General features: G+C 36.2%; 2 protein-coding genes across 4 annotated transcripts in view; one reads left to right on the top strand and one right to left on the bottom strand.

The window, feature by feature from the left end:
* The first annotated feature begins 1,076 nt into the window (after positions 1-1,076).
* On the top strand, positions 1,077-64,931 carry LOC149807186 (PHD finger protein 24-like). Of its 3 annotated transcripts, none has more exons than XM_089935034.1 (8): positions 1,077-1,146; positions 5,093-5,328; positions 19,061-19,264; positions 36,590-36,668; positions 40,732-40,928; positions 46,682-46,818; positions 48,346-48,534; positions 64,759-64,931. In XM_089935034.1, the coding sequence occupies exons 2-8, from the start codon at positions 5,119-5,121 to the stop codon at positions 64,844-64,846; spliced, it is 1,104 nt and encodes a 367-aa protein (XP_089791160.1). In that variant the 5' UTR covers positions 1,077-1,146; positions 5,093-5,118; the 3' UTR covers positions 64,847-64,931. The 3 variants fall into 3 exon arrangements, with proteins under 3 accessions (XP_089791160.1, XP_089791094.1, XP_089791218.1); XM_089934968.1 differs by having other exon boundaries at positions 48,343-48,534; XM_089935092.1 differs by lacking the exon at positions 5,093-5,328 and having other exon boundaries at positions 1,092-1,146; positions 48,343-48,534.
* A 26,656-nt stretch (positions 64,932-91,587) lies between these two features.
* LOC149807185 (uncharacterized) overlaps positions 91,588-121,896 on the bottom strand; it is a 31,854-nt gene continuing 1,545 nt past the window's right edge. Inside the window, exons 2-3 of the mRNA XM_089934888.1 lie at positions 93,163-93,298; positions 91,588-92,083 (exon numbers count right to left, since the gene is read on the bottom strand). Coding sequence (XP_089791014.1) covers positions 91,815-92,083; positions 93,163-93,298 — 405 coding nt within the window. The 3' untranslated portion in view covers positions 91,588-91,814. The remainder of the gene's footprint in view (positions 92,084-93,162; positions 93,299-121,896) is intronic.

The following is a 121,896-nucleotide window of genomic DNA, read 5'->3' as shown; positions in this document are numbered from 1 at the left end:
GTATAATATTTTCAACGTATGTGGTTGCTCTTTCAAAGTGTTTTGATATAGTTGGAATAATAATAATTGGATGGTAGTCTCCTTTATCAGGTGGGTCATTTTTCTTACACATTGACGACCTGTGTTTCTTGAAACGGGCTGGGAAAATGTTTTGATCAGAGGTGGACTTTAAGACTTTTATTTAATGATTAACTTCCAAGTTTTTATAGTGTAGGTAAGAATAGATCCATCCCTTCTGCTTTTTTTATAAATAATCTTTGGTATGATTTTTACTATGAAATCTTCAGTGATATGGGGCGCAATAACATTTAATGTATAGCTCTAGTGTTCGTACTTAGATTGATGGCTATTTCCCATGTATTTAGCAACATCTACAAAGAGGTCGTTCCATTATGTTTTACAAACCTGATCAGACATAAGTGTATCGTTTTGTTGTAAATTAGTTGAGTTTTGTTACTGAAAAAAAATCTTTATTTACCCTAAAGGGTTTGACAATATGCCAGAAGCCCTTACTCTTTACAGAACGTGAGCAACGTTTGAATAAGTAGACTTTTATGGTCAGAGTTTTGGCCCCAATTTTCATTGTTTCTCGTAGCTGAACGTAACTAATAAGCTGAGAAAACACAGCTTTCGTGTTTTTATTTTTTTTATTTCTTAATTAACTTGATACTGCGTCTTTCTTTTTTAAAAACTCAACACGAACAAAACAAACCGAACGACTAATTGTTGGTTGTGAGGTTACAAATTGTAACTTGCGCTTGTCCATCATAGTCGATGTTAACAAAAATGGCGTCATATTTTTTCTCTTTAATATATCTGCGATGCTACGCTAATTTCTGATAATATCCATTGACTTCACATTTTGTAAACTGCATTTCCAATATCCCATTAACGTCTAGCCAGTTTGAGCATCTACGAGAAACTATCGACTGGCTGATTGATTGCTTGGATTTACGATAGAAGAGCGAGCTTTAAATACTTGTCGCAAATATGATTCAACCAATGGAGTGCTAAAAAAATTGAGTGATTACTCTGACGTCATTTTATTTTATGACGTCATAACTTCAAGATGGAACCACTTTTGAAGGTCAGTTTCGTAAATGATATGATTTTCAAAGAAAGCAAACGTGCAATAAGCGAGTAAAGGTAAGAAATATAGTCTCCAAATCATGTGAATCAATTGTTGCAGAGTGTTAATTGAGTTTTTTAGCATTTGAGATTGTAAATTGATCGTGAATTCGAAGATTTATTACGCAAGTCCAGTTGCTTAAATGCATTTTTTTATTTTTAAAAAATATAATTTATACTGAGTATAGTATAAATAACGCGTGTAAATTAGAAATTGCTAATTGCTTATGTTTTTGCTTTCGGTGATAATTATCTAATGACAGAGGTAAGAAGATGTCAACCTAAAGCGGAGAAAGAGTGAACACTAAAAATGGCTATTTCAGTATTATCTCATCTCTTGTTTTTACGCTTCTTTGTAATAAACGTCCATTTCATGAGAGATGGCATAATTAAAAGACGTGTTGACATCAAGTCTTGTCAACATTGATCCATAGGTACATAAAAATATGTGGAACAGTTGTAAATTTAAACAAAGCTACATACAGTGAAAATAGCTCCATTTGTCTTTTTTCTAATCAGTAACTCCTCATAAAAATGATTATTAACTATTCCGACAGAATGAATCAACTTCCCACAATAACAACAATATAGTCAGTTATTATGCATGTGATAGCAACGCGACTCACAGTTAAACAATCGGCGTAAGTAACAATTTAGAATTTTTCACTTGAAGCTCGGGACACTGATGTTAACTGGCGTCTCTTCGCTATTACGATTTGTGTATATTTTAAATTTTGTGGCTACATATGTAATAGTTAATGCTGTGTCCTCTGGGTTTTCCTATTTCTTTGAAGTTATTTTTATATAATAGTAATAATAATAATAATAATGAGGACTTTGTATAGCGCCTAATCTTTAGAAGCTCTAAGCGCTTTACAACATTAGACAACACCTATAAGATAAAAAACATAGAATAATATTATTACAAAAACAAACACGATGAAATTAGAAAAACATTAAAAAATAAAAAACAAATGCTGAGAATATTTCAGGTAGGAAACATTATTAGGTCTTTAAGTTTGTTCTTGCTGTCGAAATAAGTGAGTTTTGAGAGCCCTCTTGAATGTGATCACTGTGTCTTTGTGTCTAAGTTCAGCGGGCAATTCATTCCACGTTGCTGTATAGCCTATCTTGTGCTGAAAAATGGCGTTAAACCCTACAACAACAACAACATCAGCAGAGGCTTTACAAGGGCAGTGATGTTGGAATTGGATCAAGTTCGCATGAATTTGGTGCACTCTTCATCACGATTGTACGTACGAAATCCATAGAGACAAGTTCAAATGCTGCTAATGGTTGCCGCTCAAAGTCTGTATCCCAACTGTATGGTGACGACGAGTCAATTGAAATTGTGGTGTCAAGCTTATCTCTAATGGTTTGTACTTTCTCATGGAAGAAATTTGCAAACATGTCCGGAAGGTCGACTGGAGAGAAGGTAGTTGGAAGTGGTGTTGATTTGTTCCTTGACATTAGCTTGTTAGTAATCTCGAAGAGCTCTTTGCAGCTGGAACTTTCCATGATCTTAGTAGTGTAGTGGGCTGATTTCGCTGCATGGACTATGCATGGACTGCATGCATATCTGATTGCAAATTATCAATTTTGCTTGAATGTTAACCATTTTCAATTCCTTTCTTAATTAACTGATTCCTATTTTATTAACTTATTTTGAACTATTTTTGTGTGCTAAGAATGATAAGATATTTTTTAATGTCTCCTGTTACTTCATGTATTTTTTATATAATATCCAGTAACGTACTAAAGGTAAATGGCGCCAGGCGCGCCGATGATGGCCCATAGGGCAACCACCCCATCCGCTCCCCCTCCTGTTATTAAGCTATTGTGAATATCTTCACTTTCAGAGAATGAAGAATATCAATAAGATTTTAAGTTTCAAAACGTACATTTAAGAGGCAGTTGATCAGTATCCTATTCTTTAAAAATTCTTCAGAATCAAAATCTTAGTTTTTTCTTACAAGTAAACAAACAAAGTTCTTATGGCACATTATTTGTTTTAATTTTTTTTTTTTTTTTTAAAATTTCAAGTGCTCGTCATAAAGGTAATACAGACCGGTTAGGAGGTGTGAACCAGTGAAAACTGGATTGAATATGGCACCATAATGTCACAATGAAATAACCGTATGCTTAAAACAAATTAAATTCCGCCAACACCACCGCGAACTTTTAATGATTAGACCTCACATCCGTTTTGATGTCGACTCAGCAATGAAAAATTGTATCATATTTCAATCCGGTGAATTATCAAAATTATTTCTCTTGAAAACTCTTGTAATTCACACCCTAGCATTCAAATTCAGCATAAACTAAATTAAAATGAATTAGTTTCCAGCCAATACTTACCTCTCATACCTCTGATGTTTCTGTTTTCCCACGTGACACGAACTGAACAAGTATGAAAGTTGAAGTTAGATAAATATATTGGTATTCATTCCATGCTGAAATTACCTAAATAGGGGATATTTCACTTGAAAGGAGCGAATATGTTTCATCTCGTGGGTGAAAAACTCAGAATGTTCACGATACTCGCTTCGCTCCTGGTTACGTCACGAATGAAAATACTCCAGTCTTTCACCCACAAGATGAAATATTGTCATAATTCACTCGGTGCGAGCACTTTGTTATTATAATTATGTTCAAATGAAACGTCTTGGGTGGCCGTATGTATACGATTGATGAAGCAGATTTCTTACTATGCCAGCACAATGTTTAACCGTTTATGTTCTGCTATGTTTTGTATCTATTGGCATGTCAAAAAGGTGTAATAACACAATGCTCCTTTTTATTTCACGGTACATAAACGAAACAAAAATTGAGGAATTCAAGTACTCACACTGTGAAGAGATTTGAACTTGGTTCGTCTGCATGCTATGCGGCTTACTACTTTAATAAAAGTCATAAAGTCGTGCATGCGTTCAGTACCAACTATTTCGGTAACGGGTGTAGTTTTTTTAGAATGTGATACACATATTTTTAAATGGCGATTATTCACTTTATTTGGATCCCCTTATATCCATGTTCCTTTTGGCAGGATATTATTTACACTCCCCGATAAGCACATACGGCAAAACTCATTGTTTAATTACGTGGATATTTTCGGACGAGGTCAACTTAAAGGCGTGATCCAGTACAAACCGGATTGAATGTCGCTCGCCGTGATGTCACAATGAAAGTTATGCATTTCGAAAATAAAATGTGTACTAACCTATATTGTGACGATTAGACACGACGTACTCTTCCACACCCAGTTTAGAACCTGGCCACCAATGTATCAATAAAATAAAGTTTTTGTCTGGAAGTTTCTTGATATTTGCTGTGCAAAGCATTCAATAATCAGGATTGAATATACTCTGTTTAAACTATATTAGCATACAAATTTAGAACAACAAATAATATTTGATGTAATTAGAATAAATGCGCTTGCATGACCACATTGACATACACTATTTTTTATAGATCAAGCAATCGTTTTAAACGTTACTAGAATTTCTTCGTCACAATGTTATGGATGTCTACTGATATTTTCGTATTCCACCTGCATAATTTATTTAGGTATGTATGTTATTTCTCTTGAAAAATCTGGTAATTCATGATGTAGCATAAAATTTATGTGCGTTAGAACCGAGGATTTAACGTTATGTTATGAAGGACAGCCTACTTCATCTTCTCGGACGTCACGTCAACGACAATGATGACGTCATGAGTCAGGGCTGTGACGTCAGGAACTAAGACAAAGCTCACGAGTTTCTACAGCGCCTGTCATACAGCAAACTTCAATTCATGGTAACATTTACTGATGAGACCAGGTCATTATAAATGTTTTCAGACGTTAATTTCTCGGATGCCATTAAACTTCATTGCACCTGACAAGTTTTCTTTCTCTCTTTTCTTGAACATAGAATATCGGAAATGCAGAAGTTAATTTCTCCAATTTTATTTTCCAATCTAGACACGATTGAATAACTGGATGATGAAATGGGCAACCAACCAGCAAAGCAAAGGGTTGGAAATAAGACGTTGGCTATCAACCAATTACAAAAAAGAGCTAGTAGGGATATTCGCGAAAATGAGTCAGATATGCGACGATTCGTGATGGAGATGAAAGAAGCAAGAGAACAGATGAATGACAACAATGAAACAAAATTCTTCAACAGGTTCAACCTGAGCGAAGATTCTGCAAGAACAGTAAGCATCCAGTCATCGATTGTACAAGTCACACGGGTCATGTATGCACATTTATTCATTTTAAATATAATTTAAATTGTGCTTTTAAATTTTAACACTAATTTTCTATAACCAAAGTCTATTCAGTCCTGGTTATTGAATGCTCTGCATCTTTGAGGTCTTTCACAATGATGGCCATGTGCTAAACATGGATCAAGAAAAAGGCACTTCGAGTGGAATCGTCACAATATAGTGTAGTACGAATTTGTATATCAATATCGTAGCTTTTATTGCGACATCACAGAGAGCTACATTCAGTCCGGATTGTACTGGATCACACATTTTGGTTCATATCGTCCATAAATGTCTACGATCTTTAACACTGATTTTGCCGTATGCACTTCTCTGGACGTCTAATAATGACCTTCCAAAGAAATGTGAAAGTAGAAGAATCCAAATAAAGTGAATAGATACCACTTATTGCTATGTAGAAACAAAATTCTAAAACATGAAACCCATTACTGAAATAATCGGTGTTGAATGCCTGCATGACCTGTGGGACTTTTACTATAGTTTGTGCAAATGTGTGTGTGTGTGTGTGTGTGTGTGTGTGTGTGTTTATGCGCGCGCGCTCGCTAGTGTGTGATATGATTTCGTACAAGGGTTCCAGATGGTTGACGTGAGAAAGTTTGTGGCGTCAGGCGTACTTAAACATAAGTGCGCATACCACAGCGTCGTTTTCGTTAGTGTTTGAAAAGTCGGTCAGTATAACTGGTAGAGGAAGAACCCGGGAAAACGCTGACAATAATAATAACAATAATAATAATAATAATGAGGACTTTGTATAGCGCCTAATCTTTAGAAGCTCTAAGCGCTTTACAACATTAGACAACACCTATAAGATAAGAAACATAATAATATTATTACAAAACAAACATGAAATTAGAAAAACATTAAAAAATAAAAAACATGCTGAGAATATTTCAGGTAGGAAACATTATTAGGTCTTTAAGTTTGTTCTTGCTGTCGAAATAAGTGAGTTTTGAGAGCTCTCTTGAATGTGATCACTGTGTCTTTGTGTCTAAGTTCAGTGGGCAATTCATTCCACGTTGCTGGGCCCTGGTTTGGAAAAGAACGCTGTCCATATGACTTTGTTTTCATAGTGGGAATAATGAGTATACGATAGTCAGAAGAGAAACGTAAGTATCTTGCTTGTGTGTACACATGGGTGAGGTCAGATAGGTATGTTGTGCTGAAGTCCGACAGTGAAACATAGCACAGAGAACAAATTTTGTGTTTGATTCTGGATCGAATGGATAGCCAGTGTAGGGTACAGAGCAGCGGGGAGGTGTGCTCTGATCGTGGTACTCTAAGTATGATCCGAGCAGCTGTGTTTTGAACTTTTTGAAGTTTCTGGGGTAGATATTGAGATGAAACAGACAGAATTGAGTTACAATAGTCCAGTCTTGACAGTACTAATGAATACACAAGTGTTTTAGTGGCATCAACTGAAAGATCTTTGCGAATTGAGCTGATGCGTCTCAGCTCAAGATATGCAGCATTGAATATGTTCATGACATGTTGGTGCAAAGTGAGAGTACTGTCCAGAGTAACAGCTAGGTTTCGTACTGATTGTGTGAATTTAATGTTGGCGTTGCTGATATTTATTGTTTGAGGTAAAGGATGTGAATGAGAAAGTCTTTGTGTTGTGATCAGAAAGGCCTCAGTTTTATCATCATTCATCTGCAGCTTGTTACATGTCATCCATGATTTCACATGAGAAATGCACCTCTCTACACCTTGGATGGTAGCATCAACTTCAGTTGTGTGGCTAGATTTGTATATTTGGGTGTCATCAGCGTACAATTGGTGAGACACTGGATGATGATCTATGACACTTGAGAGCGGCTGAGTGTACAGAATGAAGAGATCAGGTCCAAGAACAGACCCTTGTGGAACTCCACAACATAGATCAACTGGGCTGGAGTGTATTTCATTTGCAGATACAATTTGTGTCCTGTTGACCAAGTAGGACTTGAACCACAGTAAGGCTGTATCATGAATGCCAAATACATGCTGGAGGCGGTGAAGTAATATATCATGGTCTATTGTGTCAAATGCTGCAGACAAATCAAGGAGGGTCACCGGCCTGTAATCTTTCCGCTATCCAACGCAAAGAGAATGTCATTAACTACTTTTAGAAGAATAGTTTCAGTACCGTGGCAAGGGCGATATGCAGATTGTACATTGCTAAAAAGACTGTTTGAATATAGGTGAGATACAAGCTGGGATAGAACAACCTTTTCTAAGATTTTTGAAATGAATGGGAGATTAGAAACTGGGCGGTAGTTCTTTAAATCGTTATGGTCTAGTGTTGGTTTCTTCAGCAGAGGCTTTACAATGGCAGTTTTGAAAAATGATGGGAATTCCCCAGATGAGAGAGAGAGGTATTAATAACATCAGTTAGTGAAGGCAATACTGGATCTAAGCACTCAAGCAGCAGTGATGTTGGAATTGGATCAAGTTCACATGACTTTTGGTGCACTCTCCATCACGATTGTACGTACGAAATCCATAGAGACAGGTTCACATGCTGCTAATGGTTGCCGCTCAGATTCTGTATCCCAACTGTATGGTGACGACGAGTCAATTGAAAATGTGTCAAGCTTATCTCTAATGGTTTGTACTTTGTCACAGAAGAAAGTTGCAAACATGTCCGGAAGGTCGGCTATAGAGAAGGTAGAACAAGAACCACCGACCAACGGTAACCTACTAGTAAGCTTTCTCACATACCCACAGTGACCGAGCCCAAGACCACACGGACGGAGGTGAAATGGCAGTGATCGGTAAGGGCGAGGTCTTTAGCCCAATCGGCTATAAGAAAAGCAATTATACACGGTTTGATGAATGCAAAACATAAGCAATGCTGTCGGGCATTTCTGCGCACCTAAGGTTTCCGTCACCAATGCTGAAGTAAAAGGCATACCGAATACGACCGATTAAACGGAAATAAAATGCTGTAATGCTTACCATTTGATAAGAGGCAATTGTCACCAGAATAGTCTGTTCAAAATAATATTAATTTTGGACACACGGGATACCATCCCCGTGTTTTCATGACTCGTGATATGTCGGCCTATTCTGCGCACAGCTTTGAAAATATGTAATATTTATCCATCGGGCTTTAGAAATGAAATACATTACTTTGGACTGTTTCTGTCAGCAGTTCAGTCGAGTAATGAGACCAGGTTTATAGCTAGTTTTACAAAATTCAACGTAACAATGCCAATAAATGGCAAGCGATATTAAGCCAAGTAAACTAATCTTGTAATTTTTTAAAGTAAAGTTCAACATTTTATTAAAAAAAAGCAATGAATAAGGTGTAATATGTTTACAACGTCTTGTTTATGGGGAAAAATATTAAAGAATTTAGAAACAGACTATAAGCCAAGGAATTTCTTGAAAATGCCGTTCTAGCGGCAAGTTGACACGTTGGGTAGCAGACGATTTTGTACGTGTCGGGCAACTTCTTGCAAAATATAGAAACTTGGATTAAGATACAGAATTCTTTTAAGGTATACATTTCCATTTTTTTAAATAATGCTTTTATTTGTACGATTTTAAAAGATACATAGCAAATAGGATTTTCTAGGTTACAGGTACAAGAAGGTCATGGAGTGGGTCTTCATGTTGACATTTAGAAATCACCTTTTCATATGCATTCCTAGTCAAAATGTGGGATATTATTGTACAGTTTATGAATACAACTTTTCTTAATTAAAGTACAATCGTTCTTTTTTGATACAAAATGGAATTTCGACCCAAAATAACACGTGATCCAATGTTTACAGAAATGACGTATCGTTGCGCAGAATTACCCGACGCGCAGAATTGGCCGACATGGTGGGTAATTGAGCACTCTGGAAAGACTACGAAATGTCAGACAGAACATCCTCCCTCATTATCAGTGGGGGGATTGGGTGTCAACGGGACATTATGCCTCAGTTTTAACACGTATGGGTCAATATGGGTCAAAGGAATTTAAGGGGAATTTCACTTTGTGTTGCTATATGGTTCAAACGGGAAATATAACATTAATACTATCACTCCTCTAGGTTGAACAAATTATCGAGTCAAACGAGAAAGGTAATGGGGCGATATGGAATCAAACGGAAACTTACGCTTCCAAGTTGAAAATTTATAAAAACAAACTACAATTACAATGTTAAATGGTTCCTATCCAACATAAAGTGATCATCCATCCAATATCTAGTTATATACTATCCAACACCTAGTTATTTATTATCCGACAACCAGCATTTACTATCCAATACCACCCATTTATTATCCAACACGCGGTGTGCAGTGACTAATGCTTCTACACTTATTGAACAATGACAATGGTAGGATGTAAAAGAAGGGGGATGTAATCACACTCAGTATTAAATGCAAGATGGTAAGAATACTAATACACAAACTATACTTACATACACTCTAACATATCGCACAAGAGGGGCAAGGGTTTTAGTGTTAGTATTTGTGAGTAGATTATAAAACAAACAACACAAACACGCGGTGTGCAGTGAGTAATGCTTCTACCCATATTGAACAATGACAATGGTAGGATGTAAAAGAAGGGGGATGTGATCACACACAGTGTTAAACGAAAGAGGGTAAGAGATGACATATACATATACAAAACAGATTTTATGGCAATGACTGAATATTATCTATGTTTCCTAGAGAATTGGATGTCCCTGAAAAAGGTGGTTAGATGATGTCGTCAATTATTGATGTTAATATATATCCAGGACAACTATACATGCTAGTCATCGCTCCACAGCAAAGACACGTCTGATCCAAGCAGTCATTTGTTAGGCAAACGTATAAATTGAGCTTTCAATCAGACTAATTTACGGAATTAGGAGTGGTTCTGGCATTTTCCGCAGTTGTTTCTCTCTCCACCTTTCCCGTACTCTCGTCCAGTTTTGGCTCTGAACGTCCCTTTCTGTTCTCTCTTGTTCCCTTGCCCACATCTGGTTCTCTTTATTTTTACCGTCTCCTACTTCTTTACTTCCCTGATCAGCTGCTTAGCTCACACAAAGGCGATCATTCTTCTCTTCAAACGTCTTTTATGGGGTAGGACCTGTAAATCTTCCACTCGGTCTAGGAGGGGTTATACGCCACTCATTTTAGCATAACTTCGCTTTATTTTCCCACTCAGCAGTACTGGGTTGCCATTCCTCTTTTTATTTCTTAACTCGATAGGATAGACACCAACTCGAATCTGATCTTCGTAGTCTCACATAACTGAACTAAGTGGATGTAGCCGTTGTTCTCATAACGTCCATGATATTATTTTCCAGAGGTGGTAATCCACAAGAATCCAAATATTCCACACTGTAGTCGCTGGAAAAGTAGACAGCAACCCATTGAGCTCCTGGTTCGAATTTTTTCTCTCAGCCTAGTGTAGTAGCAAACCCGTGTAGATTTTGTTCCGGTGATCTTGACATTATGAATATCTTTCACTTCTTCGTCTTTACTTGTGGTATGTGACTGCTTTTGTTAATAAAAAATTACCATCTATGCGTATATCCATGGGTTCCTGTTTCAAATTTTAGTAGTCTAGAATTACTTCTCTCAAATTGTTGATTTCACTAAGAAGAGAGATTATACTCGTTTTGACCTTTTTAGTTTTATATATTTCACTGCCTTCTATCCCCATGCCTTTCATTCCTTCTATCAAAAGAGTCACATACTATGTTTAACCCATGAATTTAATAATCCATGAAAAGGAAGTGGTCAGACACAGGCCAGATCCATCAAAAACAGACGCAGTGACCTGAATCAGTAACGGTCAATATTCACCCATAACACTACTACTGTAGATGTTTTAATCAACTTTTATTGTCCGTAAATTTGCTACCACACGGTTCAATATCTTTGCTCGGACTTGTCGGAGATTTCCAATTCCCGCCAAAAGACTTTCAAACTCTGCCATACTAATTACTTTATCCTCGATAGCCACCGAATACAGTTTACTAATGAGGTAGAGACTACTCTGTGCCGCTGCATGCAGTTCTGAATAGACACATACTATTGAATGTAACAGTAGCGAAATTATTTTTTCCGCACCACCGGTAACTATTGATATAGCCCCAACAACAATTCCGATCGGTCCACCGGTTTTGGGTGATATTGCCGTCATTTTCAGCCACACCGACACCAATAGTTGCTGCCGTGGAGATTCCACCAACTGTATTAGCGACAAGACATGCGCGCTGTTATTTTATAAGTAGAGCGGTTCTCCTGATGATTTCAATTTACAGTTGCAGTTCCGCTTCGATTATTTTTTCACGTTGGTAACAGTGAGCACCCATCATAATTCTTCTATTAATAGTGCAATTCTATAGTACACTTGCTCGACAGGTGGACCTTGATCAGGAGCAACACATGCCCATACTTCTGTCTAGTTATCGTTTTGTACTGGCACAGTTGTTATTAACTCATACAGCATTTGGTTGGGAAACATTCCAATTTCTGGCGATTGTGAGTTCTTGGGGGTTATAACCCTTTTCATTTAAAATATACTGATTACACCACTAAATTATATCTAAAATTATCGGTCTCGTCGGCGCCTAAAAACTGTTACACGGACAAGTGTATACTTGCCAAATAACAATCGAGATCTTTTTTGTCTCAGTTTTGTCAATGTTATTATAACATATTCACTGGCGAACCTAACCGGGGTAGATGCAGCTGTGAATTCGATTTCATCGTTGTACAAAATACCTGAGTATTTTCGAAATCTTGTGGTGATTTGACGTCTTCAATTGCTATTGCTATAGCATCAAGATGACCTCGAGCTGGTTTTGACACATTAGGGTGGTTCTGACCTTCATTTTCTTTTTTATTCTTAACAAGACTATATCTCAATGTATACGAGGGTTTGGTAACATCACATTCACGCAGACATGCGTCGTCAATTGGAACAAAATCATCATCAAATGCAGGATCTGATGTATATTTGAATTGAGCTATTGTTCACACATTACTGAGTTTATCTAACAGCATTGCTTGACGGCTAGCATTCCAAATCAAGATCCCATTACCAAATTTGCAATAGCAGATTCTGCTATTCGTTGTTTAGCAGCTTCTGAATTAGACAATCGTTGTTCATTAATATTTTTACTAACCGTATGTGTTATCGTTTCTATTGATTTTAGCGTAATCGCTTTTGGTTATGATCAAGTCACTAATCGATGTTGTCTCTATCGAATAGATTCAACCGATCGCAATCACAGAATTTGTAACTGCTCAGCAATGTTTTTAAAGCCATCAACGACTCGCATTCCGACCTGTTTGGCAATTGGGACAGCGTGCAACCATAAGACTGTGAGCACATTGCGCCTGTGAACAATACACGAACAATGTCACCCAGGCTAGTTCCATATGTTGCGTAAACAGCTTTTTCTCACATCCGATTTATCATTATATTAAACGACAGTTTGATCTCTAATGTAAAGTTGTATCATCAATGTTCCATCTTGAAGACTTACAATGTGCGAGTCTTAACCAACAGGGTCAAAACGATTTAATGTGAACTAACCATTATGACATGTAAGATACACATGAGATGCGGACGTAATCGAAATCATATTACCCATTTCCACAGTTAGTGGAAATTTCAAACAGTATTTAGCCCTGAACAGCTATACCTGAGGAAACTCCGCTGTCATAACTGGCACTGATGGCGTCACAGGTTAAATTGATCTGCATTGCTGAGGTAATTCTGACAAAGTTTGGCGTGAAATGCTAACCCATTCGTAATAGTCGTTCATCAACTGGAATGTCGTCAGACCACAATAAAACACTGATCTCGTTGAGAACCTTTAATGTTAACCGCATACGGTGCTGCTTCGATTTTGATGACAGAGCTGAGATCGTGTTCACGTATAGAAATTGTAGAGTCTTTGCCAGTAAACAACGTGATTCTATGCTGAATTTCTTCATTGACCGATTCTAAGTTCAGTAGTTTTCCAAGTGGTGTCAGTGTCTGCTGAAAACGCAAATTAGTTCACAGGCAATCAAATGGTTGTGATCGGATAATAGGCCAGCTGTAATAACTCTCAATTGTGGCAATGTAATTTCGAGTGTTCGTGATTCACTAGCAGTAACAGTTGTTGAAAAGTCACATTAAATTCATGTTTCTTTGATGAGATATTAATCACTGAGGTAACGCTCTGGGTTATATTTGCATCAATCTGTTCTATCGCATCACATATTTCGCGCAAAACAGGCAGCTTTGAAGTTACCTCAGGTATCATAATATACGTCACTGATGTCTTCAACAAGTGCATCCATCAAGGCAAACTATGTGTTTTTCGGTCTACGATGTGATTACTAACCAATCGCTGAATTATCGATGTCGCCTCAATAATGCCTTTAGGTGCATTGTTGTCCGCACTAAGTGATCCTTTATGTGTTTTCAATGGATCACAAGGTCGTTAGGGCCACACAGTGCACAAAGGGCCTTGTCTTTTACGATTTTTCAAGCCATCTCTTATATTTTTCATATTCTAGGTTTTGTTTTGGTGATACACGTTTTCGTTGTAGAATAGGTGCATGTTGGTCTACGGTCGAGTAGGCTAGAATGGTAACTGGTAGGCAGTAGGTTAAAGAGTTGAAGTCTATTGGTAGGGACGAATTAGGTTAAAAGGGACCCAATTAACGGAATTTGTAGAACGGATTCTCAGAGAATAGAGAAAACAGCAGGCGGCAGAGAAAAAAAGAATTAGACAAGCCGAGAAAATAAAAAGAATCAGACAAGCCGAGGAAAAAAGAAACAATCAGACAAGCTAAGGGAAAAAAAGAAAAAGAGAAAGAGAAATCGAGTTAGCCAGATTGCAGGCCGAAGAAAGAGCCAGGGAGAGAGAACATACGTTTGCCATGGACTAAGGATCGAAGTGGTATCTAGGGGATGATAATCACAGCCGTGATAAGTTCCGTGCCCTAGCAAAGACCCAAGGGGTGGATAAGGGTACTCCTGGTAAGAAAGCTGAAGTGGTATGGTATGGCTACAACAAACCTGGCCATTTTCTCAAATAATGCAGGAAATATCGTCCCATGATAAGTGCAGTGACATCAGGCACTGGTAAAAGGCGTAAACCAGTAGAATGGTCAAATACAACAACATCTACGGTAAATGGAGAGAAGGCTACCATGCTGTGTGACACCGCCTGCAGTTATCCAGCCTTGGTCGATAGCAAATTTGTCGAATCTGCCGATTATACAGGTGAGACAGTGGAAGTCCTATTTGCTAATAGGACTAAAGATTTTCTCCCAGTTGTCTACATCGACCTTGATTCGCCGTATGTGAAATGACGAATTCAAGCAGAGTGCTTGTCAGGATTGTCGCACGACGTAATTCTAGGGTGTATGTATGTGTTGCCACAACCTAATCCTATGACGTGTACAACTGTACACGTGGGGTCCGTAGAGACGAGGTCTATGAAGCGAAGGTCAGGGTCGAAGCCGCTGCACCCCTCGACTTTGCCCATAGACAACTTGCTACCTGGTGAATTAAGGAGACATCAAGAGGAAGATTCTAACCGTAACAGGATACTCGGAACTTGCCAGACGGTGAGGTAGAGTTCGTGTTGAAACGGGGTATCTTTTATCGATACGCCCGGATGGGATCCGATAGGTATAAGCAAGTGATTTTACCTCGATCCAAGAGAGAAGTGCTTAGGCTAGCACATGAGAGTTTACTTGGTATTCACATGGGCGTAGCCAAGACGAGAGATAGGTAATTGAGGAAATTCTACTGGCCAGGTGTGTATGGGGATGTAAGGAGGTTTTGTCTGTCGTGTGACAAGTACTTAAGACCTCGCATCGCCCAGTGCCACTAAGAACCACCCCTCTGATTGATGAACCTTTCTCGAGGATAGCGATGGACTTGATATGTCCGATACAGCCTGTGTCGGAAAGTGGTAATCGTTATGTGTTAACGACTGTCGATTATGCCACCCGATACCCGGAGGCCGTTGTGTTCAGATAATGATAAAGACAAGTTGTACTACGTTAACCTTCTTAAACGCTATCGTGAAAGGGAGACACCCACTAAGTTCGTGGTTGCTACAGTTGTGCTGAAGAACCCGACGGCAATGGAGGATTGGTGGAAAGTACTTCCTAGCTGTCCTTTGACGAAGGATGAAACCTACGTCGACGTTGTCCTTGACGTAACATTAACGTCAGGACAACGTGAAGGGGTGGAGGAGTAACTCCACGACTATTCAAGTGTCTTGACAGAAAAACCAGTCATGACAGATTTGGAAGAGTTAAGTTTAAAGTTGCTTGATGAAACGACTGTGAAAGTGAAACCCTATCCCCTACCTCATGCGAAATTAGAAACTGTACGGGACGAAATTAGAACTATGCTTGACTTAGGGGTTATTGGACCAGCCGAATCTGCATATAGTTCACCAGTTGTTTGGCACAGAAGAAGGATGGTCATCACCGCTTTTGCGTCGACTATCGAAAATTAAACAGGACCACAGAAGTTCAGGTCGAAAGGTTACTGGATCCTGAGTCCATATTTGCCAGAGTAACAATCGCCTAATATTTTTCTAAAATAGACTTGTCCAAGGGATATTGACCAATTCCAGTTCGTAGGGGAGACTATCCAAAACTTGCCTTTGCAACGATGGGACATACCAATCGGTAGTCATGCCGTTCGGGGTCCAGAATGCACCCAGTATTTTCACCCGAATGATGATGATACTGTTAGAATCTTTAAGAGGGACCGGAGTTTCAAATTTCATGGACGACTTGTTATTGGCGACACCGACTTGGGAAGAACTTGTGATCTTACTGAGAAAAGTTCTGAAACGACTTAGACATACAGGGTTCACTGCCCGACCATCTAAATGTCACATAGGATTTCAGAGACTGACTTATCTAGGACACACTCAGTGAAGATACATTAACCCAAGACAGTGCTATAGTCGACCAACTTCGGAACGCCATACGTCCAACTTCGAAGACAGAAGTGAGATCTTTTTTTTAGGACTTGCAGGTTATTATCGTAAGTATGTCGCAAACTTCAGCGCTGTTGCTAGTCCGTTGACTGACTTGACAAGGAAGAAGTCTCCGATAAAGGTTATTCGGGCAGGCGCTTGTGAGAGAGCTTTTCAGATTTTGAAGGATAGGTTGAAGTCAGACGCCGTAGTGAGACTACCGAACGTGACAAAGGACTTTCTGTTACTTACCTACGCTTCTGACAGGGGTCTTGGTGCAGTTTTACTGCAGGAGCATGATGGGAACTTATTCCCGGTTGCTTAAGGTAGGAGGAAGTTGTCTCGTGTTTCTATGTACTGCTACAAAGAGTCTGCTTGTAAACAAATTCCAGGAACACACTAACACACACACGACATGACGATGAAAACCGAAAAGGATCATCTCGTCTTGTAGAATCAGTTCTTTTTGAGTACTGAGTTTTGGCGGTATGGTTCATTTTTTCCCATTAATTTGGTGTAAAACGGAGGATATATGTCGTTGTAGAGTGGTCATATAACGCGTGCGTAAAGGAGTTTCTGCTTATCCGTTGACAGTTTTGGATTTTTAACACTACTTTTAGTGACGTCCATTTTATAGTCTTACTATGATTTGGTTCGCTTGATTTTAACTGTTTATAACATCAGTGCAGTATCTGCAAATTCATTGACGCTACCAACATAATTAGAGTATATGTAATGCTTAATACAAAAATCTTAGATATATATAGATAACCACTAGGTATCATTCTGATAAAGGGAGCGTTTAAGCTCTGTTTGATTTGAATGTTGGAAGGTAATAAGGAGTGATGATCAGCAAGTCTGTGTACTAAATAGTATGCTTAGATGCTGGCCAGTTAGTGTGGATTCTTCTCAGTAAGACTGCGTATTGATATGTAGGCGTGGGTGTTGGTTACTAGATGAGAAGATGCTGGTCAGTCAGATGGTATGCTGGTTAGCAGGTGTGGGTGTCAGTCAGACCAAACGGCATATTGATAAGCTGGTGTGGTTCTTGGTCAGGACATGAGTGGGTGCTGTTTAGTCAGAATGATGTCTTGGTTAGTAAGTATGGGTGTTGGTCAGTAGATGACGGGTGATTGTCAATCAGATGCCGTATTGGATATTGAATAGTATGTGTGTATGATGGTCAGTCAAAACACTGTGTTGGTTAGTAGGTGTTTGTGCTGATCATTAAATGTGGAGTGAATATATCCACTTTACCCCATAACGACACATAACGTTAACGCTTTTGATCAATGTTAATTTCCCGTTTGACCCCCTTACATTCCCATATTGTTAAACTTACCGCGTAACGTTATATGCCCGTTTGACCCCATAGAGACACATAATGTTAAACCTTTGGTTTAATATTAAATTCACTTTTCAACCTATATCGCCACACCGTATTAAATTCTCGTTTGATCTCATATCGGCCAATACGTGTTAAACTTGCGGCCTAATTATAATTCTCACTTGACATCCAGTCGTCAAAATTGCTGCTGAACGTTTCGGGAAAACGTTTTGAACGCAACAAACCGTGTATTAGCCCTGCATTTGACATATCCCATCCATCTTAAAATGCAGATGTGTTCAAGATTTATTATTTGTCTTTGCGTCAATTATATTTTTATTCAAGACAGAGTACAAACAGAGCTGCGCCATTTTGTCTTTAGCTGTGTTAATGTGCCGAATATACATTTGATAGGTCAGCTAAGTGCCCGTTTGCTTTTATAGCCAGGCTTGCTCCCACCATTACAAGTATAACCGTTAATTGGTCAAATAAAGAGATAAATAAACTTAGAAATAAAATATTTGTTCATTGGTTTTTGTCCAATCATATAATACTAATACTAATACTACTAATAATAATAATTGATGGTAACACATGCAATGGAGAGGAGTCCCGATAATAGAGAGCCTTATGCATTTTAGAGCTGCGATGAATATGCACGGTATGGTTACATATGAAGGTCTCAGCTTGTATATACTTAAAAAAGCATAATAATATATTTTTTCTTCATAAGTCTTGTAGTATCTATTTCATTTTGAAGCTGGGGTAGATCTTGATCAGGACAGTGTAGCAAGTTCTAGATCGTATACGGTGGCTAAATCAAATCAACGTAAACATCATCTCAAGCTACGGTCAAATATCCACTACACTACTTTTCGGATACGACAGGGTATAATATTTTCTACTGTAGCTTTCAACCAAGCCTAAAATGGGAAATAAAATGAGGTTTTTCATGAAGCAAAAAAAAAAAAATCGGATATTGCAAACCTGGTTTAAATAATTTATTTTTGTTACTATAATCGTAATACACATTAATATATAAATGGTGATATTGATTTAACTTGGAGCAACGAGCAATCATGCTTCGAAAAATGTCAAGTCGATCAATGCCAATAAGCATGTCTTGTCTTTGGGAAAAATCTTAACCTTTAAATCACCTGAATTCAGGACTTTTCTTTGCCACCTATAAACATTTCTCTCTCATTGCCTTTCCTCAGAGTGGAAGATAAAGCAGATAAACTGCTAGCACACTGCAACATTCATATCAAATAATAATTCGAAGTTTTAAATCTATATTTCAACTTGGACATTATTAACACTGATTGGCTGTGTCATGTTGTATCGGCTTTTGCGCGTCCTTGATGACTGATGACCACGAGATAATAAGTACATATCATATATTTTGCAGTCGGTAAATGCTGACCAGTTATTGAATGTGAAGTACTGCCCGCTGTGCAATCAAACAATGAAAGAGTACGAGGAGGCGCCATGTCGGATCTGCTGGAGAGTGTACCATGAGAAATGTATCCGAAACCATCCAGGTGTACATAACGCTGACCGTATCGCTCTGTTTAAGGCTAAGACCAAAATTGGCTGGAGCTGCTACAAGTGTGTAAGTTAATTAATTAGAGGAAACGAGTATTTACGGATGGTCCATTATTTTACATAGAAACGATGACGAAGGCAAAGGTTAAATGAGTGAATATGTTGTACACAAATGAGTTCGTTCATCGACTGTCGCTTTTGCAACTGATCATACTGATAATCGACTTATTTTATTCGTGTTCGCGATACAAACTTTTGAGCATACAAATAGAATATAACATAGCAGTATGAAATCTGAAAGATAATCTGGAATTTCACAATGATCTGTTTAAGTTAAGAATTAAGATATTTGAGTAAATTTGTCGGACTTAAAATTGCATCCAATCAGAAGCCTAGATTCTTCACATAAGTTTAAGTGTTGTCTTAGACTGGTAAAATCAGTGGATGGTAATATAACAAATCCTGCAACAACTAACTCTTTTGTATGAGTTTTGACCTTGCTATCATTTTGCTATCAAAGGTTACTCTCATTATGGTTATTCTCTTTGCCCGATCTTACCCACTAGAGATTTACTGGGTTTTATGTTTTAGGTTCAATTATGTGCATCTAGACAGAGTTTGTTTTAAGTGTATATAAAGTATATTTGGTGTTATAAACGTATAAAATATATCCAAATTATCTGCCTCCTGCAAATTTTGGATTTCAAGTGCGAAGTTAGCCTCCGAAAATAAGGACAATATTTCAAAGGTAGTAATTTTTTCTCTCCAAAATCTGAGATATAATGAGATAACGACTGGTTGATTGAAATTAACAGAGAAAATTGGTAGAATTAATATCCTTTCTTGAGAAGTCCCACAGCGAAATAAGTTAATTTGCCATCATTTGTGACGTGCATCATTTTCTCCCTCCTGCATACCGAATAAAATTATTACTGTTATATTGTGTGAAATGGAAACGTGCACAAATTTGGAGAAAGTGACATTTCATTATTGAGCATTGAATTGCAATTGACGAAAAGTATACGCTATTTATGGAAGAAATAAATTAATTGAACACATAACGCAAGCAACGTGATATAGAAACAAGTTTCTGAATTGATAACAAACGAAATGGTACTTTTGTTGTTACATTATATTAGTATTGCTCAGTTATAATTTGGTACATTTGTAAAACGTGTGTATTTCAAAGATGTTCCGTTTAGTCCTCACAATGAACTTATTTTCATCTGAACTGAGTTGACACCGACTGACTGTAGTAGATAATAACCTTGCCTTTAACACCGGCGTGTATGCTAGAAAGATTGGAGACAGATGTGTTTTTAAGTAGGTGTGTGCAAAGACAGGTTTCAAGGTATTCTGATTTATAAAACTGGACTAAAGCTTGAGGCCAAATGTGACGAACTGTTTTTCTTTTAGAAAACAATAATATGCTCATATCAGTCTATTTATCGAAGAAAATTTAGACCTTTGCGTTTCGTCATTTTCTACTCTTTTACAAATTAAGTTTACGATATAGATGTGGTTTGTAGCTACGTAAGAATAACAGTTGTAGAACGGTAAAAGCCTTACATGTACAGTTGCGCCTTTGGACATATCAATTACAGTTCAAGATTGTTAAAATTAATGTTTTAAATATTTTCGTTTTGCTTACAAATTTAAGAACATTTAACATTACCAGACCACACAAAAAATGACGATTTAATTTTAAACTCGACGTCCTTATTTTTCATTATTCGTCAAGCATGCAAATAAAAACAACACATCAGTATGGATTCTGAAGCTGGTTACTATTTATAAAAACAAACAATGTGTCTAACAGTTTAAGGCCTAAACTAAAATATTTGATTGGTACAGTTTAAGTTCCACCTTAAATTTCGTCCCATCAGCTGGCTGGATTCTGGATATAAATTTAAGTTCTTATATTGGCGACCCAAAAAATTGCCTGGTTAACTCTGTGCAAATATAAACGTAAAACTTACTCCTCCTTATGAACATTTGCCCTCTCTATCTTTTGTGGTCGAGCACATACTCGCATTTTGCTTATTTTCAATGTCCGATTTCATCCACCAGAGATTTACTTTTCTCTCATGTTTTACCCGTGATCATTTTTCAAACTTTACATGCAACTCATTCACCACTATCGTTTGCAACTGTATGCAATATTTTCGCGACGCTTGCCATAAAGAGTGAATTTCCTTGAGAAAGTTACATCCCTTGTGCCAAGCAAATGTTTATGATTTGAACTTCTCAGCCCGTGAAGAATCATCATAAGATGCATATTATTATGATTCGGAATACTATAATTATAAAAAAATATTATCCTTAATTTAATTTGTACAACTTTGATTGAAATTTATATAGAACAGAGCAAAGTTTTCAAAACTCTAAGATATCATGTATTTTGAGTAGCGCGGTTTTAGCAAAATATAAACTCTGAATTGGATCCTTACTGCAGGATTTTCCACGTATAACAAGAACAACAAGCGAAATGACCGTGAATGCAATTTTCCCGTTTATGAACAAAATAATAAGATATTAAAAGACACTCTAAACATAGAAAGAAAGGATGGAATGCATATTTACAAGGAGAGAATCCGAATGGACTATGGACCTATCACCAAAAGGAACGTGAAAGATAATAGAAAAGGCACAAAGGCACAAGTCTGGCTACAAAGAGAGAGAGAGAGAGAGAGAGAGAGAGAGAGAGAGAGAGGGAGAGAGAGATGCGCACAAAGTGAAAAGATAAATGACCAATCCAGGGCTCAGAGAGTTTTGAATGAATGCCAAGTCAGCAGTATGGAGTATGACACCAAGCTTAATCGTAAAAAAAATGACTTTTTCATACTCAAAGCACAAACGAAATCTTAATATCCTGGACCTCTGGCATTAAAATTTAATAACAAAAATAACCTGGACTATTTTCGCCGCCAGCCTTAGGAATTATTTGCAACACAAACTTTTTTATTGATGTTGTAGTTCCCAAAGGAGAGATGAAATCTGACAATTAAAACTTTTTGGTGGAATTTTTTTATTGCTGAAATTACATCAGAAACACAAATCAGTGTTTATGGGATTTACACATAATCCGTAACGTTTTGCTGAGTACAGTTTATAAACATTAGATAATCCTAACAACCCATTTGGATTTGAATTTTGGTATGTTATTAGAAACAACAAAAAAAGTTTATATACCAATAAAAAATAAACATCAAAACCTATGTTTGAATTCTACACTGAACTAGTGGAAGATAATTTAAACCGTGATTTCCAAGTAGATGTAAAGAAGCTGTAATAAAGTAATTTTTAAAAAAAATCTATCAAATAAATAGAGACGGTATTTTTATTTTTCGATTAGAACAGTTGGAGATACTATTTCTGGCATTTAGATTTAAGTTAAAAGAAGTGAGCAAAGATAACAAGTTTGCACAAAGTTCTAGAATAAGTATGACTAATTTTAACTAAAAAGATTACATCACAACATATAGAAAATAAATAACTCCGCACAAAGAAGAAAAACTATATAAAAAAAACAGGGTGATAAACATCTTGCTACAACACATCACTGTATTATATTCACTGCATATAGTAGATAACCTGAACAACGTTTACTAGTTGTGATAACTATAACAGGAATAAAGTATTTTAATTGTATATGGTAACTGTGTCATTTAATGTAAAGGTTAAAGAGGTACAAATACTTCAGTTGTAGACAAACCTGGAAGACTAATGACTAAAGATAAACACGTTTCTTACGGTGATGATAATGATTCCAAGTTGAAAATGTATCACATTCCCATGGCTTCAGAGATTCATTACTATCAATGTCTGTGAGAACTAAGCAAACGGAGCAAAGTGTAATGAATGAAAAACTGAGAAAGTTATAAATAGGAGCGGCTAATGCACAAAGAAATGTATAAAAGCTCTTTATTTTATTATTTTCTTATTATTTTGGGAATTCTGCTCGATCTCTAGATACTAACAGAGCATTTCCGTTGTATCCCTTTGTTATTCCTTGGGATTTAGGATCCATTTTTACACTGGAAAACGAATTTGAGATAATATAAGGTACATACTTAGATTATGAACCGCGGAATAGCATAACCCTGTACTATGCGATTAATGGTCAATTCCATAAGCTTACCCCTGTACTATGCGATTAATGGTCAATTCTATAAGCTTACCCCTGTACTATGCGATTAATGGTCAATTCCATAAGCTTACCCCTGTACTATGCGATTAATGGTCAATTCCATAAGCTTACCCCTGTACTATGCGATTAATGGTCAATTCTATAAGCTTACCCCTGTACTATGCGATTAATGGTCAATTCCATAAGCTTACCCCTGTACTATGCGATTAATGGTCAATTCCATAAGCTTACCCCTGTACTATGCGATTAATGGTCAATTCTATAAGCTTACCCCTGTACTATGCGATTAATGGTCAATTCTATAAGCGACAAGTACAGAAATGGAATCTCTTTCTTTTATGATTATATCACACGAGAGAGCATTGTTGATATACCTGCTAATACGACCTTATAAAATATAATACTTGATACACAATAATAATACGTTTAAAAGGAATTTTTATTCACTGCAAAACATACAGATCAACTAATATGTGCTATTCACATAGCTATGACTTGGAAAAGCAAACTAACGAAGCGACTAACTATTTATTAAAGGAACGAGAAAAATAAACGAAAATTAGTAGCATTCTTGTAAACAATTTTTCTACCGAACTTAGGAAGTATACATGATATTACATTGCATGGAACAAGGCATAAATGAGATATGCTCATCAAGGAGTACACCTACCGCTAAATAGAAATGACAATGTAGATGCACATGCAATGTATATTTGTTTATTTCTGATTCACAGGTAAACATTCAGGACAATCATTTCTAATCTACTCTTCCTACTGGCGACACCGTTTATTAAACAGTTGATATATTTGCTTAAAAGAACACCATAAAATAAATATATTGGATGTTACAAATTCTGGATAGGCAAAGTGTGTTTTAGATTTCTTGAAACAGAATATAAAACCTTTTTCGAAATTAATCAAGAAAATTTAGTTTATAATGTTTCATAACATTTTCGCATACCGCTAATTCCTAATCTATAAAGTCTGTAATAAAATTGGTGGTTGTTTTGTTTTCTTAAATCTTTCAAGTGATTCGACATACGGTAATTAATATAAAAATATTTTTCCCTCAAAACTCTGGTTTAAATTTCCTCGGAATGTTGTAATATTTCTGTGAATTTAGACTTGATTGGCCCATGAGCTATAGAATTTTTAATAAACGAAATATATTTTTCGTCACTATTTGGAATTGGTACTGTTCTCATTCTGATTTTATTTTAGTACTTCAGATGAGAATAACTTGCCCAGATAAATTATGAATAAATATTAGAATTAACTTTCGATATTTATAATTGTGCTTGAACCCTGCATTTTCCAGTTACTTGGTTATGATTTTTTGTAGTTGACCATGGAACAACATACTTCGTTAACTTCATCTCCTTAAGTTATTTAATTTACGGAAATCGTTTAATTCTGAAAACCAAAACAAATTTCAGGCCCCAGATTTAAATTTTACCATGAAATGATCCCCATTAAACCAGAACTTAGTCAAATGAGATCAGGTGTCTGCCAGATCCCAGGTTGACAAACGTTCAGAAGTGGCTTAGGAACTTGTGCGAAGTACTACAATGTCCAGTACACTTAGCAGTTCTGGTTATGAATAGTGCAGACAATAGGCTAATTAATTGTCTTGACACCTTGCCGAAGTGACAGCTTTTTAAACTAATTGTTTGTAATATTGTGCCAGTGGTTGTGCAACTGAAAGTAGATTATGCTTATATGACAATCGTCTGTGTCCGATACACCTAAATACTATTCGATCATATGACTTTTCGACTTATTACGCCATCATTTTGACATTTTTGCCGACAAAGAACAAGAACAAATATTTGATAAGTTCGATTCACTAAATTTATTTTCCATGACAATGTTAACAAGGTAGTTATGATTGTCGATTTTTATCATGTGTCAAAACAATAAGCTAATAGCTGTAGAATGAGTTTATTCCGAGAGCACAAGGTCATTTTATATAAAGTAATCTAAATATATGCCAAACGTTAGAAATCATAAGTACGAAATTCGGCATCTGAATATTAACAGTGTCATATATTCTTCAAGGATAAAAGATTTCTATAAAAATAAAACGACTCTGTGATTCTTTAAACATCTGTTTCTATCTGTTTCTCTGTCTATAACACATATGCACACACGTACATGCAAACTGTTGGTTTAACTCTCCTCTCTCTCTCTCTCTCTCTCTCTCACACACACAAATAATTTTGCAACAATTTTCTTTCGTACAAACGAGCTAGTACCATTTGATCAAATCCGTTAAATTTACACAAAGGTATAAGTGCATGCGTTGAAATAAAATTAGTGTAAAAGCGAACTAACCGTATCTGTAAATGTCTATGAAACAGTGAAAAGGATCGTAACACAGAGTGACAGAAAGAGAAAGAGACAGTCCTGTAGACACGTTAATCATTACCAAGCGCAGTGACTTACAAACGCTGCTGCATTAATTTTCACGAAAAAAGCTCAGAAATAAAGATTTTAAATCCACTAACATATGTCTTATTTGTGAAAAGAAATTCGTTTGAAGACAAAATTAAAACAAACAAAGTAAGAGATCACGAACATTTGTCCAGTAAGTAAGATGACTCTAATTTGAATTACAGACATTCTAAGTGCCTATCACTTTTTTCCTCTGAAGTGCCGGGCGATTATTATTATTATTATTATCATCATCATTTTTATCAACTCTTCGGTAAGAAACGATCCGGATCAAGTAGTAACAATAATAGCAAATCTGATGAAAAATGCATGTACTTTACTAAGGATTTATACGGTTGATAGATTTGGTGTGGTAAAGAAGTTGTAAAGATAACAGTCAGATTCCTAGATAGTTTATAGTTAATGCGACATCCGCTTTAATAGCATGCGAAAAATCTCAGCAATGACAAATTCATGGAAGCCAAGAAACATTTTGAAAGCATGTAACGCAAATATTTTATTAAAAAAAAATAAGCTTAAGAAAACTGAACTACCACGAATAAAGCTATTTTATTCCAGAATCAGATGAGCTTTGCCAGTATGTAAAATGTGTAACTAAACATTTCAGATCGAAGTCTTTCGATTGTATGAATGCTTACTACGTCAAGAAACATATGTAATATTGTGTGACATATTTGAAGAGTTTACAATTGTCTCCGTGAAACAGGATCTATTACGTAATTACAATGCACCGAGACTAGTAAGTTATGTTAATTTAAAAATAAGTAAATTAAAATTGGAATTACTGAGAGACAATGATATGTTCTTAATAATATAATCAGGAGTAAGGGATGAGATCATAGGGGCACAAGGTCAAAGCCATCCCTTAAGTTCCTACATGCATTATGAATGAGTATGTCTTTGTTCACATCAGTTACAAACTTTAGATGTGTAACCAAAAAGAAATCAAAGTCATTAAAGAAAATTTCATGAAGTCGGAAGATGATTAAAGAACGTGTGGAATTTTCAAGACTGTTTTAGAGGTCACAATACATCAAAGACTACATATTAGCGCCTAAACAAAATTATAATTCCACAAGAAAATTATTTATCACAATTACAGGATAAATGAAAAAACGTATAAACGGACCAAAAATCCGTTAGTACCGATGATTTTGAATGCGTTAAAAAAACAATATGTCATTAATTATCGTAACCCGACACTTTATCAACAGTTACGTTTGGAACTAACAATACCACATCGGGTCATTCTATTTGATCAACTACCCTTGTAAAATCTTACGTCGAATCGAATTAACTAAACATTTCAGATCGAAGTCTTTCGATTATATGAATGCTTACTACGTCAAGAGACATGTTGTAATATTGTGTGACATATTTGAAGAGTTTACAATTGTCTCCGTGAAACAGGATCTATTACATAATTACAATGCACCGAGACATTAAGCAACCAATGACTTTGACAATGCCTTTTTCAAACTCATTATTAATTATGTGATTGGCAAAAACAACTAAAGCAAATATTTGGGTTGAAGAAAACTAGTCGTGCGAATACCAGAAAGATCTTTCATTTACACGGAGAGCAGTTATACATAAAGACGTATTGTTCATTGATTTAAATAACGAAAAGAAAATTAAATTAAACAAAACGATTTATCGAGGATTTGCAGTTTTAATGTTATCAAAGTGGTTGATGTATGAATTTTAGTTTTAATTTTAGTTTTAACAGTAAAACGAGACAGGCTCGTAATTACAAACGCAGATTTGTTATGTGTTCTTGTATAGATTGATAAGCGTTTCAGTGACATGAAAGAATAACTTCAAATGTTACGAAACAATTAATTAAAAGGAAGACAATATACTTGTTGTTCCTCAAATGAACAAGAACGTTTCCAACCCATGCAGCGGTCGGTTATGGTGTTCCTCTAGAATCATGATGTAACCTTGTTTAGATTAGCTGCCTTCTTCTTCGCATACTCTAACTTGGCACAGTAGTCTATCAGAAGAAATCATTTGTAAACATTTAGTAATACTATCACCATTTAATGTATCATAATGAAGTATATCGTCTCTACAAAGCCATTTTCTCCTATAGATCTTTTAGTACATAAAGTCAACTTTTATTTACATTCTATCAAACTGAATACAAACCTTTCTTTCCACAGTTGTATTACTAGATATAGTTCTGTTATCAGGTTCTATCAAATACATCAGTTGAATACCAGAGAAACGTTTTGCGTGGGTATCAAAAACTGTTTATATTCTCTCGGTTGTAACGAAGGTATCTTTATTCCTTTTGTTGTAAAAGTCAATAAATGAAGACATTTCTTCTGCAACAATTCATTGTGATTTATTTTATGGTGACCTTTTGGGTTGGAGGGTTTTAAAAAAATGCTGAATCGTACAAAGAAAGTATCTGGTCCTAAAGAAATTATATCTTGTGGTCTGATCAGTGTATCTAATTTGCACTAAATTGCCAAGCAACTTAAATATCGTCATGTTCAGACCAACATTTGTTTTGTTTCAATGCCTTTAAATTATCCAGTATCTCGTAAACAAGTTTATAGGCCTAAATGTTGTAACTGTTTGTTTGCATTTTTGAAAAATAGTCGAAGTTACCAGCACATAAAATCTCAAAAAATGTTGCATTCATTTGTTTGATGTGTATAAGTTAAACAGTATAGATTTATTTCTTTGTTTCGAATGTTTACTTGAGTATCTGAAACAAAGCAAATTTATAATTTATAAGCATATACATTTTCTTTTCTGTTTATTGGAGGATTTATAAAATTTGAACATTAGCTAATATAAGGCCTGTATCATGCAATATGATATTTATATTCTTCTTAAATCAAGCTATATACAGTTGTAATTGTATTACAGAATTCCATGCAATTTTGTTACTCTTCAAATAGATACATTGTTTATTTTATGAAATGTTTCCTCAGTTTGTATTGTTGAGGATAAACTACGCTGGGCAATCCCTTCACAGTAATCATTCTCTTTCCTATCTCTGGTTTGACTAGGTTTGTTTAGTTTCATAGTTTCTGTCTTTCTTGTATAGTGTCAAAATATCCTTTAAAACTCATTCGTTTTGAATAAAGTATTATATTTGTCATTTTCCCTGTAGTGAAGTAGTCGGTGAAAAAATAAATTATATTTGTGTATTTGTCCTTGACGGAGACAGCAATATAATATGACGTAATCAAATTGTACCTAAGAAAAATATTTTCCAATATCCACCTAGTTACGTTATCCTGACATTATCCTGATATCAGGCCGACCAATCCTACCACTCATTTATTAAAGCTGATCGGCTAGCGAGGCAGCTGTTAGTACTATTTTTGTATTTGTTACGACTCGGCATTGTTTGGATCCCGCGACCTCCCGAATCCGAATACTAGGCTATTAATCATTGGATCACCGAGCATATCTGGCCCTGTTATCTTTATTTTATTTAATGGTTAAAATTCTTTCAATTGCTTCCGGGTTTAATTTTAACTGTTATATGTTCAGATCCATATTCTTGCTTAATCTCAAAAACGGAATAGTATTATCTTCTGAACAGTATATCTGATAGTTTTAAACTTTTGGAGATTATGCGTTTTCCTCTTTTTAAAAATATATATTCAATAACAAAGCCATTGATCATTTACGTATAATCCAAATAAAAAATAAATTGATAATTTGTTTCAAAAGAATAGACTAAAATATATTTAATATAAACCTGATTTCGTTATTGGAGTAATGTTCCGCTCCAAAATAGTCTTCTTCGTCAACTTATGTTCATTAAACGTTGATGAAATATATTTAAATCTATAATTACGTCTATAATTATTTCAGATTTAACCGCTCTGATGATCTAGTGGTCCGTGCATCTTCATCGGATGCGGGAGGTCGTGCATTCGAACCCCGACGAGTCACATAAAAAAAAATCACACACACACACACAATCCAAATTTCAGTTTGTGCCGTAATATGCCAATGATACGTTGAAAATGTTCTTACAGCCATAATAGTATCTAGATACTCCTGGCTAGGAACGTTCAATTCACAAAGAACTACAAGTCATAATAGTATCTAGATACTCCTGGCTTGGGACGTTCAATTCACAAAGAACTACAAGTCATAATAGTATCTAGATACTCCTGGCTTGGGACGTTCAATTCACAAAGAACTACACAGAGATCTGATAATACTTTAATTCACATTTACTTTGTTCTCATTTTTGTTATTTTGGGGCTATTTCGGTCAAATCATTCTTCTTTTGCAACTGTGGAAAAGTGATAGAAGTTACCTTGTTGTTCAAGTCAGTAACTATTATGCTAAAATCACTCATTAAGTTTTTAATATATTGATGGGTTTGTTGGATTCCATCATTTGTTTTGTATCTTCCAATGTATCTTGTAAAAGTAATTGTCTTCCTGAAATGTCTTTATTTGATCCATGTCATTTTCATAATCATTTGCCTTTGAGTTTATCTTTTGACCAGTTTCTTATAAATAACGCTAAATGTTTAGTTTTTATCACATCTTTCTCTTACGGTTTGCAAGGCAACTATTAAATCCCTGTCTCAATAAAGTGTGTAAATCAATTTTATTTTCCTATTGCCATTTTTAAGATGTTGCTGCACCCCATTGAATTTTGATGCGCCCTCACTACTACTGTTTAAATGCAGGCATGTTGTTGTCAACCTGCTCTATTCATGTTTTAATATCTTGCAAGATTTCAAGGTTTTCCATATTTAGCATCATTTAGTCTTTTTACAAACTTTTTATTAGTGTTATCAACAAGATCACTTAGATTTGTAATAAGGTTATCGTTGAGGTTTACGTTATTATTAATGGATTCACCGAACGCTTCATCGTTTTGTTTTCTCTAATGAATGAAAACTAATATAGCTAGGATCTCTTAAAATACACTACGCGCATGAAAATGTATTCATTTTCTGTTTTCATCTTGGATGCTGATTTTCAACTTGTTTGTGCTACCTCTTTGCAATTGCTTGTAATGTACATTAATGCTGCGGGAAACACAGTCAACATGACAAACATTTCTAATGGAAAGAGAATCAAGCAGTCACGAATAATATCCAGTAGAAATATACTCGGAATTATTTATTGGATGCAGAAAAATTAAAAATTGCAGGTTCGAAAATCCACAGATTCAATAAACGTGTGTTTAGATATCTGTCTATTAAATCTTGACAATTAAGATTTATAGTTGTTTATGTTTACTGTATAATTATTGTCTGAAATGTCGAGTACTTTGAATTGTTTTTCAAATACTCGATTCAATGCTTTCTTCCTTGTCATAATTTGATGTTATTCCTTCTTTGGTTTTGTTCATTTAAGTCTTACGTTCATTAAACTATTTTTATAGTTGAAATTAAAATTAATGATTTAAGTAAGTCTAGTATACTTTGATCTGATTCATACTGCATGACGTGTGTCTAAAAATAGTATCGTCCGTTAGGAACTACTTTTGAATATAAACAAACATTGTACGCTGATGTAGCAGAATGCCAGAGCTTTTAATTTATTAGACTTGTCTCTGGATGAACTAAACAAGTTATTTGGTCCTATTTGAAAGTAGATATGATAAGCTGAAAAATGGTCGATTTCGCTAAGATACCTAGTAAATTAGACAAAAAATGCAACCGAAGAACTCGTTTAAAAATAGAAAACCTAGAGCCTCAGAGCCAATAAGCGAAGACGATGAATAAGCTTTATTTCCACTGGCCAAATGGCCTATCACATAGCAGCTGCTGTGAAAGTTTCCACGTTTACCTTTTATAAGAAAATGTTTGGATTTGTAGTAGCGATACAGTTCATACAGGTCATGTAAATATGTTGTGATCCCTCCAACGAAGAACATCTAAGTTACAAAGCATAACAGTCCGTCTTTAGCTGTCAGTGAGAATGACAATAAATATACGTACCTTTTGCATCTTGAATTTCCTCAAAATATACTTTCTTAGTTATTTCTGCTAATCAGAATTACATGGGTTCAAAAGTTGTCCCACACCGAAAAACAGAATGCTGAGTTTTTCACACCTTATAATTCCAAACACTCAGCAATAGAAAAGAAACACATGTGCAGCTGCATAATGTCCAGCCTCTCCAGTCACATGTTCATCGCACGGATTTGACTCAGCTAATAAATCCAGAACATCACAACTTTGAAAAGCAGCATTTAGTTGGATCGACAGATAAACAAAATCCACCCATTCCAGACCAAATGTAAATTTTTTTTAAAGGACTATTGATTTACAATATGACTCAAAATTATAATTTTAAGTAGAACAAAGCTAGTTCCAAAGTCATTGGCCTGTGCTATATGCGCATGAATACTTTTACTGTGTATTGTTGAATCTACATATGTGGATTTTGTTTGGAATCCTGCCTAAATTCAGTTGCTTTGTTCCTTGTAGTGTTTTCCTTTTATTATGCAGCCGTATAAAGAAAAGCAAAATGAGCATATAATAAAAAGGTTATAATAACATTTGTATAGGAAATGAGCTTTTTTGAGTAATACTGCACTCATAACGTCATGCAGTATAGCTCAAAAAGCCTTCTTCATATTTTCCGATACAAATGAAGTAACATATGAGCACCGACTGCTGTAATCAATGTCTATTATTTTAGTACCGAAAATGTTTGCACATCAACTAAATCATAAGCTATAAACTATTTTCTCTTGCATTTAGGTTTGCTTGTTTATTTTTGTCTTCTAATCGTTTATGTGATTTCTTTTTAGTGTTTTCATCTCTCCGTTTCATATATATGTCTTCCATTTTGTGATTTCCATTTTCCTTTTCTACATTGTTTGAGTTTTCTTATTCATATATTCCTTTCTGTGATTCCCAATTTCCTTTTCTACATTGTTTGAGTTTTCTTATTCATATATTCCTTTTTGTGATTCCCAATTTCCTTTTCTACATTGTTTGAGTTTTCTTATTCATATATTCCTTTCTGTGATTCCCAATTTCCTTTTCTACATTGTTTGAGTTTTCTTATTCATATATTCCTTTCTGTGATTCCCATTTTCTTTTTCTGTACAATGAGTTGTCTTATGCATGTCTTCCATTTTGTGATTCCCAATTTCCTTTTCTACATTGTTTGAGTTTTCTTATTCATATATTCCTTTCTGTGATTCCCAATTTCTTTTTCTGTACAATGAGTTGTCTTATGCATGTCTTCCATTTTGTGATTCCCAATTTCCTTTTCTACATTGTTTGAGTTTTCTTATTCATATATTCCTTTCTGTGATTCCCAATTTCCTTTTCTACATTGTTTGAGTTTTCTTATTCATATATTCCTTTCTGTGTTTCCCATTTTCTTTTTCTGTACAATGAGTTGTCTTATGCATGTCTTCCATTTTGTGATTCCCAATTTCCTTTTCTACATTGTTTGAGTTTTCTTATTCATATATTCCTTTCTGTGATTCCCATTTTCTTTTTCTGTACAATGAGTTGTCTTATGCATGTCTTCCATTTTGTGATTCCCAATTTCCTTTTCTACATTGTTTGAGTTTTCTTATTCATATATTCCTTTCTGTGATTCCCAATTTCCTTTTCTACATTGTTTGAGTTTTCTTATTCATATATTCCTTTCTGTGATTCCCATTTTCTTTTTCTGTACAATGAGTTGTCTTATGCATGTCTTCCATTTTGTGATTCCCAATTTCCTTTTCTACATTGTTTGAGTTTTCTTATTCATATATTCCTTTCTGTGATTCCATTTTCTTTTTCTGTACAATGAGTTGTCTTATGCATGTCTTCCATTTTGTGATTCCCAATTTCCTTTTCTACATTGTTTGAGTTTTCTTATTCATATATTCCTTTCTGTGATTCCCAATTTCCTTTTCTACATTGTTTGAGTTTTCTTATTCATATATTCCTTTCTGTGATTCCCAATTTCTTTTTCTGTACAATGAGTTGTCTTATGCATGTCTTCCATTTTGTGATTCCCAATTTCCTTTTCTACATTGTTTAAGTTTTCTTATTCATATATTCCTTTCTGTGATTCCCATTTTCTTTTTCTGTACAATGAGTTGTCTTATGCATGTCTTCCATTTTGTGATTCCCAATTTCCTTTTCTACATTGTTTGAGTTTTCTTATTCATATATTCCTTTCTGTGATTCCCAATTTCCTTTTCTACATTGTTTGAGTTTTCTTATTCATATATTCCTTTCTGTGATTCCCATTTTCTTTTTCTGTACAATGAGTTGTCTTATGCATGTCTTCCATTTTGTGATTCCCATTTTCCTTTTATATACCATCCAAGTTTTCATATACACGCCTTTGCTGTATTTTTGTTTTGCATTGAAATTTACAATTTGTACCGACATACAACACTAAACATTTAAATATTTCATCATTAAATGATTCCTATGCGTACTACTGATCCATCGAATAACCATGATCACCATTATCTTTATATGCGTACTAGTGATCCATCGAATACCCATGATCACCATTATCTTTATATTCGTACTAATTATCCATCGAATAACCATGATCACCATTATCTTTATATTCGTACTAATTATCCATCGAATAACCATGATCACCATTATCTTTATATGCGTACTAATTATCCATCGAATAACCATGATCACCATTATCTTTATATGCGTACTAATTATCCATCGAATACCCATGATCACCATTATCTTTATATGCGTACTAATTATCCATCGAATACCCATGATCACCATTATCTTTATATGCGTACTACTGATCCATCGAATACCCATGATCACCATTATCTTTATATGAACATCATTCGTACAATGTAGTTCGCTTGTAGGACGATTACTGACGATACCGACACAATTTCTTTCTGTCTCTAACATTTTACATTTTCCAGAGTGCAATACTTCTATCAAAGTAGTTAAAATAGTCAAAGATCTTGACTGGGTAACATCTCTAATCCAGCTCCTAACATTTGACTGGGTAACATCAATAATCAAACCTCAAACTTATGACTAGATAACATCAGTTATCCGACTGCTAACCTTTGAAGCAAACTCCTAGTTTGAAAATTATTTATTTCTTTAAATAGACGCAAAACTATTGCTAATGTTGCTATCAATAATACTGCATCATCAAGAAGTTTTGACATTAAAACGTAATTTCAACAACATCGGGGATGATGGCACGTGAAAATGGCATCCTTTTACATCCGGGGTCTTGTTCTAGCATGAGAAAGAAAATATATAAGTTACCACCGATTGCATAAATGGTGAGGCACGGGGATAACACATTTGTAACTCGGGATTTCAGGATGTTTATGGCGGTTTTAGTGTCATTGCTGATAGTATGTCAGCAAAGCCTGTAAAATATATATATGACAATTAAAACCATGAATGTCTTCCAATCTTCAAAGGAAAGAATGTTATCCATATTTTAAAACATTTTGGAAACTTTTGTTGAAAATTGCACAAAATGTAATTCTTTGTGGCTCGACCTAACATTTATGATGTCACAATAGCCTAAAACTTGCGATATTTATCTTTGATTTTACTGCCGCATATTTGGACGGTGTAATAAACCGAAAGCGAGCTAGATTCACGCGTCATGACGTCACAACGCGCTTTAACGTTCAACATGGAGACAATATACATAACGTTTTTCTTTTCTCAACTGTGAAATAGAACAGCGAATACTTGCTTCTCAAAACATGTGTAATAAATAGAATAAAACGTGTTAGTGTAGTTAAGTAATTAAGATCAAGAACATCACGTATACTTTGCGCTCACTCGTGTCTCTCCTGGTTATGGACACCCGAGAATTATTCAACATTTGACAAGGAACTTTATTATCCTTTATATCAGTTCTGTCCAACCTTTTTGACACCATGGTCCACTGAAAAATATTTTTCTTGAAGCCGAGGGCCGCAGGAGAAAACTGAAAAACAACGACTATATGTTCTAGGTAAAATGTAATTTACATATTCTACTGTTATGATCTAATATTGATTCGGCACCTTCTAAATATATTATTTGACTAAATTATAGATAAATAAATATGGGTTCCATATAAATAGAAGCATTTATGCATATAAAAATGAACTGACCCAGAAACATGGTAATCGGATCGACATATACGCTAAATTAACACTACGCAGCAGTTTCAGTCGGACATGTATACTACGTCAGTCGGACATGTATACTACGTGTATCTCGATTACACCGGAACAGACACTCGCAACTTCGAGATCATTCGTTATCTGTCGTTCGAACCACCTCATTTATTTACGAAACAAGGATTGCCCGAGAAGGTGCGACTACATTGAGCTATTTTTCATTCTCAGCTTCTCGATCAATCATAAGGTCAATCCTTAGATGAGGTGGTCCGAATAGATAGAGGTTTCTTTTTGGGGAGGAAATTTCCGGCGAACAAAATGAATGATTTTTTGTCTGTAAGTTACTGCGTTGACATGCACCCGATGTATATTTTTGTCCCACAGAAATATCCGAGTTGGTCTGAATGTGGTACAGAGTGCATGAACATATCGAGCGCAGCTGTTCATCAGGGGAATTTTCTGTTTGTATTTTGTATGCAACCCGTGTGCCATCATACCTGTGTAGATCGGTATTTACCATTGGCTATACTTTATTTTGCTGATAACTATCAAAATTGTGACCACCGTCTTGTAAGTTATAGAGTTGTATCAACATTTTATAACTATGTGATAATTGGGAGATTACGAAATAAGGTTTCTGATTTTTGTGTGCTTAGTTTCATGATTATAGCTTCTTTCTTCTGGTTTGTGTTTCAGTCAGACTTATCCAAGCTGCTGAGCAATAATGAAAGAGCTAATCTTTTGGAACAGTTTCAGAAGTGCGACATTAACAAAGGTAAAATGGAACAACATAGTACAAAGAAATTTGTATATAAAGGACGCTAATGGGATCACAACATTTCGTCTTTTGTGGATATTTTTTTTTTCTTAATTTGGGGGTTGGATATGAAAGTATTATTTTTATAATAATAATAATAATAAAACCCCAAAACCCAAGCTTATAGATGTTGTCCACAACGAACCAGTTTGAATGTCATCAACTTGTCAACAAAACTCCTCTTCTTGAGTGTGAACTTCAGCTAAAATATTGCTTCTCAGAAAGCCATCATAGTAATTACATTAGATAGAATCAAATACTCATAGTGAACAACACTCTTCGAGTGAAAATAAAACATGAAGGTAATTAGTTTGCTTATAGTAAGCCAATCAAAAGCTGAGTTTAAATGTACACTTAGGCTGAGCAACTTCGTGGTTCTGGAAGGCAGTTTTGTGTCTTTATCTTACTGCTTATTCCAGGACATATTTCTTTTTTCAGCATTTACTTGTGTTTGTCTTGGTCTATTGGTCTATAGAGTTTTAATAATTTATTATAGCAAATCAGTAAATACTTTTTAAATGACCATAATATATATATATATATATATATATATATATATATATATATATATATATATATATATATATATATATATATATATATATATATATATATATATATATATATATATATCGTTTTGAAATTGCTTCTAAGTTTAGTATTAGTTTATTCATTCATTTTCAATACAATATTGGGTATGTTTGTAAATTATGATAATTTTCTTACAGTCATTGCGCATTCCCAAGCTTTGTGTTCACAAGGTTCTATGTGGGAAATGAGGATGGAAAATAATGTTAACAACAGTACTACATGAACAATACTGGAGGACGCATTTTAAGTTAAACAAAATTCGTATTATATGGCATTTGCTATGTAGAGAGGGCGGATGACAAGTATGTTATCCAAAACTTAATGGCGTTTAAAAAGAAATAATGGTGTTTGTAAAAAAAAATTCCTTTTGTTATGTACTTTTATATGTATGCATTGTAATGAAAACATCGCGACTGTTTGCGAGATGTATGCGCTTAGGTAAAAATGGTAAGAGGTGAGAACTGATCGCCTGCCAGTACTCTCATAAAAATAAAATTTTGATAATGATCAGGCTTACTATCAACATATATTTTATTATATTCGTTGTTAAAATCTCACCCCACTCCTAACCTGATTGTCTAAAGTATCGTAAAGATTCCATTCATTGTCCGTTATCAATCGGAAAATCGTCAGGCCATTTCCGTCAGGTACAATAACATCAGATGTGATTGTGGATAAATCTGGGTACCATGACAATATTTGTACCGTGGTATACCGCGGTGTTTTTGAACATACCGTGATACGTTCCATGGTATTCCACAAGTATATGTTGTCAACACAGTCATAGATTCTTGTCATTCGAAACGATTCTGTTTTGGTGTCACTTCACTTTCCTTTAGTCGATGCACATGCAGAAAGTATTATCAAGTTTCAGCAATACACGATGTACTCCGGTTACTTTTAATTGGTTCTATGAAATCATTCGCCAGCAAATTTCTTTTTTCAAACATTCCTGTTTATGCGGATTCATCTTGTAATGATATTGTTTCACATGTGTAGATCTACAATTTCAATGTCATTGTGTCAATACAATATTTGTGTTGAAACATCTGGAAACAAGTATTCATATTCACATAATAGAGTTTTATTCCATTATTGTCTTATGGTTTTCAATGTGAACATTCTGGTCCATATTATTCAATATTTCTGACTTCCGAAGATTGATTACACTTAAGTCACTACAATCCGATTGCATGCTATCATTGACATCCTCACTGTTCGGGACAGGTACAACTAAATTGACCGAATCATTAACAGGTAATATAGCACACATCTAATTGTAGGAATACATATTGGTGGATTTTGGATGATTTGCCTCCGGCAATGTATGTTGCGACAGAAAAGTCCGGGAATGTTCCGATTGAGACTGTCTTCTTCCACTGCCATATTAAGCGTGTGAACAAGAATAGTTGCAAATATTGTTCTAAATGGTTCTGAATTACATCTGAAGTTTTATTATTAACTTGACGAAAAAGGCAGAAGATGTCCTTATTGATTCTACAACGTGTTTGGTCAAAAATCGTTCGACTGCAACACCTGTACGGGATCTGGATTTCAACAACTGGAAGAAAGCTCACGTAACTATGATATCATACCGGTTTCTTTCTATAGTGGAACTTTTAGCTATTCTTACACTACATATAAAAATATATTATATTGCCTTTCTTAAAATATAGGATCTTTTTAAGGCCAGAGTGGGTAATACAGTTAACAGTCAGCAAATTGGAGACTTCTGTCTGTCTGGAATTGTCAGATTAAAGACGTTATGTGAGATATGGCAGTATGTGCTTCGCCTGAGTTTCTTGTATTATATTTTGACCATATGAAGTTGAAATTTAGGTTATTTATAGTTTTGTACGTTCTTTACTTTGAAGAACGTGTTGAATGCCATGTATGTGCAAAGTAGTGTATTTTTTACTGACTATTTAGTGCCGCATTACGACCCTCTGCATCGTCAGTGGACTTCTACACTCTTTCTGTTTGGATCCAACTTCACTTTTCCTATTATTTATTTTCCACTTAATCCATGTATGCATGTACCAAGAACAAAATTACTTTGTAACTATTCTGCTAACATTGGAAGGACAGTTATGCCCTGTCTTAATTCTGAAATTGTAATGTCATTTTCTATTAAAAATATGCAGTAGATTTGCTAGCCTACAGACGGATAAGCGTCGATGCTGAGATCATGTGACTTGATCAGCAGCAGATAGAAGCGCAGTCGGCATAACGATAGATAAATAAGGATAAAATTTAATTCCGGAGTCCAAATATCGACTAGAAATCATAACTGAATCATTAAGTATTCATATGGTATTAATTTTTATTCTTTACTTATAATCCTTGAACATTCCGGAATTTAACTTGAATTATTCAGAAGAAATTTAAAGTAGATTAATTTTTTGACTAATATAAAACGTTTAAGTAATTATTTGTCGTTGAAGTTGTTGCTATCTCCCACCACTCATGGCCACGAAAATAATAATAATAATAATAATAATAATAATAATAATAAATGGAAAAACTCTTCATTTGCATCTGGGAAATTATGCTAGAGTAGAAACTATGTTTCTAACTTTGGATAATATCCAGCTGACAAAGTAAAAATCAAGTTCAACGCAGTTCAACTTACGATTGCATTGGCTAATAGTTCGGTGTCAAGCACTGTGTATGCAAATGAGCTCAAAATTATAGATGCAGAAATGGAAGAGATTTCACCTTACCTTTATTATTTCATCATTTTGTTTTATAACTTTGGGATCAGAATTTTTTATTTGTAAACAACGGAATCTTGTCAAAAAATTTGCAGGTAAAATTTTAACAGTTTTGTTCTTTTAACAAAAGTTTGGGGAAAAAAAGGAAATTGACTACCATTGCACACTTAACAATTTTAAGTGTGGATGAATATAGGGATGAATCTGTACGATTGATTACCAGAGGTTCCGCAGTGGAATTCGTCTGCCTTCTCCATACCGCACATTTCTTTAGGACGCTAACGCGGAACACCATTCATGCTACTTTTTTCTTCTTCCAGAAGGCATTAAGAGAACTGAAGATTTAATTTCAAATAAAATCCGAATTTTGTTACGTTTGTTGTTAACGACGACGACCTTGTTTTGTTTTAGAATTTTACAGGTTGAAGTGGTTAGAGATGCTGAGTACAATACAGGTTTCTCATAATATAAACTTGTTAATTTTTTGTACTTTGAGATGAGCTTACATGAATTTTCACACAGTGACGTGTGAGTTTTGTTCCTTTGACAAAACATACTCAAGTATGAAAAGGAATCAATTCATTTTGAAACTAAATAATAGTTCATATAAATATTTCTATAAAACATCCCAGGACTTTACAAGTCACAGATAGACATTACTATTTGCATGATCATAAACCTTGTTTAAAGAAAAAAATTCCTCTCATCCATTACAGACAAAGTGGTGACGTTTGCTGAGTACCTTAAGTTCAAGTACCGTATGGCAGACGAAGAAGGAGAGGAACTATATCCAGAGGATGAACACGTGTTCCGAATGATTTTCAGACACATGGACTTGGATGGTGATGGAACGCTGGACGGCTGGGAGTTTATCAACCACGAGGCGAAAATTATCCTCGCCAAACGAGAAAAAGTCAGTGACACCGTTTAAACTTTCTTCAAACTAATTCCTTTTCTACCTCGAAACCTTTTACCTCTGAACCATTATAAAGTCCACCAAAAGTCGATAAATGGCATAACAAAATAAATCTATCCTAGATATTACACGCTTTGTTTAGTTTTGTTTTCATGTGAAGCCAATGCACACGTTTAAACACTTTAGAACTATTAAACCAAAGACGTTTAAACACTTTAGAACTATTAAACCAAAGACTCAATAATTGTATTTTTTTTTAATCGTGCATTTACAGTTATGTTGTAGAGATGCATTTTATTTCGCTTCTCGGGACTTTTGCTAATAGTAAAGGCAGAGAGAGAGGCATCATACCCACTCCTACGTCTACAGCATTAGCAGCACCTCTATCTAAAAGCTTTCATTAGTTTATATCTTTTCAACTCAGCAGACCGTAGGTCGAGTAACTTTCTGTTATAACTTTGCGTTCCTCTGTGTCGTCAGTCGTTCGTCAACATTTGCTATTTTTTGCTATTCTCAAAAGTCACAGAATACATTTCACCGTTACGAAAAGGAGAAAATCTCAAAATGAGTTCTTCGCCAACAATGTTCAACAGAATTTGATCATATGGGACAAGCATTCGAGCATTAAGGCCTGACACTGATTCGCCATTAAATCTGGTTGCCGGTACTAAAAGTTTAAAAACCAAAGCAAAAGTTTTTCTTACGACTTCTTCTAAACAAACAACCCAACAGAATGGGACCAAATTTAAAAGAAAGCATTCTGACACGACAGACGTTAAAACTTTTACAAATGATGCCAATCCACTATAAAATACAGCCGTCGTTTATAAAATCTAGAACAATTTTTTATTCGGCTTCACAAAAACTGCTTAACAGAATTTTGACCAAATTTGACCAAATTAAATGAGCACTACTTACAGGGTATTGAGTGTTTTCAAGTAAGGTAAAATCAAATATGGCCATCGCTACTAAAGATAAAAAATAAACATGAAACAACTTCTTCTCAAAACATGCTCAGCAGAATATAATCAAATTTCACAAAAATTCTTTGGCATAACGGATTTCAATTTTTTTATACAAATGATACTGTTTCCCTGTCTCTTATGACTGCCGTTACTCTAACAACAACATTGAATGACTTCTTTTCAAATAATAATGAACAGAAGTTAACCGCATGTGGCAAACTACTGTGGTATTAAGTTCTTTAACAAAAATTCATGTCTACTCTCATATGACCACACTTATTAAAATAGCATTTAAGCTATTTCTTAAACGTCCTTCAAGAGAATTTGCGAAAATTGTACACAAAGCATCCATATATGGGTTTTAAAATATAATGATTTGTCATTCTGTATGATCACCGTTAATAAAACTACAGCTGAAAAGTCCGTAAATGACATCCTCTAAAAAATACTCAAATGAATTAACCAAATTTGACAGGAAGCGCCAATCAAATTCATGTTACTGATGCTGAATCGCCTTTAAATGTACCTAATGTTACTAAATACAGAAATAACTTTCCAGCTCTAAGAGCACTCAACACCGAAAGCGAACTTTGGTTGATGGCCATTCAAATCTGCACAGATGGTTGATGGCCATTCAAATCTGCACAAATGGTTGATGGCCATTCAAATCTGCACAAATGGTTGATGGCCATTCAAATCTGCACAGATGGTTGATGGCCATTCAAATCTGCACAGATGGTTGATGGCCATTCAAATCTGCACAGATGATGCCGATCTGTCATGAAATATAGCCACAATTACTCAAATTTAAAAATATTAAAACAACTTTAGCTGAAAATTGCACATTTTGCTGAGCTGCTCCTGAGTATCAAAATTCACAAAACAAAACCTCAGTACATAAGAGACATACACGGTCTAAACTATAGACAGTCTACAGAACCAAAATGGCTGAATTAGATTATTAATACAGGATAACCTGATTAAGATTTATAGGTTACTGCATTTCTATGGGAAAATATGAACGAGTTTTTGGGATGGAAATACTGCACGTTCGAATTTTCCCATACAATACCAGCAACCTTTTCGTTATTTGCTCAATTTCTTATTCTACCTAAGGCTTAATTATGTAAACAAATTCTGCGTATCTTCAGTGCCTAATCACACACACACACACACACACACACACACACACACACACACACATATATATATATATATATATATATATATATATATATATATATATATATATATATATATATATATATATATATATATATATAAGTTTTCCGTCTCTAATATTAAAACAAAACGCTTACCAAATTCAACCAATGGACAACAATAAAATCCTGCAATGCTTACCATTTGAAAAGAGGCAATTGTCATCAGAATATTCTGTTCAAAATGATATTAATTTTGGACGCACAGGATACCACCCCCGTGTTTTCATAACCCGCGATATGTCGGCCTATTCTGAAAAAATGTAATCTTTATCCATTGGGCTATAGAATGAAATACATTACTTTGGACTGTTTTTGTCAGCAGTTCAGTCGATTAATTAGGTTTCTAGCTAGTGTTTCAAAATTCAACGTAACAATGCCATTAAATGGCAAACTAAACCAATCTTATGAAAAAATAGTAAAGTTAACATTTTATTAAAAAAGTAAGCTAATATGTGGAAAAGAAACAACAATGAATAGGATATAATGCGTTTACAATGTCTTGTTTATGGGGAAAAATTACTAAATAATTTAGAAACAGATTATACGCCTGGGAATTTCTTGAGAATCCCGTTCTAGCGGCAAGTTGACATTTGGGTAGCAGACGATTTTGTACGTGTGGGACAACTTCGTGCAAAACTGGAACTTGGATTAAGATGCAGAATTGTTTTTCGGTATACATTTCCATCTTTTATATAATGTATATATTTGTATGATTCTAAAATATACATTGCACATATAATTTTCTGGGTTACAGGTTCACGAAGCTCATGGAGTAGGTCTTCATGTTGATATTTAGAAATCACATTTTTATATGCATTTTAGTCGAAATGTGGGATATTTTTGTACATTTTATGAATTTCACTTTCCTTAGTTAAAGTACGATCGTTTTTTCTTGATACAAAATGGATGTTTAACCACAGAGAAAAAAACACGTGATCCAATGTTTGCAGAAATGACTTATCAATGATATACCACGAGATGTATAAATATTTCTTGAAAAGGAAACGAGGCTTGACGTTTTTCCTCTTAATGAAAAAATGTATACAACGAATGGTATATCATTGATACAGCTTACATACTGTACATATATTTTATTTATATCACATACAAATACATATATTTGCCCTTTGAACGGAGTTTAGATTTACTACAGGCAGCTGTATATGGACATAGAGAATGAACTCCTCACATCCCCGAGTGTGTCCGCTACAAAATATAGTTCTATGCCTTTTGTGGCTGTTCACTGCACCTTTGCATAATTGATAAACACTGTAGATAAATCCCAAGAAAGTGCATATGTATCATTACGACGAACCATATTCTTGTAGGTTACTTGGTGTAATTTCTGTTTCAAGGTATTAATTCAGCCCAAATTCCTTTTCTCTCTCACTCCACATTTCTGCCTAGATTGTCCGTTATGCATGAGAGGGGAGGGGGAACAGAAATCAGAAAGGATTGTGATGAAAATGTGTACCTTATTAACTTCGTTTAGAAAACGAGGATTTATGAATACTTTTTATTGTTATTTTCATACGTCACTAATGATTAATGAGTGAAACTTCATCTTTGATCTTTAATCAACTGAGACGTTCGCTAGAATGTTTATATATGCGTATTATTGCGCCATTGAAGGATCACAATTTGATATACCAATAGTATTCGTATATCAAACTATTTATACCAACACTTTAAATGCCATGCTACTTTTAATGTATGTGGTATGAATAAATAAATCATCAAACCTGTGAACATTCATATATGGCCCCAGTGTCTTTCTCCACGCAGCAGTGACACTACGGCAGAGTCGTACAACCATTAACCGTTTACCAGAGTAAATAGTCACCACTGGCATAAAAGTCTGCACGTATAGGTGAAAGATACGACAAAATTCTGATCGATCAACCAGTGTTCCTGAATGAAACAAATATCTGCCAAATTACACAAGTCATTGATACGTTGTACAATGTGCCGCATAGACGGACAATTATAATATTAGATTTTCAGACTTCATTTCATGCCAAAAATTTTTTCATGTCTGCTTAAACTAGTATCATTACTGTATATGAATGACTAGCAAAGGATAACAAATAATATCGCACAGCTCTATGACGAAATACGTTATTGACCATGCATATCTTTCTTGTTACTCTAATAAAACTCTGTTACCAGAATTTTTGATGGCCAAACATTGGGACTAATGTCAAAAATTGAAACATTTCTTGCATCAGATTAGGTCATCCTAAACACATCGCTGATACTGGCGTATGATAAGCTCATAAATGCAATTGAAGTTGAGGTGAACTTATGAAAAAGTGTGTTGCGAATGGTTTACTGAAGATTGAATATAATCGTCAGACCTTCGATTCAGACGCAAGTCTGGTATATAACAAAAAGAAAATATTCTTTTCCTGCGTAAATACCGGATATATTTTATATTGTGGTACAATGAAACATAAGCACGTACGTGATGTTTTGGGTGAAACATTGATGAATTCAACGACTCAAGTCGAACATCTAGAGGATGAATTAGGATTGAGTAGGCAACAAATGAAAGTTTAAAATCGGTCTACCGCGATACCATCGGAAAGACAAACCAACAATTTATTACAATAGCATAGACAAAAGGGTCAAACAATAAGTGACGGTATGACAAAATGTACTGGATATGTGAGAGAGTACATAACTCAACACCGATATCTGTTACGTAGATAACACTATTTTATCTGTTTATCATTCCGATTTTCGGTTTACATATTTTCAAAAGATCATGTATTTTTTATCATTTAACGTGGTCATTTCAGTTTTGTAGATTTTTTTGTGTGACGTACTTAAATGGACTTGCAATGCAAAACATGACCTCATTGTCTACGAGTAAATTAAGTCCATTACATCATTGTGTAATGGACTGAACTCGAATGGGTATAGCTTTTATGTCCTCTTCGAAATCCAACTGCGCGAGAAACTAAGACAGCGTAGCTCCTTATCTCGGCACCAGCTTCAACATTGATTATATTATTCTCATCCATTTGATTGAGATACCTTCAAGATTTGCGTTCATTTCTTATTCTTCTCTCTGTTTGTCTTGGGTCGGTTGTATCAGGCTACTAACCATATAACGTCTAGACCAGTGGTTCCCAAACTTTTTCGGTCACCGCCACCTTGGTTACCCTCAGCGCCCCATACCTTACCCCGTAAAAAGCATTATTCAGCATTAGTGCCCCCCCCCCGGTAATCCCACCGCCCACTTTGGGAAGCACAGGTTTAGACCACATTCTAATATGCTAGCACGTGCTTCACGGTGTTATAATGCTAATCACTACACAAAGTCATTGCAGAAATTCAGTGTCCTGATGGATTTGTTTTCGATCTACAAATAATGGAGAATAGTAATCAACGTATGGGGCTTGCACCAAAATGAAGAAGCCGTATTTATTGGTGAATTTTTGTTTTTAAATTAAATCTTTCCTTAAGGGATTGTAAACGTCATGTTCAAACAAATTACAATACTTTCATTTTTGCTTATCACGTACATCCTTAATATATACTCTCTAATGTTTCTCAGGAACGTCTAGTGAGTTATTTGACTGAGAAAGAAATTCAGAGGGCCAGGATGTTGTATGAGCTGCATAATGGAAAGGGAAGAGGACTTCCTGATGATCTAGCGACGTTAATCAAGTTGAAAAGCATGATAGGAAAAAAGTAAGTTTGAAATTAATCATCTTTGGTCTCGTTAGGACAACGTAAGTCTGGAATAGTTCGGCTGGAAACGGCAGTGCGTGACTCAGATATATGTAGATTAAGGAGTATGGGAAGTTAAGGTCTGGTTGACACTGGCGGTACTGACCGCTCTGGTCTCCGATGCGGGAGGTCGCGGGTTCAAACCCTGGTCTAATCATACCAAAAACTTATAAAATGGTACTAGCAGCTACCTCGCTTGGCAATCAGCATTAGAAGGTTAGTGTTAGGACTGGTTGGCCTGGTGTCAAGATAATGTGACTGGGTGGGACATGATGCTACATGTCTATGGCATGATGCCCCAGTGCTAGACATCACTATAAACTGACACACATACACACACACACACACACACACAGAGCGGCTTTACTGGAATCCTGAAATCAAACAAGAGTTACCTAACCGGAGTAATGACTAACTTGACTGGAGTCTTGATGGAATAAAACAAGCGAAGAGGTTGAAGAGGTACCTAATCGGGGTATGTACGGGAAAGGTGAGCTCATTAAGCTAAGTAATGTGAGATAACTCTTGACTTATGGTAATCTATCAAGACTACAGTAAAATCAAGAGTAGTTGGCCTTTGACTTCAATTTAAAAAAATTGAAAAGAAAAGAGAAACAATAACTCTGCATCTTAAAGCTGAATATTACAATTAGAATCAAAGCTGTAATCCCAGTTAAAAACAAACAAACAAACAAAAGACATAAGTATGTGTCTCTGCAAATGGAGAATAATTACAAATATTTGGAAATCATCTACAATGTTGTCAAGAAGAAAAAGTTGGAATCCTTACTGAGCGGTCATCGAAATAATATGTAAAGTAGTTAGGGTGATTATTAGTACATTCGCCGTGTACTCGTAAACAAACTTGCTGAAACATTAGTGTGATACATGAAACTACAGACATCCCATCCGCAATTAATTCCACGGTTGGCAAAACCAAACATAGATTACATGAATTCCAGTGTCACTGCCAGACGATTTGTGGCTAACCTAAAACCTGGTTTACTTCAAAAGGTTTGTTCGACACAATCGAAAACAAAACATTCATCTTGCGCCTCTAAATCTTGCTCAAAAATATATCGACCCAATCTGAATGCTGTATGGGTCTATTTCGAGTAAGATCTCTTAGTTTGGAGTAAAATTCTCTCTCTCTCTCTCTCTCTCTCTCTCTCTGTAGCGCTTTGGGTGCGAGAGTGTTTGGTCGTATGTGTGTGTTTAGGGGCGGGTGTGTGTGAGAGGAAGAGAGAGAGACAGAGCGTATAGGGAAGGATGCATTTCTCACATATCTTGACTTCTTTCGTTTGTATGTAACTATTGTTTACTTTTATTGTTCTTAAAACTTGAATCAAACTTACAATTTCTGGTGTCTTGTGCGGTTTATTGTTATTGCTCGTAAAGTTAGATAGAATATATCTTGTGCGGTGTTAAAATGTTAAAAAGAAAAAAACTCTTGAAATTATTTTTCCTTTTTTAAATGTTGGTAAGTAGGGCTAAAATGATGCGCAGCCGAAAAAATACAGCAGTCAGTGCGGTGGCTGACGTCAATGATGAGGAGGAGGATGAGGAGGATGAGAATGAGGAAATGAAAGATGAAGACTATAAAGAAGAATATAAAGAAGAAGATAAAAAAGAAGATAAAGTAGAAGTAAAAGAAGAGAAAGCAATTATAGACCCTGAGTAAGTCCATTAAAGTAATAATAATGTCGATTATTATTATTCTAATTATTATTATTATTATTATTTACTTTTTGTATTTGTTTGTGGGGTTTTTTTTTGTTTTTTGTTTGTTTGTTTGTTTGTTTACAGACTGGTTTCTTGTTTGAGGGATGGTATACACTGGAAGAACTTCCGCATATAATCATGTGTATCACAGTAGAGTGAAACCTGCTTTGATGGACATCCTTGATGGACACCTAAGTAAAGAAAATAAGTTCATAAAGAACTTATAATCCTAAAACACATACATACATACATACATACATACATACATACATACATACATACATACATACATACATGCATACATACATACATCCATCCATCCATCCATCCATCCATCAATGCATCCATGCATGCATGCATGCATGCATGCATACATACATACATACATACATACATACGTGCATACATACATAAGTGTGTGTGTACTTTATGAAAAATAAAAATAAAGCAATCTAAGTCATAACATATCTACCATTATATCTTAGATATTCTTAAATTTTCGATTACTGATGCAAAATTACATGGCACGTGCAACCTTTAAATAAAAGTATTCTTATGTTATCATATAATCGGTAGATTTTGCCTATAGTTTGTGCAGTTTCATATTTTTGATGTTATAACATTTGAACATATCACTTTATGTGATTCTGATTAGTCCAAATAAGCCCATGAAATTATTGTGCAGTATTTTCTTTACTGATTGGCTGCGATCCTGGGAAAAGTTTTTTAACGCCGCCTTCTGGTGGTGCTCTACAGTTTCGTATTTTGCGTAGGTTAGGATTTTAAAGAAAAAGAATTTCTTCGGCTTTCCTCACTAGTTATACTGGGTATTTAAAAAAGACCTTGTATATCTTAGGTATAATTCAAAGAACCTTGAATTCCCTTTATTTTGGTGTATGATTGATGGGTGTACTATGGGTTTATAGAGTATACAGCTTGGCCTTACTTCAGATGTGCATCTTTCAAAAATGTGCTAGCTCTACTTGGTCATTTTCACTTCCTGAACATCAGAGGTAAATTGTATAAAAAAGAGCCAATAACTTTTTTTAACATTTTATATATTTGGTAATTCATTCAAAGCACTTTCAGAAGCTGGTATTGTCCAGTCTGGCAAAATTCATTTTCCCTATTTTAATAGCTGCTATGTATAGTGTACTTCAGACTAATTCAGGCTGATTTTTTAACACAAGGGAGCAGTCATTTTAGTTAGCAGTGTGCTTAAATCATGTAAAAATTTCCAAACGTACAATATCCAAAGAAATATCATCCACATTACATTAATGTAGCATAGAGGTATGCCAACATTCTCTCCATTGTGCATGTTTTAAATGCGAACTACTTCACCTTACATACGTCACTCTCTCAAAAGTACATATTAACTGGTGAGCGCCCCCTCTGGAATTGTTTGTTTTCAATGAACATTTTTGGTCGCCATTTCTCGAATCGACTCGCGAAATGTAATTGAGGAAAATGGTCTCGTCTGTTTCAATATGGCTGATTTAACCACACAATACTTTATGTCACGTATGACATATTATAACATGAAACATGGCTAAAACCGCAAGAGAAAAACAATAACAACAACAAGCTAAACTACGCGTATTGCTTTTATAGGGTGGGGGTTGAGGGAGGCGGTATATATGAAGCATGGAATCCACCCTATATACAAGCGTGGTTTAAATGTTAACGTACGGAAGTAAATAAACTCACCTCTTTTACAGAAGAATGCTGTCATAAACCGGTCTCCAAACTGACACAAGTTTGTCCAACCAATGCATATTTACGCGGTAAATATATGATGCAATTCCGAATTAAAATGAAATTTGTTTACGTATTCTGTAATCTGCTGTTCCAAAATAAATACTACAAATATCTGATCACAAATACATTACATTAAATATGAGAACTTCTGTACCTAGTAAACCTTCTTTCACATGAATATTGCAACAATGCAATGTTTAGTTTTGAAAGTGACATGTTAGGTTACGTTAACATGGATCGTCTACTAGTAGTTTTATAAAGGGGGTGTTCTGGCCCAAAACCCTATTTTGAACTTGACAGCATAATCCCCCCCCCCCCACTCATATCCCGCTGAAGTTAGTCGAAACAACTACGAAAACAACTTGTTGAGGCAACAGCGTCTATTTCATAATCGATTATCATACGAGGACCTGCCATTGAATCGTCGCCGTAGTGAAACAAAATAGGATTTGATCCAGAAACACCCCTTTAGACTACTGATATATTTCAGACAAAATTGCAAGCACATTTTTATATCTGATATTTCACACAAACTTGAACTGCTAGCGGTTTGTGCCTTGCACTCTACTATATCCAACATTCACACAAAATTCCAGTCCGCTATTAAGAACTCGCTGTGACTTGCAGGTCAAACTTCTGATAAATTGAACGCGCTATTAAAAACTCGCTCCGATTTTACAAAAAGTCGATGTATACACACGCTCTAAAGAGATTAGTGTCCGCTTCGTATAGTTACATATCAAAATTTCATCTGTATATATGTAAGACCTTGGTAGCCGTGTGGTTAAGGCATACGGACGAACGTTAGATCGACAAGTTCATGTATTCGAGTCAAGAAAAATGCGATAGACATTGTCTTGCGTTCCCGACAGAAGTTATTACGCACAATGGAAAAACAAGTATAATAATTACCCAACTTATCCAACGAGATTCAACCTGGTCGTCAGGTACTCCTTTTGCCATTTTTTTACAGTATTGTTATTTATATTTATATTTCACACAAAATTTTGCTATTCTTAATTTTGCTGGCGATTTTACAAAAAATTTACTGAGTATCGTTTTTCGTATTTCGCAACTCTGTTTGGTATCATATGTACGAGTAAATCATCTCTGACTCGCAGTTCTTGTATCATATCTAGCATGATAAACCTTTCACCTCTGAGATAAGCTCGACGTTTATTAAGAATTGTATTATAAGTTGCTATGCTATTGTTATTTTACATGAAGTTATTTTTATTCTCGCATTTTGGTTCGATCTTTTTATTTATTGTTGATAATGTAATACCTATCCCCGACATTATTAACAATAATGGATTCGTGGTGCCTCCGGCTATAACAATTCCAGCCGTTGTTAGTAATATTAGAATATAATTCAGCGCGTTTATTATTCTGCTGTGATATTTTCTGGTGCGTCTGATACAATAAAGTTTTTTTTAGGATAATATTTGTAGTATTTGATCAGCTACTCTCCATCGTTGTCTGGGAGACCAGATGAAATATGATTGAAATCTGTTATTTCTTTTTCGTCATTAGAAAACTGTTTCTGTAATTATTTCAATCTTTTGTAAAAATATTTTCAGCTGAAGCCTTATCAATCAGAGCACTAACATTTTTTGACAGTATCGGCAAGAAACTCTCTCTACTTATCATTTACTTTAGTTGAGATATCATCATATCTGATATCTGTTAATACTGAGGATGAAAATGGATTGTTAAAATGTGTTGGTATTTAAGTTGGTATTTCAGTAATATTATTGACTCTATCACGATAAATATCTTCTGTTTCGTCGATATAACTAACAACGTAAGATAACTGACCCAGATTAAATTTTTTAAGTACTAGATGTTGCCCGAGAATTGCATATGCCGTTGCAAAACTTAAAGGACCGATAATATCTGCTTGCTCTATATATATATGGCGGGTAGATTCAGGTATCCAGCAATAAGATCTTTGATATCTTTGTATTTTGTTTATGTCAGTAACTTTTCAGTTTCTTTTTTAAAATAGTTTTTTAACAAAGTCTTTTTAGAACTATTATATAATTCATATTCTTCGTCAATTCCACGTTTCAGAGTTGTAATTTCATCAAGCTCTTGATAAACTATGTCTCGTTTGACATCATCATATAACTCTATCCTATTTTCAATTTCTGATACTGCGTTTAGTGCAGCATTAATGTGATATATGTTATACTTTTCTATATCGCCGGTGAGAGAGTATATCAAAAGTAGATATGCTGTTGTTAGCAGGTTATTGTCAACGCTATTATCCACTATTTCTAACAGCGTTTTTTATATCATAATAGTCCATGCCTAGTACACGAAGTACTAGAGGTTTAGCAAACGTGTCCTTGAGTTTACGATTTTTATTTAGAAACTTGTGTTTCCTTGTTTCAGCAAGCTTATCAAGCTCGTCGTGAATCTTCTTTAGTCGCTCCTGCTCTGGTTTCTTACCACCATGGAGTTTTGTTTTTACAAGGTTAGATTTATCAATGGTTAAAACATTTTCTTTATTTAGCTCAAGCAGTGTATTTATCAAATATTTTTCAACCTTTAACCGCCGTTCCTCACACTCGCTTACAGGACAATATTTACTAATTTTATCAAAGTCTCTGATCGCGTATTTCAGTCGAGGGCCTCTCATTCATGAAACTCTAGCAAAGTTATCACTGTTCTCGGTTAAACCGTGGGAACATAAAGTTAATTGTTTCATTCGAGCAATTCTATTTATCGCTCTTTCTTCCTCATCACTCTCTGTGATTAGCGAATCAAAATCATCCATTTCAATCTCCGTTTTCGGGTTTAGTATAAAATTATAAAATTCTTTTGCGACTCTGATCGATGTAGGATCAACAAACATTGTAGATTAAAATCACATTAAATCACAGCGTGCTACCACACCAGACCAATACTAGGTCATCAAGTGTATATATTTGAAACATCGACAAACCTAGATATGGACCTATAGAGCTGATAACATAAATCCGGAAATACGAGTACTTGTTTATGGTTCCTGCAGGACGAAGTGTAAATTGCTGTGAAGTAGTAGTAACAAAATCACCCAATAATGCCCATACAGCTCATTCCATGTTGTATCATCATTCGATTCTTCCAATGGTCAATCATAAATGTATCCGATATTAGCATTTATTTGACCTGATAATTGAGTTTTGTATATTGCTACGGCAGCTGGACACATTATTTTGATCCAAAAGTTAGATGTTTCTCCGTATGTGATCCACTCTAACCCGCCAGATATAAGATTGGTAAACGCAAACGCATAACTTGGATTATTCTCCGAATAATAACTTGACACTGTTACAACAAATCTCCAACGACTATTGACAGGATCCTAGAGATGTGGAATATGACCAATGCTATTTTTAACTCGTTTTGTACTACCACCAACTACAAGCGATTGTGCATCAGTATTCACGTACTGTTTATTGGTAAGATCAGATGTTGAAACGGGTACGTACGTAGAAGTTATCTTCTTGGCGACCATATCGATCGCACATGTAACTGTACCATGGATTTTTTAAGATAATTAGCATCTGTAGAAGAAATTGTACTCCACGATGTTGCACTTATCTTAGCGTCAACATACAATTTATTTGTTAGATCAAATGGGGCGATTGGATTATAATCCGTTGTTATTCTATTCGAGCCCATGCTTAACATACCTGTCATCGTATCACTGGATTTTGCTACTCGTGATGGAATATTATTTGCTATGTTATCGTCAACGTGATTTTTATTTGTTAAATCTGACACCGCTGATAGAATTGCCGTAGTTGTTATCTTATTCGATCCTATGTCCAGATTTCCTACCATAGTATCACCGGATTTTATTACAAAGTTATCCTTGGCAAAGTTTACATTTGTTACAGAATTGTTATTGGACAAAGTTGTATCATCAAGTTGAGCATTAAATATTAATTTCCCACCAATATCAATATATCCCGCCATCATCCTACCAGATAATGACAACTTATTATTATCTACCGAGCTAAGTTGTGCATGGCTTACCGCTTGTGAGTTATTTATGTTAGTAGGGGATAATCAGTTTCAAGATTTACAATCTTTATTTTAAAACTCATGTTGATATTTCTAGTCATTTTTCCACCAGTTATTGACAACTTACTATTGCTGACAGCATTAAATTGTGCAAAGCTTACTGCTTGTGAGTTATCTGCGTCGATAGGTGGATATTTTGTCTCAATGTCTAGCACTCGCTGATCTGACATACTTAAGTTACCGGTCATCTTTCCACCAGTTATTGACAACTTACCATTACTTTCAGCATCAAATTGTGCAAAGCTTACGGTATATGAGTTATGTGGGTTGATTGGTGGATATGTTGTTTCGATGTCTAGCACTCGCTGACCTGACATAATAATATCACTTAAGATAATTTGTTAGGACAACATCAGCTGTTGTTGCAGTTGTTTCACCGGATGAACTACTGATTAACGTACCAAATTTTGTGTAGCAGCTCATGTTATTCTAACTACTGCTGACACAATTTTGTGCACATGTTATGTGATGAGCATAATACATTTTGATGCAGAACGAGAATGAGTAATACAAAATAAACACAGTTTTGAGTTACCAGATTGTCATTACCTGATAGTAGGACGTACTGGATCTGGCAAAACAGACTTGCTAATGAACTTGCTACTCAACGACATTTTCAACTACGATCCGGTGTATATGTATACGTTAATTCCAATCCCCAGCAAGACAAATATGTTTTGCTCAATAAATACAACGAAAAACTAAAGAATGAACTTGGTGCTGGCGAAGATATATTTTTCATAAGAACATCCAATTATATTGTTTCTGATTGCCGAGTTAGACTCGGACGAACATAAGATTATAGTGTTTGAAGATATCCCACTGAGCAATGCTGAAATGGACAAGATCAAATCTTACTTTTCATTGTCAAGAAATCCAAGATGTAATGCAATTGATCTTGCCCAAGGTTTTTATAACGTTGATCGTTTTATAAGAAGAAATACGGGTTGGTTTTATTTATTGTTTACGGACTTGACAACATAGACGTGCAAAACATAGCACGAGAACAATGCGGTGATGTTTCCAGAGACAAATTTGTTGAGGTTTATTATGAGGCTGCTCAATGAAATCACAGTTTTTCCTTATTCAATAAACTTGCAAGAGATACCAATCACATGTTTCGACGAGGAATTTACAAGTTCTTAGATTGTAAAGAAGTATTAAACTGATGTGTGTTAAGATCACAAATAATGGACAAGACGCGGATAAATCTTTTAAGGAAATATATTGTTACAAGAACTAAGTTTAAGAAAAACGTTGAACAAGAAAGTGCTGTACAACAACAAGCCGTAGCAGAAACCGCAAGACCCTTCAAGCCTATCATAGTCTGTACTTGGCAAACAACCCGGCATCGACAAAGTATCACCGGAAGATATAAAAATATTAAAACAAGATGGTTTGCGAGGACTACTTGAAGAAAGACAACGAAAAGTTGCTGTGGACATTGTTGAGCAAATTGGTGATCCTGAATAAATGGAAATAAGAATTGATGAAATAACGTGACGTCAAGAAGGAATTGCGAAAGAAAATAAAGATATTTCCGAAGCTTATATTTTAGGACTCGATACTGAAAATAAAAAATACCAAAAAATCAAAGGAAAAATATTAGATGAAGAACGTAAAAAAAAATTTGTTATGGATAATGTTGAAGAGAAACATCGAAATCTTAACAATGTTCGCTCGTGGGAACGTAGAAAATATGAAAAAATTAAAGATAAGATGTACATAATTGATGAATATGGTAAAAAGCTGAACATGTTTGTTTTTTTTTCAAAAGTAAAAGACGAAAAGAAATTATGGGATTTTTTACAGCAATGCGTGAAGAAATTATTGCTAATATTATGATTATAACAGCTGAAGCTTTTAGGACAAGAGCAAAACCATACGACAAATCATGGAATTTTGCTAGATTGTTTAAATTTTATGACAAAAGCTGTGAAAAACCTATATTATCTAGTAAAGGATTAAAGATCTTTAACTCAGCAGCTAATATCGTTGATCGACTGATGCTGATAATCTCATTGAAGGAAGCGGGAAACACTAGCACATAAATAGAGAATGAAATAGTTGAAATATTTGATCACCTAAAACCAAACGGATCTTTAACGACTTACGTGCATTATGTGTTACACAGCCACTTGATTCGCTAACGCAGACACGTTATTATGTTATTTATCTGCGATTAACAAATACAAATGTCGTCGATGACACTGTTACCTGACTCATCTCAGACAACATCGAACAGTACAAACTTTTCAGGTTTTTATAATTATGTTGTCGTTCGTGATCCTAGTCCCCAATGCAATATGTGATCGGATTAGTATCTGCTACTGTCTGGCACTCTATGGCAAATGTTAAAACTAACTTCAATGACAATTTTACGTTCGGGGTGAAATCATCGAGTGGAAATCTGTCAAGATACCAGAAGGCGCCTACAACGTCACAGATATCAACAAAACAATCAAGTATCTTATAACCACAGATACTAGTGGTATATCATCTGATAATTTCGAGATCATATGTAACTATAACACGTTACGAGCAAGAATAACACTAAAAACAAATTGTTTATCGATCTTAGGGGCCAATACACAATCGGATCATCGCTCGGATTCAATAAATAACAATACGGATCGGACACATCTGCGACAGTATCATATGACCGCGAGTCAGCCGTCAACATCACAGATACAAATACAATCCTGATAACTGTTCTATTGCAAATAGGTCATACACTGCACGAGGTAACCAAGGACAAACGATTTATTCGTTTAGCCCTGATGTTCCACCGGGTTCGTTAATGCAAGTAAATCCGAGACGAATAATATACTATCCTATTAGTGTTGAAAATCAAGTATCATCTATCACGATGACACTTACTGATCAGTCAGGTCGCCAGATTGATCTAAACAATGAACTTGTTACTTACTATATTCACATGCGCATCAGTAGCTGAACAGAGCCACTTTGATCAGACATTTTGTATAACAGGACAAAACAACGAAACATTTATCACTGAAAAATCTATCGTTTTTTCGGGAATATCTTCTCAAAAATAATAGAAAATATACATGGAATAGCTCACAAAGAAGCTCCAATGACGTTATAAGCATCAAAGGCTTTTTCAACAGGAACAGCTGTCTGACAAAAGATGGCTGATAAAATCAAAGGTGGAGTACCAAGCGGTCCGGATATAAAACATGTTATTTCTGAAATAGTACCATCATCAGAAACAGCACGTGCAATGATAACAACAACAAAAAATTGTTCTCTCCGGTCGGAGATGAGATTGTCAGGAAACTAGATTCACGAGCTCGACCTCGGAGTGAGTGCTTGTACTCAGCGTGAGGTTGCTGCATTCTAGATGGTTTTAAAATGATCACGATTTTGTCTGACGATTACAATAATAATGTCTATAAAAAGTTATCTTTACCTTGCTGATGAGATGATAACCGTAGACGATTCTGCAACGGAGTTCGAGTATATTGAATATCTTGACGAGAACTCTAATGAGACTAACAAGATGGGCATCAGAACATTTAATACACGAGATGAAGATGTGTTTTTGCTGCCGCACAAAGCCGTACTTGAAGTACGAGGTAGTATAAGAACAGCTGTGGATGGTGATATTCGTGTTGGTGCAAATATTACAGTAGTAAACAAAAGCTGCAGCTTGTTCAAAAGCGCCAGATATCAACTCGCCAATCAAACAGTCGAATATATTTATATGCACTTGCTGAAAGCAAGTACTATTCATAACATTGTGTTGTTTAGCGATGATTACTCGAGATCTGTTGCAACAAATATGATATGGATCAAGGAAACATCATTAGAAAATACTGATGATAAGGATCTGGTTCAAATTTGTGAATCACCAATTCCTGGTGCTATTGATACAAGGACTCGCACTAACATAAACAACTCTTTAGCTAGACTTTATGATTAGTATGGAACGGCTCGATCTGATACAGAAGCAATTGAAAGAAATCCTCTGATAGCTCCTTGTAATGCAACTGGAATTAATCCACCAAGCGTTACAGATGATACAGCTGCGTTGTTAGCAAACGCTCAGAGTATTGGTCCTGTGATCAATCCTCGAGAATATAATGATGGTTTTGTTAAACGAAGAAATTATACAGCTCAGTCTCGTCAAATCACAATGATGTTTCCGTTAAGCACACTATTTGGATTTTGCAGGGACTAAAATAAAGTTTTTCGTGGTATAAAACATACTCTTATACTTGACCGAGATGATATGAACAAATGTCTGATAAATGCTGCTGATATTGCTGATTGCCAGTTTGTGATTTCATGATTGACGTTATGGATTCCACGGGTTGTCACATCCATCTCAAAACTAATAGAACTTGAGACAATGTTAGCCGTCTACATCAGAAAGATATATTTTGAACAGAAAAACGTTTATCAAATAGCTGTACCAAATTCAACTGATAACACATGGCGGATAACACATGGTCTAACTAACAGTTGCCAAGATATATATTTATCGTGTTTCAGCGACAAAATGAACGCAATAATCAACCACAAAACGCTAATGTAAGCGATTATTTGTTAGAATAAACTCTAAGCAATATCCTGAACGAGCGATCGAATGCAGCTTCGCAAATAACGCTAATAGAAACGTATCTATAACTTATATGTATCGGATGGAGGCGATGCAGAAATATCAGTTTCTGTACCAGATATCACATTTTGATGTATGTAAGCACATAGTTATTAGATCAACAGCTGACATCGAAGTAACGTGGACGTTGTTAGTGGTTCCTGTTGCTCCAGATAACATATAATACGCTTGTGCTCATAAGACTTGACGCCACAAAGGAAGAATGAATGTACTGGTGTAGTGTTAAAAATATTTTATCTGTCAAAATCCATAACGAAATATATTTTGCATGAGATTAACCTGTCACAAGGACAAATACAAAACCAGGCATGAGCTATAGCTAAACAAAAAGTAGTTTCATTAAAAATAGATTTTGAAACTCACTGCGTTCCAACAAACTTACTTCTAAGACAATGTCAGATATCCAAATTGTTAAATTGTAAGCCTTTTATACTTGATCTGTCAGGGTCACAAGTAACAGGATTTGCCAGATCTAAAGCGATCCTTGCTGGATAAATTGAAACAACGATATATACTTTAGAACGAACATTATTGCCAAAGATATTACCTGTATTAGGAACGTTACGCTTAGCTTCATCGTCAGGTACAGTATCAGGAGTGACAAAAAAGCTGTATCCGGAGACAGAGTCACTGGTGACGAAATCAAACAGTTGCTATAAAAAGGGCCGCTATAAAATCTAAATTTTATTTGATCGATAATTATAACAATGCTGACAACACGAGCACGAAGAACTCCAAAGGCAAAAAAAACAAAAAAAAAAAAAAAGAAGGACCACAAGCACTTACCGCAACGCGTTCAAGGACGGGTTCATAGGCCTTTTGCTAGCAGGGATAGCGGGAAGGTTATTACCAAATCTGTCACGGATAGGACGCGGAATGCAGGTATACCCAATGCGAAGACGGACTCGTAGAATTCGTGGATGAGGACTGATGCTACCGGAGACAAAAATATAAAATCGTCAGCGGGAAATAATTTTTAAAATGCTGATAAACGTAAAGATATAAGCTGATTCATCTGAGTATTTTGCAAGGACGAACTAGCAAGTAGATCACCAGAAACTAATTAAAGCTGTCTCATCAATAAACAAGATTTCCACGACGGATCTGGAATTCACTGGGTAGCGCTTTACAACAACAATTATTTTGACGCGCTTGGTCTTTCTCCAAGTAATGTTATTAAACAATAAATCCTAAAATAATATTTTTAAAAAACTATAATTCTAATCAGCTTCAGCCAGTTGGAACTTCAGCTTGTGGTTATTATTGCTTGTATTTATCTTACGGATGTCTGGGATGCTAGCGTCCAGGTCTGATGGCGAACCAGTTAACTTTTTAAGTTTCTGAAATTTGCCTCGTTTCCTAGTGTCAGCAATGATCATAAAGCGGTACTCGATCGTAAACGATCTTAACATTAATTTTTTTCTGGCTTCAAGTATAAAACGACAACATACTGTTTCAAACTCAGAACCAAAACCAATAACATCGATGAAACAACATAAACAACCGCTAATAACAGAAGCATGCTAAAAAGTATATGTGATGTCTGTGGTAAGAGAAAGAGTATGTTTCTTAAACAAGATAAATCCGGTGATACAATCACTGATTGTTGTGCAATGCAAACCCAGAGTGCTAGCACTTTGACAATAAGGTCAGACGAAAAGGTTATTTTAGTAAGCGAATAAAAATAAATGAAATGTAATTGCAACGATGTGAACAAAGATCTGCGCCTGGAACAAAATAAGATATTTGCTTATATCAGAATTGGATATAAATCATTGACAAATTACCAACACCAAAGGAAGCTTGGACATTGCCAGGACATAAATATTCCGGTCCATGGAACCCACTTGATCAGCAACTCGATGAAAATAACGATCCGTTACAATCAAGTTGATGCAGTTGCGAAGCGTCATGATATTTTTGTTACCGTGATCACGTCAAAGTTAAACTAGGTTGAAATCTGGTAATGCTTGACGAACTAAGAGAGATAAAACCAGATAATATGCAAGAACGAGTTGATCGAAATCTTGTTCAAGGTATCATTGGAGCAAAATATAAACTTGGCGTTGGTGTACCTGGTAAACCTGCGTCAGATATCAATGGAACGCAGAGCCTTCTGGCGTATGAGCTTCACAAACCGAAAAAGAAAATGTTTCTTCGACTGAAGGTCGTCGCAAACGCAGTTGATGACACCTGGGCGATAGATCTCGCAGATATGCAGACCATTGCACAGTAAAACGATAACAAAATATACTTGTTTAACGTCATTGATGTCTTTAGCAAATGCGCATTTAGCGGTCCTGCTGCCGATAAAACTGGATCGGCGATAACAGATGCGTTAAAAATATTATTGTTAAGACAGAGCGAAAACCAAATAAGATTTGGACTGACCATGGATCAGAGTTTTCTAACAAAAAGTTCGAGCAGTTTCTGAAATAAAACAATGCAAAACATATATTACAGTTAACGAAGGAAAGAGTCTCGTTGTCGACTGAGTTAATCGTACGATAAAAGAAAAGATCTACAAGCAGCTTACAACAACAAAGAAATCACTAACAAATATATTGATTATCTGCCAGCGATTACATCAAATAATAATAACACTATACACAGTACAACAGGTATGTCACCAAACGATGCTATACAAATCCGGTTCTTGCAATGAAATTCCGACACGATCACCAACGTTAAACTTGTGTCTGCGATATATGTTCATCGGCAAGATGATCATCAGGTACAGAAAATATATATGTTTAAAGATCAAATTTTGAACTGCAAGCAGTATTGTGATGCTCTACGTATTGATGTGTTATTGTCAGTTGATTACAGTCTTCAGTTTTATCAAGTTCAGTTCGAAGATCAACAAATCGTTGAAACATATCATATTTTATGAACATCATTATACATAAACGTTGGTTTAATAAAGAATAATAAAAGACAGACAAAATAAGGAGTATTGTCAGAGTTAAATCTTAAATATGAACCTGCTATTTGACGCGGTTAAAGTTTTTATGTGCAATGATAAAACGGATCTCAAGCATATTAATCTTGGATAGCATCCTTATTCGGCGTTTGAGGTCCTGTTAAGAGATTTCCATTTATCAGAACTCGAGAAGGATAAAAAAAACTTTGTCAGACAACCGACTCGAATATCGTGAAATTGTTACCTCAAAAGAAAATAACAGGTAACAATTTCAAGATTTTCGAGTCGGTTGTCTGATTTTATACCGTTTGTATGATTAATGACATGACCAACAGGAATTGCACCATTAAACATTTCGAAAATAAAACGATGTGAGTGATATAACGTTTGATTAGTTTGTATACCTCGTACTGCAACCTGAAAAATACCGTATTACCAACACTACCAATATTTTTTCTTGTTTCGGTGTTTCTGACGACAACTTTTGTGTTAACCTCGTAAAGATTATATATCGGATGTGGTTTAAACTCCTCTCTCATAGTCAAATTTGCAATATCATTGTTGGTGACTTGATTATTGACATGATAAACTTGCATTCCAGTTGGAATATCATCAATGAACAATGTCCAGACAAAATCATGTAAAAACATTTTTGTATATTCATTATCATCTTCTGATTTTACCTTTATCCTTTAACCTCCTAATGCTAATACTCCGATCACATTTTTCGTTTTGAGATTTATAACAACACCAAGTTCATTGTCGGCAACACATTATATTTTGGATGACACGAGAATATTTCCTGGCACCTTGCAAGATCATTTACGATGATTGGTCGCGGGTATAAATTTTCCATCATATACATTTGTTTTTCAATTCTCTAAGTAACAATTTCGTATAGTATTATTAGATAAATATAAAAACAATATTATAGGATGTTACAACTTGCAGATATCGCGAAAGAAAGTTTATTCGTGACAAAATATCAGCCCCAAAAACATTGCAACAGCATTTGCTGGATTTGACATTAGTTGGAGATTTGATAATCAACTTTTACTACCATATTTCTCATCTACAAATCTGTTTTATTTACTTCAACCAACTTCAAAATCTAAGCTTGCAACGCACAAGGGTCTGAAGATTATTGTGCAGTTTCATGTTCGTGTTTCAAACATGAGTATATCATCGGATCGGCAATCTAATCAGATGCAGTTATCTCAGTATCAGTACGAAGAACTTGCTGATCCTTACATTAATTCGCTATCCAGCTGAGTTTTGATTAGACCAAATTTGATGTCATTGTCAGATGATATATTTTGTTGATGTTAATCTTGACTATCTCGTTGATCTTCATGACGTACATATATCCGTTTTGTTCCTGAGTCAATGATGAACGACTAAAATTTGCGATCAGGAAAACAGCAATATTTCCCGTCTAGTGCAAGCACCAGTGGTAAATCTTGTTCAAAAACTAGTACCAAATCGTCTTGACAAACGAAAATATATTTTACATTATAAAAATCTCAAACAGGCGCTTGATCATGGTCTAATACTAAGAAAAGTTCACTGTGTGTTAAAGTTTAACCAGTCGCGTTTGATGAAAGATTACGTCGACTCTAATAATAGACGAAGAGCAGCTGTAACAACAGAATTTGAAAAAGCTGGGGGGGGGGGGGGGAGAGAATGATGTCGCCAAGTTCAAAATAGTGTTTTGGGTCAGAAGCCCCCTTATAAGACTACTCTACTGCAGTTTAATGGGGGTACTGCATCAAATTATTTTGTCTATGCCAAATGTTCTGTTTATTAGTAAGGACGCGTGTTCTTTGACTTACAGATTGTAGAAAAGTATAATCTACTTTTAAACGTTAATGCTAGTTCAACTTTGTTTGGGACCATTCTTTACGCACAGCAAATGAAAGGTGCAACGTCTGTCAGAATGAACGAAATTATTCATCCTCTTTCCATCTAAATAATTTCCACTGAAATAAAATGTATGTAATCAAAAGAATCTTAAATGGGGAATGATTGAATATTAAATTTATGAAAATCGTTGAATAATGTCCAGCTTTTGCGAGCCAGTACTCGCAAAAGTTGGACATTATTCAACTCGTTTCAAAAATTCAATATTAAATCATTACCCATTACCCATTTGAGATCCTCAGTATAGGAAACACAGTTTACGAATCATTTACTTTTTATAATAGGAAACGTTTACAAGTCAAGTAATATTATAATGGGCATTTTTGACAACTCTCTCTCTCTCTCTCTCTCTCTCTCTCACACACGACTCTCCAGCCCAGAACTCATTCTGTCAGCGGTTTACCGTTTATGTTGTGCGGTGTGTTGTGAATATTCGCACAGAAAATATAAATAATACCATAACTATCATTCCCAATTCAAAGTAAAATGGTTCAGTAAGAAATCTTTTCTCTTCCTGTTATATTTGAACTCAGTTCGTCTTCAATATATAGCGGCCATACCGCTAAACAAATGAAGCGTCGAAAATTAACATCAAATTTCAATGTCATAATGTTATCAGGGTCTATTGACGGGCAGTAAGAAAATATATTCTTTTACTCAAGTGCATTAATCAAGATTATTTCCCTCAAAATATAATGTAATTCACGGCCTAGGATAAAATAATCTTATCTCATTCCATTAAACTTTGTCCTATGTTAAATAACTTAGTCACCAATTCCACTGTAAAAACTCTTATGTGCAATAGGCCCATTTCAAACTAAATTTGTACTTACTTTTGCCGTTTTACTTTCAGAGAACGCAAATGGCAGCGATTCCTGAGGCGTGAGGCATGGGCAATACTGGCATCAAGACCAAACATGCACCAACAAGCTGCCATCTAGAGTCTTCAATTTAATTTTTCCATAAAGAAGTCTTATACCAAGAAGCCACCGTCTCGAGTACTCTGTTTAATTTGTACATAAAGAAGTGTTCATTCTAAAAATTAATTTCTTTTTGCTTGTTTTTGACAAGAAATTATGTTCTCTTACCCTCAACAAAATTAGTTCTTGGGGCCCCGTCTCAATAAAAATAGTTCTTTGATAGGAATTGTGGTTCCCGTAGGGTCTTCCCAATCCCCATGTTCGTCTGGGTTCACAGAAGTTCAAGTTGTCTTTTTTTTTTGTCCACTGCATCGAAGCTAGTGTTTGTTGTTCCTACCTTCTTTGTTTTGCACGTTAGACATATAAGACTGAGGAAAGAACGGGAATACATGCTTTGTATTTTCGAACACAGTTCTTGTTAAATTTTGATCGGGATTTATTTAAATGTGCGTTATGTATTAAATAATTTCTTTGTCTGATAAAATTTTACTCACCCTTTCGCTCAAATCACGTGAATTATGGAGAATGATCACGTAAGTTATCCGGTTAAGGAAATAAATACTCTTCAAATAATCTTTTCATATAGAAACCTGTCAGGGATAATTATCCATACGACCCATATTAATTACATATCAATTATCGTAGACTCGTAAGATTTCGCACAATTATCAATTATCATAAACTCATAAGAGTTAACGAAACTATTTGTCTAGAAAAGCTGTCACGTTCTACTGCTACGAATGTAAACATTCAAGAGCGCGACATACATCAATGGAATACTGAGAGGCTAGTGTCATGACAAAGGAAATTAAATTACCTAGAATTATTTAAATTCAAAATATTCTTTTGGAATGTCATATATAGATCTGATTATACAAATGCTTTACAATCCAATGATATGACACAGAAGCCAGAATATGTTTCACAACGTTCAAATCCAAAATTGTATACACGAGAATATTAATAATTGTATAAGCCAGTTTACAGATATATATATATATATATATATATATATATATATATATATATATATATATATATATATATATATATATATATATATATATATAAAAATGCATACATACATACACATACATACAGACACACACACATATATATATACATACATGCATACAGACACACACATTATATATATATATATACACACAAACACACACATACATACATGCATGCATACATACATACATACATACATACACACACATACACACACATACATACAGACATACACACATACATATACATACATATATACATACATACATACATGCATACATACATACATACATGCATACATGCATACATACATGCATATGCACATACATACATATGCATACACAGACATACATACATACATACATACAAACATACATACATGCATGCATGCATACATACACGCATACATACATATACATACATACATACATACATACATACATGCATGCATACATACATACATATACACGTACATACATACACACGTACGCACACACACACAGATACATACATACATACATACATACATACATACATACATACATGCATACATACATGCATACATACATACACACACATATACATACATGCATACATGCATGCTTGCATACATACATACATGCATACATACATACATACATACATACATACATACATACATACATACATACATACATATCAGAAACAACGTATTAATGTTGTTCTGTCAGGGTCAGACAAACATTATGTACCGTGGTATAGATTATTTTTATTGGGAATTAAAAAAGAACTCTTATCCAAATTGAATGAGTTTAGAATGTGGCACAAAGCTATTGTAACCCGAAATGGTATAAAACAGTTTACAAAAATGACTGCAAGACAATGTATATTTTAAAATGACAAACAAAATTTATAAATCTACAGCAAGTTGGAGATAATTGAAGAATACACCTTCTCATCCATTGTTAAGTATTTCCAATCGATTAAAAACACTTAAGATTCGTTGTGTACACCTGATGACGGTGCTATTCATTTTCACGAAGGATATGTACAATATGTACAGGACGAATTCCAAATCATGTTTCATGAATTAACTATTGAAATTTCTCATAATGAAGTTATTACAGCAATGCACAATGTAAAATGAGGATAAAGCAATGCCCAATGTAATTGATTGATGCATGATATTGATACAATGATTCCTTATTACCTGCATTACTTAAGAAAATTTATAATGCAAGAGATTTTTCCAAAATTTGGATTGATTTATAATTTCATTAACCATGAATGGACCTATTAATGGCATTGAAAATTATACCGAATTCAGCTGGAAAACTTTCCACATGTATATTCAATGTTAGACTGATGATTTAGGCGGGAAAATATTACGTCTATATTGACTAACAGTTAGCGTTTTGGATGAGTATGGGTTACTAGAGATAATATATTCATATTGCACAGAGTAATTAATCATAAAATAAATGGATTATAGTATAGATTTATTGATTTTACAAAGGTTTTTGAGTATGCTTTTAGAAATAACATGTGGTGCAAACTGATTAACTAGGTATTTGTTGAAAATGGTAAAAATTATTCAAAATATATACACAAAGCTAAAATTAAAGGTAAAGTCTCAGAATGCACTCTGTGAAGAAAATTTCGTTTTTATGGTTAACGTCAGCGAGAACATCTTTGTACGTCACCACTTTAACTTGCTATGTAGATGGGTTATGCCATAAACTGTATTTAAGTATCATTAAATTTCTTTTTAATATTGTATGATGATGATAATGGAATTCTTTCTGTCTCGACAATTGCTTTGCAAAAACGATTGACACTTTAAAATTGTACAGTGATATATGAAAATTATCAGTAATTCACTTTAAAATAAAATTGAGGATATTAAGAAATGGTGAATACATTCCTCGAAATTGTAAAGTTTTGTTTTCTAGGAAAGAGATACCGATCGTGAACAAAACGATAGGTACTGTTTATTTTGTGGCTCAGAAGCTCAAGAAGCTCCTCTGGTCAGGTTTAAAAAGCAGTGATAAGTTAAGCGAATATCTTTTCAAACTCATTGCTCTTTGTGCAACCTACGATTTGTACCTATCTCACAAACTTGCAACTCATATTTAACTAGGGAGCAGAAGTATAGAGAGCTAGAAAAAAGTTGAAACGGTACAGTTACATTTCATTGAGAAATTACTTGTAACTCTTGGCTTTTCCTTGGGGTTGGTGATATAATTTATAATATAGATATTTTACAACAAAGGTAGTCGGATCGTTTTTATTTGGAACTCGAATGCTAGTTTGACAATATCATCGAGGGCTATATTTGTTTTTGAAGGAGCATTACCCCATGTTTGCATTAATTTTCATAAGAAATTAGTATGTCAAGCATATAACTGCATTGAATAAATAATGACTATCGTCACAATGATCAGAAAAAGAACTATCGTTACAATGATTAGAAAAAGATCTTAAAAATGGACTAGACCAGTGCTGTCCAATCTTTCTGACACCATGGGCCACTGAATTTTTTGTTCTTGAAGCCGAGGGCCGCAGCAGAAAACATAAAAGCAACGAACATAAAAATTATTCACAATTGTTTATCTTTATTTAAATTTATTAAGTAATAATGTATGTATGCTTTGTAATAGTTCAGAGCACAAACGTATAGCAATAGAAGTTCAGCCATGTTTTAGTGAGATATTTGGCTTTGAATTGTACTTGCAATTTTATATATTTGCGGTTCATATTCAGTAACTGCTGCCCTCATTAGATTTTCTACATGTTTGTCAGTCAAAGAGATTAGTTTTGTTGACTTGATATTGGTTATTGCAGAAAATCCAGCTTCACAGACATAGGCACTTCCAAACATTGCCAGTATCTTTTTTTACACTTTGATATGTGTGGAAATGCATCAGAAGAAACATATGTCATCTAGAACTCGGCGGCGTATCCTTGTGTTTGTCACGAAGAACCATATTATGTTACATTTCAATTATTTCAAGCTACACTGCACCTCCATCTCCTCCCAATAACTGCATCTTTGTGGCTAAGATAGATATATCATATGTGAATGGATTTTCAACAAAAAGTAGCAGAGGAGTCTGACTGGAATGTCTTTGAAACGAGCAGAGAAATCCAATTTTAACTTTTCTAATGATATGTTGAACTGCTCACCTTTGACTAGATCTGGAAATTCTTGTGCTGTCTTGGAAAGTGCAGGAAAGTGTGTAAAATTTGATTGATTCAATTGACCGATCAATTACCTCAGATTTGTTTCAAAAACACTAATTTCCTTCATCAGAGTTAGCAATATCTGATGCTGCTCTTGCAGTTTCAAAATTTAATTTATTCAGGTGGTCAGTGATGTCAGTAAGAAATGCTGTCATAACAATGAACACTGGCTTTTCCAGATGATTTAATAATTCTTCGTTGGCTTTCACCGTGAGGAAGATTTTGATTTCTTCAGTTAGATTCCATAATCGTGCCAGTACATTCCTTTTGCTCAGCCAACAAACATCAGTATGAAGAACAAAATCACCATAATTGCTTTCGTACTCTTCTAACAATGTTTTTAACTGCCGGTGATTTAAATGATTTGCTCGTATAAAGTTTAAAATTGTAACAGCAATATCCATTACATCTTGAAGCGCATCATCTTTCAGTTTTGAACAAGGGGCTTGCTGGTGAATTATACAATGATAAGCTTGGAAACCTAGAAAATCGTCATCTGCCATCAGCAATCCGATCAGTCCTACTCTCCGTCCCACCAATGCTGGGGTAACATCCGTGGTAACCGATACCAGCTTTTCATATCAATGCCATTTCATAATTAACACTCCTTCAATGCCTTTTATATATCCTCACCTCTTGATGTATTTTGCAATGGAACCAGTGTCAGCAATTCTTCTTTAAATTTATGTTCCATGTCAAATCTAACCCACATTATAAGTTGTTCTGTGTCAGTGTCAACACATGACACATCCAATGTTAGACTGAAGCCAGTTGCATTCCTCAAATAAAAAAGCAACTGCTCAAATATATCTCGCGATATAACTTCAAGACGTCTTGCTTACGTCTGGTGAGACAGCTGAAAATTTGATATCTGTTCTTGATCTCATCTTTGTTATCAAACTCAGCAAATAAAGAATCTGCACTTTCTTGGAAACATAGTTTAACAGTTTCACCATCTGAATATGGTCTCTGCATTTTAGCTAAAACTCAGCTTATGTTTACAGAAGCCTCAGTAGCTCTGTTACTTGAGCTCAACAGTCGACGAAAAACACTTTGCTGGCCAGTACAATTTCTTTTTTTATAGAAACCACTTTGTTTTCTCTTACCTTCGTACCCACTGGATAATGTTTGTCAAAATCTGTATGCATGGACGTGTAGTGCCTCCGTAGATTGTTTATATATATATATATATATATATATATATATATATATATATATATATATATATATATATATATATATATATATATATATATATATATATATATCAATATATCATAACAGCGACAGAATTCTGACATATCAGACATACCGGCTTATCCTTTGACAATATAAACACAAAATCCAGTACCCATGACTTATTAAACGTAAGGTTCTCTTCCGTAACTCTCCGAATTGTTTCCTTCGCTCGATCTACTTGTCATTTTTTTTAGAATTTTAGAAATAAATGTATATATGAATGGTTGTAGTTATTACTATTTACAAAAATAGTATATATCTATATATACGTTTCCGGTTTAATTAATTTTGGCGGGATTTGTTTATTTTAATTACTCACGTCTCGAACTCCTTGTCATTTGTTTAGATTTTTAGAAATAAATATATTTATGAATGGTTGTAGTTATTACTATTTTTTTAAAAATGACACGCTAGATATCCGTCTCGGGTTTTATTACTTTTGGGGGATGTGTGTATTTTAATTATTCACGGCTCGCGTCTTCTGCATGACAGAATGTATTCATATACTAACTTACTGGTTATTTGTCATTATCATTCGATAGCTGGCGTTAGCTGTAATAAGCTATGTTTGATTTTGTTGATCCCAGCTCACGTGATTACATGGATAAGAAGATATACTATGAAAGTAGGCGATTTACTTTTTTTACATAAATGCACAAAAATTGATCGAGATCTGGCAAGCCATTTAAAATTAGCCTGCGTGCCGCAGGTTGGACAGCACTTCAAATAAAACGAATATAGAAACAAGGATATGTCAGTTTTGCGAAATTGCAAAAAAATGAATATCATTTTCTCCTCGGGTGTCCGTTGTATTTGCAGCTTATGAAGATGTGTATACCTATATATCATCGGAGAAAACATTACATGTTTGAATGTTTCACATTAATATCATGTCGTAATGCATGTCTTGTTAGGAAGCTAAGTATTTATAGAGCCTTTCAGATGAGTTTCATGGCGTTACCTCAGTTATCTACTTAGACTGGTAAGTTAACTTAAATAATACATATACTATATTGATCATTTGAATTATTTATGCAGTGCTCGTATCCAGATAGAAAATGATTCATCCGTTTTTCATTAGTGTGTATATGCGTAATTTACTGCTGAGATATATTTTATCTTTGCAGTGTTGATTTCTACATAGGGAGTAGCTTCATTTCCAAAATTATATTTAAAATATCCGTGTATATGGACGCATACGAAGTGCCATCATGTGTAGATGAATAAAATTTGAATATATGTTCATGTGCCAATTAAATTTTTGCATGGAAACAGTGTAATTTGTATATTTTGACTTAACCCTCATCCAGATAGCTTTACTTCAGAAAGACTCTGGACTGTAATTATATCTCAAGTACTTCAGATTTAATATTTGCCATTTCTAAAATCATTGTTATTTTTCCAATACTTACCAGAAGAAGCCTCACACATAACAACTTTTGTAAAGTATATGTTATTATGTTGTTTGACTTTAGTAGTGATTATCATGTATTTGATATTTGGCTTGTGTTTTGTACGTATTTATGAGGGAAGATTGACACACATTGTTGTTTGACTTTCATAGTGATCATCATGTTTCCGAAGGTTGGTTTGCTGTTTATACGTATTTATGAAGGATGACGAACACACAACATTTTTTGAAAAACCGTTTTCTGGGTATGATCCATTTTAAGATCTTTCTTCCTTTCACTGTCATTTATCTGATTGTCTTTTGGACTGTTAATTTCCTGTTGCATTTTTCACTGTCAGTACTCTTACTGTCTTTCCTACTGTTAATTATATTATTTTCTCTTGGACTGTTAAATATATTATTGCCTTTTCCACTGTCAATTATATTATTGCCTTTTCACTGTCAATTATCGTATTGCCTTTTCACTGTTCATTATCTCATTGCCTTTCGCAGTTGATTATCTTAATGCCTTTTTCACTGTCAATTATGTGAATGCCTTTACACTGTTAATTATGTAGTTGTCTCTTTGAATGCTAAAGTTCTAGGTTGATATTCCATTAATTTGACCATCGATTCTCCTTATAGGGAAGACGTTGATAGGCATACAATTTTGGTGGCGGTGGTATTTATATTATTTATGGCAGTGGTCGTAGCAGCATCAGCTTTGCGTTAGTAGTAGTGATGATGACTGTTGTCGGCTTGGTTATCGGACTCGTAGTAGTGATGGTATTAATCTGACCGAATAATAATTATTTTTAACCGGTTCGGACTCATCATAATTTGTTTGTACCATTAAACTTGTTTTGGAACAATAATTTAGATATGGTGTTATTTAAAAACGGACATCAACCCCGACTAAGAAAAATAGTCTCAGATTATTCGTATTTTAGATACATCTACTATTGACAACCAAAAGGGATTGAGCTTTCTTGTTAATTCATTGATTAGTATTATATTTAGAGTTACGAATGAGATCTGTTAGAGAAACAATAGCCTAATTAGTCCTTAAAGATTAGTGCAGTGGATATCTGAATACTTTTACAAGAGACTGCTAATGAGTCAAATTTTAGCACGCAGTAATGATACTATATATATATATATATATATATATATATATATATATATATATATATATATATAACGCTAATACGATGTACATAAAGTTATAAAGAAACTATGCATGATAACAAATATTTTGCAGAGCATATTTGGCAAATACATGAGCAACATGGTGAGAAATAAAAATGAGAGAAGGGGATACATCGAAAATAAACACATTAAGGAAAAACAAAAAATTGTAAGTTTTACTTTTCAACAGTTAGTTCTTGCTAGAAAGGTCATATTATAAATTTAAATGAATCTGGAAACACCTAGTTCTGTGAAATATAAGATCAATTTTTTATTCTAGGTTTGAATTATCACAGAATTTCGGGCCTTTCTGCCAGCGGAAAAATCTCACTTATGTAATGCGGAACTCATTTATCTAATAACAATCGGAACTGCTTAGCACTGGACATCAGCCAAAGTTAACAATAATGCAGCTCAACGTACGGCGTAGTCTCTTTCGACCAAACTTTTCGCGTGGCTCAAAGGTGGTTCCTCTCCAAGTTTTGCATGTTTGCACAGGGTGAACAGTTTAAAGAAAGGGTGTTCCCGTTTCTTTCCCTCATGGTGAACCTTTTATAAACGGGGCGCTCTACAGATATTATGAACTTCTGAGAGAATAACAGGTTAATGGTGTCGTTATTTGCATTTGCAACATGCACATTTGAGAGAATTTTGACATACCTCTCTGCTACTTTCAAGTTCTGGGGCTGAAATTTCTTTGGATATTGCACTTGTGGAAATTGTACATGATCTTTGCCTACAGATAACCAAAATGACTGCTCCCATGTGCTCGAAAACTCAGCCAGAATTAGTCTAAAGAACACTCTAGCAGTTTGTTAAAATAGGAAAACGAATTTTGCCAGCACATAAACTAAACAAAACCAGCTTCTGAAAGTGCAATGAATGAATTACACAATATATAAAAATAAAAAACTGTAGAGTGCCACTTTAAAACAAATATACAAATTCTCCATTTTGTTTTCTTATTTTTATATCATTAAGTATGATGTTCTAAAGATAACGGCGCAGTAACATTTATGTTATGCATGAAAATAAACTAATTGTACTTATTTGGAGGTTGCTTACATCATATGGAAGTATTGTGTGTGTGTGTGTGTGTGTGTGTGTGTGTGTGTGTGTGTGTGTGTGTGTAATGATCTTAATTATGGGGCAATTAGAAGTCTTAGAACACAAGAGTGAAATCAGCTTTAAATTAAAACTTTTGCATTAAGTGAGTGAAAAAGGTGGTGACAATGTTTCTTTTCATTTATGTATAATGAAACTAATGAAAACAACGATGACAAAGCATATTTGTGGGGTGGGTGGGGTTTCATTCATATACTGGTGTTTGAGGAGTAAGCCAACGCGTTACCCATTGACCTCCATAAAACTGACGTGTTCCACCCCTGTTTAAACGGGAAAATTTAATAGTGACATCTCAGGAACAAATGTGGCATGTTTCATGGTCATGGCATTTAATATATCATTCCTTTCTATGTTGAGAAAATACAATGTGCATTTGTAAACAAGTTGACTTTTCATCATGCGGGGGTGGGGACAGAGCTTATTTGATACCAAAGAATACTGTTCTGTGGAGAAAAAGAGCATTATTCAAAATAACTCTTTTGATGCTTGTTGCTGAAATAAATTTTTCAGCTATACAACCAAAATTAAATTTAACAATAATAATACACACGTCTTTATGGGGGCGCTTTACAGATAGTATGAACCTCTGAGAGAGTGACAGGTGTAAGGTGAAGTTGTTTGCATTTGCAACATGCACAGTAGAGTGAATGTTGGCGTACCTCTCTTGTTCCTTTCATGTACTGGGGCTGCAATTTCCATGGATATTATACATGGGGAAATTGTACATGACCTAAGCATACAGCTATAAAAAATAGCTTTTCCCATGAGCTCGAAAAATCAGTAAGAACTTGACTAAAGTACACTATCTTTAGCGGTTATTAAAACAGGTTAAAAGGGTGTTTTGCCAGACTAGACAATACAGCTTCTGAAAGTGCAATAAATGAATTACAGAATAGATAAAAAGCTGTTTTTACAGTTTACCTCTTAAGTCCAGGAAGTGAAAATGACCAAGCGGAGCTAGCAGAGTCTGATAGATGCACAACTGAACTAAGGCCAAGCTGCATACTGTACAACCCATATTACACCCATCTATCCTACACAAAAAATAAGGGAATTAAAAATTCATTTAACAATACAAACAAAATACACAAGGTCTTTATATATAGCCATTATAACCAGTGAGGAGAAACCTAGGAAATTCTTTGTCTTTAAAAATCGATATGCAAAATACGAAACTGTAGTGTGCCATCATAAACGGAATTTATAATCCGGAAATAAACGGCATGGTCCAAATATATTTTTTTTAAACCAGCGACCTTGAACTTGGAGCAACTGATCCCATAAATAGTACCGTTCTTTCAGGAACTAATTAAAAATGTTTTGTTTGGCTTCGTTGAATTTTTCTATTCGAGTTTTCATCTAGGACTGAGATGCATATAAACAAATTTTTTCACGTAGATGTTGAAGTTCTTGGCCACAGATCAATAGGGCCCTTTTCTGGGCTAAGGGGATCACGTGTGCTCAAGCTGTGTTGACATCTAATCACTAGAACCTAAGTTAACACGAAATAAAATGTAGACGCCAAATATATGTGACCTTGACTTCAGAGCTACTGAACCCAAAAATTAATGGAATTCTTCAGTGTGCAAAGGGAAGCCTGTACGAATTTGTGTTCATCAGCACTTAAATTATCACCCGGAAATGAAATGATAGGCAGAATCAATTTTCAGCAACAGTAACAGTGACTTCGGAGCAGCTAACTCCAAATCAATAAAGATTTTCCTAAACAAGATTGAAAAATGTAATAAATGTAAAATTCTAATATTTATAACGTAACATAAAATACATAGGCAATATCTAGTTTTACCAGCAATAACTTGACCTTGAATCTACTGATGTGAATATCAAAATGAGTTTTCCTTGAAATCTGTGCACTAATAACGAATGTATCTTCCAAGGATGAAATTAACTTTTAGCAACATTAACCCTGGAACTTACGACTTCAAAGTCATTGGAGATCTTCATGAGCAAAAGGAAAAAATATAAGTTACACTGGAATCTGTTCACTACAACTTTAGATGTCATCCGAAAGCCACAACGGACGCCGGCCCAAACAAAGAAATGAATGACGATAAACTATAATACCTTTTCAAAATTTGAAACTTCAACTTTCCTTGGAGGGCGTAAAAATTACCATTCAATAATGTCCTGTCCGCTCTAACAGTTCTTAAAATATGCCCGGAATCTTTCGTCAAGCATCTGTATCATTAACAATGGAACACACCAATTTCACACTAGTTCAGTATATGTGCAAAGCTGTGGCCATATGTAATTTCCTTGTGTGAGTGTTTAAGTGTGCTAGAAAATATTATGCACAAATCATGAGAGAGAGAGAGAGAGAGAGAGAGAGTCCAATGAATCGTTTCCGTTGTTGTTACGAGTGCAACAGATCTTATATATCCTCTTAACACACACGTTTGGTTGTGTGAGACTTAGTCAAGACATTTTATAAGCTCCAGAACACAACTCTAATATATCAGTACATAACTTCTTTAGTATTAAGGTGTTACGACTATATGGTTTTAAACTAAGTAAGAAAAAAGAGCGAAAGTCAACATGTTTTCAAAGTTCAGCAAATACTTTATTTCCCTATAATACAAAATGGAAATTTAAAAATAACTTACAATACTTTGAATAAAATCACAAATAGTCATAACAGTTCTATCCCAAATCCAAATATATAAAGTTCCAATTGAGTGCCAGTGATATTCCAAATAGGTTCCTATTGAATGTGTTGATGTGCCTGTAGTCTTGAATATGCTAATGCGCCAATGGTTGGATTGTGATGATGTACTAACAGTTTTTTGATGTAAGACAATAATATAATGAAAAATGTCTTTTTCTGAATTCAATAAATTCCAGTTAATATTATGTCCAAGAATACTATTGATATGCACTTTGTATTTCCAGTGAATAATAATTTGAAATCTCCACGTTCATGTGCGCATCTCCTGTAATTATGAAACAAACATTGTTAAAGATCTTGGTTTTAGCTAAAGTATTTACGTAAAACTACGGATAATACTTTACATGTATATTTTTGTTTACATTCTATATTTTGAAATATGTTTCTTATCCTCCTGTATAAATATGGCGTACCTGAATTTATCATTATTCATCGACTTCTTAAAGGACAACTGAAATAAGATTCGTGAAGCTGATAAATCAAATGCCAAAAACAGTGTCTTTTCTTTCCCATAATTGATCAACCGTTACTTAATCTTTACAAAAGATTGGCGTCTGTTTGAAAAAATATATAAAACATCTTTCACTTCTTTTCTTTCTAACAGTATTCCACAATGGCAGAATTTCAGTATCATTCTCCTGCCAAACTGATTTGCGCTCGGTTTGTCAGTAGGAGCGAAAATAAACCGCACAAGTACGGTCTCATTTGTTATAAGCGAGCCTCGAAGATTAAAATGGTTTACTTTGACAGCGTATCAGTGTCTACAATATATCATTCACGCACCACATCAAATAAACATCTTCTGAAAAACATAAAGTAGGATTGTCACAACCCGCGGATCCAGGAAGCGATACTCAAAACCAAACTCTGTATCATTTTGAAACCTGCTGCAAGTGGATATTTAGGAGGTGTTATTATTCGTTTATGTTCAAAAATGTGAGCTTAATTAAAAACATAAAATTCCTCAAATCCACTAAAGGTCAGCAGACCAGAAAGAAAAGTGGTAGTACGAGTGCAGTAAGCACACCCTCTCACAAGAAAGGAAAGCCCCAGGAAGAAATGTTCCAGAATAAACGCACTTTCTGCCAAAACAAGAAGCGTGGGTGTTCAAGAAAACTAACTCGTTTGGTGATAATTTCTCTTACCACTTCTACTTCTACGTTTACGATGATGCATGCCAAGTCTCATTTTATATTGGAGTTTGCAAATTACTTGAAAAGTGGCAACATATCTAAAGGAACTTTGACTGCGACAACGATATCGTTTGTTATTAGGATTGTTTATTCAGCTCAAAAGTGACCTCCCATACAGCAAAATTCCAAGATATAAACATATAAACAGATTACTGGATATATAAAAATGAACAACTGACAAGATATAGTCTTTTGAAAACACCTCATCGTCATGATTTGCCATTAGTGAAGTTAAAACGATGTGCCGATTATCAGTGGAAACGAATTTCAGTACAAAAGGACTAGTGAGATAAGTTTCACTTGCGTGCTTTTGCTCCTGAAACAAAGATGTGACCAAAAAGTACACATCAACCTAATCATCCCAAGAAACAACGTTCATTCAAAACAGGGAAAAGGATAGGACTCCCTTCTCGTTTAGCTAAACATTGGGATGTTTTATCATTACAGACCAAATCCAATCTTCGATGCGAAAAACTAATCATCAAACAAAACAGCCAACGAAATCATTGATACGCTGTGTTAATGTTCATTTGATGTTTTTAAAGGAGCGGTACCTTTATATATGATAATGAAAGATCGATTAAAACAAACCAAACGTTCTTCAATAACTGGCCCATCAGGAAAAATAAAAGTAAGCTAATTTAACAATGGATGACTTACATCCATGCTGACAGTACCCTTGTTAAAAGTGTCTGATCCTTTGCTAGGATCGATTGCTGGACCTCTTTGAGAGGAAGTCATGAGATGATGAGAAAAAAGATTTTAAAAAACTCCTTTTCAGGAAAGACATCACACTCGTACCTTTGAATCTTACAGAAGGACGAAACCTAACCTTAGTTCCACACAAATGACGAATGGAATTCATTCGTTGGTATTAGCAATGGATACTTAATTTACCACCTAATCCTAATCACACCGAGATTCACAGTTAGAATAAATCGTTGGTGTGTCACAAATATGAACATTGCAACAATACAAACAGGGCCCCCGAGAGGCCAAGTAGTCTAAAGCGCTCACCGTTACGGATCACTACCATCTCACCTCTGTCTGCGTCTGTTCGAGTCTCGGATTCGGCTAATGTGGTTATGTGAGAAAGCTTGCCAGTAGCTTCTCGTGGGTTGGTGGTTCTTTCCATGGTTTTTCAGGGTTCTTCCTCCACCATTAATACTGGTCGCCATGTATAGCCTATATTGTGCTGAAAAATGGCGTTAAACCCTACAACAACAACAACAAGAACAATTCAAACACTTATTGCAACGTCTTCAACTTTTCATGAAAAGGCTTTTTAGCAAACTATAAACATACCCTGAAAGATTTAAGACTATCATGAATAGCGAAAAAAAAAATGTCACAAAGACAGCCACAGCCGCAAGGAATAAAGAAGAATTTAAACAAGAATTGCTTCAGACTCTGATCAAATTTATTGTAAAATCTTAGCTTTCTTGCTGGCATTTTTCTCTAATCCAAAACGAAAAGATATGAAAAGATAACGCGGACACCTATTTCAACGGAAGAAACAGTGAAAGAAGGTAAGACAGAAATTAAAAGAAATCAAGAAAAAGTCACCACCAACACCGATGACGATTACTGCTTCTATATCGTCGGACACTCAAGCGTCTTTATGATCCCAGAAGATACAACACGAACAACAACCCTTATCAGTATCGAACAGTGCATATGTTACTGAGAAACAGCAGCAAGAAAACAACTACAATATAATGGTCCAATAACATCCAGTCACACAATTGGATCACGAGCTCATTTGAATATACCGTTGGTAGAAATCATTTATCCTACTCAATCCCTTAATATCAACGAAGGCTAAAACACCTTCATCGTCGACAGCTCGAGAACAGCTGAACACAAATGCTCCTCTTCTTTGCGAATCCAAAACGCCATCACCAACCAATTTTCAACTGAGCATCGATACTATGAGACTTATTGGAGAATATTATTTTAATCCTAAACACCTCGTCGAAACAATTTAAACTCTTGCCAACAGTCGGTGAGGCAAAGTCCTGGAGAAAGTTCGCTAAAGTGCACTGATCGAGTCCCGTAAAATAAATCATCGTGTTAAAATGCACTTTTCTGACAGTAAAACGAATAATTCCATTCTAGATAATATGCCGCTCTCGTTTCCATGAAAGACTATCACATTAACTATAATCAATTCTACAAATATTTTATCTATATTTTAAACGAAGAACTCAATTTCTTGTTTGTGTAATGGACGTGGTCGCCTACATTGTAGTGGGAAACACAGCTGTTCCGTTACTAAGAGTGGATTCCGCCGTCGCTGATTACGGGGAAGGTGGAAACACGTTTCACGTTCACCGTTGGTTTGTACATCCTTATTTTCGTCCTGTTCGTAGATTGTATTTTCATATTGTCAATGTTGGAATGAAAAGAAATAATGGACACACCATTCTATTCTTATTAGGAAAAGTAACGGTGAAACCTTTGAAACGATTTCGCAGTATTTTGTAACAGATGTATTATGTGTACACAGGATTCGCTAGACAACGATAACATAATTTAGGAGAATTATTAAAATCAGCTTTTCATACGGTACTATCCATTTAAAAACCCATGGTGACTCCAGAATTGCATGCTTTAAATGATGCATCTTTGACGCAACTTAAAGCATTTTTAGAAACGTACTATTCAACAAACCAAATTGAAAGAAAAAAATGTGTTGCATCAAATTGGAAAAGACCTTTTTGGTCGTCGATACAACCCTATAAATTTGCCTCACAATTCTATCAAATGCATAGCTTGTTCCTCTACGCCACAGCGGGGACTAGGTCGAAAGAAACGTCGTAAAACGTTCAGATCTCATGAACATGTTCAGAATAGAATAAGAAAAAAAGAACACAAGCGGTCAGAAAATTTGACGTTGTTGATTACTAAACATAAAAGGAAAAAAATAATACTTTAAGAAAACCTTGCGCATGTTCCAGGTAAGACCTCGATCCGTATGACATGCCATGAACGATGGAGACGATGCAAGAACTCCAAGAGTAGGATATCATCCTGTTTTGTCTTTAACTTCCTCAGCCCCAATCGAATTTAAAATCGAAGGACAACAAATCGGTATTATCATCCATTTTTGAAATTCAAAGTTCTCAAAGGGGACAACATCAATCATGGGGAAGATGACAGAGTAGCTCCCATCAACAATTTGATGCATTAGTTATTCAGTGAAGTGGATTTGTACTATAATAAGAAACTAGTTTGTTGCAGCACTTGACGTACGGAAATGAGGCCATGAACACACATCTAGATGCCCCCGTAGTATGGAAACCTGAGACATTGGAGGTTTTGAACAATACAGAATTGACTGATGATTTCAACAAAGTGGATCAAACGATAGTCGAGAGGGAAACCTACAGGCTTACATAAGACGAACAACTTTATTTTTAATCTGGAAGGAAAACTCAAGCAACAGCAAAGTAGAAGCTGCCCCCAATGAAGACCGGGACAGGGAGGACAAATGCAGTGACATCAGAGGGAGCGAACAAAATCAAGACAGACCGTCACCTAGGACTCTTGCCACAGAAATGTAGACTTCTAGACCTCCTCCTCAAAGAAAGACTCTACCGCCAGCACCAAATGCAGTAGCTGAGGAACGAACACAATTGCCTCCACCGCAATCTTTTACACTACTCAAGGGGGCCATGCAAGGGGCGAGGAGGAGAAAAAGAAAAGACAACAACAAGAGAAAGGGGCATCAGCGGTTTCCGAAAGGCAGGAAAAAAGAAAAGTATAAATCCACACCAACAAGAGTGGGTGCAGCCACAACGACAGCTCAGTTAAAACAGTACGCTAATCAACCCAAGGGACCACTGCCCACACAGCCAGAAAAGCAAAATAAGACAGTAACAAGAATAGGTCAACAGAAGCTACACATTTCACCAGATGGAGGAACGGGAATGACAATCCTCCTAGGTGATCAAAGGGCAGCACATCAACACACTGAAGATCTGAGAACCGTTCTGGACACTACCAAAAAGCAAGAGTTTGATGGCCTGCTGAATAAATCTACAAAAGTCAAATTCCTCAGTGCAGAAGGAAATACCAACGTTCTAAAGGAGTACCGTACGTTTATCAAACCAATTTAATGGGTCACTTAAATCTGATATTTCACATCGTTATTTCAGATAAAATATTACTGTTCTCAAGATTCAAAATTTACAGGACATAAGAAAATTAGATTAGCTTGATCCTAATTATAATATGTGACTAACATACAATTGGTTGAAGGGATTAGTCCGAATTAGATAATTGGTCAGAATATGATCGTTAGTACTTCCTTGGCGTTCCAGAGAGATCCAGATGACATTTTTGGTCTCCGGACAGACTTTTCCTCCTTTTCCTCGCCCTGATATATCAACTAATGAAAATAATCCCGAAATGCGCGAAAACGCAGCAGGGATAAAATCACATCGAGTGGCGCTGAAAACACATTTTTAGCCAGACATATACAATTTGGGCAAATATTTAACATTGAACGCATGCATCGTCCATCGTGTCAAGTGAAGTGAAGATTTGTCGTGACATAATATAAAAGTATTACGTTACTATTTTTCTTCTATATGTCATAATGTTTTTCCCCTTCTTTTTATGTCTGGATGATGTTGGATTAGGAGAAACTCTCGGATCAAAAGAGACAAATAGTGATAGCATTATGCCATCCTTAAGGAGGTTTCACTCATGTAGGATGTACAATTGTTTTGCATCATCATTGGAGTGCGAGAGGATACCATGTACGAACTGTAACGAACATACAGAACCAGGGGCGTAGCTACCATATACCAAGAGTATGCAAAGTCTATGGGCTCACGAATTATATTTGTACACAATAGATTAGGCAAGGGCCCATCGGTAAGCTTTACATAGCGATCCATATATCCTAGCTGCGTCAATGGACAGAAATCTGAATATGCAAGTGCAATCACGCTTTATTAAATTAAATTAAACACCATTCTATATTAAAAAATTTAGCATGCAGAGATATACATTCCAGATATAAAATTATACATAAAATAATTATATTCAGTGCAGTCGTACCAGCTTCATACGATTCTATATTCTCTGTCTTAAAAAAATTGATGCAGATGATTAAATATTGACTGAGCGGAAGACAGCCCGGATATACTTAAATTTTAGTAAGAACTCAATATCTCTGATTAATTTTGAAATTGTTATATGAAATGTCAAATATCAAATGTTAGACCTTAAATGCCGAAAAACCATAGTTGGTATCTTTGAAATTAATTTCAGAAATACAAAAACTTTCAAAGATACCACGGTTGGTATCTTTGAAAGTTTTTGTGCTTCTGAAATTAAGTAACATGGAGGATGAAGTTGGCAGCGAAATCGTCTTCAACAATAATCTAATATCACAAATTCATTGTAAACGTTTAAACTATCCATTAAACATCTTATGTGACAATTGACACTATAAAATGAAAGCATACAACTTGTCTCAAGAGAAAAATTGAGACAATTTCCATAATGTCCTCAAACATCAATTTGCTGCATTGTGGCTTGAGAAGAAAAAGACTTTAAAATACAGAAGATTCCACTTTAAGATGTAATAAAATATAATTGTATCTTACCTGTAAGGAACACACAAAAAAAAAACAAAGCTGCAAAATATTCACAATAAGGAACAGATGGAACTGAAAATTCAGGTGCGATCTTGCTTCCCTGTACATTTGGTACATGGAACATGGAATGCGTTCCTCTTGCTTCATAAAAGATGGTAGGTTAAAGTAAATGGAGACACCATTTCTCTATTGAGTTGAGAGATTGTTGCATGATGCATTATTTGCCCCGAAATGGTTAGCAGATAAGGTAAGGCTCACGTCACCTGACTTAAAATTTCATGACCTTCCCAACACTAATATATGTTTTCATCTATCTGAAGTAAAGAGCGAAAAAATTAGCTAACATCATCAAGAAGTACTTAGCTCTTATCTTTTACGTTCATGTATCATTACTGTATACTGTTGCTTAACTTACTAACGTAGAATATAAGAACCATCACTCTAATATATTTATGTAACTTAAATGGTATTTTAGCGTTCAGCTACTACAAATATTTTGCTACGTATATTTTGCTTTTATAAAATTATATAATTGAATGGTAACAAAAATGGGATTTTATAGTTTTAGAAATAAGGACATTGAATCGTAACAGTAAAACTAATTTTGGTGTAAATGCGCTTCATATTGAAGCTATAGATAATTATTCTGCATTGCTCTTCAGAATATCATCCTAGGATTACAAAACAAAATAAATTTCTACATTTTTAAAACAAAATCGGTGCCAATATTACTATTTTATCATAATAGGTTAAGAAATATTAATAAAAAACGTACTGTACACTATTTTTGTTCGTATGGTATCTCTACCGGGATTTCTGAGTACATGAAACTTTAGACATATATGAAAGTAAAAACGCAATATTTTAAGTAAATTATGTTTTTCCTAGAATACTTACAAATTAACATTAATATTAGCAACAGAAGCCCCACTGCCTCCCGATTCCAACCCACCCAAAGACGAAAAACGTGTTTCTGTATATAATATATAGACAAAGGGCGATAACTCTTGCCAGTTGCCTCCGCTTGCCGATTGCAGGTGGCACCAGTTTTAAGCTGAGCGGAACATCGTGTGGCGGAATTGGATTCCCCATATGAATGTTAACCTAACTGCGAGCAGCACAACTGGATACAAAGTTGATTACGTCCTGAGAGAAGAAATAATGAGGTTGTATTACCACATCAAACTTTGGTCGAATATGCGTTGTCGTAAGTTGAGCATGCTTTACGTATTAACCACTTCAACCATAATGAGAGGGTCTGAGGGTTATCTTTCCCAGTTTTAACTGTTTGAAAGCCTCCAGGGATGTGTCGATACTGGAGAGAGGACGTATGGTGACCTTTTGATGCTCCACTGACGGCAACCTGTTTTTGGTATAAGGACCGCTGAACCATCTGATCGAAACTGAAGGTAGGCTGGGTCAACACAGGCGGCATATAATTTAGGGACTCAGTTAACCAAAGCTAACGCTATCAGGTTTTGTATAAACGGAGCATCAACGAGGTTCTGGCTAATTGCTCGAACTTATTTGAATTCAGCCAAGTCAGAAACCAGGAAAGATTCCACTTTGAAAACAAAGTGAGTGATTTAGATGTATGTAAGTAAAAGTTGGACAACAAATTAGAGAGGTCTTTCTTATGACCGAGCTCATCCCTGCCATGATGACAGAAAGTTTCAGATATCATTTAATGATAACTCTTAATAGTAATCGGGGCCAAGCAGTCAAAAAAGGGTCAGCTATTTGTGGAACAAAGGCATTCAAACGGACAATAATTTAGCACCAATCCCTGAATATGCACCACTTCCCTTCGTAGGCCTTTAAAGTGAAGGGGCATCTAACTCGTGTAATTCGTCCCACGACTGAAGGGTTGTACCGCAAAGCTGTCATGACAAGACACAAGCGTGAACGAGAAAGCGTTCCAGGCAAGGATGGAAATCGTGGGTCAGAGGTTGTTTTAGAAGATTCGGCCTGGCAAGGATCTAATGGGTAGGTCTGTTTGCTAGATTAAGAAGATCGTTGGTCCAGTATTTGTCCCAGAGCATTAGGACAAACAGAATCATTTTGCATTTATGAACCCTCATTTACTATATAATATTTGGAACTATGATCGCTGGTGGCAAAACAAAGGAACACAGACCCTCCCAGCTGAGACAAAGAGCGTAGATTGATCAAACCTTTAGATCTAGTACTGGGGAAACTAAAGTGGGCAGTTTATGATTTCACATAGTTGCAAAAAGATCGATCATCGGACGCCCTCATAGCTGACAAATCTGAAGCAGTACCGACAGATGGAGGGACCATTCTGTATCGAGAATATTTCCTTCCCTTGGCTGCAAATCGGCCAATACATAGAGTTTGCAGGAATATGTCTGATCTAGATGTTGATATTGCACTCGAGAAATTCCAAAACCAAAATGCAGAGCTGGGATGATTTGTTTCCACTCTCTTTGAGGAGATACATTACTAACACCAAATTGTCTCCCATGATAAGCACGACATTCCTGCAGTAAGGGAGCCGTGGTTACGCCACTTGTCCAGGAATGCGTTTGCCATTGGCCTTCATAACCAGAAGGAAAAAAACTTTAAGTTAAACTCCGAAATTGTGGATTCCGAACAATCTCTACCGCTCACTTCTTGATAATCTCCACTATCTCTTGTTTTAAAAGCGAATCCTTTGTCACCTCCAACGGTACTTCCGTCAGGAATGAAGAGCTCGATAGGGGAGGAGATTACAAAACGAGATCCGAAGTTACTCTGATAAATTTGGATCACCCGCTATCTTCGTACCTCCTCTAACTCGCCATCGAACATTAGAGGCGACCCGAATTGATTGGCTCTCAGGGTCAGTGTGGAATGAGGCTTGAGTAAGCTAAAGCAAAAGCATGCATCCCGTCGCACAAGATTTATGGTTTAGTGGAACCAGTCGAAACTTTGCATTGTGTGCCGCCCGGTTAAGCACCTTTGATATTCGAGCGGTTGATTCTCATTCGTTTCATTGCCAGCAGCGACACCAAATCCAACAACGAAGAAGTGGCCACGATGTTGCGAACGAGCTTCGATGTGGCATTCATATCTCATTTAAACATCTTATAGGAAGTAGAAGTCATATTGACCGCGGCGCAGTTCTTGACGAAATAAGTTCTATACCTACAAGATATAGACAAACGCTGCTATTTGACTCCCAAAAAAGACTTTGGAAATGTCTGGGCATTGGTCTTGGTAGTAAAGTCTCTAGGCAATTTCCATGATTTTTTCTATCTGCGAGAGAAGACAAAGGAAGAGTTGACTTCTTCATCGTCAGTATCGACTGAGTCATTGACACTGTCTACCGGTCTAGAAGAGGCTAGTGGCTGACATTCTGAGTTCGACAACGCCCGATAAATTTCCTCTATAGCCGCTTTAAAGCTATACTCAGTCCATTACATGGTGGAATATGAGAGAGTGCTATTATCAGGTTTATTCCCACACTCAACGTTTGGGTCATCCAGGTCGTGATCAAGATCTACATCCGTACAATGGATACACGGTTGTGTAGACGAGGAATGGTAGTCTTATATGAGACTATCACGGTACCGTTCCAGAGGGTAAGTCGTGAATAAATGGTTAGACCTATCTGTAGGATGTAGTTGTCGGTAATGAGTAGGTCGTACGCCTGGTAGTGTAGATAACGGCGTTGCCGACAAAGTCGTAATGATCAGTGTCTAGGTGTATTGATCACCATCCACAGCAAGTCCAACATTCGACGGCTCTACGTGATGAGAGATGATACGGTATACCATGGAATCCATACAGTCATTGAAGGGTATTAATCGCGGTTAGGACGACTGGACGAAACGGTCATAACCCTAACGGTATCAAACTGACTTGCGGTTAGACGGTAACGCTCATTCAATTCCTTAATAAACCCCATGCGCCCAGACGTATGGGCCATAAGGCCATTCTCGGACATGCTGGGAAACCTACACCTATGAGGCTGCCAAGAACTGGGTGGAAACTCCCCAGTAGTGTTGAAATTCTCGTCTACAACAGAAGAAGGCGGAAGAAAGTGAAAACGGTGGCCAGAACTAATCAACTAGGCAACGTTCAACGTTTCTTTGTTGGAGAGGGGGCCAATGGCGTCCCCAAACAAACTGGTGACAGGCTCCGTATTAGCACATGAGTACTCTTATTCTTTGATTTTCCACGTCGCTTCGTGTTTATTAATTTTTTTTCTTCCTGTCGACCATTTAGTGCTTGACCAATTAGCGCATGTGCTTCATGTAACTGGCGATGAACACTTGGTTTTGGCAGTGCATGGATCATGTGAATCTTCGCTGGCCTTGAATTCTGTGCACCTCATCGTCATTGTTATATTCTGAAACGACACAGGAATAAAGAAGTAGAAAAAAACTAGTTAACAATGTTAACAAAGTCAGAGACACAAGCCATGCTAGAATTGTTAAACAGACAGCCTGCACAAACAAGACCACCAAAACATGTTTTTTCTGTTACAATGTAGTCCTGAGAACCATACAGTCAGAGAACGCATAAACCAAGTCCACGTATGTGAAGAAAATTGAAATAAAAGTACATCATCTGCAGATAAGATGTAATAAGTCTGAAAATAATGTAATCCTAGATAGATGGATGGATACTTATCTTTTAAAACTGGTTTCAGGAGACGAAGTGAATTATGCCGGTTCAGTTCACAGCAAAAGCTTCAAACTGGCGACACTTGCAAGCGGCAAGGATAGGTAATGGGTCAGAGTTATTATAGAAGAAGAAAGACAATTTTTCGTCATTGGAACACTGAATTCGGAAGGTAGAAGGGCTTATATTCCTATCGGTGAACGTATTCGAAGGAGAAATCTGAAACGACGACTGGATTTTCTGATTTCAAAGAAAAGTTAAAGATATTTAAAATGTTAAGCCTACAACATTTATGAAAATATCTAAATATGTCTACCATAAAATAACCAAAATGTTGCCATTTAATCGAACCGTTTCGAAACTCAACCTTTCTGCCGCTCTGCACGACCGGCTACAGCTCACACACACACACGCATATATATAATGCTTTATTTAAATTCCTCTTCAATATTTGCGTCGTTTTCACACAGATATTTACAGTCCGAATTAGAACTTTTCAAATATGTACACAGGGTTAGTAAATTAACTAAATATTTAGACAGGACAAAATAGATAAGTTCAGTGAATGACACACTATTTAAACATGGTTAGTGTATCACAAAATGTTTAAACATGATTGGCAAATGACAAAATATTTATATAGGGTTAGTAAAGGACAACATTGCAGAAATATCTAAGTATCTATATGTGCTTAATTAGTGTTCATTCCTGTGCATGTATGTTCATCTTGTCTCCTGCTGAAAAGTTAGATCGGTACATTTACATTTTGGATGTTTTCAGTTGTTCTCGACTCCTTTCCTTATCGAGAATAGGGAATATTTTGGGCAAATAAATGATTTTGAGAAATGGTCAGTGAAGATTGATCTATGTTCTCTTCTTACCAGCAAAGTTGGAGTGTAATACATACTACCGGAACAGAATGGCAATCTAGCAACATGTATTTCCGATGACGATAACTCCTCTTTGACCAGTCACCACTGTGACTAAGGCTGGCCACGGAGTGAGATGGTCAACCTAACTTTGGTGAATGGTTGGTCTAAACCAGATGCATATAAATTGATTTACCCATCATAGAATATTAACTTTATCTCATAATTGAACAATTTCTCCAGGACTGATTTTGGGCAATTACTTTATGAATAGTTTGTCTGTCAGTACGTCATGGGGTATTGATATACCTGATAAAAACAGACTTACTGAAGTTGAAAGTTTTACCTGTCGGAACAATCAAGAGAAATACTCTCTATTTTGTGGATTTCTGTCCACGTATTGTAATCTCAGTGGTTCCACGTAGTACTATAATAGACTGTTCGACGGAAACTAGAAGTATAAAATGTTTAAATGCCGTTACTGCACTACCAATGAAAAGAGTTTTGAAAATATTATTGATCGTTTTCGAAGAACAACATTCATAATTCCCTCATAAAATTGAAAGATTTTTGTATGTACAGAAACTAAGAACCATACAACCAGAGACAACAGGTTTGAAGAAGTTGATACAATTATTACAAATTGTTGAACATGAAAGATGCAATGAAATATCTTCCTGTAGAAAATAGTCCTAGTAAATATACATTGGATATAGATGAAGCTTAGTTACAGAGTGAACTAACTTGACGCAATTATATCTCTGTCACTGTCTTTGTCTGCCTCTCTCTCTCTCTCTCTCTCTCTCTCTCTCTCTCCACATACAGAATACCTGATTATGGAGCAAGCACGGGAGATGGTGTGTAAATTGCTACATGTGGGTGTATGCTGTGGAACTGACGCTATATCTGTTTTTATATACAGTATATGATTATCAATGCCATTTGACGTATCAAAACACAAACTGGCCAAATTATAGCCCTGAAGGCTTGTTCAAACCTGAGTTAAAGCTAGTTTTCAAAGGATGGATACATTACCGCACTTGATTTAGGCCGACGGTTCATTTTGACTAGGCCTATTATCTTCCATCATGCCTTGTCCGTGACATCTGCTTTTCAAAAATCAATCGACGTCGACGTTGGGCCAGATAATATGGTTGCCAGTGAAAATTAATTATTTTAAACATAAAGTGATCAATATTCAAATATAATTCACAGTGAATGTTAATAACAAATAAAACATTACAACTCAATTAAAGCGTGGAGTTAATAAAGATTGATTTCCAGGATGGTGTGGACAAGTATGAACTGTTGTGAACGCTTTTAAATGTGACAGTGCTTTTAAAGCCATCAAGCTGGAATAAGTATTCAATATATTGCATTACAGTATGTCCTACTGCAACTATATTGAAGGATTCCCATGATTTGATCGTCGAATTCTAATTTCATTAATGCCAAAGATGCTTAAAGCAATATTATGTAACACACAACATAAATGCGATGTGCATCAGATTAACCAGTATATCTTTGTATGCCATATTGCGATCCCAAGTTAAGTGAAATATATCTCACAAATAAGCCACATGCTGACAGGCACCTGAGTCTTACACTAAGTACCAAAATATTCTTGATAAATCAAACAAATTCTTTTCTTTATATATATATATATATATATATATATATATATATATATATATATATATATATATATATATATATATATATATATATATATATATATATATATATTCCTTGAAGCATGCTTCGTAAGAAAGGACTATATGCTTCAGGCAAAACAGCTAGAAGAATGCACTATTCCTATCCCTTGTCTGTTTACTCATCCTTTACCATTCAATTAAGCGGTTCCCAAAGTGGGCTGTACCGTCCCCTGGGAGGCGGTGGGATTACCGAGGGGGCGTTAATGGTGAATAATGCTTATTACGGGGTATGGTAGGGTGCGCCGATGATAACCAAGGGGCGGTGGCCAGTAAAAGTTTGGAAACCACTGCTTTAATGTAACCAAAAATGGCAGTGATCAGAGGTCATACTGATGTTATGCTGCCACTTTTGGTCCCTGTGAGCTATTTATACTTAGATGTCATATTTTAACAAACACATTCCTCGGCTAATCACGTGTGTAGAATACAAGAGTTGTAGAAAGTTTCAAGAAGCGTAATACACAGTTTACTGTGTGAACGAGACCTTACACAAACTCGGTGTTAGCTAAGTCTTCTACATGCCAAGGTTCCGAATCGATTTTTAGAAGAACTTTTAAGTCTCTTAGCAAATAAGATTTACAAATCGTTGTATCTATTTAAAGAAATTGTGTGGGTTTCTTTAATAACATGTCTAATTTCTCCTAATTGTTTCATATAAACGGGTTTCACTTTGTTAGTAGGTCTGTTATTTGAAAACAGGAACATTTTTATTGTGCTGCACCTTGTTACCAGCAACATACAGAAATTGTTTTATTATTCATTTGTCATGTACAAATCAGATTCATTCTTTCTTCTGTTTGTATGTGTCTTTTATTATATACACCTTGCATTTAAACAAAAGGTATAGCGAAGTTTAAGAAAATTCAATGGAGACAAGTTAGTTTGCAGAACATGTATTATTCATTGGTACTGGAAGTTTGACAAAAGTGCAGAAGGATACTATGGGTTGTGGTCTGTTAAATGTATTAAAGAAAAAAATGTTTATTATGGAAAACATTTCCTAAATAAAAATTCGAAATCGACTTTTTCAAATCGAACTTGTGAGGGAAAGCCTGAACTCATAATGTTTTTTATGACTTCTTCGTTCAAACATGTGTTAATTCTTCAAGCTGCACAATTTCTATGAGAATATCTCCAATGTATGTCATAGGTCCAAGCGCTTCCGGGAACTTCAAGCTTGGTGATGTTGGATATGTGGCACTCTAACGTAAGGTCGTTCCATTCTGCGCTGCGACACACGAAGTTGGCACTTGCGCACAGGATAAGGCAATCCACGCTGCTTGCAACAGATGTGTACGTTGCGACGTCATATCCAGAGAGATAATAATAATGTGTGTACTGGTACCAGATGCCGTAGCCTATGCCGTCACATCCTAGTGGAATAATAGGCATTAGATAAGCTACACATTTGGTTTCGTATTGGTCAGTAGAATACTTTCGATATGGTGAACAATTCTATTCCTAATGTAAGCCAAATAGAACGAAATTAATATTGTTTTTCTTCACTACTTAGATTACAGAAACTATATGTGTTTTTGTTGCAGTTGTTGCTATTGTTATTGTATTGTTATTACCATTAGTAGTAGTAGTAGCAGTAGTAGTAGTAGTAAATGCAAATCAGGTACTTCATTCGTGCGATTACAATCTACATAAATAGACTATGTATGATTAGTGTAATTGGGTTTTTCAAAAACAAAATGAAAACTAGGGGCTGCATGATCTATATAACTATTTATCCAAAGTATCAGAATATGGTTATGTATAAATAGTTCTCCCTCAAATTTAATAAAACTAGACTCCTTTAACAAAGTGATTTATGAGAGTAACAAATATATAACTTGCGATGCATATTACATGTATTGTTACATTTATGATTTTGATACATTTACAAACACTTATGAGTGGTTTCTCCGTCTCCACGCCACAAAATATTCATAAAGTGCAAATTTTGCTTAACAGGAGACTTTTAACTCTAAATATTTCTGAATTATTCGCAAGTTTTGAAAGACACCTCCCCCCCCCAAAAAAAAAGAAAAGAAGAAATTATGAATAACACAGTGTCAAAGAATTCATATTTAATGCTCACAAGTAGTCAATCGTACAGGATTCACTTTACAAGCGTTTTATCGTGTTACTCTCTCCCATATTAAAGTTCAATAATCCGTTTTAACATTCCATACACACTAAATGGAGCCCTTACTAATCGTTTCAATTGTCTGGTCTATTAAAATTTATATTTAAATATATATCTTACTTTTTTAAACGTTATTCTATATAAATGCAGATATGTAAGTAGTTGGTTCTGATTCAGGATAGCCAGAATATATTTTAATTTAATATATCTGGTCATTTCAACATATACAAAAACGGCAGGTAATATTTGTTTATGAAAAGTCGGCCAATCAGAGAGAGAGAGAGAGAGAGAGATTACATGCGCATTTAATAGACAAACCTATTTGGCATTTCCTGGCTTGATCGGAATGGGAATACCCTGGTATACACAGACAAGCGGAGTAGAGACATTCGGAGTTTTGTTCGGTACAATCCAAAGACTGCGTACATGGCTCAAGATACTCCGATCCTCTGATCTGAAAGGAAAGAACCAAGCATGATTTCCAGGAGCAACATGTTTTCTGGTTTGCATCACTTTTTTGCAAATTATATGACCGTCAATCATTTGTGCACAAAATGAACGGTTGTTATGCAGCCATTACTGCATTAAACACCAGTAGAAAGCGATACCTGTGTCTCCAATATGTCGTCCTTATGCTTTTTAAATATGAAAGTAGACTCAAATGCAAGTCCACTAAAATTATGGCGATGCATTATATACATAATCGTACCAATTCTTGTTTTCTTGTTTTTGTTTGAAATGATACACCATTTCATGAAAGAAGTGTAAGAACCTTGTATTTGTCTACTGATTTTTCTCAGTTAAAAGCTAAAACACTTCTTTGAATAAACAAGATGTATGTTCTGTGCATCATTTTCATTTTTCATTGATAGCAAAACTGTGTGTGTGCTTGTGTAAGCACATGCCATACAAAATGTAAGATTAACAAATAATGGGTTATCACGGATTACAAAACACAACTCCATATTATACTTACATATTGTGCTTTCACATATATTTGAGTACATGCACGTTTCTATCAACTAACAATGGAAGGGGTGGGCGAGAAATTATTTGAACCTTAATCCTACATCATAATGCAATAACAAAAGAATGGTGTAGTTACAATACTAAACAAACAAATAAAAAACTCCAGTAACGAAAATTATCACAATGTTTAATAATTTAGAGATGATTCAATGGTCTCCGTTCAGTGTTCCGCTCCATGGTGACATTTCAACCATCTAATTAGCTCAGCTTTACGGAAAAGGTAGAACGAACTGTTAAAATAACCCTATATTCACAACCATCTGATTCGAAACTACAATACACTGATTTTAAAGCTGGTATTTTAAAAAATCTTTATTTAGTAAGTGGCCGGTAATGCTGTCAATAAAACGCTCCATGGTATCGAACCTACTCTAGACGAATGGCTTCCTTCCTACACAACCATCCGTAGGGACAATGCCATCTTTGCAAGAATTAGCAATGGTTATACTTATATAACCCACTCCTACATACTAAAGGGCAAAGACACACCTACATACTAAAGGGCAAAGACACACCTAAATACGTTTCTTACAACGAACCCTTCACCGTGAAGTACTTTATCGTAGAGTATTTTGATCTCCAAACTACACGGCGTTGTTACTACAATCTTCAGCTCATGTAAGAACTTTCTGATACAGTAAAGGTGTCTTTTATTTTCAATTTCTTAAAGGAGTTAACATTTATTACAAAATATATATAGCGTACAATCCTATTTCCTTCGAGTGTTTTAACCGAAATTTACACTGTTAGTCACACTAATTTATCGTTATGATATATTTTACTTTTTATACAAATCATTTACATCCCCCGTACATTAGGAACCTTCATATATTTTCTCCATGGTATCGTTGTGTTTTTGTACTTTTATTGCTAGTTGGTAATAAACCTTTTTGATACATACAATTTTATGGCGCCATATAGCCTTTCAGTGCTGGTGCGCCGTAAAACTAACAATCAACCATCATCGATTTATTGAGATCACCCGGATGTTAACATTTCAATCTCCATTTCCGTATTCAATTTCTGTCGGTCTGTGGAGACTACTCTTAAAGACGTCCTCAAATACTTTTGTAATATAACTATCAGGTTCTCTCTCTCTCTTTTTGCCATGTCTGGATATTGAGTTTTATCTCTCGGGATACCCATATATAAAGTGATGATGTATCACCCATGCAACAGAGAAATCTAGCTGTTTTGCTAACTTTACCTTTCTTATCTCAGTCTGGTTGTTTCAGATAGGTCGTCTCAGTCAATGTGTCGACGCGCTCAGAACTAACTTTAAAAAAGAAACCCTTGTTATCCTCTGATGTGCATGACATAATTGTTCTAAAATCAAACAACATCAACAACAACAAATACATAACAAAAACATGTCAAGTTAAGGTCAATCCATCCATCTTTGAGAACACACCATATAAAATATTTCGAGAAACAGACACACACACGCATACGATGTTGAGCAGTTTGGTACCATGCTTGTTCTTTCCACACAGCAGGCCGAACGTAGTACATTTTCAGGCCAACGTCATTAAATGTAGCTAAAGTGTTAAATACTTCGTTTGCAACCAATTAAATTTTGTTAGCTACGTTTAATGACGATGACCTGAATATTTATTGTGCTATAGACAGGATAAAATTCTCAATGCTGTGTGGAATGAACTATGGCAGAAAACACTGATCCATGCACATAGACTATACACTTCATAGAGTCGTAGAGAGACAAACAGTATAACCCCTTGATTGGAATTTCTTTGTCTTGGTCCAAAACCCCAACATAGATTATATTAATCAAGGGACACTCAGGCTATACACATCCCTGGCCATAAAAATCTCAACTCTCTCAACAACTAAGAAAACTTAATAACAGCCAGAAATGTGTTATGTCAAACATGTTTTCTTCTAATTTTGTTAAGTATCTCCATTGTGCCCCAGTTGAATCAAACATATACCAACAATATTTAATGACAAATAATGCACTTAACACCCAGAATGAATCACTTATCCGTCCACACGTTAATCTATAAGCAAATTTCACTGTAGCACTTACCATATCTCCAAGACAGAAAAAATACATTTTCAAAGAAACCATGAACTTGAAATTTCAGCACATTGTTATCCGCTAGGGTCCATATTTGGAGGGTCTTTCATACATGGGGGTAATTTTACAATCAATATCAATTACAACACAAGTATGTCACAAACAGTTTCGCCTCCTCTAAAGAAAAGTAGAGCTATATACAATAGTAACACAGATCACTAATTACCATGAATAAACTAATGCAACATGTTACTCTTCGTTACAGCTTGTACTAAGTATACTACAGTTGAGCTGTTTACCCAGTATCGTTTCATTATTTATAATACAACTTTTCAAAATTGATGAAAATGAGACATTTTCTAGTAATAGATATTAATTTTTTATCGTTAACTTCATATAACATCCATATATTTAAATGTGATAATACCTCATTACTATGCAAAGTTTTATATTGTTATTTTTCTTTGTTCGCGTGCATAAAATCTGTACTTTGGATGGGACGGTTATGCCACATCCCTCGTTAACATATCTGTATTAATGAGCCGCATGTACACATTTGCACGTGAACTATATTGCACTAGCGAAGAGTTCTTTTTACTTTAAAGGAAAATATTGGGTGAGAAAAATAATACACGTTGGGGTTTGGATCGAGACAAAGAAATCCCAGTCGTGGGGTTACCTTGTATGTGTCCCCGCGAGGCTTAACCCCATTGAATGGGATTTCCTTGTCTTGGTCCAAACCCAGACATAGATTCTATAGGTCACGACACATTTTCTTAAAGCGGCTTTTATTGTTGGAAGTTACTTTGCTGTTAAGTCAATAATAATTATGCATAGATCATTCAGTAGCATTTCATCTCTTTACATTTTTGTTGGGTTTTTTTAATCTTATTTTTAAATATTTCTCTAACTGTAATTTTTAAGTGCCACAGTCTTCTTTATTTTCCCATCCCACTCTCCACATTATCTATTTTGAGTTTATCCTCTCTTTAATTAGTTGTATATACGCCAAATAGTTGGTCTCTTAAAGACTTTTCCTTAAGGTTTTCGTGCTTGTATGGCATTAGATTGTTGACTGAATCTGTTTAAACACACCATGTATGTCTTCTTCTGTTGTTATCAATTTTGTTTGCACTTCAGATAATTGCTAGTTATTTTATTACTACTGTAATCAATAGCTGTTGATTTATTATCTACTTTTTCTCTCTATTTGTTTATATTTTTCAGATTGTTGTCTTCGAAATTCGTACGTGCTTGACAACTTAATCCTCTTTGTACAAACTGTTCATTAGTAGCACTAAATAATTTAACAGGATAATCTACTTCTACTGTTTATTGTATAACCGATTGATAAAGTTATTGTTTTAGGTTTGTAACCATATTTAAAGGTAATCAAAGTCACTAAGGTTTCTTAAATTTCTTTTGTCTAATTTGTTTTACAAGAAAACCTTATTTTCGGAGCATATGGAAATAAATATATACATCAAGAGAGAGTAGCCTAATTGCAAAAGACCGAATTAGCAGAAAGTGGTTAATGCTACAATTTTAGAATTAAAAAAATGGAACAAATTTTTAAAAAATGGACATATTTATGAATAACGAGTTAAATTACCTACCAAATTTGATGTACAATAATAAAAACTAACAAATAATCATAGATTTAAACTAGAAAGATATAAATCTCTTTCATGGCATTTCAAAATTTAGATGTTTTGTTTTCACCAGCACATTGGAAGAATAACCTTATAGACAAATACCACTGACTAATACAGTTTTGAAAATTTAATATTTTAAAATTTAAATGCTTTTAATATCACTTCTTAATTCTACGCATATATTTTCCAGCTCTGTCCGTGGTAAACAATCAATAAAATATATTCTGGTGACAAAGGAAATAAAGTATTTTAAATATATATATCCAAGGAGTTTGCGATTTACACACTTCGAAGCCATTTGGACAAAATATCAAGAATGTTTCGTGGAATACTTTCGTGCTACTTCTTAAGGACTGAAAGTTGCTGTTCATGTACGACGTCACAATCTCTGTGATGACACTGTGTCTGTTTGCTGATTCATAAAAACACAAATGCTGCTCTCACACGCACTTCAAGTTTCCGCTGAGAAGTTAAATGGTTAAATGGATATGAGTATTTGAAAACAATAGAACACTGCAGTCGTTAATGCAGACTATTGTGTACAACAAAACTAAAAATTCCAGACTAGAATAATTTGTTATTTCCATAATTTGTTGTTGTTGAGTTTAATTATAGTAGCGTTCGCACAATTGTGCATGTGCCACTTTTTTCTGACTGCACCGCAGCCTGCTAGTTGTTCCTGGGGAAGGGGATGGTGCCACCTCCCCCAGGCTTTTATGGATTCAAGGAACCCTGATAGTTTGGCCTCAATCTGTGGGTCCATAAAGGTCCCTACAGTTGAATGGTTGGCTGTCATTAGTGGGAAGGAGAGCTCGGGAACGGTCCTGCTTGCTTTACATCGCTGGTTTCTTGTTGCATTTGCCTTTTTTTTTATTTTTTTTTTTTCGAGATTTTTTTTTTTTTTTTTCGAGATTTTTTTTTTCCTCTTCAAAATGTTCTAAAAGGAGGGGGGATGTTCTATGCTGTTTATAGAGGTTCTTAGTAGATATCATGTATGAAGAGAGATTTTCAAGATTATTATGGTATTACTAGTCGAGGTGTTTAGGGTGTGTTTCCTACGTTATGTTATTTATAAGTTTTTAGATATTACCTCTTTAAGTTATTTATTAATTAATGTTTTTAGAGATTGAATGTTATTTATACTTTATTTAGCAAGAGACCGGAGTCCTAGCCGATTACACGGTTCGTTAAGGACATCTAGGACAGGAATCCTAGCTGATTACTCGGTTCGTTAAGGACATCTAGAGCATCCGATTTTGCGGTTTCCTTAGTTTTTTATAGGTGCTTCGTAAGTGAATTATTTATTAATACTTTTATAAAATTGAATGATATGTTATGGTTTTTTATGTGGTGGCTTCTACATTTATTTAGCTAGTTACTGGGTCTTTTGGTTTTGTGGGGATAGTAATTATATTTTGTTCCTAAGTCTTGCTGAGTCTATGAATTGATTTATATTTTTATATGCTGATTGTTTATTTTTATTAGAGTCCATTAGTAACTCTGGGTATGTGTGTGGTAATCCAATCTCTTTTTGGTTTTTGATAAATATTTTCCGAGCGAGTTGATATTTTGGGCATATATTGAATACGTGGTGTAGATCTTCGGTGGTGTGGCAGTTAAAGCAGTTAATGGTTGCTGGTTTGGGTCCTATAAACCTTCCAAAACTGCTTGCTAGTTTATTTTTTCCAGTTATTATCCTGTTTATGGTTTTCTGTTCTAAATAGGTACCCTTAGGTAGCTGTATGTTCCTATCTACGTTTTTTGGGGTTTCATGGTGATTTTTCCCTTTTGTGGAGGAGTTCCAAAAATCTTGCCATGTTTGGTCTATATATGTTTGTGCGAAGCTTATTGCTTCTGTAGAGCTATAGTTAAGCTTGATAGAGTTTTGATCTCCAAGTTTGGTTTTTGCAACTTTGTCTGCTGTTTCGTTGCCAGAGATTCCAATGTGCGACGGTATCCACATGAGCTCGACTAATTGATGTGCTGTGGTGATATCGTCGATTAATAGGCATGCTCTGTCGAGGAATTGTTCCCTAGAGTGTGTATAACGATTTTGGATCGATTTGATAACGCTTAGGGAATCGCTTATAATGACTGCTTTAGGTGTTTGGTTGTCTTTGATCCATTGTAGTGATTCAAGTATAACCCAGAATTCAGTGGTGTAAATGGAGCAATAGTCAGGTAATCTGGATCCCGTTTGTATATTGAATTCAGGGATGACTATTGCTGCTGCTGTTCTTGGTGGGTTGTTTGTTTTTGATCCATCGGTATATATTTTAACATAGTCCGGGTATTTTTGGTTGATTTCGTTTACCAGTACAGGTTTTAGTAAGTTTTCTTGTCCTTCTTTATTGCCTAATTTGGTAGCTTCAATGTTAATCCTTGGTGGTTTTTGTAACCATGGTGATTTGTTCTGGTCTGTATTGTTTGTTACCTGTTTTTTTAGTAGAGGTATCTTTTCTCTTAGTTCAAGGATTACTTTGCCACTTGGTGTGATAGGTATGATTTTGGGTTTGAAGACAACTTTACACTTATTTATAGCTATTTTGGTGGGATGGTTGTCTGGGTGGGTATCTAATTGAATGGAGTATCGGAGGAGCAGTTCTTGCCTACGTAATTTTAAGGGTAGTTCTCCTGTTAGTGTTTGTAGTTCTTCTAATGATGTTGAGGGGAGTGTTCCTGTGCATAATAGCAAGGCTTTTCTCTGGATAGTGTCAAGTTTTTGTAGTACAGGCTGCTTAGCCGAGTTATATGCTTGGCAACCGTAATCCAGTTTTGATCTAATTAGGCTTTTATATATCGTGAGGAGGGTTTCCTGGTTGGATCCCCGGTCAGTCCCTGTGATGTTCCTGAGTATATAATATATATTAAAGGTAAAGCCATTTGAGCGTATACCTTTTTATCATTGAAGTTCACGCCAATAAAGGCGGTGTGTGCACAATTTGAAATAATACTTGAATGAGATCCAGCTTTAGGTAAAATTTTGTAAATTAAACATTTGTTTTGTGCTTTTTGTTTTTCGTCTTCTTTTTCTTTAACTGCCTTTGAGAAAATATCAATGAGAATCGAAACCACTCAGGCTAGAAAAAATAGTTTACCATATACCATAATTATATATAATTCCGGATTATTTTCATAATTTAACAAGGGTTTACCTGCAGTTATACACATGTACACATCGCAGAATAAACATTACACGAAACTGCAGGCAAATAAAACCTCTGAATAATTAAACGCAGCTTAACTTGAAGCATGTAAGAAACGTTTGCGTAAAATGAGCTGAATAAATTCCGTCATTTTTAAGAAGATGCGTAACAGCTTGCCTAGCATAAGTTAAGAAATTTAGTAAAAGCTTTTGCACTTTTGCACTTAATGCCATTCCGACTTTGATACATTTCTTGGCGTCTTTAAAAGAGGCTGTTGTTACAGCACTGGTCAGAATTTAATAAGAATGTTACTAAAACAGTTTCTACTATATTTGGCTGGTGTTTTATTAATTTGGTATTTCTAGGATATGTATATTTCTCAATGTTTTGAGTTTTTTACTGTCAAACACTTGTGCAAATATAAAGGGTTATTGGCTGTATACCTCGATAGCATGTGCCTAAGAGATTTCGCATGCAGAGTGCATTTAGTAGCAGTTCTTGTAAAATACAATTTATATCTTGATTCACTGATCTAGATGCTCAAAAATACAAGTTTCTAATTTACTAAAATTACAGTGTGATATGATAAATACATGGCATATGACTATTATATCCTCTAGTGTAAAATAATGTCCAATCAGTTTCAGTACATCTGGTTGTTTTGAGGATTGCGTGCAGTCTACTTAAAATTGTTTTGTAAACATTTAATAGGCACTCAATTTCGACAGATAATTGTTTTCAGTTCCAACAAATGTAATCATTATATGTCCAAAAAGGAGAACTGAGCTTCTGGTAAACATGTCCTCTGTCCCCCTGCTAAACCTTGGAATTTATCTGGATTAGCTTTGATTAGTTTTATATCTGAAAACCTTGATCAACAACATACCTTCACTTCTAAGGCTTAATCTAAGAAGTCCATGATTCTTATGTGAGTACATCAAGCTATTACCATTCGCATAATTAAAGAATGTGGATTACTTGTTATAATTAAAAATGTCATTAATAAAGATTTTAAACATAGTTGGTCCTAGTATATAACCTTGCTGTACACCCATATTGATATTCAAGTATTTACAGTTAATTAAACATACTGTTGTCTATTGCTTAGATAACATAATCAATATCCTATTATCCAACCCTTAAGTATTCAGCTTCTGTGAGATGGTAAGGCAGAGAGTCAGAAGTCTAGGACAAGTCTTTTAACATCGCACCTACATGACGGCCCTTTTCAATGCCCTCTGTCATTCCTCTGTACTAGCAATCAGCATAGACGGGCAGTCATATACACCCATGAAAGCTAACAGCAAACGGGTGGGAGACGCTGCTAAAACTTTGCATTGCATGGAGTTGCTATTCCAAGTTTTTAATTGTTTTTGGAATAAGTATGAAACTATTTATATATTAACAAGATTGGTAAATGGACACAATTCAAGCTGACTTCGTCATGGCATTAAGATTCATAATGTTACAACTCTTTAAAGGTGAGATTTCTCAAAGATCAACATATAATCAGGATAATAGAACTGATACTCATATTTTTAAATGGTGTCAAAAGAAGTTTCATACCAGAGCATTTAAAGGAATTCATTAATGTAAGCACATGTTGAAATACCTGCATTTTGTAATCTTTGAAAATAAAAAATAAAAATTAACTAATGGGGAGAAAATATCTCACCGATACTCGTGATAATATTAGAAATTCTGTCTGTAATAGTATAAAAATGGTCTTGTAAGACACACGGATAGACTCACTAGCTGCGTATTACTTTATATTATTTGTCAATGTGATTTCATTCATTATTCTTTCCCCATTCGCTACAGTCAGTAAGATGAAAGATAATGGGATAAAATGTGGATCACATTGTTCTTTGCATAAGAGTATGCTATAAATGCTTTATTTGATGAAAAATTCTATAATTTATTTAAGCAAGGGATAATTACTTGAAATCAGTAATAGCGAAAATTCATTCTTTTCCGTAATGTGTGTGTATTTTGTTAATTAATATTTGATTTCAGTTATCAATCTGTCACTGTTTGTAATAGTTGTAATATTCTGTGCTAATGTATTCTAAATTTGTATTGCATTATAATAAAAGATTAAAGAATATACGCTATTTACTCTTGTTACCCCAAATCTGTAATTAATATTTCTAGTTTATAATTAGTGATGGTCTGCCATTAAAAGGAAACTGCTAGATAAATATGCTGAACCACTATTGACCAAAATGTTGTATAGATGGTCTAGCCCGAGTTGTCTCGCTCTGTGTTCCACCTTAACCTCCTATAATTTTAAATACAGATTGGCAAATAGTAAATCTTGTTTAATTTTGATCATAAAACAAGTTGATCTATTTTGAATAATCTAAATTCTTTTTCCAATACTGGATGAGTCCATTAAACCACAGGGACAACAATAAACTAAATGGCATTGAATCAATGCAATACACAGAGATGTTTTCCAATATACAGCCAGAATTTACCTTGTCTAAATAAAAAAGATTAAGCCTCTCATTTACGTTCTTTCACAATATTGTTTGCTCTCCATATAAATATTGATCCAAGGTAAGGCCTAACTATTGTATTGATTTTCTGACTTGCTGACGTGACCATTGTATGAAATCTTTCATAGTTTCTCTTTGCGAACCAGAAATAATATATTCATTTTGAAAAGCACGTGGTGATAATGTATTATCAATTGAACACTAATTACATGATTCAAAGTCTTGCACCAGTTTGTGAGATACAAATTATGATCTCGGTTTAAAATCATTATTGTGATTTCATCAACATACAGGTCGAACAGACGCTTTTATCCATGTCATAGATGTAATAAACGAAGAACAGGTGCCTCAGCATACTACCGCAAGGTACCCTACACATTACATCATTCAGTTCCGACATTGTTTCATTTTGATCACAATCTGAAGCATGCACTGATTATTTTGTTATTCATTGCATGCTTTTTTCGTAATGTCTGTTGTACTCCTTGAAGATTAGGAAAACGCATTGTGATTGGTTTGATTGTTATTTATCGCTTTGTTTCTCGTGTAGTCCATAGTGTTCAACTTAATAATCATATAATTTCGAATTCTATCATGTTTTAAATCAACTTCATGTTTAAAGCTTTTGATAGAAATCGTAACATAGTAACGCAAAAACTGATTAAAATTCCCCAGAACAGCTACAGCGAAAGATATTCTTGCAACACCAAATCAGTTGCTTTTGTTCCAATACCATCCCTGAAAAAGTAGCCATTTTAAACTCCATCCTTTAAAATCTTTATGCTACTTCTTGTTTATTTCTAATAACTTGACAGTGATAGATCAATATGATTCAATTGTTTTTTTTACGAAACTCTGTTTCGCTGAGCGTTTGGAGAGTTAATTCGCCTAGATCATCGTTGTAAGCGAATTAACATCATTGTCAGATGGCAGAGTTGGATGTAAAACGGGTGCATTTTTAAGAGATGCCTTGGACTTTTGAGTGGTAACTGATTTTGCTGACTATAGATATTTCGGCTGCTGTGTTACATGCTATTCAACAATGATTGAAATTTGAAACAGAGCTGTTTACTCTGGGTTTTTTAAAATTATTATTAACTTCACTGCATGAATTTTATTTTTAAACACTTTCCTTATTTTTTCCCTTTTCTCCTTATTTTCAGTTCTCTTCTTGGAACGAACGTCAAGAGGTTGAATCATTGTACATTGACCTTAAAATGTTTACAAGATCTTCAGTAACCATGGTAAAGTTTAACAAATGCTACTATATAAATTTAATTCAAATATCTAAATAAAAATTATATTCACTGTTATAACGGTCTTTCTTTCAACGCTCTGCAGCTTATTTGAATATATTTTATAAATATGTATCCTTTTTAAAACAACAATAGTATAGTAATATAAGTAATCAGCAAAGCAACGATATAATTTTTGAAAGTTATTTCTTCAACACAACTGGCTTTAACCAAAACGTTTTCTTTCCTCGAACTTTGAAACAAATAGGCATATTCCTTTGATACCAACACTGTTAATTTCATCTTATTTTCATGAAATATTTATACCCTTTTCTCCGAAAACTGTTTAGTTAATGACAATGTAACTCTTGTCGGATATGCTTGTGCAGAGATTTTCTTGGCGGAAAAGTTTGTGCATAGAACGTCTTGCCTGACATGTTTGTGTAGAGAACGTATCAGTAATTATTTAAAATTGTGATTATATTTCACGTTAATATTTTGTGTTCTCTCTATTACTTTCGCCATTTCGCTTTGCTCTTCTCCGCTTTTATGGTAAGTCACTACTGCCATAACACGGACACGCTTCGAGATCTCGAGGCCCGGTTACGCTAACTCGAGAGAGCTAGTTAGAAGACACATTTCAATTACATACTCTCTGGTAAGCGCTCATTCGAGCTCTCTGTTACCCAAAATAGAAATTCCGACCACCTGGATAAGTCAACAGGACTATACTGTGAGAGTATTTTCCATTCTCGAACGTCGAACCTGCATTGTTGAAATAAACGTTTGGAAAAGTCGTGTGAATCACATGCTTATGCATTCGAGACGGCATGACTGAGCATTCTCGAAGCCCATACGCGCGATCTCCTGAGCAATAATCAGAGGAGTATTGTTTATCACGTGATTTCTCTCCTGATCACGTTTTCAAGGCTGTAATATGCAATCTCAGTTCTGGAATATGCAGTCTAGAGAGAAATCAAATAACTAAAACCAACTTCACGATTTGTTGTCGCGAGATCGCGTGTTCGAGCATCAAGAACGCAGTTTCTTGTAGTCTTGAGTACGCAAGCATCGTATTCGAGCGACCTTTCCGATTATGTCTCTTCGCTAATGCGTAGTTTAGCTTGTGAATATGGGTATAACATTTTCCTCTATTTTCTGCGATCATTCTCTCTAGCTTGTTTAACAACGCATTCTGAATTTGTGCTGATCGTATTATGTTATAAAATGTGCTTGGAGATGTCAGTATTTATTTAGTTTTCTTCTACAAAAAAAGACACATGCCTAATCAGCACATTCTTCTAACACGTGGTAATATGTTTTCGGTCTTCCAAATGAGCAGTCATTACAATGCTGGTAACTAGTTATCCTTTGCTCCCTTTCATTTGCCGACTGGTCAATACCACAATTATAGCATTGTTCCATCTCAGTTTAGTTTAGTATTCAGATTTCAAATAGTACGATAGTAGGAGCTGCGCTTGAGTAAATATTTATACTTCATATGTTGATGTTGTTTTGTATTCAATAAATTAATGTTGATTCAGTACTATAATGGAACAAGACCCATAGTGTAGTAATTAATGGTTCTAATTGAATAGTTCGAATAATTGGCGAACATATTTTCTACTAATACAAGATGTAGAGAACTACAATTACTTAGACACTCATTAATCGAATATCGTCAAGAAATTATTATAACTTTTTGAAAATTGCACAGCTTTTATAAATGTACAATGAAAAGTTCGTTTCTTTCTTCAAGATTTTGTCGCCCTAGTACAACTGGTAATAGTCAATACAATTTCAAAATTCTGTCTAATAGTATAGTGAAATTAGAGACCACAATTGGTATCTGTATGTCTTATATACCATAAGTGTTATAGATTCGTGCGAAATTTACGTAATCTAAAAGGAATGTTCGGGCGCACGAAGCTAGATTTCATTGGCATTGTTTTGTAAAGAGCAATACACATATTCTGTAAATAGTATGATATTACGTGATTTTAAAACCATTATACTATGACCCAAACTATTTGACTCGAACAAAAATCTATTTTGTATGCATTACTAATTCATCTACATTAAAGTCTGATTAACATTTACTCCCTTATGTTTGCAAGTAATATCGAATCTTCTTAACGCTTGTACAAACGACCATATAATGATATTATAGGGCTATGACAACTAATTCATACAAGAACGATAACGTTTGGGAAAATAATGCTTTTTCTACTAACATGTTTTTATGTTGCAGAACTATCAAAAAGTTGAAGGTAATTCGCTGCATTTTTTATATATAGATAAATGTGGCATAAGTAGTAAATGGGGCCACCCTACGTACAATGGGAATTAGCATTACAGGGACCCCTGGGCCACTCTACGTACAATGGAAATTTAACATGGCGAAAAATCGTGGGCCACTCTACGTACAAGGGGAATTGAACATGGTGAAAAATCGTGGGTCACTCTACGTACAAGGGGGAATTTAACATGGGGGAATAGAGTTTGGGTTTGTCTAGGGACAAGGAGAATTGAATATGGGATTTATTTTTTATTTAAAATTTAAATTTAAATTTAAATTTAAATTTAAATTTAAATTTAAATTTAAATTTAAAAAAAGGGGTAGGCAATGGAAAGGCTATCTCTTTTCGAGAAATATGGCTGGCCCTGAAAAGGGCCTTTGGGTTTATGTTAATGTATCCATTAACATAAAGGGCACCGCATTGGTCTTCTTCTTGTTCTTAGGCTGCGTCTCACTGTTGGTCCGTAAATCAGCACTCTTTTCAGGCATCCTTGTCTTTCAACGTAGATCCTACGTATCCACAGACTGGTGTTTGTCCTGTGGACAACGGTCCACTTGGATCGGACATACATGAGCATGTCCGTCCGGAACATCATGGAAGACACAAGGGTGGATGACTCAACTGTGATCCACATCTTGAAGCGACGAGAACAGGTGAATCAATGTAGTGAACTGCGCTTATTTATAGGCAGAGGTAGGATTGAAACGGATTGAGTTCATTCACCAATCCGAACACGCGTTACAAAATTCAGTCAGCTCGCATCCAATCCGAAGAGAACAGTTTGTGACGTCACGTGGTCTATATAGATTCGTTAGCGCTTGTGTGCAGTCAATCTATGCGACAGTGATTCAACATGACGGAAACTCAGAAAACGATCCATTGGGGTGCACCAGCAGGGGAGACTGCCCAAGGGAACCCGGACTTACTTTCAGAAGAGGTACATTGGGATTTTGTGGATTTTCTTACCTCGCAAGAATTTGTTCCGGAACCTTCGTTACCTTCTTCATTACCGCAAGTGGAGAATTTTAGACAGAGACAGAAAGAAGAATTGGAGAAATTTATACAACGACAAAAGGAAGCGGAACAAGCTTTTCTCCTACAGCAGCAGCAGCAGCAGCAAGAAGAAGAGGTAAGAAAAAAACAACAGCAACAACAGCAAGAAGAAGTAGCAGCAAAGAAACAAGAGGGTGAAAATCAAACGGTCACGGTACTGTTGGACATTTTAGCGGAGTTAAGAAGTCTGAAACAAATGTATCAGACTTCTTTATCACGACCGAAGAGAATACGACCTTCCCGAGCTAAACACGTCAACCCTGTGACTAAGCCTGCCGTACCACCCTTAGTGATATCAACTCAATCATCATCATCAACATTACGCAGTTCAGAAGTAGGCCTTGGCCGTGCAAAAGGCTTAAGGCAGTTAAAGTTGATTGGTTAAACTCACCCCTACACCAACAAAGGCCCTTTTCAGGGCCACCCACATTTCTCGAAAAGAAATACAATTTCAATTTGCCAATAACTCAAAAAAAAAACCACTCATTTTACCCTTATAGTACGTGTCTGTGTATGAGTGCGTGAGTGTAGCTTCTTATTTTAAAATCAAAACTCAAAGACACTTACCTTATATCATTAATGTATTCTTTTCTCCATTTTTTACAATCCAATTCACAATTCACAACACAACACTTTAATTAAAAGTTCATTGACTTCTTCTTTCTCCTTATTTAGTCTCTCTGTTTTTTGAATTTCTTCACCGTCTTTTCCTCATTTTCTTCCCTTCTTCTTTTCTTCTCCTGTTTCTTTGCCTCTTGTAAATAGAATTGTCTTCTTTCTTCATCTTCTTCCTCTGAAGAATCCCTCTCTTCTTCCGAAGAATCCCTCTCTTCTTCTGAAGAATCCTTCTTTTCTTCTGACTCCTCTTGTTTCTTTTTTGGGCAATCTGGAGACCAATGTCCTTTTTCTTTGCAATAATAACAGGTATCTTGACTTTTGTCTTTTTTAGCCCCTGTTTTTTTTCTTTTTTGACGGCCTGGACACTCTGAAGACCAATGCCCTTTCTTCTGACAGATATAGCAAGTATCTTGACTTTTATCTCGAAAGGAAGGAGAGTAGTCCGTGGGCTGGTCTGAAGAGAATTTTCTAATGACCCCTCGCAAAGCTCTGACGAAACGTTCGATTTGGTTAGTCTCTTCCATCGTTGTGCTCGGCTTGAGAGTGAAATGAATAGTGAAAAGGACAAGACACACACCCTTTTATATACGCTGGTTTGCCATGACTATAAATTAGTCTATGGTGTTTAAACTTGAGTCATTTGACGTTTTTCACTCAAGATGAAACGATCCTATTCATTCGAGAAGAAAGAAGAAGAAGAAAGTAAGAGGCAGAAACGTGATCTATCGCCTCGTACCAGGGCTGAAATCTTGGCACAAATTCATGCCAGTGATTTTGAAGAGGACATGAGTGAACCAGAATCCGAACCCTCTAAACCAAGTTCACCACCCTTAGTCAACCCTGAAAAGTACTATTCCATTCGAGAGACGGAAAAGCGCTCCTCTAGAAAATTTAGAACCACGGCTTACACCTACACGGTGAAGTTTAAAGATTTCAAGGCCGACGTACCCTTGGAGAAAGCAGAAGGGTTTATCACCGAGATGTGGGATTCTTTGCTCACCGCACTCAAGCGACAATGTCAACCCAAAGAAGACGATCGCTTGACACTATCCATAGATCACGACGGTTTGAAATCCCCTGTTTGGATCGAGTTTAGCAGACCCGCAGAACTAACCCCTTCCAAAGTCATGGACAAGATTCAACACGTACAACAATCTAATGACCAGTTTGACATCACCGATGGTAAAGCCACACTGAAAATGGCCCACGTCTCTCCTCCTCAAGGGACTGGACGCAAAAAGATGTTATTGGTGGACGACCTTCGCAACACCAAAACAAGTCTCGTCCGAATTAACAACCCTCATGACCAGATGTGCTTAGCCCGTGCCATCGTGGTGGGACGAACCTATGCCAACAAGAACGACACGACAGAATGGAAAAGAGCCTGGAACACTATTCAACGTTCCCATCGAGCCAAACAACGAAATAAAGCAGAACTCCTGTTACAACAAGCCGGACTGTCCAAAGACACACCCTGTGGCATTCCTGAGATGCAAAAATTGCAAGGTGTCCTAGCTCCACGCTACACCTTGAAAGTGCACCCTCAAGAAATGCGCGGACCTCTGTTGTTTCGAGGCCAAGACTTTAAGGATGGAAAATACATTCATGTTTATTATCACGATGACCATTTCGATACCATTACCACTATCACCGGATTCCTGGGATACAGATATTACTGTGAGAAATGTGATTATGGTTATAACAATCGAGAGCAACACAAGCATTGTGGATGGAAATGCCCAGGATGTTTGGCCTCTCCACCCTGTCTGAGCGAAGAACCAGTGCCTTGTTCGACTTGTCTGCGCACGTTTGTCAGCCCTACCTGTTACCAACAACATTTGAAAACACAAGGTTCACAGAAGAAATGTGCTTGTCAACTCCTGAGATTGTGCCCTACCTGTGGACAAGGCATACGTACCAATAGTACCAAGGCACACGTATGTCGAGGAAAGAAAAAATGTCACATTTGTCACCACATCGTGGACTTGGAACACGAATGCTACGTGCAAAAATACCAACCCCCACCAGAGAAAGAGGACGGTCACAAGAAGAAAGGCAATTTCATTTTTTTCGATTTCGAATGCATGCAAGAGACCGGCATTCACATTCCTAATTTCTGCGTGGCTCATCGAGCGTGCGAGAAGTGCATTCAAGAACCTATCTTCAGTCATTGCCCTCACTGCAGCAAGATTCCCGGAGGGCGTGAAAAAATCTTTCGGGGACCGAACACGTTAGCCGATTTTGCCCAATGGGTTTTAGACCCCATCGACAAGACGTGGAGCCAAGAGGACATCGAACGTTATGGAGATTGTCATCGTCATGCCACGGTGATGGCTCACAATTTTTCCGGATACGATGGACAGTTTCTTTTGAGATACTATACGGAACAAGGCACCGAACGTCCTAAAGTCACTTTGAACGGAGCCAAAATCATTTTCATGCAAGTGGGAGAAGTGCAGTTTAAAGATTCGATGAGCTATTTGGCCATGCCTTTGAGTCGAATGCCTAAAACGTTTGGAATGACAGAAATGGCTAAAGGGTACTTTCCACACTTTTTCAATACGGAAGCCAATCAACACGCCGTTCTACCCCATTTACCTGAGGCTCACTATTACGACCCCGACAACATGCGTACCGAACAACGAGAAGCTTTCTACGCTTGGTACCAGGCTCACGCTTCGGACCCTTTCGACTTTCAGGAAGAAATATTAAAGTATTGTCGTTCCGACGTGGACATTTTACGGCGTTGCTGTGGAAAATTTCGAGAACTGTTCATGGAACACGGAGGGGTCGATCCTTTGAAAGAAGCTTGCACCATTGCCAAAGCGTGTTCCTTAGTGTATCGACAACGATTCATGCCTGAAAACACCGTGGCTGTCATCAGCCCTCAAACGACCCACTGTGTCAAGCGTCAATACTCGGTCAAAGCCCTACGTTGGTTACATTACTTGTGCGACAAGGAAGACAAGTGGATTCAGCATGCCCGCAACGGAGGGGGTGAAAAGACCATCGGAACGTATTCGGTCGATGGCTGGGACTTAGAAAACCCCAAGATCGTGTACGAGTTTAACGGTTGCTTATTTCACGGATGTCCCGTCTGTTACCCTGACCGTGACACTAAAAATCAGTTTTTACAACGAACCATGGAAGACTTGTACCAGGACACTTGTCAGCGACGCCTAAAGTTAGAACAGCAAGGATACCAAGTGGTGGAAATGTGGGAACACGAGTACGATCACCGTATGAAAACCGATCCCGAGTTTAAACGCCTCGTGGAAAGTTACCAGTTCATGGACCCGCTGAACCCGAGGGATAGTTTGTACGGAGGAAGGACCAATGCCACCTGTTTGCTGTACCAAGCCGACGAAGAGAAAGGAGAAGAAATCAAATACTTGGACGTGTGTTCGCTGTATCCCTACGTGTGCAAATATTGTCGCTTTCCTGTAGGGCACCCGCAATTGCTGACGGAACACATCGACCTGAAAAACATTCGACAATACGAAGGCTTGATCAAGTGTAAAGTTTTGCCTCCCACGAACCTATACCATCCCGTCTTACCTCACCATTGTCAAGGCAAACTGCAACCAAGACCAGCCTTGCCATCACACCCAGGAAGAACGTGCCTTGACGGGAACCTGGGTCAGCGTAGAATTGTTCAAAGCTCTGGACATGGGATACGAACTGTTAGAAGTGTACGAAATTTGTCACTTTCCCAAGACACAACAATACCACAAGGGTGACCCCACGCATAAAGGCATTTTCGCTGACTACGTGGATGCCTTTTTGAAACTGAAACAAGAAGCCAGCGGCTATCCGTCCTGGTGTCACACTCCCGAAGACCAAATACAATTCAAAGAGAAATACTATGAACAAGAAGGCATCTCTTTAGACCACATCGAGAAAAACGAAGGCAGGCGATCGTTTGCCAAAGTGATGTTAAATTGCTTGTGGGGTAAAATGGCACAACGACCGTGTTTACCCAAGACGGAATATTTGACAGAACCTTCCCGCTACTTCCAGATGATTCACGACAAAACCAAATACATGAAACACGTGGACGTCGTTCGAGAGGATTTGATCTTGGTCAATTACGAAGAAGATCTGGACTTTGTACAAGACGACCCTTTTGGAAATGTCATCATTGCGGCTTACGTGACAGCTCATGCTCGCTTAAAATTGTACGAAGCTTTAGAACTGTTAGGGGAACGCGTCCTGTACTTTGACACGGACAGTTGCATTTACATCCATCACCCGATTCAACATCACCCTGACATCGAAGGAGACCGTTTAGGAGCCTGGACAGACGAGCATCCCGACGACAAGATTCTAAGTTTCGTCAGTGGCGGTCCCAAAAATTACGGCTACGAACAAGGAGAAGTGCACACGACGTGCAAAGTGAAAGGACTGACTCTGAATCATCGTACCAGTCGAGTGGTCAACTTTGGGGTATTGAAAGAAGCCTTGCAATCGGGAGAGGATGGAAACTTTAAAGTGACCACCTATCAACCGAACAAGATTGTACGTTTACCCACTCACCACATTGTCAGTCGGCCCTTGGAAAAAGTCTATCAAATCGTGTACCAGAAGCGAGTGCGACTTCCCAATCATTTCACCTTACCGTATGGACACGACGGTATTGGTCTGTATATAAAAAGGAACCCTAGGCAAGATCGATAGTTCATTGTTCATTGAAGTAACTTACCATGTCGTTGACGAAGAAGAAACCAGATTGGTTTGGCTTGGACCCAAGAGGTGGCCCAATATGCACGAGAGTTATTCAAGGAAAAAAGTTACTTTTCAACCCGTGTTAGTGACGGTGCCAGAAGAACCCGTCACCCAGGACAGGACTGTCGTGGACAGGCCTGAAAGACCCTTTCGGGAGGACACTTGTGTGACCTTACCCCCTACTATAGAACTGGTTAGAACTTTACCCAAAACATGTGGTTGTTGTACAGACACTTGTTTTTATTCCACGTTCATGGTTATCATGTGCCTTTTATTCTTGTACTTAAGCCTTTGGCTTTTATGTATTTTTGTCTTTCTTATTCATGTTTGAAAAAAAAACATTCAATAAACGTGTTCTGAAAAAGTATATAAACTCTTGTCTTGTTTGTTTTTCGTGTCACAAGTGACATTTCTCACACAATGGCTACCTCTGCTGTCTCTGCTCCCTCTTCCTCTACTGTCAAAGTCATCGACGAACACTTAGATCGTGCCAGTTGGGAGGCTTTGTATCTTCGCCATCCCTTTAACATGCTCATTGCTGGACCTAGCGGTTCAGGCAAAACCGAATTCGTCAAACGTTTGATCGAACATAAACATCATTTGATCGATCGGCCACCTCAACGGATTGTGTGGTGTTACAAAGAGTGGCAATCGGCGTACAGCCTCTTGCGAGAAAGTCAAGGCGATTCCATCGTGTTTGTGGAAGGCATTCCTAAAGAAGACGACGGCATCGTCTCTGACTCCCGTCAAACCCATTTGGTCATTTTCGACGACATGTTAGGAGAAGACGAAGAAGAAATTAAACTGTGGTTCACGCGCAAAGGGCATCATCGTAATGCCAGTGTCGTTTACATCACCCAAAATTTGTTTCAACAAAGTAAAGCCCATCGCACCATCAGTCTCAATGCGCATTACGTGGTCTTGTTTAAAAGCCCTCGAGATAAATCGCAAGTGCAAGTCTTAGCCAAACAGTTAGGAACGCCTTGGCTGACTCAGGCGTACGACGATGCCACTCAAACGCCACACGCCTATTTACTCGTCGATTTGAAACCTACGACTCCCGAGGATTTGCGATTTCGTACCCACTTGTTTCACCACTGGTGCCAAGACGGAGGGCCTGTCCTGTACACGTCTCCGTCCTCGACTTCATTTCACTCCCCATAAAAAAATCTATAAAAACCTCAGACCCTTTTTCGTCTGTCTCACACAGTGTGAACATGACGTCCCTTCAGTCGCATCTTCCCGTCAAATTGATTCGTGCCTTGTATGGCATCAGTCGAGAAAAAAACCCACAAACACGAGCCCGTGTCTTAGAAGCTAGTCTCAAAGAAGTCTGACGATGGTTCACGGTGACGGCACGTCAATTACTCCAAGGAATCATTCAGATTCCTCATCAAACCAAACGCTTTTTCGATCGAAACAAAGTCGCTTTGGTCCAACTGGCCGATCCCCGCATCGACACTCAAACCAAAAAACAAATCATTTTGAAACCTGGAGGGAGCGGTACTCTAGGAGGGGTCATCATTCGCTCTCTCTTAAGATGGGATCCTAATGCCCCCAAAGTTCTCCCCAAGAAAAAAGTCCAACGAAGCCCCAAGAAGAAGAAAAAGACCAGGTCCCCAAGGAGAACTTCTCCAGTGGCAGGACCCTCCTCTGACCAGACACCACCACCACCCCGGAAAAAGAAAAGAAGCCCCCAGAAAAAGAAACAGAAAAAAAGTCCTCAGAAAAAGAAAAGTCCACAGAAGAAAACTAGTCGCAAGAAAGGTACTTCGGCCAGGACGCAACCTTACACTCGCAAACCACGACCTGCCACGGCAGTGACTGCGTTTCCGGCACCCTCACGTTTGTCCACTTCTCCGTTAATGACACCCAGAACTGAAGAGTACTTGGAGACGTTGATCATACCAAGAACTTCTCCGTTGATGACCCCCAAAAGAACTTCCCCAGTGGCAGGACCCTCCCATTTAGCGGCAGTGGCTGCTGCTCACAAAGTACCTTCTCCCAAAATCAAAGTCCATGAAAGATCGGGCATGTTACAAAGTTTACTGGATTTCTCCAAGCAAGAACTGGCTCGATTTAGTCCGTTGCGTACCCCTGCACAACGTGTCATGCCTGTCCTCAAACTAATACGACGTAAAGACAATCAGTGGCGACGCGTACCAGTATAAAAAAGACCTGTGACCAAGTAGGGGTATCAGTGAACTTGTAAAAGATGTCACCTCCAAGAAGCCAAAAAAGAAAGAGACAAAGGCAGACGCGTCATCCGACAAAGCGCTTAGCCAAGCATCGACATTACCCTAAGAAAAGACACAGTCGTTCCAAGAAAAAGAGGCGTCCACAAAGGGGAGGTTTCCTTGGCGATTTTGGGAAGAACATTGTCACCTTTATGACAAAGCGATAGTCCCAAAAAAAGATAAAAGGGTGTGTGTTAAGTCATCGACGTTAGTGTCTGTTTGGTGAATGTCCTGGAACCCACAAGCAAAGATGTCACCCTCCAGAAAACCCCAAGAAAAGAAACGGAAAGGATTGCCTCCACGTTTAGTCAAACATGGGGACATGTTATCTGTCCTGTCCAAAGCTTCTCCACCCCTACGAAAAAAACTCATTCAATCGGCCTCCAAAGAGGTCATCGATACCGTGTGCGAATGTTGTTTGAACGTGTTGAAAGGCATGATCCCTTTGTCCAAACACCAGAAACAATGCTTAGGCAAACATCGTCACGTTCTTCGCCAAATGGTTCAAAAGAAAATTCCCATTCGTCAAAAAAAGAAGATGTTAATGCAACGTGGAGGTATTTTACCTCTCTTGTTAGGCCCCATACTGAAAGGAGTCTTGGGAACCATGTTGGGAGGACTGGTGGGAGCGGAGACACGCCTCTGACGTCCACTAACCCCTCGGACAGCCACAGAACTCTGGAATTATGAGTCACCAAAACCAATTTTACTTAACCTTACCCAGTGACAGTTCCATGGAGGTGTTTTCCCACAACACGTTGTGCTGTTACACGGCCAAATTACCTCAGGCCATCCCCTTAGATCACGAAGCCCATTGGGAAGTGGCTTTAGTAGAAATCATTCACCCGACCCAAGTCCTCAATGTCCTTCCCAATCAAAATTTTTTTGATGTGGAAGTTCATGACGAGCAAATGCAACAGTGGATGGATAGCAATGTCAAATATGACAAGAAAACCCGTACACAAAATCAAAAGTACACCACCTATCACTTGTTCATTCCCCCAGGCTATTATTTTAGTGGTCAACATTTGGTCAGCACCATAGCCTCCAGGTTTAATGTCGTGTTTCTGAAAGCTTTGGAGCATGTCAACAAAAGTGTCACCCTGGAGTACCACAAAGCAGCTCGTCGCTTCTTGATGAAATTTGAACGGAGTAAAATCCTGTCCATTTTATTTTGTCCTGAATTGTTTGACATGTTGGGCGGAGACATGGACATGAGAAAGGCCATGCTCAAGAAAAACGAATTACCCATCGTTTACGACAACGAGTCTTTTAGCAAGTTATTTCGTGCCCCGGTAGAACTGAACCAAGGACTGAATTTGATGTTCGTGTATTCCGATGTGGTGGAGTACAACGTGGTGGGACACACCGCCGTGCCGTTACTGCGTGTCATTCCTTTCAAAGTGGATTCTGCCACGGACGCTGACGAGGAAGGTGGAAACACTTACCACGTTCACCGCGAATTTGTCCATCCTCACTATTTGCCTGTCAGTAAGTCGTATTTGGACACGGTCAACATTGCTATAAAAGGAGATCTGGGACAAAATATTCCATTCACCAAAGGAAAAGTCACGGTGAAACTCCATTTTCGAAAACGGTTCTCTCACGACTCGTAAGTAAGTCATGTATCCAGTGTACCGAGGGGTTGCTCGACAGCGAGGACACGGCTTAGGAGATATGTTAAAATCGGCCTTTCGTTCGGTGGCCCCGGTGTTGAAACCGATGGTGACACGCGGATTGCACGCCTTGAAAGATGCGGCACTGACGCAAGGCAAAGAATTTCTCCAAAATGTCATCATCGACAAACAAAACCCTAAAGAAGCCTTCATGAGGGCAGGCAAAAATGTCTTGCTGCAAACGGGCAAAGACATTTTAGGCCAACGAGAAACACCTATAAATGCCCTGCACGCTACCGAGTCAGGCATTCAGCAAGGACAAGGCAGAAAGAGACGACGAAGAAAACACCCTTTCACCAGACTTCAAGCGAGAAAGGCCAAGAAAAGAAGAACCGTTCGAGACTTAGACGTTTTCGATTATTGAGAAAGAACAAAAAAAATGATGCACCGAGAGTCTTGCGCTTGTTCCAAGACGGAACTGGATCTGTTTGCCATGCCCCCCCACCATGATGACGATGCAAGAATCCCAATGGGTGGAATTTCACCCCGTCTCCTCTTTGACGGATTCCGCTCCCATCGAGTTTGAAATCAAAGGACAGCCCGAAGATTACATCGATCTGAATAGCAGTTACTTGTACCTGAAAGTCAAAATTCTAGATAAGACTGGAGGTGCTATAGACGATGAAGCAGTAGCTCCCGTCAACAATTTCATGCATTCCTTGTTCAGTGGGGTGGACTTGTACTTGAATAACAAACTGGTCAGTAGCAGCATGGATACTTACCCTTATCGTGCCTACCTGGAAAATCTCTTGACGTACGGAATAGATGCCAAGAACACTCATCTCAATGCCTGTGTGGTATGGGAAGCTGACGAATCTACCAAGTTTGAAATATTGGAAACTGATGAAAAGAAAGACAACAATGATGGATTTGTAGAACGAAGAAAGAGAATCACGGGAGTCGACACAAGTTTAGAACTGATGGATCGTTTGCATTTGGACATGTGGTTGCAAGAAAAGTATTTGCTGAACGGGGTGGATGTCCGTCTGAGACTGAATCGTAGCAGTACCGCTTTCCATTTATTGGCTGATAGTGACGGTTACAAAACCAAAATCCAAGAAGCCAGACTCTACGTACGCCGTGTGGAAGTGTTACCTAAAGTGGGAAACGACATCAGTCAGACGTTGAGCAGAACGACCGCCAAGTATCCCATACGACGCGTGGAAGTGAAAACCTTCACCATTCCCAAGGGACAGCGATCCATGATCGAAGATCATCTGTTCCAAGGACAGTTACCCAAACGTTTGATCGTTGGTATCGTCGAGAATACAGCCTTCAACGGAGCTGCCGAAAAAAAATCCTTTCTACTTTCAACACTTTGGCGTGTCCAAAATCGATGTCAGTCGCGATGGCAAAACCTTGTTTACCCGACCGTTTGAACCTGACTTTACCAAGAAGAATTACTTGAGATCGTACTTGTCCCTGTACGAAGCCACCGGACAGTTAGGAACCAATACCAGTCACGGTATTACGTACGAGAATTATGCAGGAGGCTACGCTTTGTGGGCTTTTGATTTCACTCCAGACCAAGGCAGCGACGAGGGACATTTCCACCCTATAAAATCCGGCCAGATTCGTGTGGAAATTCAGTTTAAAGACCGAGACCCTGATGAAACGGTGAACGTCATCCTGTATGCAGAATTCGATAATACGATAGAAATCAACAGTTTGAGAGAAGTCATCCTAGATTACTAGAAACCATGGAAGACTGTTGTCCCTCTTTACCTAGTGGAGAAACTTTGGACATGAAATGTGAGGAGACCGTGGAAAAAGAAGAAGTGATCATGATGAAGTCAAGATGGCCAGAACAAGAAGCCCATTTAGTCTCCTGTTTTGCCAAACACTTGGTCGAAAAAATGACGGAATTGATCAAGAAAAATTGTTATGGATGTCAAAACGATCATCCCAGTCAAATTCAACACGATAAATGCCTGATGTTAAGTCAAGAAGAAAAATTGGACGAGTATCTGGACGAAGCTTGGAGTCTCATCTCGAACAAAGACGTGTTGCACCAGTGGTATAAAGACTTGCGTGAACATTCTTGTCCACCATTAACCACTCAAGAGATCCATCGTATCGAAACTCTCCTGAATCAGAGTGAGGAAACAGAACGAATAACCGTTTATTCGTCAGACATTTTCAAGCAAAAAGTCAGGATCGAATTGACGACTTATTATTACCTGTGAAGAAAAAAAACACACACACAAAACATGGATACCTGGGAACTTTATTACCTTTTGAACCACAGTTCGTATACGGCTTCTTGGAATCCTGTCGTATGTGCTAAAGATGAACTCCCTCATCGCAAACCTAAAGACCATCAAGCTTACGTGATCAACACGGGCGAAAGTCATCTCCCAGGAACCCACTGGGTAGCCGTCTACTTTCCTCAAGAAGGATGTGTGGAATATTTCGATTCGTACGGATTACCCCCTTTGGAAGACGATATCATCGACTTTATGAGAAGAAATGCTCAGACCACCCGATTCAATAACGTGAAATTACAAGGCACAGATTCCTTGGTGTGTGGACAGTACTGTGTGTATTTTCTGCATCATCGCAGCCTGGGCTATTCCTTAGAACATTTAGTGACTCATTTTGATCCTCGTTCTTCTTCGAGAAACGACGTGAAAGTAGATCGATGGTTTTGTGACCATTATGCTTATCTTTTGTCTCAAGCTAGGAAACGTAGTGTCCATCAATGGCCTAATGACTTCCAACAGTGGAAATCACAATTTCATTCACAACGTTGTCAGCCCTGTTTAAAGTAGATTGTAAAATTGAGAAAAAAATGTTTGTGATTTGAAAAAATGTTTGATGTTATAGTGTTGGATTATTGTTAAAAATGTTAGAGTTGTTGTTTAGTGTTAAGTGATTTTTGAATAAAAAATGTTATGTTTTGAAAAAAAATGCCTTTGTGGTTTGTTTAGCTATAAGAATGTTGGATTGATGCTCTTTCATTTCTTACTATCCCTCTCATGACACTCACTGAACGTTGCGGCTCGAAAACCGTGTGGGGGATGTTTTCCTTCACGTCCGCGCTTTGACTTTAAGAACCGGGGTTGTTTCCAGTCTAACCATCCATTGTCGACTCATCCTCCTACGAAGATGTGCTCCAAACTAGCTAAGCTCAACGAAGCCTACGTGAATTTGCATAGGGTCAGACACAGTCTGATACCGAAGCCAGAAGAAATAGAGAATGTGAGAATGTTAAAAGTCACTGAAGACCTGATAGAAGAGCTCTTCAGAGAAGAAGTGAACAGGGAGAAAGAAGAATTGACAGAGAAGTACAGACTTCAGAGACAGCAGCAACAGCAGCAACAGCAGCAGCAGCAGCAGCAACCTGAAGCTGACAGAGGCTTTGTCGAGTGTCGTATCGACACCAAAGAGTTCTTCTTCTCTTTCCGAAGAAGCAGACCTATCGCCAGAAAGTCTATCCTCAGAGGACATCGCATTCTTAGAAACTAAAAAAAGAATGCCATAGCAAACAAAGAACAGCCCTTTTCAGGGCTACCCAATACTCTAGAAAAGAAATAACTATTAATTTGCCAATGTGTGTAGGTAGAGTAGTGTGAATATAAACACTAACTCTTTTATAAAAAATGTGAGGGTATGTGTTTGTGTGTTTGTGTTTGTAAGTGCTCACGTAAGTTGGTGTGGATAGTAGATTAAAATCATGTTTTTTAGTGTTTGAGGTGTATATTTGGGGTTAGATTGGATTGCTTTGCGTATGTGGATAGTCTATTGAAGTAGTTAATAAAAAATTTTAAAATAGTGATGGGTAGCATAAAAAGTGAGTGAGTGTTTCTTTTAGGTCCTCGCGTTGTTGTTTTGGGTCATGATCTAGGTAAGATAAATTTTATGTTTTTAGGGGGATGTTTTCCATCACGTCCGCGCTTTCACTATAAATTGAAACTCGTTCGGCAGTCTAGCTTTCTTGTTGATTGATCAACACCAAAAATGAACACGAGACTGGAGAAACTGTTGGAACTTCATGTGCATCTGGAATATGCCAGGTGCATATTAAATGAACTGGCCGCGGAAGCCATTGTGGAAGAGGGAAGGATTAAAGAGGAGGAAAGAAGAAACAAAGAAGAGGAGGAGAGAAGATATAAAGAAGAAGAGGAAAGAAGATACAAAGAGGAGGAGAGAAGATACAAAGAAGAGGAGGAGGAAAAGGAGAGAAGAAGAAAAAATTTCAGAATCCCAGAAACCGAAAATTGGGATTCTGAAGCCACATATCCTGCCTCTGCTCTCTCCGCCAAAAAGGTAAAAAGTAACTGGGGGACAAGATGTGTATGTGGCGCCAGGCCTGGAAGGTGTCACCATTAACCAGGTGTCCATGAAGTTCCAAAAAAACCAGCCCTTTTCAGGGCTAACCCAATACTCTAGAAAAGAAATAACTATTAATTTGCCAATGTGTATAGGTAGAGTAGTCTGAATATAAACACTAACTCTTTTTTAAAAAATGTGAGTGTATGTGTTTGTGTTTGTAACCGTTCACGTAAGTTTGTGTGAATAGTAGATTATGGGTTTCTTAGCGTATGTGGAGAGTATAGTTTGGGTTTTATTATATGAAATGAGAAAAGTAGGGGATGTTTTCCTTCACGTCCGCGCGTTGTTGTTTCTTTGGTCATGATCTAGGTAAGATCAATTTTATGTTTTAGGGGGGATGTTTTCCTTCACGTCCGCGCTTTCACTATAAGAACCCACAGTATTCGTCGTTCAAACCATTCTACAAAGAAGATGGCTTCTAACCAAATGGACAAAATACAAACATTGCAAGACGTTTTAGACAACTTAGGAATGATGGAGCAGATGTTAATAAGACTCGTTGTT

This window comes from Sinohyriopsis cumingii, chromosome 1 (genome assembly GCF_028554795.1).
Source record: "Sinohyriopsis cumingii isolate HCF-2022 chromosome 1, ASM2855479v2, whole genome shotgun sequence".
Classification (NCBI taxonomy): domain Eukaryota; kingdom Metazoa; phylum Mollusca; class Bivalvia; order Unionida; family Unionidae; genus Sinohyriopsis; species Sinohyriopsis cumingii.
Note: the sequence above shows the minus strand (reverse complement) of the source record. Positions and strands in the feature narration are given on the sequence as shown.

Coding starts and splice junctions, on each gene's coding strand:
- LOC149807186 (XM_089934968.1), top strand. CDS start 5,119: ATGGGCAACCAACCAGCAAAGCAAAGGGTTGGAAATAAGACGTTGGCT. Junction 19,265..36,589: donor GCTGGAGCTGCTACAAGTGT/GTAAGTTAATTA, acceptor TTTGTGTTTCAG/TCAGACTTATCCAAGCTGCT. Junction 48,535..64,758: donor AAAGCAATTATAGACCCTGA/GTAAGTCCATTA, acceptor TTTTACTTTCAG/AGAACGCAAATGGCAGCGAT.